Source organism: Haliotis asinina, chromosome 3 (assembly GCF_037392515.1).
Source record: "Haliotis asinina isolate JCU_RB_2024 chromosome 3, JCU_Hal_asi_v2, whole genome shotgun sequence".
In the NCBI taxonomy this organism is placed as follows: domain Eukaryota; kingdom Metazoa; phylum Mollusca; class Gastropoda; order Lepetellida; family Haliotidae; genus Haliotis; species Haliotis asinina.
The window spans coordinates 41935531-42079709 of record NC_090282.1 but is presented as its reverse complement, the minus strand read 5'-3'; the positions used below and the strand labels follow the sequence as shown (position 1 = coordinate 42079709).

The 144179-nt window shown below is 39.3% G+C and overlaps 7 protein-coding genes across 14 annotated transcripts in view; 2 read left to right on the top strand and 5 right to left on the bottom strand.

The window, feature by feature from the left end:
* LOC137276846 (uncharacterized) overlaps positions 1-18254 on the bottom strand; it is a 21486-nt gene extending 3232 nt beyond the window's left edge. Inside the window, exon 1 of one of the 2 annotated variants that reach the window (XM_067808494.1) lies at positions 18004-18254. In XM_067808494.1, the coding sequence (XP_067664595.1) occupies positions 18004-18223 (220 nt within the window). In that variant the 5' untranslated portion in view covers positions 18224-18254. Of the gene's footprint in view, positions 1-11902; positions 12262-18003 lie in introns of those variants that run through there. The other variant, XM_067808495.1, reaches the window with a different exon arrangement.
* A 2286-nt stretch (positions 18255-20540) lies between these two features.
* LOC137276845 (chitinase-3-like protein 2) lies at positions 20541-35420 on the bottom strand. The gene is made up of 9 exons (XM_067808493.1): positions 35341-35420; positions 31584-31769; positions 30835-31091; positions 26559-26683; positions 25444-25567; positions 24439-24624; positions 23726-23848; positions 22042-22303; positions 20541-21561 (listed from the first exon to the last, which is right to left on the bottom strand). Exons 1-9 carry the CDS (start codon positions 35396-35398, stop codon positions 21365-21367), a joined length of 1518 nt encoding a protein of 505 aa, XP_067664594.1. The 5' UTR covers positions 35399-35420; the 3' UTR covers positions 20541-21364.
* A 9697-nt stretch (positions 35421-45117) lies between these two features.
* Positions 45118-47253, top strand: LOC137276844 (uncharacterized). Its single transcript, XM_067808491.1, has 4 exons — positions 45118-45216; positions 45847-45911; positions 46137-46424; positions 46617-47253. The coding sequence occupies exons 1-4, from the start codon at positions 45118-45120 to the stop codon at positions 47251-47253; spliced, it is 1089 nt and encodes a 362-aa protein (XP_067664592.1).
* Positions 47254-49524: 2271 nt separating this feature from the next.
* Positions 49525-56385, bottom strand: LOC137278036 (stromal cell-derived factor 2-like). Its single transcript, XM_067810076.1, has 6 exons — positions 56238-56385; positions 55427-55539; positions 55092-55174; positions 54427-54566; positions 53723-53804; positions 49525-52477 (listed from the first exon to the last, which is right to left on the bottom strand). Exons 1-6 carry the CDS (start codon positions 56371-56373, stop codon positions 52303-52305), a joined length of 729 nt encoding a protein of 242 aa, XP_067666177.1. The 5' UTR covers positions 56374-56385; the 3' UTR covers positions 49525-52302.
* A 4382-nt stretch (positions 56386-60767) lies between these two features.
* On the bottom strand, positions 60768-62835 carry LOC137276843 (cartilage acidic protein 1-like). The gene has a single exon (XM_067808490.1). The coding sequence runs from the start codon at positions 62782-62784 to the stop codon at positions 61189-61191; it is 1596 nt and encodes a 531-aa protein (XP_067664591.1). The 5' UTR covers positions 62785-62835; the 3' UTR covers positions 60768-61188.
* Positions 62836-64759: 1924 nt separating this feature from the next.
* LOC137278038 (calmodulin-regulated spectrin-associated protein 1-like) lies at positions 64760-125518 on the top strand. 6 transcript variants are annotated; one of them, XM_067810079.1, is made up of 21 exons: positions 97201-97565; positions 97647-100413; positions 103069-103164; positions 104799-104904; positions 105316-105425; positions 107050-107135; positions 108225-108369; positions 108523-108661; positions 109103-109306; positions 110002-110134; positions 110733-110824; positions 111363-111471; positions 111800-114641; positions 114929-115062; positions 115460-115734; positions 118075-118143; positions 120013-120081; positions 121266-121346; positions 122076-122194; positions 122593-122756; positions 122880-125518. In XM_067810079.1, exons 1-21 carry the CDS (start codon positions 97201-97203, stop codon positions 123004-123006), a joined length of 8232 nt encoding a protein of 2743 aa, XP_067666180.1. In that variant the 3' UTR covers positions 123007-125518. The 6 variants fall into 6 exon arrangements, with proteins under 6 accessions (XP_067666183.1, XP_067666181.1, XP_067666184.1 ...); XM_067810082.1 differs by lacking the exons at positions 97201-97565; positions 97647-100413 and adding an exon at positions 64760-65138 and having other exon boundaries at positions 115460-115665; XM_067810080.1 differs by lacking the exons at positions 97201-97565; positions 97647-100413 and adding an exon at positions 64760-65138.
* A 673-nt stretch (positions 125519-126191) lies between these two features.
* Positions 126192-138146, bottom strand: LOC137278041 (zinc finger protein 346-like). Of its 2 annotated transcripts, none has more exons than XM_067810091.1 (7): positions 138044-138146; positions 137167-137295; positions 135784-135830; positions 133863-134043; positions 132031-132123; positions 131290-131513; positions 126192-130157 (listed from the first exon to the last, which is right to left on the bottom strand). In XM_067810091.1, the coding sequence occupies exons 2-6, from the start codon at positions 137279-137281 to the stop codon at positions 131305-131307; spliced, it is 645 nt and encodes a 214-aa protein (XP_067666192.1). In that variant the 5' UTR covers positions 137282-137295; positions 138044-138146; the 3' UTR covers positions 126192-130157; positions 131290-131304. The 2 variants fall into 2 exon arrangements, with proteins under 2 accessions (XP_067666192.1, XP_067666193.1); XM_067810092.1 differs by having other exon boundaries at positions 137812-138126.
* Positions 138147-144179: the final 6033 nt, after the last annotated feature.

Genomic DNA, 144179 nt, shown 5'->3' with positions numbered 1-144179 from the left:
TTATTTAAAAAGAGAATATGTCGTAGCACCAGATTAAGCAAGTAATTCGTTATTCATATTACATAGTTGCAAGATATGAGACAGGTCAACGTCCAACAGGTAGGTAAAAATGAGATGCCTGCTCACGCGGGAAAATAGACCTTTCAGGTTTCTCGCATAATAGAAACTATTGTGCCGCATGTTCTTTCACTGTCCATCGAGGAAATGGAGGTGCAATACGCCATCATCGTAAAACCACCTCAGCGTCTTGACTGGCAGTCCAAGTAGGTATAACCACGTGTTAGGTTCAGTTCCTGAAGTTTATTTCTTCCTACTTGGGTATCCCACCTTTTGAAGAAATCACAAGGACGATAGGATGATGCCACAATGGGGTATATAAATACTGATATACCACAGTTGCGGCGCAGAACGTCAGTGCAGACTATTAACCAATCTAGATTACTTGACTGATTACGGAAATGGGCGACTAGTGGCGAACTGCTTAATTCCTTGACAGCTGAAGGAAAGCGGCGAGTGGTGGCGAACTGCTTGGTTCTTTGGGGACTCGATTCGTCAGCACTTGCCCCTTTCCGTAACCTCCGAGAAGTCTCGTCCCCCCGTCGATGCTTCTTATGTGCGAAAATACGCGAGACGGTTAAACAGATTTAACCAATCAGACAACGGCTATTATTTAGGGATCGGAGGGACTTTCAAAATATTCACGTCACTAACACAGCTCTCCCCACAAAGAAAAATCCGCATATAACACAGTTATTTGACCTGCAGTATATACGCTTTGGGGTTTCTGTTGACATGGTTACCATTAGCTAATATTTCCGCAGGATAACATCCCTGAATATTGCCAAAAACACCATTTTCAGAGACTGTTTAATCGTCGTTGTCATGGTTGTGCGTACGCCGTGTGCATCACCCGGAAGCGAGCGTACGCTAAATAGCATTCGGAATCGTTCGGGTACGAGTCTTTTCGAGATAAAAAGTTCAAAAGGAATGTGCGAATGCGCACTTTCGCGATTTGGTAAACTGTGTTCTGACTGGTCAGTCTCAAAGGTTACCTGATGCGACCTCACTTAAGGTTTAAAATTTGTTAGACTCAGTAGTGGAGATTGTACATGCGAGTCCAACATTTTAGGAGATATCATTAAAATAAATCGCAGGGAGTTTCAAAACAACACTATTAAATCTGTATAACTAATCAACTGTTTAAGATAAATTTGTTTTGCATATTCGATAACACAAATCTCATTTGTAATTATTAAACCCATTTCGGAATTATAAGTGGAAATATAAGGTGAACATGTGGTATTAAATGTGTCAGAATATGTACTTAACAAATATGTTTTTCTCCTTCTCTTAAATGTATCAAGTGTATCAAGGAGGTATAATTCGTTGAAATAAATAAGCAAACACGAAAACAGCCAATGCAATGTATGATATTAAGTAAAATAGGAATCAAATCGGAATAGAGTTATCGTTTCTGTTTGAAGTAGTTCTAATGTTCCTATGCCAACATGAAATTCTTCGAGAGGGCCACGAGTCTCTATACAGGAATAACACGACCCTAGACACAGACGACGTTCATACGGCTATATGAAAACACCCAAAGAAACATTTTTCCGCTTTCCGCCCGCCTTCGTATTCAACTCTTATTGTGGGACTTGCATATTTCGACGGATAAACAGGGCATGGCACGCGCTCTCTTGACTCTTAGTAGGGTGAAATAAAACAAAAATGTCTATCGACCAAATAATATCATGTGGGTCTTTTAGTCTGTAGTCGTCTTAAGAATCTGTAGCCGCTTCTTCTCTCCCTGACACGATATCGATGCAAGTTCGTGTGACGGATATTTGTAAAGTGAATGTCATTTTGGTTTGAACAGGATGATACAGTTTTCGAAATTATTTCAGACATTCTGTTTCAGAATGTAGGTTAATACTTCTTCAGTATAACGTATGTATGTGAGTAGGGTTAAAATGAAACATGATTCTTTCGCTGAGCTAGCACAATGAAAACACCTAATTTTATCCAAGCTCCTTGAGCAGCTAGAATACCTGTGAAGATCAGTGTTAGAATTGTTATTTGGTCTGTATTTGCATGTGTTTGTGATGTGTGTCATGGGTGGGGCAAGGTACGTTCACAATTGTGCACACCTGTGAAGATCCAGATTAGAACTGAACTTCAGTAACTAGTGCTTGTCGTAAGAAGCAACAAACGGGATCGGGTGGTCAGACTCGCTAATTTGGTTGACAAATATCATCGTATCTCAATTTAGATCGATGCTCATGTTATTGAACACTGGGTTGCCTGGTCCAGACTCAATACTACAGACCGCCGCCATTTTACTTGAATACTGCTGAGTGCTATGTTAAACAACACCCAAAGGCCTTCCGTGTCACTTTGGTATAAAAAATGTGTTGCCCTTTGTGTTTTCATTGGATGGGCATTTTTGATATGTTGCAGGCATTCCTCATCATAACCATACAACCTTTACATTGTGTTAACCTGTTGTGTTTGGGAACCTGCACACCTGGAGGTATGTGGTCCTGGATAAGGGACGTCATGAGTTCATTTAACCAGTTGAACAGGTGCAACAAGAAAGACCTGCTCCTAGCTGTTTGTGTAGCGAGGGATGCTTGACAGATGGTGAACAAGTTCTGTGGATGTTTAGGACCTCGTCTCTTCCGATATCTAGTGGCTTGAAATTAGTTGCATATTTAAAAGTTTCACTTATGAGTTTTATAGACCGAATGTATCTACAGAAACATGACACTGAAAAAAACATATTGAGTATGGAGAAAAAACATACGGTGCACACACATGGAAAAAACATACTGTGTACACCCATGGAAAAACATATTGAGTATGGGAAAAAACATACTAGGTGAAATCGTTATCACAAAGACTGTTGAGTTTAACGGATAGATATGTGCATAAACTGCATATGATTTCATGAATGTTGACCGGTTAACCAATTACGAAATGTCCATTAACTAAAATATTTAGCCCACATTTTTCACCGAAATGCTGTCTTTCGAATGACTGAAACAGTGCCTCAAATAGATATAGCAACTCGTCACAATTGAATTTTTGAAACCCAAATGTCCAGAAACTCGTCGCACTGTGGTCAGTTTTTGTCAAAGGATTTGACGAAATTCAATACGCAGATATCATATATGCTAAGGATGAAAAAAAATGAAATGAAAAAAATTGAAACTACCTCGCCCGTGGGCGAGAATATTTACTCTTTGTTAAAATTAGTGTTTTGGGGGTTGTTAACGCTAAACCTCAACTCAAGTTAACTTAAGCTTAGAACGTTATGAAAATATCTCGCCCATTTCCTTTTTTGCTTCATGTGGTCCGTTGTTCACAATATTTGGGTGGAAGCATTGAATGTGCCTCATGTACCATCTGCAAGAACAGGGCATGTGCATTACTTGTATACACTGAGTCATCTTCACTTACCAGTATAATTTTCACCACTATTTATTATAGTTTGCATGTGCGTTGGTTAACGTTATATTCGTTAATATCACATTGACGAGATAGTTCGTGTATTATTGAATTTGAACCACATAATCGAATGATTGACACAGTGATCATCGATTTACGCACATTGGCACCCTGATATCCCCGATCCCAGTTTTCGCCTTTTTACAAAGCTTAAGGCAATTAACCTTCACGTGTCTTAATTAAACTGGCTAACGCCCTCGAAAGGGATATACATATCTGTATAACAACAATGTACTTTCATACATGTTCAATACAACGTCTCTTCGTAATAGCAATGTTCTTCATAATTATGGGCATAAGTCATAAAATTCATCTTACGTGTGTGCTGAAATTAACACGACCTAAAGTCACAGGCCTTCTATATATATACTCCGCCTCGCACGGAATGTCGCAGTACTTGAGAAGTCACAACAAGATACCATGTCACTCCTGAGGGCAGTTGCCGGAGTCCCACGGAATTCATTCGGCCTTTCTCGTCATTCCGATGTGAGATATTTCCGATATGTTTGGCCGTGGCCAAGCCTGACGTCAACTGTTGGTTTAAGAAAGTGAGTAAGTGTGTGAATGTGTGAGTATGGCGTAATGCCACTGTTAGCTATATTCCAGCAACAACGCGACAAAGGACTCCTGGAATGGTCTTCACGAAGTGTGTCTATGTAGGGAATCGAACCCAGATCTTCGGCGTGACGAACCAACGCTTTAACCACTAGGCTACCCCATCGGCCACCCCCCTACTGGTTTTAGAGAATGATCGATTTAACTGATTTAACGCACAATTTTGTGTAAGTTCAATACCATATGTGTATGTACGTGTTTAATGTGTGTAAAGTGTGAATGCGCGTGCGTGCGCGCGTGAGTGTGTGTGTGTGAGAGAGACAGGGAGATATATTTCACACGCATATATTCATGTAACTTGGACCTGATTAATTATGATGAATAATCATAATTATACATTCTCACTAAATGACTCATTGTACTTCCATACTTTTACAGACCGTCTATTTTGTGTCGGGGTTATTTGGTGAGAATACATGGTTCATCTTAATGTGGCTTGTAATCGCAAATTTACAGTTAGGATATACGTTGTATTTTGACATATATAAGTTTGGTTTATTCAACACCCTGGAAAAAGACTAACAACTGTTTGCTGGGGAAAAATGTATTGTCGCTAATATATTTCTATTGTGAATCGCGCTCCATTTTGACGAGTGACTTGTTGTTCAAGATATTGGTCGCCTGAAACCGGTTGCCTAAACCTAAGCTAGGTTTTCACAACCGTTTTCTACAAGATGACACCGGCATTGTGAAGGGCTTGTTGGTATCAACGGTGGATATTTGTCCCAGAGTTTCCCATGGCATGTTATCTACATGTAGCCGTGTAGCAGATGTGTATATCTCCGTTCTACCAGTTGTGTAAGTATACAGAGTTAGTGAGTGAGTGAGCGAATGTAGTTTTACGCATCTTTAGCTATACTTCAGCAACATGACGGCGAAGTACACAAGGGCTGGTTTTCATACAATAGAACCCGGGTCTTCGGCTGGACCAGCGAACGCTTTAACCTCTACGCTTTCTCCACCGCCCCTACACTGTTTGACGTGAGATGTAATGGATTCAGCGTCCTCAAAAAGACTACCTTCACAGTAACATGCGTGTACATGTGTGAGTGGCTGTTTGTTCCAGTCGACTTATGATGACCTACAACGAATCCATGGAATAGTTTACATTGGACCTTCTCTCAGACGTTTGGCTTAGAGCAGGCCAAATCCCCTCTACATCGAGCGCCAGGCAAGCTGCGACAAGTACCATGTTTTAACGTGACTCGAGCTGATCACCGAACCACCGACTTTCCGTTCTACGGGCGGACACACTGTCCACTAGACCATACACGGAATGACGTCATCGCGATGACGCGTATTAATCTTGAGTTTACGATGAAAAATTATAATCAATGAGATATGCTGTTTTCTCGCTTTCCGACTCAAAACGGGATCAAGAACAACCACAGTTGGTAGGTTGTCTAAATATGAAACGAATCGGGTGTCGTTTAAACAGTTTTACTTGTATATACAGGAAATCCCGTGTGTTCATTCATGAATGCGCCTGACGTTGATCATTAATGTCGTTCAAAAGGTCAAATGGTCAAGCCTGCAGTTACCACAATTACTGGACACAAGCATGCTGATACGCAGCGGCTCATATTTGCCCAACAGGCTTCTGAAGTGACAAGATCTAATGCTTCATTAAGACAGGTGTCCAGTTTCTACACGAGGAATTCGCCACGCGAAGCCCGTGATTGAGCACCTGTCTGGGAACATATATATCGTAGATCTACACAGTTGGCACTCGCTCGGTTCACGGCAATCCAATAGTTCATCTCGGCATTCTCTACGTGGAATCCATTTTGAAAATATAGTTGAGTTTCACAATTTTACGGGACGATTCTATTACACAACATAATCTCACGGCAACAGTAAACCTTCAATATCTGTCATGCTTTGTAAAGCTATGTAAATATTTTCTTTTGGAGTCATATGTGGATTGTTTTCTCAAAAACGATGTTTTAATTATTTATACATGGAATTATCGCCCGGCGTCCGATGAACTACATCGCCCATGGTTGAATGAGGTAGTTTATCCACAAAAGCCCGACATTTCATTTGAAGCCGACGAATTGCTGACTAACACAAAATCTAATAATTGCAACCAAACCAAATTTCTCACAGTCACAAGAAATCGACGGACCAGCTCTGATGATTTGAATAGTAATTTTGGAAACCTGAATAAAAATTTACTTAACAAACGATCATTATTTCGTTGTCATTTTTCGCTATTGTTGACGAGGGTGGACCACTTGCTGTCAGAACAGAAGAGAACGTTTTGCGAGTCGGACAAATCTGAAGTCTGGTGTGCAGTAGAAAACCCCTGTAATTCAAACAGTTAAAATCAACTAACCATGACTACACAATACTTTAACCACTGATAAACCTCCACGTCACAGGGGCGATGGATTAGCCTAGTGGGTAAAGCCATCGCTCTTCACGATGAAAACACGGGTTCACTTCACCACATGGGTACACTGTGTGAAGCTTATTTCTGGTGTCTCCAGTCATGATATAGCTGGATATTGCTAAAAGTGGCATAAAACTAAACTCACTCACTCCACAAAGCTATACAGCGGGAGACTGGTTTCTTTCCATGGCGTTTCTTTTTGAAAAGACAATACTATATGTAACTCAAATATATTATAACAGTTTACTGCATGTTCTTAAAATCAAGTGTTGTTTGTCGAAAGAGTGGTTCATTTTTCCTTTCAGAGATTGTAATACATCGAACGAGTATTCTACCATGTGCGAAAACTCGGTCCCAACAGTAATCTGATCGGTCCTTTCATTCAGTTTCTAAACACATCGGGTGTATGTAGGTAACTTGACATTTAAGCGAGGAATGGAGGAACATAATTAAACACGCCCTACATTACTCAACTCTTGCAGCCGATACAGCAATATGCATATTATACATCTCAGCGGGACATCTCATACAACAATGTCAAAGAGATTTTTATCTACAATATAATGACTAGCGCAGCTACTAGTAGTCTGTTTAGAATACTCCTTGGATGTTTACATCATAATTAACTGTAGGTTAGCACACCATATGCACGCATGCGCGCGTGTGTGTGTATGTGTGTGTGTGTGTGTGCATGGCGCGCGCGCGTGTGTGCCTGAAATGGATGGGTAGATTTTATCCTTTCATGCATGTGCAATAATAATTTTTCCCCCTTTTCAACACAAGCACGTACTTCCTGTTGCGGCGACTGCAAGCGATTAACATCTGGTGCACATGGAGAATGTTAAATTGTGATTCCGACCTCAGTTTGAGCTGGCCTTTGCTTGAGTGGTTATGATGTGAAGTGAAACTAAATGTACTAAGTTCTTAAGGCTTGTCGTACATACACATTTAGCGTCGGATACTAGATACCACACACATCACAGATATGGCCAGAGGACCACACCCGGATTTCAGATTATCGCTTGCTCTGAAGATGTAAACATCTGCAGCATCACGTCACGTTATCATTCCGCTGTACGTCAGGACAGGCACGTGTGTGGACAACTTCCGGATAACATGCTTTCAATGCCACCGTATAGGAAAACCATGTGTCCAATTAGTTAGAATCCACATGTCGTCATACAAACACTTAAGTTTAAAGTGGAAATCGTTTTAGCCAGCAAGGTCATGAAAGCACAATGGTCGAATCTGAGTTTGACCCAACCAGTGGCTGACAGAATGAGCACATATATATGTTCGAACTGACAGTAATCAAGGAGAATCAGCGAGAAAAAATATTTCTAAGATTGGCACCGCATTCGGAAGGCAATGTCAAAATCAACATTTTTCTCAAGTTTTTTTAGGTATACGACCCCCAAACGTCATCAGTCGTGTCAGTGACAGGTGGACACGTGTTTGTGCGATTCGGCGGCGTTCTGATGACGTCAGCGGTCATTTGAAGAGCATTTGGGACGTTCTGACTGTATTCCAGGTGTAATCGAGGTACATTCGAGCTGTATTCCAACTTTAATCGAAATGTTCCGATACATTTTAAGCATATTCCACAGCAGTAATCGAGATACATTCCGCCTCATTCGAGGCATTCTGGCAGGATTTTGAAGTGGCTCGTCTTTTCCATTCTCCCTTGAATATGCTCAGAATGCTTAGAATGCAAGTTCGAATGCAGTAAGAATACTTTGAATGCGGTATGAATGCTTAGGATGCAGTTCGAATGCACCTCATATGCCGTTCGATATTTTTCCACTTCGAATATACCTTCTGAACATGTTCAAAACATTCGGGCATGTCACAAGAATTGACCCGAATAGTTGGGATGCATTCGGAGTGCAGTAAGAAGTTTTAAAATTCAATTCGATTTTCCAGGAATGTCCAGAAATGTTCATTCAGATAATGATAAAAGCGCGTCACTAAGTCACTAAGATAAGTAAGCTATTTATACCGGTTTCATGCAATAATACTAAGACGAACATCGTGAATTGTACACCGCTTCCCTCCATCACACGCATACCTACATTTACGACCGATATACACTGTGTGAAGACGATCGACTTACGGAAGTCATGTAAACCCCACTCCGTGCATGAACTTTGTGGAACCCCTCCCGCCGCCTGACACTGAACAACAGATTTGCCATAAAGGGCTCGTTCGTGACCGCCATGTGTATTTCCGGGACAAGCCCTTACGGAAAGGGGTGAGAGATGACGAATGTGTAAAGCTGTGGCACGTGTTTTTCGTGGCACACGTCACACGACGTATGTCCTGTAGGGCGATGAGGGAGTGACTCAATGAGTGAGTCAGTGAGTGAGTTTAGTTTTACGCCGCTTTTAGAATTATTCCACCAATTTTGCACGATGAAACTTGGACGCACATTGGTCACCCTCACAAAACTATGGCTCTGGTTTGATTCGTTGTTTATACATAGCAAAAAGGTACAGTCGAACCCCATTGTCTCGAACTCGGTTGAGACGAATTCTCGGATGTGTCGAACTGACATCTCGGTCCCTGCCGATTTCCTTATATTTATCATTATTTTTACCCTGATGTGTCGAACTAGATGTGTCGAATTCCCGGTTGTGTCGAACTCATTTTAGGGTCCCCAAAGGCTCTAACAAGTACAAATTTACCCTTTTGTCTCGAACTGTCAAAGCTGGTTGTTGCAACTGAAAACTTCAGTCGCGCAATCGGAAGTCATCCTCATAAACGTGCTACCTAAAGATCAAAAGTAACGATTAACGGACTCAACAATCAAGTGACATGTTTAACTACGCATCTATACACACATTGTCAGCACACTTACCAACTGAACTTTACTCAAACAAGTAACCATAATTAAGTTGTTACCAGTGACACGTTGATCACGGACCGACAAGATATCTCCAAACAAACAATGGCGCATGTTGTTGTCATGTGACAGTCTATGTTAGCGGTCATGTGATTTCCTTGAAAATACAAAATGAGAAGTGAGGAAAACGGAGTTGGATTATCTAAATTGATGTTTTGTTTTTGGTTTAGTATTTAAGGTGTAGGATCAATTTTTTTAACCAGTACGGTTAGTAACATGGTAGAGCAATTCAGCGAAGGACCCGATCAGCCGATCAGACACTGAATCTGATGAAATTGAACCACCCACCCCTACCCTAGCTGCAGCATGGACCGCCCTCGACACCCTTATCAGATTTGTGGAAGCACGTGACACTGACACTTTTTCCAACCAGCTAGGTACATTAAGAAACTTTTGTATTACAGTTAGTGGATGACAGCAGTAGTGTGTACGTACAGGAACAAGCAATCGGTCGATCGATGAAAACTTCAAAATAATATTATTTGCTATCCTTGCAAGCCCAGCGCTACCATTTCCCGTATTGGGAGCACTGTCTCCCAGATTAAGAACATGATATGTTGTACAAGGACCTACAGATGGTTTCCATTTACCTGCGAGAACAGATGCCCTTTGTTACAAGAGAAAATACACAAAACTGTTTTCACTCGGTAACCGACTGAATCTTATTGTCCTTGAGCAAAATGGGGGTCAGAGATCAGGGCCACGAAGGTCGTCAAAGGCTATAGGCCACCATCTTAGAATCAACTGTAATGCTTGCAGTTCAGTCTCGACTATATATACTTGTCCAGTCGGTAAACAGGCATGTTTGATGTGCAAGACTTTCGACGCAGATACACGGCCATCACTCATTGGCTTTCCACGGAGAAACTGCTGATTTATTATGAGGTACGTTTTTAAAATGGTATGACGAATCAGTCCACTTAACTCGAAGGGTTGCATTAGTAATACATTCGAGGTCGTTAGAACCGTGGTAATTCACCTGTGCTATAATTATGAGATTCTGAGTTCAAGACACATAAACTTCAGCAAGCGTGAATACATGTCATAACTAAAAAAGAATACAATTTTAGTTTAGAAAACAGTTCGAAAATATTGATAAATAATCTTCCATTATCGTGAACATTTCTCACACACATACGTGAAGAACAACATAATCTGGGAGCCAAGAAGCTGTTCTGCAACACCCTGTAGTTAAAGTCATGTTATTGTAGGTATGACAAACTGATCCCAGTTTCTGTCTTCATCGGAACGAGACTTAAAACTAATTCGAGTTTCTGGAATTGAAGTTATTCTTAAAGTGCCGTGATCACCACGATCTCAAGGGTTTCATTCTCTGAAAACGGAAACATAGGCGACTGCGTTACAAACTGTCTTATCGTTATTCTCCGCCAAGCCATATCGCCTGTAATTCCATTCTGAAAATAGAAACCGCTCGACCGAACACAACTTCTCAAGAGAGCATCGGAGTAAGTCCACACATCAAACAGTTTAATGGTGCCTGACTCATAGATCTCCCTGACTAGCAACTAGACGAGCAACATAGATCTCCCTGACTAGCAACTAGACGAGCAACATAGATCTCCCTGACTAGCAACTTGTCGGAGTGGGCAGACAGGCCAGGAATGCGTGGCCAGATGAATTCACAGCCGATTCATGCTTGTTACTGCCACCATCAAACACAATTGAGGCCCTTTGGTCGACAGATGCTAGCTAGTCTGTCTCACAGTCCCTGAACCAAACTATTTCCCACTCTGCAATGCTAATGCCGTAAATGAAGCCAGTCTAGATTTCTTTAAATTTATATTGACTAATTTCTTACGATCTAAAATATATGAGACCAAGCATTAGTCAAGACTTATGACTTTAATGTCACGATACTATGCCCATCTTTAAGTAGTAATTCTCTGACGAAATGTCATCTGTCAGTGCAGCATATATAATGTCGATCGCCATTTTTTAGTTATTACCGATATGTGGGACAACATAATTATACGAGATATGTCAGCTTCGAGATCGTTACAGCTCAGGCTAGAATGTGCATTCGCATCATGTTAATTAGATCAAAGACTCACGCTTACCATATTCATAGTCACAGGCAAACCCATTTAAACTGAAGAAGAAGTCCCTAGTGGACCTGATAGAAGTTGAAACTGAGGGAGTCTAGACTTGCTTAATGTCGAGGCTTTAGGACTGGAGAGAGGGCTATGCTTTAGGGGAAATAATGAGGTACAGAGACTGTGAGACAGACTAATTAGATGCTAAAAGAATGTCATGTTTAGTGAAAAGTTCCAAAGCCTTGTCAAACTTCGTGTCAAAAGTTTTGAAGACTCATATTTCAGAAAAGATGGGTGCTTGCTGACTAAATGGTCAGCAAGTGTCCTCAAACGAATTATGTCTGTATCTGTAAAGTAAATTTAAATGAAAAATTGTAAAAGGCATTTCAAATTTGTTGTATTTTTGTTTAGACGAATAGTAACACTCACCTGGAACAAAGCTCGAATCAAGCCAGTCAATACATATTGAATTGACGCAAGATTTCCAGATTCCCATATTGGTCCGGTAGGTACTAATCCAGTAAGGCGATGCAAATCCTATGAGATGACATAATCCGCCCAGAGGGATTAATATCATGCACACTTTAATCCAGATAGACACGGAAGAGAAATCAGCCATGGTTTTTGTTTAACTGTGCGGTGGATCAGTTGACGCGAAGTAATGACGCCTCACAGCCTGCGGGACAGGGTTTAGAGAGTACGGTGTAGGAAGCGAGGGAGAGGCAGGCAGCGCAGTGTTGCGGTTTTCAAGTTTTCCGCCTACGCCATAGAATGTTCTAGTTTACACCGAACGCCGCGAATAATTGAAATGACCACACCCTCAGTTAACAATGCCACGAGGACTTCCAAACGCCAGCAGCAACAATGTTGTATCTGAAAGAGTCTTTGAGACACATTGTCTTGATTCATGAAACGAGAAAGCATCTCTTTGTTCTTTTAATAGTAAAGAGAATTGTACAAATTAAAGTGTCCGTGGGAGCAAGACGTAAACTAGTTAAGATTACAAAATGTAAATGATGCAGTACAAAAGCGCATGTGGTTCAGTTGCATTTGGTAACACCGCACCTGTCGCCACTGGCCCAGTATCAGACCGCCGTGGTGTAGTGGTTAGAGTGTCCGCATGGAGAGCGATAGATCGTGGGTTCAATACCCGGCCGCGTGATACCAAAAGACGTTAAAATATGGGCGTCACATAAGCGAAATATCCTTAAGCACGACCTTAAAACCCCATTCACTGAACCTCCCCTCACATCAGACTCGATTATCCAGACTTCTATATACCATAATACACTGGATAATGAAAAGGCTGAGTGAGTAACAGTTATACTTATGTATACTTAAAGGCCCACTGATGCGGAGCAATATCCGTGGACTGGTGTAAACTTTTGTTATTGTTTTTCTCCCGTGAATACCCGGATGACATCCCAGGATTCGTGACTGGTTTGTGACCTCTGCTGCGCAGTCCGTATGCGCAATTGAGAGTTTAATTATAGACAGATCAGCTGAGGTGAAGTCATTTTTACTTCATTACAAATGTATTATGAAAACAAATGAAACACTTTGAAGGTTAATCATCTGCCAGTGGTAGAAATGGTTAAAAAACTATTAGGACGGGAAAATAACGAAGCCAACGTTCGTCTGTATTTTGTCTCATAACCCTAATTAGTTTATTGTCATATTTGTATGATTTTGAAAATTAATAAAAGAACACACGGTCTGCTTATACTAATAGTATATTTCTAACATGACAGCAACATTTATACATTGTATAGATTGCCAATGTGGATCCTATTTCACACACATACGCGATCTAGTGTGTGTTTTCTGTCGTATAGATTCTGCTGAATGCTACAACAAATAAATTAAAACAAAATGCAAATAATGAATGTAAAACAGACTAATTTTATAGCAACGATGTCAGGCTACTACCTTGTTCAGGAATGTATCCATCAATATCCACGTAAAAGAACGATATTACATTCATCTGCAGCTGGTAAATAATCCTGCTCTGTGTCGCGTGTCTTACAACTGTCTAGTTTGCGAAAAAGTAACACATCGTTTCACGTCTTTCGTTGGTGAAAACCAGATAAACCTCTCATTGGTCTCCCAAGATAGCACACCTAGCAACTAATTGTATGATGTCAGCCATTCTAAGTAATTTAGTTAACCAATAATGAGCATTCAATCAATCAACGCAATGGTGGCTAATTCTTTGAAGGGAGGATGTTGTTTTTACACTCGCACTTTACGATAGGATGTAGTCAGTACAGATTCGTACATCTACACACACCGCTGTAGAAGATAAAAGTAATTAATCAGTCAGTGTGTTATCGGTTAATCCTTTGATCGATGTTTGTTTTTGTAGCTCAGCTGATAAACCCTCATGCATCACTTACATGCACATATTACATAACATACAATACATTTGCCATTACAGGGCTTAATTTATAATGTTGAGTATTTACTCCAGACAGGAGAAATGCCAAATGGGAACCTTTGTTGAGTAACCTGGATGGTGTTACTACTAATTATACCTGTTATAAATTCATTAACTGACCATCCAGAGAATGTGACAAATAACACGTGTAGGTTTACACCATCAAACGCGAGTTACAGCAAGGAAGATGTAATTTCTGTGTCGTATGCAGCCTGAAAACACTTATGGGCCAAACCCCTTTTTAGGATACCATCGGAACTTCGTGATATAAGAAATACATACAGGCATTTGCTGTGTACTTTGGTAAATAGGTGTAATAAGTTGGGGGTTTTCACGTAAGAAGATTTTCAGATTTCTCTACCAAAGGCAAACTCATCGTTTTTAGTTTACGAATTCAAATAAATCAACTGTGTGTTTTTATTATCATAAATAATAAACCAGGGTAGCTGCCACAGCTACCCAAATTTACGTGTGATATTTGCCATCACAGCTGGACCAACACTCAAATCTGTCTAAATATCTTTCGGACTGAAACAAATGGCTTGCTACGTGCCTATAGGCATCATATGTTCACATAACATGATTAAATAGGATTAAATTGGATCAGTCACTGTATATACCATCCAAGCATCCGAAAAAAATACACTGCTGGGATATTTTTTACGATCAGACAAGGAATACCATGGATATTTTTAAATAATGGCATATGATGGGCATCCGGCCTCCTGACTGTTTGGCGAAGATAATTCTGCTAATATGGACAGGAGCCCAGTCCCTTTGTCCGTCACGGTCGAGGGAGCGGGCGCTGACCAATTTGCAGTTTGGTTTCGTAATTAGACCGTTTGCAAGAAACATCAGTGCCCCTTTAACAGTACATGCTTATGGTGAGGGGATTGCTGTATAAAGGCTGTACCATATATGGCTATATCACTGATATGTTCGAAATTCATTCTTTAAATTTACATCTGACAAGTAAACAGTATGAGACAGTTGTGTATTTCATGTATAATGTAGTTGTTTGAACGAAACAGTCAAGTAAGATATTTTGTAGCATTGTGCACTTGGCGAATTTTCACAGCAGCTGGATACGAATTGGACCTAAGAGGTTAATAATGGCTCAGCGGATGCTTTCAAGCATTTGGGCGAACGGCAACACACGGAAGTAGGTGCCTTAACGTAAAACCAGTACACATTGCCAGTTGCTGAGAGACAGTCACCCAGCCAAGGCCATCCGTAATTTTTTAAGTTGCCCATCTCTGACCTGCCACCATGAGACTGAGTGGGAGAAAAAGCATAAATATATATAAATAACTATGTTTTCAGCTGTCTTACTCGTTTATTTAGTTATAAAGCCAAAAAGCTATAGCGCACGATCCAATCGCGGGAAGCACAGTTCCAATTTACATTTTATTAACGTGTTTCTTTGTTTAACGCTGCATTCCAAAGCTTATAGCAACCTTTATGAGATTGATTTAAAATAATGCCTGGTTTATCCTTACAACGCCAACCAGTGAAGATCCGAGTTGAAATGGGCTTCAGGCAATTCGTGCTTATAATGTGATTAAAAGACAGGTGGGCATGCTCTTCTTTGTTGCATAGCATCGTATCCCAGTTGCCTAAATGAAACTTCATTATATCCATCAGGCTACTATTCCTTACCTGGGACCCTTAACAACAAATAAAGAACAACGCTATTGTTTATGTCCTGAAGTTTTGCGAGCGATTCATTTATCATGTATTCACTTATTCTGAGTTTTTTTATTCCATGGCCGCAGTACCTAGTACGCTGACGACGTAGCCAAGAATAAAAAAAGTACACATCCACAGTCCAGCTAGAGTACTCTCCGGGAATATTGAACGATCATGACCGATGTATACCGTTTCCCTACAACTTACTTTTGCAAGTGAGGAACGATATTATTTTAACGTCTTACATAGAAAGGACTATCTATGTTACACATGTGAATATTAGCACCGGATGTTTCGTTAAAATTTTCAGGGCGGAAATATAAATACCAATATATTTATGAAGCATTTGAACACTTTAACATGTAACTGAGAAAATGTTTATGCTCCCGTAATGTGTATAGTGCATCACTGATTGAACTTTCATTTGCAAACATTTACATTAACACATTAACGAGTTTCTGTGAAAACCCGCAATATTTTCCTTACCGTTCTTAAACTTTCGTTTGATAAGCCAAAACGCATGGCATAAATATGGTTTAGGACGCGTGAAGATAACGAGGGATAAGGCACAGCGATTATATTACGATATGGATTGGCCAATGTCTTATCTTAACCGCAATGTTGGTAACCTCATCATGGCTGTCTTCGTATCCCATTTGCATAGATCGATGCTCATGCTGTTGATCACTGGATTGTCTGGTCCAGCTCAGTCTTGCTCAGTCAATCAGTCAATCAAACTAGAGGAAATAGTTCCACACAGCTCTCCGAGATGAACAAATGCTAACTCAACGATCACCAGCTACTAGTGTGTAATATTGTTCCATGTACAGTAAATTTTAGCTCTGGACTTTACACAAATTGAAAGAAATGTCTTTGAAAAGCAATGACTTAAACACTCTAACATCCTGAAGATCGGAACAAAATATGTTCTATTTCATAAGGAGAAGCATACATGTTACATTCAACTTCCTCTGTTTATATGAGAGCATGTTTACAGAGCCAAGCTTAAGGTTTAAGCGAATAAGAATATAATATACCATGAAAACTTTGACACCGATTGTCAATCTATTTACAATAAAGTTATGCTGTTAATAACCTCACGCATGCTCAAAGCAATATGAACAATACCGTGTAGTTATTCGTTGCTTGTAATTACGAACTTATCTTTTACACTAAATGCGATTAAATCCCTGGATTTTTATAAGCAATGCATTTCTCCAGTACATGTGTTCAATCCGTCAGTCTTCATGCACCGATCGGAACTAGGTCAAACCGCCTGTACGTTGTGAGAAACCGGTACGTTTCCATTCTATTATTGCAGCAAACTTTATACCAATGTAATGTATTCCTGGATTCTGTCTTGTAAAGCAACCGGGACATATACATTTTTTATGCTGGTGTTCAACCGCAAGCACATACACGTACAAGAGGTAGGAAGGTGTACCTGACCTAAACACCGAAGATCACGGATCGAGGAAGCACCCCATGCTTGTATTAAGTGGAAGCAGAAATAATACTTCGTCTAAATTCTATTCACTTGGTCATCTTTTCACTCCTGGCTTACTGATTTACAAATGTTTTAGCTATAATAACTGAATTGTAGACAACACAATGCATGTAATGAGAAGACTGTTTAGCTATAATAACTGAATTGTAGACACCAGAATACATGTAATGAGAATACTGTTTAAGCTATAATAACTGAATTGTGGACACCAGAATACATGTAATGAGAATACTGTTTAAGCTATAATAACTGAATTGTGGACACCAGAATACATGTAATGAGAATACTGTTTAAGCTATAATAACTGAATTGTGGACACCAGAATACATGTAATGAGAATACTGTTTAAGCTATAATAACTGAATTGTGGACACCAGAATACATGTAATGAGAATACTGTTTAAGCTATAATAACTGAATTGTGGACACCAGAATACATGTAATGAGAATACTGTTTAAGCTATAATAACTGAATTGTGGACACCAGAATACATGTAATGAGAATACTGTTTAAGCTATAATAACTGAATTGTGGACACCAGAATACATGTAATGGGAATACTGTTTAAGCTATAATAACTGAATTGTGGACACCAGAATACATGTAATGAGAATACCTGGCTATCTATTCTACGATCTATCAACTGACTAAAATATGTATATATGTATATATTTTATATGAACATGTATGACATAATGTGTATGAACATCTGTGAAATATATAAATAAAAAAATAACAAAATGCATGTCAACGAATCCCAGTTGACCGATGTCCATGTTAATCACTGAATTGCCTGGTCCAGGCCTAAGTTATTTAAATACCACATCATGCTATTGGAACGTGTGGGGCGTTCAACAATAACCCAACAAAGAACCTTGACCCAAACTACCACTAACCTTCCACGTCATCCCTGTCGAGGACATCGTTACAGAAGGTGGTGAATAACACAAACTGGCATTCTCTCCATAGTCCGCTGTTTCTGCGTCCGTTGTGAGACCAGTTGGGACAGAAGAACCCAACTATGTGAAACACGAAGGCAATGAGATGCAGGAGTAAGCACACCTTTTGGTATATCGTGGACGTCTGTAAAGCATCCACTACAGGTAAGAAGTTCATGGTTGCCAGTTCTAGGTGGAATGCTCAGGCACACAGTGATAAGGCCAGACTTTAACTGTCTCCGGTTAAAAGATATTTTGTTTACAGATAGACTTTCTGTATTATCTTTAAAATCATATGATTTTGAACGTTTGTTTTATCTGAAAAGCACACGATTTAGTGACAATCCGCACACTTGGACCAGTATTTTCATAAAGGCAGTGTCAAACATCATTATTGTGTAATGGCGTTGAACGCCATTAATTACATTCGTAAACTGAACGAAAACTTTATAGATTGTTATATGAACTAGAATTACTTGGTCTACTGTTCTGAAAGGAGACCCGAAAACCAAAGAAATTCTCGAACAGGCCTATTTACCAGTAGTGGCACGAAGTACGTGACCGACATGTATCAAAGAAATTAGGAGTTTACTGGGGCAGATGTCACCTGTTACTTATCAGAGGAACTATCTCGCAACACCTTCCCGAATACACAACCCATTTTCTTAAAATAATAGGGTCACATGCGGTTACAGTTCTATTCCCAGACTTATAGACTTATATCTAGTCACCGCCACACACACACGCACACGCACACGCACACGCACACGCACACGCACACACACTCCCTTTGGATCCGTCAGGGTCTTACGCCCACAATGGCAAAGTACCATGGTATAGAAAGTGCAGTAACTACTTGTTGTAGAGACGGAGGTATGGCAAGACGGAGATTGCCAAACAGGCACTTATCATGTCGTGAATATAACCGATCTGATTGTCAGTCACGTGCTGACAAGACTGCATCCAGGTATCACATATTGTCCATACCACATATTGACTCCTTCCCTCCCATACATATGCTGGGCCACAGGAGACAACATGCAGACTGAAGTTGGAAGGATAACACTTGGATGTCCCAGGCCTTTGACAGTCCTTTGTTGCTGAACGAGGTCATTCGGGCACACCTTATTCCATTCGCTTTCACGTGAAGGCGTGTGCGAAGACGCAACCTTGACCCTTAGATATAGCGGGATTTGTCTTTGACAAGCAAAATGACATACGTAGAAAGTATGCACTCGGCAGTATTTTAGCTATATGGCGGCAGTGCATTACACAGTCTTACTAGACAATTCAGTGATCAACAGTATGAACATCGATCTCCGCAATGTGAATGCGATAGAATGTGTCAACAAATCAGTGAGACTGACCACCCGATCCTCGAGCTCTTTGTTGCCCCCTGCTAGAGGAGGCTGATAACATAATGAATTTCACATTAGTTATGAACCTGTATGAAATGATCGATCGGTCGTGCTTGAGCCAGTTAAATCGGAGTAGTATGTTACTATGGCTTTACTGCAAACTGTGTTGGGATTAGCATCACTGTTAACACGCAGATCAGTAACGTTATTTATGTTACATGCCGCCGTTTGAACCCACGTCTGACCACGTCTGTGGCAGCGGACTGAGGCGCATGTAAAATATAGAGTTTTTGATGTGGCTTCGTGATCTGTGTCGCCCATTGAGATGCTCCTGAATTAGAGTGACTTCCCTTAGTTGTTAAAAGTCGTTGATATTTCGTGACTGGCAACATCATTTGAGAAGTGACTGTTTTAGAATGTTATGTTCTACGACCTGGTGTACTCCTCATTCAGTGCAGTGCCTATCCAAATCCTGATTTCAAGAAATGATCGAGTGCCACTGGGGTGTTTGTGCGTGTACTGATATTTGTTACAGGTTGTATGCGTTCTGGTGCTGCCACACGTGTCTCGTTGTATTTCATTTTTATTGTACACCAAACTATGTGTTCCAGGTGTATTTGTTAATATCCATTTATTCTGTATGATTGTTTAACCAACGCGTAATCATCTCGTCACGAGGGCGTGTCATGACGTCATATGATGGCGTACCGTGAAGCTGATGTAGAGCCAAGCGATAAACCGAAATATACCACGTTGTCGTTGCAAGGGCGGTGGCATAGCCCTCTGGTTAAAACCTTCCTTCGGGTTCGAATCTGTGAAGCCTATTTCTGTTGTTTGCAGCCATGATATTGCTGGAATATTGCTAAAGAAAGCGGCGTAGAACTAATCTCACTGTGGCACTGCACGATTACAAAATTCAAATTAGAAAATGAAAAACCTTGTTATTACGTTTCTTTTGCTATTCAATGTACAAGGCAGATCTTAGAGTACTAGTACGTATTCCGTCCAAACATATCCAAGGGTGAAATACTAGTATACAGGTAATAATCGGCAAACCGCAGTTACCTAGTACTCGGCTCTGAGCGTCGACACAGTAGTTAGTTCGGTGTCAGGGACATAGACAGCATAAAACAAATATCTGCTAAAATATTTAATGTGAAAATGTATATGACAAATAAATTAATTGACACACATATATAGTAAAAGTGAAATGAAACTGATGATAAGGAATTATGCGGAGGACGAAAACAGCTGCTAGATAAATATTGCCTTCAGTTGCTCGTATCTATGACAGTTACGTCTTTGTAAGGGACTATAGTTACCATAAATTCCATTAGACCCGTCTGTCCAGCAGCATATTTCCACCGTCTCTCATATTTGATTATCAACTGGATTCGGTTTCAAGGTTTAAACAACTTTGAAATAGTATGCTGTGTTTTCTTAACTGACGTCCAGTTCCAGAGCTTCATCCTCTAACTGTACATATCTCAGGGACGACATGCACACGGACACTCCGTCAATGCACACCTAACGACCGCCTACCGACCATGGAAATCAATCTCGATGATACCTATTCTCGTGGCTTGGTCCACATTTTCGAGTTTTAACTGCAAAAAATTCCCCCCAGTATTTCCTAAATATAACATATAAAGGGGTATGTGCTGCATGCAGAGAGCTACCGGTTCCCCTGACGTACCCTGTCATAGTTCATTTAAAATCTTTCCAAAACAATCGGTGCATATAGTTAACAGCAAACGAAACGCAACTCTTTTATCATTTTTTTAAATAGAAGACATAGACGTGAACGCCTACTTTTATGAGATTACATATTTTTTTCGAAAATTGTTTCTTTTGCTGTTTATTGTATAAATGCAGTCCCAGGTTCTCTGATGAACCTAACCATCCCACAGATATGGGCATGATTCGCGTCCTACTTCAAACTGTCAATGCAATGCATTTGATCATTTCCGGGTCAGTGGCGGGCAAGCATCTGATGTGTACCCGCAGGTTTGTGCCTTGGGGATAAAGGCCATGTAGGGCCCACAGGACATGCGTCTGCCCATGTAGGGTGTGCACGAGTAGAAACTATGGCAGTCTTGGTCGTCAGGCCACAACCCCACGCCATTCTCTAGACACGTCAGCGGCATGTTTGGATCCTCTGAAACAGTGACGAGTAGCAAGTATTACTTAGCGTTCCTTATCATCATCAATATTTAGAAACAGTATATAAAGATCAGCCACACACAAAAGCTATATGCTCGATGCATATTCGGGACCTCAAATACATTAGGCTCCGACTTATTTAGGTCTTCATGGAATCGGGAGGACACCAGTACAATTTGACTCTTGACTTCATCTTTCAGAGCCTAAATGTGTTCTCGATCAAGTAATGTTCGTCTATACAGAGACTGACATGAACAGGCTCATCAAGTGTTGAGGACAGAAGTCGGATACATGCCTCTCTGCCTCTAAATCCATTAACCATGTTATGTAACCTTGAGTCCGTTTTAGTATTGCTATGGCCCAAAATGAAGCAAATATGTGCTCAGGTTGAATCGCAGCGAACCTCCCTTTCAACAGAAACATCAGCATAATATATTTTACTCTGAGTTTTACTCTGGAAGTGAGGGTGACATACCAATAGGTTTGATTGAAGGGAACACATCCTCTGGGCGGGGCTTTCTTGTCGGTGGCCGCCAAACGGGAGGAGCTGTAGCTAGTGGTGGCTTCCTGGGTGGCGCTGCGGTTGAACTCTGCGGCTCATATGATGGACGGATTATCTCGGATATTTTCGTAAGCAATGGATATCGTCCGAGTCCGCAGCCCTGTCCTGAGAAGTCGTCCATCTCAACAGACCAGATGAAGGCGCCCCCTAGGTTCTGGCTTTTGAGCCAGTTGGCCTGGAAGCGGATATCCATAGTCAAGGTGAATGTCATCAAACACCAAATTTTGATAGAACAGACCTGCTTGTTGAGATAACAGGTAAAGTAGGTATACTCTATAGGTAGATTGTATGGAGGGATGTAAGTTGATACATTCGGCCTCGGAGATGAAGCAATAGCTCGGGCGAAATTTTTCCAACGAGGGCGTCAAATATCAAAGACCTGACATATGCACTTAGGCATGACTGGGAGAGTTCGTTTGGGAACATTGTGTGGAGGGGCGAGTACTCATGCGCGCAGTTACCAAGTTTAAGGCCATCGAAGGAAAAAAGAAAGATGGTAAGGACTGACCCATCTATTCAGTGATCTGACCCATCTATTCAGTGATCTTGAGAGTGCGTTTTGGACAAACGGAGTCGACGGACGAGTGTGTGAATGTGTAATGGGTGCGAGGCATACGGATCCATGTTGTGAGCTCTACGTGAATGCTTGAGTATGCGTCTACAGTCAGACCTCGTTTATCCGAACACTTTGGTTTCTTATTGAATGGTTCATATATACGAATCATTTGGATGTCTACATCAGGAACTAGGCGATCGGCTACATGTGCATAGCATAACATAAAATAAATTACACTGGCTTGAAAAAGTCTTTGATTGACTGTTGGTGGGCAGCAGGGTTATTATTTGCTGCTTGAAATTTGTACACATTTTGATGTTTCGTTTGCAAAATTGACCGTTCGGATACAGAAACCGATAAACGAGGTAAATTGTCACTAGAAAAATTCGTTTTTTGTGAAGAATGTTCGGAAACCGAGGTATTCGGATATCTCAAGTTCGGATATACGAGGTCTGACTGTATGTATAAAAGCATAAGCCGTCATGCTTTACTGCTATGTATGCATGTGTGTTGAGTAAGTCACAGTAGTGAGCATGCATTCATGTAAATGTGAGCGAGTGGTTATAACGCTGTTTATTAACAGATTGATTTTATTTTGTCATGAATTTAATATCTTGGAGTAAATTGTTTACAAGTGTCTCATAGTTTAGATATGGGCTAACGGTCTACCTTGTGTTACTGATATGTAACACCCTGTGCTGCTAGTGACAGTGAAATAAAAATATTTTCTCTCATTATTTCTCAGGTTTTTTTCTCCAGATCATGAAATAACAAATTTCAATTCGATTTTTTTATCAGAAATTTGCGAGTCACAATAACAAAAACATTAAGGAACACAAAGTCATTACAAAACCGCCCATGCGGGCGCCTTTCATGTTCTATACACTCACGTGTAATGGCACCGACACACATACTGGAGGTCATTAGAGACCATTAAATTCAAAATCTAAACCGCAGGTTATCACTATATTGAACCCTCTCATTAAGATGTGTTGGAGCTGCCTTTGTGAATTTCAGGGTATTAGCTAGGGTGGCTCCCACCTTGATTCCTATGCTGGTGACGTCGTCATATCCCACCCATTGATCCCCTCCATACGCATACGGGGAGTTCTGCTCGTCGATCCATTCCTTCGTCCAAGAGTTGAGCCTGATGTTTTCACAGATCTGCAATGTATTGTGAATGACAATATGGTGCGATTGTTCCTTATTACACGAAACCTCTCTACTCTGAATACAGGAGGCAATAATGAAAAACTACGACCATATAAGCCTTATAAAAACATAGGTTCAGGCCCATACTTAAAGAAGTTCGAAGAAAGCAGTTCTAGCAGACAAGAAGATACTGATTATCGGGTTACTTCCTCTTCGTATTTTATAAGGTTTCATTCAATAATTATCTCGGTGAACACTCAAACCATGGATCTAGTGGCATAACAATTGCTTTAGTGCCTTTTATTTATTCCAGCTATATGGGGGTGTTCTCTAAACAATCGAGTCAGGACCAGACCATCCAGTGATCAGCAGCATGAGCATAGGTCTTAATTGGCAAACGATGACACGTGTCAACGTAGTCAGCGAACCTGACCACCAGATACCACTAGTCGCCTCTTACGACAAGCATAGTCGCCTCTTACGACAAGCATAGTCGCCTCTTACGACAAGCATGGATTGCTGAAGACTAATTCTAACCCCGGTCTTCACGTGTCTTTAGTCTCAATGCTTGATCGTATGGATGGTTTGTGTCATTTTCCCACCTCATAGAAAGCGAGGATCCCCTTCTCCCTGGTCATTCTGCCCGCTTTGCCTCCCCCAGTGGCGTTCGCCCCCAGCCACGTCTGCCATGGGTGTTGTAGCGTGTAGCTCATCCCATAGGTGGCTAGACCAAGGATAAGCTTCCTCTTAGGCACGCCCTGATCTAACCAGTATTGCACAGTCCAGCTCTGAAATAATAAAACACAGTATTTAGACTGTAGCCTGATACAGTGGAGCAGGGCATCACAAATGTACAGCTATGCGGCTACTTTGGATCACCACTGCACACGCTACTTCAAAAACGTTGCCATGAAGTATGGACGTCGCTAGCAGTGAAAGCGACGTTACCATGTTGGTTTTAACACCATTATCAAGCAAGTGTCGAACAGAATGAGTGAGTTTAGTTTTACGCCGCACTCAGCAATATTCCAGCTACATGGCGGCGTTCTGTAAATAATCGAGTCTGAACCAGGCAATCCAGTGATCAACAGCATGAGCATCGATCTTCGCAGTTGGGAACCGATGACGTGTCAACCAAGTCAACAAGCCTGTCCACCCAATCCCGTTAGTCGCCTCTTACGACAAGTTGAGCCCCTTGAACAGAATGAGGATAGAGAAGCATATACGCACTACCACTTAAGACTAGTCTATGCAGACCCTATACATCTACGAATACATGTCTGTCTACGATAGTACGACACTATTCAGTCCTCAAGTATCATGTTGAGTTTGATTTTACGCCGCTTTTAGCGATATTCCATCAATATCACGGCTGGGTACTCCAGAAATGGACTTCAAACATTGTATCCGTGTAGCGAATCGAACCCGGGCCTTCAGAGTGACGAGCGAACGCTTTAACCACCCGGCTACCCCACCACCATCGGTACATGTGAAAGTCCAATAAACACACTTAGTTAATGTTGCACAGTTTTTGCTCGGACATATATGTGTTTCCTTGTAAGAGTTCACGCGCATGAACTGCAGCTTACAACTTGACTTTGACGTACCTGACACAGGCTTTTCCTCTCCCCCTCGTCCACGTGACTGGGCGTGATGCTGCTGTGGTGTCCGATATTTTCTTCCCACATTCCATGATAGTTGTACGTCATCAGCAGCATATAATCTACATGCCTGAAATAACACAGCGTCTCAAGCACGTTACAATCTAGATATCTGAAAAGCATGGCGCGAACAACAGCATATAACTGAGATATGTGCCATTATCATTAGAGTATTATGAAGATCACCAACAGTACACAGTCTATATCCGTGACCTAGCAACTCCTACAACTCTTTTCCAACACAGAATAGCTTACATACCATGTGGTTCAAGGATACAAAATACTGCTAAGAACACTTTTTATGCTTTGAAAATATGGATTAACATACGGCAGCGACACTTACGTATATTTTCAAAAAACGCAATAAAAAGCCTCAGATAAAAATTGAATTCTATATTAACTATAGTCGATGACAAGTACGTATTCATGTGTAATTTGTGATACAAATACACGGGTTAAAGGCACAATTTCACACGTTTTCTACAATATTTTGGCCTGTATTATACATTTAGGTGTATACATTATGCACTCTCTTTAGTTTCCTATCGGTGCAATAAAAGACTTGCCTGAAATTGTTAATTGAAACTTCGAGGCGAACAGCTTCCAAACAGAGAAAACTTGCCATGTATGGAATGTAAAGAATTGCTCCGTTCGTCGAAAACAGTCGCACGCGTTGCGATGTTTGCTAACCTGTTTGTGTATCACAAGTTTTTCTTTGAACATTGGTAAAGTGCGCCCCAAGGGACATAACTCAGTGGAGTTCGCTTGAAATAACGTTCAATCGGTTGGCGGCACGAGAGTCGATTTTGTTTATCGAAATCTTTTTGCAATCAAATTACGCAATTTCTTTCTTTTTTCCTTTTTAGCAAATTATATGTCAGTTTCCACGAGGACTGATAGTTAATATTATTGAGAGAAATGCATTGCTTATTATTAAAGAATTGTGGTGTGAAATAGTGCCTTTAATGGAGAGTACAATCAATGCCAGTTTAACCACACCCTCGATGATCTCCCGGGTATACTAGGGGGGATTTGTCGAGGACGGTTTAACCATCGCTCACTTGTGTATTTTAGTTGGTTCGTAGGCGTTCTCAATAAAGAAGGTCCCTGCAGCAGTGGCCAAAGTGAGAATCATTTTCTCATTCCCTGTGTCTTGAGCCTCCACCCTGAACTTCTCTTGAATGGTCTGAAAGAAATACATGTACATACATTGCTGTCCCATATAACACATGCACATATGAGCGATGTGGTTGTTTCAGAAACGTCACACACAGATTCAGTTATTAGGACTTTGCATTATTAATTATTTTTTTTACAGAAAATAAAATCGACAGATTTCTCGGGTATGTTACGTCATATGCTTAACGTCATTCAAAAATTCTTTCCTAATTGGAGATAATGTTGATAATGTTGATACCCTTTGGTGTGAAATTATTACATAAAGATTCATTTTATGAAAAATCATGTTATCATACGAATCTCTTTAATCATTGATGAATCTATATATATCTTAAATTCTTGGGTTTTTAGACGTTAATGAATGTGTCAGATCCTACATACTGCCTGAAAAATGATTTACCTGTTTTACTTCATATCAATACTGAAACATCTCCATAAAAACGCATTTTGAATAAGAAAAGTAAACAATTTACTTTTAAGAGAACTTTTTGTGACACATTGCCTTCACAAACGGTGTCACAAAGGGGTGCCACTTGTCAAACAAATGCCGTGGGGACTTGCTATTTTTATTTGAAAATGAGATTTGGGACACATTTTTCTACAAAATGATACTAACCTCCTTAATGTACATATACATTGTATTGTATATTATATTTTAGTCCCTCTATCCAATAATATATTTATCTTGTTGGTTGGAGGGTGGGTTATGGCTATGACATTGGTTTGGAAGAACACTCCTGGTGGGTGGGGGAGTTAGTGAGGATTGTGCCGATGCGTGGTGCTTAAGTAATCAAACCGAAACATGAGTCTAATGAACCAAATCAGACAATGACCGATCATCCGATCCGAATTTTATCGTGTGAATGTGAAAACAGACACCTCATACCATTATGGTAACTCCAATTCCCTATTTCATAAGAAAATGGTGGCCGAACCTCGTCTTGAGATTTCCACGATTTCCGTTTGTCAGAGTTCGCAGCACGACGTGTTTGCAAGGACCAGAACGAGCGTAGTTTTGCACTATACAGATCATTGGATGTATCAAACAATGCTGATGAATATTCATATATCCTGTTGAATAAGTTGGTCTCAAAATTCTGGACTGGTTATTGCGCTACGATGAGCAATACAGACTATGTAAACTATGTTTCGACTTGTGATGTTTGTGCGTGAAGCCCTGTCATTGCAGTGTAGATTGGGTATGATCGTGCCCGGTCGGTTTTGGTTTCGACTGGTCTTTGAAAGAGGACAACTTTCGGAGGGCATAGAAATTCGACGCGACAAACCCTTCATCAACAAAGATGTACATATCAGTTTCTTGAATGACAATGAAGCAATCATGCTTCTGATTTTTCTCAGGTGCCTGATACGTTTATAGGCTATTTACGAGTTCAGTATTTTCGTTATTGAATCAAATTTGACGGATCGCGTTACGAGATTAGCATAAGAGAAGTACAGGCCGTTTGAGTCAGAAACGGATCGATGAATTGCAAATGTTTTCATTGTACAACATTGCCACATAAATATAAATAGTACGCATGTTTATCATTTACTAATACTCAACAGCTTTCTTATATTTGAACCAAAAGGTTGTTTAAGAAACTATCATCATTGAAAAGGCAAAAGTTGTTATATAGTCGTGGCGGGAAACAGAACAGCCAGTCATGTCTGGGGACATCTCAAAATCTATTTCGGTTCTTCGTCTGTCGTAGTGTCGTAGTCACGACTTAAAGGAATGGCAAGTGGTGCCACAGGTGCCTGTTGTAAGCCACCCCGAGAGCAGTAACCTTGTTCAGTGACGTTGGTTACCTTGCTGAGTGTGCCAAGTTTCAGTCGTGATTTTGTCACGGGAATACTTAACCAAAACCTCTAAACGTTGTGTTTGATCTAACAACATCTCTTTTGACAATACCCCATATCATTTCAATGGGGTTAAGGTCACAGTGATAGGGTGGAAGTCGCAGAATATCGTGACCCTTACTTTTTATGTAAGTGTCAACTTTGTAGAAACGTTCACTTTTGTGGGTTTTTGTGATCTCATATAGCTGGGGCTTCGTTGGCCTTTGAAGGCCGAGCGATCTGAAATTTGTCGAGCCATGATATCATATCACATTTTCGACTGTTCGCTGTCGAAGCTTTACTGTCGGGATCTTGAACGCTGTGGTATGAGGCATTGACCGTTACAATAAAAGACTTCTCTAGTACAGCTGGTACAACTTGTTTTTAACCCAATCAAGCAAAACCGCACCATTCATCTCAGATTGACAGTCTCTATTATCTGTGGACTGAATACCAAGTTGCAACCTGGCAAAACGCCTTTGCTGGAGCAACCAGCATGGAGTCACTCTCATTTCCACCTACAGGCAGCTTTCTACGTGACCCCTGTTCACCCCCATCGGGTACCCACTGACCCAGGTCTCGTCCAAGTACACTGGTTCCTCGCGTTTCTTCTTTATTACCCTGAGAATTTTATTTATCAAGCGAACGATATCAGGGCATTCACAAAGTACTGACCTGTATAACTATATCCGAAAGAGTGCAAGGGTTGCCAAATTTTCAGCGACATGTATTTGTTTTCAGAATAGAGCTTGTTGATAGACTGCCCTACAAGGTTCTTCTGAAAGTTGTCCAAATATTTTGATTTGTGTGACCCCTACCCGCTTCGCATCATCCTCACAATGTTGGTGTTCCCGATCATTTGCCAGTACCCTTGCTGATAATGAATTTATTACGGAATTTATTAATGGCATAAAATGGTTTACCCCTTTCGGCTTAAGCACTTTAATCATGAACTGTTTCACGACAGCATCTAACTTCATTTTTCATCAGGCATGTGTATTCCGACGAGACGTGATAGTGGCTGTTCCTTTTCTGCTGTTTCACCCCGCCGCGACAGATAACAACTTTTGCGTTTTCAATGATGATAGTTTTTTAAACAACGTTTTTTTGGTGTAGTCCGGAAAATGGTCAAATATAAGAAAGCTGCTTATCCGTATTAGTAAATGATAAACATGTGTACTATTTATATTTATGTGGCAGTTTTGTACAATTTGCAGTTCATCGGTCCGTCTCTGACTGTAGCGGACTATACATATTATGATTCAGTGTAACACGTGCCTGTCGCCTTTACATCCCCCTTTCACGACATGGACTGGTCGCTTCGTTGTACGTGAAACGAATTCGCCATGTTTACCAAGCCTGGGTCTCATCTTGACCCGCAGATCACTACCACGCCCCGAAACGTGACTTTTATAACTGGGCGCCTCCGCCCTCTGTTTGTTGACGGATTTTCCTTGGCAGTGTGGTTAATTGGATCCAGCTTGACATCAAACATTGAGAATAAACTATTTAGCAAGATTTTGGACTGTTTGTTTTGAAGGATACATGCAGTTTATATTGATATAACCCGAAGGTGATGAAACAAGGTGTTGACCACATTTTTTCTGAAACACGTCTTTTTTCTGACGGTGGGTAGCCTCGTGGTTCAGGCGTTCGTTAGTCATGAGAAAACCCGGGTTCCATTCCATACATGGACACTGTTTTGTGAAGCCCATTTCTGGTGTCCCCCCTTGGAAGAGCTGGTCGACTACTGCTAAAAGCCGCGTAAAACTAAACTCACTCACTCACTCGCTGTTTATGTAATCAAGGTCAATGGTCAACATCACTTATGGATGAAAGTGAATATGCTAAGAAAGGTATTCAACGCATTTTCCAGTGTATAAAAATCGAAAACGTATGAAGGTCTGCGAGTAAGCTTATAGTTATTGAATTAACGATAAATGAAAGGGAATAAAAGCTGGTGATTAAAAACAGTGACAACTGCTCTAGTAGACCTGCAAGCGTCTATATGAGGGTCGTCATTGGAAGAATCTGGATTTCAGAGCACTTGAAGAAGGGACACAACTCTGCGTCCATGCCTAAGAACATTCGAGGTTTGAACGATGAGACTACGTCAATCAAAGCCAGCTTTTTAGTAAAGTTGAGTGAATGAGCATACTTTTAACACTGTCCTTACAATATCACAGCTGAGGACACCAGACACGGACGTCACACACTAAACGCAATGGTCTCGGTCTTCGAACGAACACTTTATCAGTTAGGCAACCCCATCTCCCTCAAGGTTATAAATGTGTAGTGGTTGTTGCTATGGACGCTTACCTTCATTAGAGTGGTAAACTTATATTTGTCGGAGGGCTCGCTTCCTCTGACCCCCGGAAACTCCCAGTCCATATCCATCCCGTCCATGTTGTGCTCGCGGAGGTAGGAAACTGCGTTGTCGGCCCATTTCGACATAGTGTACTCATTTTCGATGATTGGAAGAAACGGCTTCGATCCCTCCTTCCATCCCCCCACCGCAAGCAGAACGCGTAGTTGCGGGTTCCGGAGTTTAAGAGCAGTGGTCTTGGCGTATAATGCTGAAGACATTAACGCTGGTGTCATTTCATTGCGACATAAACACTAAGACACCATACACTTAAACTAGATGTTGCAATTACACTAAAAGTTGCTGTTACCCTAGAAGTTGCTGATACACTAGATGTTGCTGTTACTATAGATGTTTCAGTTTCACTAGGTTTTGCAGTTTCACAAGAGTTGTTGTTATTACACTAGATGTTGCTGTTACACTAGAGGTTGCTGTTACACTAAATGTTGCTGTTACACTAGAGGTTGCTGTTACACTAAATGTTGCTGTTACACTAGAGGTTACTGTCACGCAAGAAGTTGCTGTTACACTAGAAGTTGCTGTTACACTAGAGGTTGCTGTTACACTAGACGTTGCTGCAGCAGAAGAAGAATAGTGACAGACAAGGTCAGACAACACATATCTCGTTGGCTTTGCCTCGTTAGCTTCGTTTTGACAACGAGGTGAGTTGTAAGTTAAATGGTGGGTAAGTAAATAAGCTAACCATTCCAGCCATCGGCTTTGTCGTCACCCAGATTGTTGGGTCCCAGGCCCCACGGCAACACCTTAGCGAATGCCACTATGATGTGTGTGCAGAGAAATGGATCGATGTCTTCGGGTGTGAACCGGCCGTAGTCTGTACGCCCCCTGGCGTCGCTGCTATAGTAGCAAAACATCTTCTTATCTTGTCCTGCAACAACCAATTTTTCTGTGTTATGTATTTGTCGGCCCAAGTTCGTATTTTGTATGGACAGCCAGCCTTACGTAATATAATTAAAAATGTTTTTGATATTTTGTTTGCATCGCATTCAGTATTGTTCCAGCGGTAGGACGAATTGGACTAGACTATCAGGGATAGGGGTTAATATCATGAGCATCGATCTACACTAACTGACACGTGCAGACATTAGGCTAAATAATAAAGTGAAATGTTTCTCGGGCATCGGCGCGTAACAATAATTTATTGCCATTTAAAAAAATATAATTATGACGTTGAAGCGTCCCGATGATCCATTTGTCCTCTATAAGAATAAGTGTCCGTAAGAACGAGTTTGACTGAATCTACAACTCATTAACAAGTGCTAAACTTCCCATGGTGTATTTCTCAGAGAAAAAATAAAAATGTGTTCCTCCCACGTCACTTTCTTTCTGTCAAAAAAGTCCTACTGCCCTCGTCACTTTTGAAAAATAATGTGCCCGAGAAACATTTATTTTTTTATACAGCCTTAGCTAATTGACGCCCAGTTGAAACATCACTTATGTTTACGTTGAGAGGAGCAACACTGAGAAGAGAGGTTCTGAAGCTGTGTAAAATCTAGACTTGCTTTGTTCAGGACTGTAGCACACAAACTAGGATGAGTGAATTGGAAAACACTGCGTTTCGGGGACTGTGAGATAAACAAAAATATATCCTTACCTACTAAGACCATCAGAAAAGAATACTTTGTAAATATTGTTTACAGTTTTAATGGTTTCCTCCATATCAATACTACATATACAGTACATCCCGTTAACACGATCTCGTTAAAAACGTCGTCACGTTATAGTGTGTGCATTATGTCAATCGATCTTTTCCCAGTGCCAGTCGGTCTATGACAAGGTCTTTGCCTAAAGTCAAGAGATCCATGTCTATGTGTCAGTCGGTCTGTTCCCAATGTCAGTTGGTCTGTTCCCAATGTCAGTCGGTCTGTTCCCAATGTCAGTTGGTCTGTTGCCAATGTCAATCGGTCTGTGCCTTATGCCAAGGTGTGTTCCCTGTGTCAAGGTGTGTTCCCAATGTCAATCAATCTGTGCGGTATGTCAAGGTCTTTTCCCAATGTCGGTTAGTCTGTTCCCAATGTCAAGGTCTGTTCCCAATGCCAGTCGATCTGTCCCCTGTGTCAATCGGTCTGTGCCTAATGCCAAGTTCTGTTCCCAATCGCAGTCAGTCTGTGCCTTATGTCAAGGTATGTGCCTAATGCCAAGGTCTGTTCCCAATCGCAGTCAGTCTGTGCCTTATGTCAAGGTCTGTGCCTAATGCCAAGGTCTGTTCCTAATCGCAGTCAGTCTGTGCCTTATGTCAAGGTATGTGCCTAATGCCAAGTTCTGTTCCCAATCGCAGTCAGTCTGTGCCTTATGTCAAGGTCTGTGCCTAATGCCAAGGTCTGTCCCCAATCGCAATCAGTCTGTGCCTTATGTCAAGGTCTGTGCCTGATGCCATGGTCTGTTCTTAATGTCTATCGGTTTTTTGCCTTATATCAAGATCTGGTCCCAATATCAAAGTTTGTGCCTATGTCATTGTCAGTCGGTACTATTAGTTACATTTGGACCTCAATCTCCCTAGCTCTTCGGGGTACATTTTCTGCAGGATTTAAATTTAACGGGTTTTGAATTGACGGAGTTTCACCATATCAGAAGATTCCCTGCTCCTCGAATTCACGGTCTCCAACTTGGGCAAGGACATGGGAGAGGATAATCTGTGACGTTTTAGTTGATGGCAACCGTTGACACACAGACTGAATAGCCTAAACGATAATTTAATTCAATATTTAGCTTGACCGCGTATTAATTCGACCGTATCACACGGGAGTGGTGAATTTAGGGTGGTACCCACACCGCGAGCATGGGTGTCAGATTTCCTGCAGACCGGAATCATTGGCTCTTTAATGTAAATGCCTGGAATTACACTCATCATTTGAAGCAAGCTTTGTTTTGCCCCCTCTATCAATATGGCGGCCATTCCTTGGCAGGTATAGTGACATCTATCTGACCAGGCACGTGCACAACGTGTTGAATGTGGACAGTCGGACCACGTCACAGGGTCTTGCGGTAGAGTCATTGGAATGAAACTTTAAATACATGAAGTTCTAATTAGATTTTTAGAGTAATGTGATAGAAATCATTACAAATGAAAACATGCTTCCACCAAATCATATTTATCTGAGGACAACATTAAATTAAGAAAGTAGCCAAACTTACTTGGTGTAACATCCTAACAGTCCCTATCATTTCGGTTGTTTCACTGGTACATAACAATAATGGGCATTCAGTTCTTGAAGTGAAAAGGTTTGTTCGTCAAACAGCGAACATAAACCAAAAAAAAAGAACCATTTCATTATAACATACGATGAAGTAATACTTTTAAGAGACATAAACCTGATTCTTGTGACATTCGCATCAAAGAACATGCTTGTTCCTTTTCAAGGCCATCGTCCGAATGTGGGCGAACACCTACAAATGAAACTTGTGTTTGTGAAAGTTTACTTCAAATACAAGTTGCAGCGTTGAGCACCTTTAACCAACATTTTCGCTTGTCCTCAATGTCTGACATAGTGTGAGTTAGTTTACATTAAACTTAGAATAGCCGTGCCAACCCCAAATGTTACGTTCATGCGGCTCCTCCTAACCTAAAAGTACCCTCTGTACGCTAATGATGGCGTCAGCACATTGAAACGGTCACATCACGATCTTACCACGATCTTACCACGATCTTACCAACCCACAACGATACTGACAACGTCAAATGTTATTACCGACTTGTCGTTGCACAGAGTTGTGCACAGTGCGTGTTTCAGGCGAAGGTCTGGTCTGGTTCAATCCAACCTACCCTCACTATCAATGGGATGTATTGCTCGAGGGCTTGTCTTCTCCGAATAGCTCCTTCAGTGGCTGTTCATATACCTTGTTGACCATTCTGTCATTCTGTCGTTAATGAAATCTATCTGACCATATAGTTTCCACTGACAGCTTGTGTGTATATATTGTTAAGAATAAGACTAAGTATGGTTTCAAGCCGCTTTAGCAACACTGCACCGCTATCGCGGATCACCAGAAATGGATTTCGGTCATTCGTAAGTACTCGCCTGCTTCCGCGACCTTGTCGGAATGACACGAGTAGTTCCGAATGCTTCGCACTAACTAGCGGTGAAGAGACTAAAACCCGGGTCTTCAGCGTGACTTCCAATCAGTTACCCCGCCGAATCATTTCGCTACTAAGGTCTCCAAGATCAAGATCCATTATCTCAAAAAATGTAAGGAACCGTTTTATGTTTTGACGAATATGCTCTTGTTTGCTTTATCAAAGACGCCTTTGTATATGTTGTTGTGATCTTGGAACTGTTATGTAGGTTCGGGTCACAAATAAGAGCCTTTGACACTACAACATGCATTGACCTACATATCGGTCAAACTTACATGTTTGGGCCTTGGTTTATACAGATGTGTTCCCCGTACGTGTCAAAGGGACAGTCGAATGTGAAAAATGTTTCGGTTGTCATGGTTACCTGTCACGAGCAGCGCGAGACACGCCAAGACCAGAAACATCATTATGGATGTCCGCATGGTGGAAACCTGAAACAAAACGTGAAAGAGACAAGGCTGTAAAATGAGAGTGTGAGTCAGTGTATGACTTGCGTTTTCAGCTTCTGTTTGTAACACGCTAGCAATATCAAGCAATATAGGGGTTTCATACACTCACAGGCAAAGCGTAGCGCAAATTGCTCGCTTCGCATATACGGAGACTGGTCAGATTCGTTCTGCTGCGCAACCCATTTTGCGCTACACTTTGCCTGTGATGCACTCTACCCATGCGAAGAACCGACCCCGGGTCTTCGGAGCGGCGAGCGAACACTTTCTCTACAATCACGATAATGATCAATGTATGTTTCTCCTTAAACATACCGTTTGCGTGGACATATACGTAAGTGTAGAGCCCTAGATTAATAAGTACTGGAAGACATACGGTTAATATCTTCAGAACACTTAAGGGGGCAGGGGTGCCCAGAGGTTAAAACATTCGCGTATTCGCCGGGTTCAATTCCAGACATGGCTACAGCGTGTGAAGCTTATTTCTAGTATGATATTGCTGGAATATTACTAAAAAAGCGTTAAACCATTTTCACTCACAATGCCAGAGGAAATGTTCCAAACCCCACCCCTGGGAATACAACATATCACTCAACTTTGTCTCTGTCTAGAATCAGCTAAGAGGATACGTGCAGTTGGCACAAGTATGTTGGACTTTCATATAACAGCATTAGGACCGGAGCACAGTGGTGTAGTGGTTAGCATGCGGGCCTCTCGTACCAAAGGCCGTTTTCGAATCCCGGTGGAGACACCAAAATTTGTGACCTGAGTCTCATGCTGTGTTGTGTCCCTGGGCAAGGCACTTCGTCTACATTGCACTTAGTCCACCCAGCTGTTTGAAGTGTATACCTGAAAAGCGGATTCGGACCTATACGATCGCCCTTAGCGCTTAGTAGGAGCTTTGAAAGTACAATTCCGACTGGGTTATAATGCAACACAAGAGAGCAGCATCGCGCTGGATTCTAGGCGCGAAAATTAGCAGTATTATTAATCAGCATTATGTCATTGTGGTATCAATCTTTGAAAGTTCAAACGACGATAACTACACCATAGCAACCAGAGTAATGCCTGTGACATACAAGTCTTAATGGCAAGGAGAAACAGATGCACGGTACTGTGACATAAGCTTTCTTTCATAAGCTACTTGGCTGGTTCGTAACTGATAAATATGCAAGTACATTAACAAAATTCGTTCATGTCATAATATATTGTTACTTAGGGGACATCGCTGACAGAGTGAGTGAGTTTAGTTTTATGCCGCACTCAGCAATATTCCAGCTATATGGCGGCAGTCTGTAAATAATCGAGTCTGGACTAGACAATCCAGTGATCAACAACATGAGCATCGATCTGCGCAATTGGGAACCGATGACATGTGTCAAACAAGTCATCGAGCCTGACCACCCGATCCTGTCAGTCGCTTCTTACGACAAGCAATGTCGCCTTTTATGGCCAGCATGGGTTGCTGAAGGCCTATTCTACCCACATCGCTAACAGAACTTGTAATACACGCATCACTCATCATGCGATATAGCCGTATCGTTACTATGAATAGAATGGGATTTTTAAGAATGGAATTTCCATATTGCATTTATGTCTGTTTTAATGGTATGAGTCTTTCATCCTGGTGATGGGATGCAAACAAGAGGCCTCTTGAGCATCTAAGGGACATAACTCTCCCAAGCAAGCGGCAGGAAAATGATGAGAGTTGTAGCCAATATGGTATATGGAGTTCCTGTTGTACCATGGTCAATAGACAGAAGATGAACCGGCACAGTGCAAACAAGAATCATGGTTACCAGTATTCTAAGAAAGGTTTGAAGACTATTCATTAGCCATGTATATTCCCTATCCATGTAAATTCACTACCCATGTAAACTCACTACCTATGTAAACGACTTCCTTGTCAGTTTCTAATTTTTATTTTTATTTTTAATGTAATAGTTTTCGGGGCCTGACTTTGCGTTGATGTAAGAAAACGTGCAACACACTTAAGGACGTAAATAAGGTAAGTGATTACGTACATACGCATGAGGGTTAACCCAATGATTCACTCTTAGAATGTTACACATTTAAGCTAACATTTGCTCAAAACATTTTCCTTCCGAAACTTTTAGGTACAGTTTTCGGGGGCATGGGAGCATCTGGTTCGTGTAACCTTTGTAACGTTGACTGAATCATTTAGAGACAAATTGACATTTTCACGCGGTGGCTCTGAGTTTTGTGAGCTAGAAATGATATTTTAGTGGCTCGTCTTCCACCAGATTAAAAGTTTAATGAGGGTATGTTTGCACTTTGATACTTGCCTGTGCGCATTGTGTATAACTAAACCATAACCTTGTTATGTTTTATTTTCACAAGATGTTGTTTAGTACCACTGAATGAAAGTAATACAATAGTTACCGATTTTGTAAGTACAAAACCTAAACATTTGAAAGTATGCATTCCTACCTGACCGACCAAGAAATCCACTCCTGTAAACTGTTGCTAAAGGTATCCGTTAGCTGCTCTTCTCCTCATTCTCTTTGTCGGGCAATTTAAGCCTATTAATTACTCTAGAACTCACGCCCTCTCGACCTTCTTTCAGCCAATCACACTCAAGATGACAGAGGACGTGTTGGGGGATTGAAAGGACAAGCCTTACTGTATACCACGGGTATACGAAGTAGTACTTGGCGAAATAACGCCTGTGAACTGTTTAACTTTGGTGGTCAGAGAACAGATTTTAGAGTTGAATGACCAGTTGTTTTGCAGCAAGCAGCGGTTACGTCCCTTTCTGTAAAAGCGTGGGCATCCAGTATTTATCATTATTGCTCCTCGGTAAACGTATTATAAGCATTCGTCATTTCAGTTCAGTCGTCATGCGATGCTTTATATTAATAAAACTCATTACAATACTTTAAATGGTTGGCAAATAGCTATTAGAGAGACGTATGTATGTATGTATGTGTGTGTATGCATGTGTGTGTATGTATGTGTATATGAGTGTATGTATGTGTGTGTGAGTGTGTGTGTATATGTATGTATGTGTGTATGTATGTGTATGTGTGTATGTGTGTGAGAGTGTATGTATGTGTGTGTATGTGTCTGTGTATGTATCCATCCATACAATGAACGTGAGACAGTGTGTGTATGTATGTATATGTGTGTGTATGTGTATGTGTGTGTATGTATGTATGTGTACGTGTGTGTGTATGTATGTGTATGTGTGTGTATGTGTGTGTATGTATATGTGTGTGTATGTATGTATCCATCCATACAATGAACGTGAGACAATAGAACAGAAATCAAACTTGATTTAGTGCTAATTTGTATATGGTATCTGAATTCCCTGCCCACTGCACTTTGTGTGTTGAACTATTCAACAAGCAATATTTCAGTCATTTGACAGTTCGAGTCTGAACCAGACAATCCAGTGATTAACATCATGAACATCGATCTCCGTGTTTGGGATGCGATGACTTGCATCAACAAAGTCATCTGGCCTGTCCATCAATTCCCTTTAGGCACCTTCCACGACATGCACGCACTGCTAAAATCACCCGGATATTCAAGTTAGATGTCGCCGCAGCTGTCCAGAAACTACAGAGGTGTTCGCAACACCCATCACTAAACGATATTTTGTTGACACCGTCTGCCAAGTCAACACAAATAATGTTATCCAACCCCAGCGGCCATGTTTATCGTGCTTGGCACCCTATGTACCCAGAGTAAGTAGCCACAAGTAGTAGTTGACACTGTGAGACATGAAACCAATTAGTCAACCACCATTGGACCCTCCCACCCGCTTCTCGACTCCATGTAAAGTTGAATCAGAGAACAGGATGAACTAACCAGTTTCAGTCTAGTTTGGTGGTATTTCGGGCGGGATTCACAGACTTCCGAGAACGTTCTCCACATTATTGTTAATTACCGGGTATGTTTACTGTGCAACTTGCATCGTTTGACGTAAGCCCGGTCAGCTTTAGGTGGGAGCGTCTCAGCGTTCGAAATTAACGCTGTTCGTTGGGCCTTAGGCCCAAAGCCCACTGAAAACGACTCGGGTCCACAGCTTTTGATTTCTGCCAATCCTTAAGGGAGACAGTTTTTTTATCCCCAACAACTAGGAGTATTATTTCCATAGAGATTCTGATCAGGGCCTACGACTTTTTCATCGTTCTTGATCCTTAGTACCCACAGCTTTGCTGGGCTAGGAACAAACAATGGAGCGTCTTACAGGCAAGATTTAATAGATGTCAACCTATTTATTTCGAGAAACGCGACGTGTCTGAGTACATTCCTACTCCTATTTCAGGTGAATGAAAATCTAGGAAACAGATAGCTACACAAGTACACATCACAACATGGGAAGCCAGCTGTTAATTGGTGCTCACTGGTAATAGTAATGGACAATCAATACACAGACAGTGTCACGCGTAAAAGTCGGGTCGTGAGAGAGACTGTCTTGATGTCTGTCTTGAATCGGTCGGCCTGTGACATGGCCGACTGTTGGTGGTCGGTGGCCTCGATGGCCGGATGAATCTATAGGGCACAGGTGTAGAACTGACGAACCACTTTCAGGACCAGTCATATGGCAGCTGGAGTCTGGAGCAGACTATCCACGGACTGATAATCAGTTTACTATCAAACCTTTACAATCATAGTTCCATAGGAGATCTCCTCAGTCTCGCAATCATCCAAGCCATTGATCGTGACCATCAGACCTATCGGTCGCTTCTTGGTCGCAGGTAGCTACGGACATCTGCACAGAGGACTGACAGTTGGGAAACACATTGCTATACCGGATGTTTTTTTGGAGCCACTGCTCCGTATGTACCCCTAGGTTCCATTAATGCTATTATGTAGCAAACCATGAGTGGTTCTTGAACGATGCGTCTATTTCGAAAACAGAGCCCGAACCCAGTCCGTGTCAAGACATCGTATGAACCACTGGCCTACTCTTTGACCGTGAGGCGCAGTTTTTATAACGTCGGTGCATGTGAGGTTTGGCGTTGTCCTGGAAATATACCAGTTGTTTTGTTAACCGTGTTTCGACCTCAGAGGCAAGGAAATGTCATGAACCTCAAAGTACAACAGAATATTGATGCATGCACAGAACTGTCACATCGATCCCAGTAACATTCAATATATGCACTCTGCTACTCAAGGTCCCAGTGCTGTTTCGCACATGTTGAACCCGCGTTAGAAAACAGTCCAACTGTTTGCAACATGGCGTTACTCAGTCACTGTAGGTTTGCGAACACAAGAGAATGTTCGTCACACATTAAAGGCCACAGGCGATACAGTGACAATGGGGTTGCAGATGTTGACAATCCCTCCTCATACACCAGCTGGGTTTTCCCCCGTTGTTGCTGTTTAACGCTAGATCTATAAATGTGTCAGAGCGGCGAAATAGAAGAGAGCAGCCCGTAACGGGATTATGTGTTCTAATTTAACTATCAAATTGGTTCCCTTCACTAAATGATTTACCTGATGGTTTTTCCACACCTTAAGCGTGCAAATTAAAAGATAAACATAGACGTCTTTAAACAGATTTTTGGTGTTTTGTGCAAAAGAAAATTACGTAATGTAGTCTTAACAATATCTATTCTTCGCCGTCGACCATGACGTCGAACGTAAACATTTAATGACGCTTATAATGCGAAGCGCCGTCGGTCCAACTGATCATGGCCTATTCAAATTTGAAATTTGAAATGTTACCCAAATAGACTGGTGATATATGAATACATACACGGTAGATATTATTATGTATGCTGTATGTTTGCGGACTTGCCGTCAAGGCTACAGATTTTCTCAATTTTGTCGATTCAACCTTTTTGACCTGAAAGACTGTAAGAATATCCCCCTTCTAGCGAAGACCACCTCCTCCACTTGTTGATCCACACAGGAACATGGTGTTTTAAACCAGGAGAATGTCACGATGCCCCGTCATGTTTGCCGGTGCATTGACGACGTTTGCTAATGGTGATCTCACGTGGCTGGGCGAGTCAGTCGTTCCTCTCCCTCATCTGTAGAGTTAGTGCCATCTGTTTTCTCCCTACAGAAACACTTAACGGGACACCGGGAGTGCGACTTGATGGGCAGTCAGTGAAATACTGATTCGATGCGCTAAACACTTGATTAGTTTGTGTGTATAACTCACTCAAACATTCCATCCGGGAGATTCTACTCACCTCACTCAATCTGCTGTTGCCCTCCTTGGACAGCTGCAAATCACATGGTAATGCTATGTAAATACATTTTCACTTACTCTAGACAGTAGACTTTAGTCATACTAGACCATCTGCTGGTTTTGGTTGCCCAGATCGAATGGAAATTGACCAGTATGTACTGTTATAACCGTGGTCGTTCTGATATATTTTACACACTCACTAACTCTGCTGCCATCCTTTGATTGAATTTTCACTCACTCACTCTTCTGATATTCTAGTTTATTGCCTGTTTAATGATCATTTGTCCAGTTTTAATATTGCCTCAGGTAAGGCAACCCTCAGTCAACAGTCGCGTTCCGTATATGGCCTATGTTGTCCTCGAATGCAAACACCTCTTTATAAATGCCGTTGGTTCTATTCTCGACTGTAACCAGATTGCAGGATTATATATACAACGTGTATCAGTTGACCAATCATTAAAACATACCACACTTGTCACAGGAGTGCCACTGTGTTGTAGAGTATGGCTTCTGAGTCCGCTACTACTTCTACATTTGGTGTTGTTGGTCATCAAAACAGATACTTCTGTCTGAAACGTCAATAAGGCAACGGGATCCTGAAAGAACCACTTTCATATTAATATAGGGCTTTGCTGTGTTACAGTGATCTTTTTATCACAACTGGTTACGAGGACTGTTTCGCTGGCACCTTCAAATGACCAGGTAAAACGAGGTTTCATCACTGGATTACTTCTACTATAGAACCTAATTTGGGGTATAAAGAATGCAAGGTTAACCACCCCACGGTTTTGTACAAATTTGTACAATTTTGTGAACTGGCCCTTTCGTCATAGCAGCGAAATGTTGGTCCTGTTTTGAACAGTGTGGGCAAATCCTCGATATGTGTTACCTACCCTCAACAGTCACCCTGTACTAACCAGGCCAAGCTGCAATCACGAACTTTCATCGGTACTTTAAAACGAACAAACATTACGAGACGCTCGCTGTGTCTATGTAAAGATCTCGAGGTGTTGCAAACAGGATGTAATGTAATCAAAAGTTCACTAGGAATGTTAAATGGAAGGAATGCAGATCAATGCGTAATGGAACCTAAAGACAGCGTTGTTAGCACGCCATTCAAACTATCACAAATAATTTTGACTCTTGCACTTGATGACACTTTGAAATTATCTCCCTTGAATGTGTGACGTAACACCGATAACGTAAGGCAATGTTAAAATGTTTTTACGAACGTTGCAAAAGATACTTTCGAGTTTGTCCCTAATGAGAATGTTTTTGAAGCTTGAAGAGTCGTGACAACTTCGTTTGTCAAAGAATCGAGCAGGTCTGTGCTAAACTGGATGATTCACTTCATGGTGCCGTTTGTCATTTCCCGTGTCGGACTTTTGAAATAAAATCCAGTGTCGTAAAATATAGTCACATATTATTGTCTTGTTTTAATTCAATTTTTATCTTCAATAAACTTTTTTATATTTTCAAGGCGGGCAATCACGCGAAGCCGGTGAAATGAGTCTCAGAGCATACAAGGAAACAATAAAGATCCGATTAAGACACAATTTCCGTGACGAATACCTTAATCCTTGAAAGTAAAAGCGCCACGCACAGCTAACGCCAGATGAGTCTTCATTTGCAGAGCTGCATCGTTGTCTTTCTAATATGCATATGAAAATATATCTCTGTTGTAAGTGACACGATGTGCATTTGATTTCAAAGCATGAAGTTTTACTGTAAAAATGAGTCAAGTAACTTTATTGACATGCACTGATGAGGACGACTGAGTGGATGTTGTTTTACGCCAGTCAGCGAAATTACATTTACATCACGTTGAATTCGACCTCACATCAAGGTCTCGTTATTTCTTCGGATCGGATCGGATCGGATGTTACATGCATTAGTCCATTTCATAGCTTAAATGTCACACACGTACACTCCCTGGCTGTATGTAGGTAAGGTTATAAAGTTAACTTTAAAAATATGCCTGACATTTCCTAAAAACAATCAAAAATAAATAGTGCAACAAAAAAAATACAACTGGAAAAATCTGAACAAAGGTTTGTAACACTTCGTACACGAACACACTACCATTGTTGACAAATATTACATCTATTGAAACTTACCTGTTGTTGACTTTATGATAATTAATTAAGTAGTTATTTCAAGAGGAATGGGTGAATATCTTTGTCTTAATATTGTCCATGTTCCGTTGCAGTTTCATTCACATTTGATGATGTAAGTCTTTCACGCGCATTTTTTTCTGAAAGTACATGCGTTCGATTTAATAAAATCGTGACAAAATTGATGTGATATATTTATCGTCCAAAGGTTGCTCTATCCGTTTTGAGAGCTGAGGGGCCTATAAAGAATAATCTGATGATTTGGTGATCAGTGATTTTTTCGGACATCATACTACGTTTAAACATTATTTTGCATGCCGACCTACTTTCGCGTCGGTTTTACTTCTCTAAACTGAACGTTCAGAAATAATGTGCAAATTCTGGAATGACAATAAACTTCATCTTAAGATTTAGAAAGAAAAGGAAAATAACATTATGCAATGTTTTGGGTTTTTTTTTATTTTGAATGTTCCTTCCAATCGGTGTGCAAAATATCTACTGGCCCGATAGCTCGAGACTAGTAAAAATCCAGTCTGGCCAGGAAATCTCAGTCCTGAAATCTCAGTCACTGACTAGACTGGCTAGCCAATTTTCATGGAGTCATTTTCTAAAAATAACACTTTTTCGGCCTGTTGAGCTACAATACATTATTAATTTCATCAATATATTCAAAATAATCTTCATGTTAGCAGCTGAACAGAATATTAAAGGCATTCAGACATGTGGGGGTCATTTTATTTTACTTTAAATCTTTGAATATTTATTTTACCATTTTTTAAGAATTTGCAGAGTTTCTGCATTCAAATTTCGGCCCAGTAAATTATTTAGTAGACTAGTAGCTTTCAAGCATAGCAAGCCTCACAGGCTAGCAAACTTTGCAACCTATTTCGCACACTGCTTCCAATAAAATACGAGCATTTTACTGTGGCGTATGGAGAATAGCACACAATAATATATCATTAGGCCGATAAATAGGTTAATTCTTCGCGTATTTGTAGGTATATTTGTGAGCAGGACTTTAATTTAGGACTGATCGGAAATCAGAAGTATTCACGTGTTAAATGGGGCTAAATGAGCACTGTAAATAAATATGAAAGTGAAATAAACAAAACATCTTTCTCAAAAATAAGAAGGGTTGACAAACATTTATAACATCGTTAGTTACTGCATTGTCGCTGTATGGAGTATGAACAACATTTGGAGCATTCGTCAACACTCGCCCCTTTCCGTAACCTGCAAGAAGACTCGGCTTGTCGGAAAAAAACACGCGTTGGGCACGAATGACCTTGGAGATGCACAGTGATTGGTTGTTTCTAGTGACGTCACGGGATTGTTTCCATGAGTTGCCGAGCGGGACGTTCGATTACACAGCACCTCTGACTGACACGGGCAAATTTTCTCTGGCACAAATGGCGCGTAAGATCCATATTCCCCAGTCTTACTTCCGGAGACTCAGAAAGTGGTGTTCCCGACAGGCAAGGAAATTCTGCTGCTCATCTCGTGTAGAAGTAAGTAACTTTGCTTAATGTTGCCACAGCCCAAATTTGTGCAACACTGAATGTGTCTCCTGCTTCTAAGATCGTGGTGACTGTGAGAACTAAAACGGAGCGTCTTCCTTTTATGATGTGACGACTTGTCAATAATAACGAATCACCAGCAACGTGTGACAGTCTCTCTTACAGGCCACAAGAGCTGGAATTATCAGCCCCATTTCTATCCATCCTTCGTTCCCACCATAACTATCAGCCTAAGGCTGAAATTATTATTAAGAATGTTGTTTGTGACATCCGTTATACTTGTCCCTGGCTCGAAGTAGCAGTTGCAATAGTAGGAATAGTAGCTGCTGGGACGTGGTAGCTGTAGTAGTAGTGTTGGTGTCGTTAGCAGTTGGTAGCTATGAAACAGCCGTAAAAGAAAAGCGGTATTATCATTTGTAGTGGTTGTAGCTGTAGGTGTAGTGATTATAGTAATGCCGGTGTAGTAGCAGCAGCGATAGTGGTAGTAGTAATAATATCTGTTGTAATAGTAGTTGTAGTTCCATCACAGTTAGTAATAGATAGTAAGAACTAGTAGTAGTAGCAATACCTGCATTAATCATCACAGTCTTTCAAACTAATACTGAAATGCTTGAATTGAAGGATGATGAAGACGGCCATTACAGGAAAACACTGAGGAAAGAACTTCCTGCAAATTCGTTGAATGGGTAAGCGTTTATTGTATGTGAGACTATACAAAGCTAACTAAACATTTGTGCCATTATCCATTTGAGAGATTCAAGGTGTAAAAAATCTTTCAGTTTTTCTTTTGGTTAGCAGTCATGCTCCATGTTTCTCATATTTAGTTGTAACTATGTGTCATAGTTTGCAGCTGGGGTTTTTTTAAAGTTCTTGCTGTGAGCCCGGTAACTGGCTTTGTCTTCCTGTTAAAGGTCACAAAAACCTACCCTGGACTTAAAGGGTTTCCTTACACCCACCCAAGGGGACTACAGCTTAAGCCTTCAGCCTACTCAGTGTGGGTGTGGCGCCCCAGCTGGAGAACACCCCCTTCTCCCGTCAAGGTCTGAGCATGCAGCCCCAACTGACAGAGAACTACCGCCAATGTCAAGCCAATCTTGTACAGAAGTCCAGGATACAACAGCAGTGTCCAGTCATCCCGAATGCAGACACTCAATCCTAGGGCACTTTCATCAAAGCCATATTCCAAAAGTGTGGAACCCGTAAGTTGACTGTTAGAAATTCGTATTAGGGTTAAATCATTAAAAATTTATGAATTGTTTCACTTCTAACAATGACCTAACTGTCATCAGTGATTAATCATCAATGCTCCATTCATAAGATGTTCATCCCAGTTTTTCCCTTTATTTTCAATCGAATACCTATAAGGTTTGTAATTATGTCTTTTCTTTCAGGTCAAGGCATGCTGGCACACAATGCACCTCGGTGGCATTCACCGCCATTGTTTCCAGTTCAGTTGTCCCTGTGGGTCTCTGGACTCCGGCCACTCTGGATGGGGTCCTCATAATGGGGGACCGTCTTCATGATGCCATACTCAGCAGGATGGGAAGTAAGGCTCCCACCAGCAAACATCTGGCAGCAGATGAGATGTGGGAGGAGCCTGAAGACTGTCAGTTGAGATGGCCTGTCCAGTGCAGCCAAGTCAGTGAAATGCAGGGACTCCTGTACCCTGGCAGCATGGACTCGAACTCCCTAAAGAGCCAGCTGACCTGGGAATGGATGCCAGGTCAGCCCCTCAGGGAGTTTGGGGATGCAGTGAGGAGGGTTTTCAAAGCCCAGGACTGTCAGGGAGCCATTGTTACCCTTGCAGGCCGAAGCTCGGCTTTGCTGCACAATCCTGCTGGAGGCTGGATGGTTGTTGACAGCCATGCCAAGGATGTTTTGGGCACCACCCATGTGGATGGGAAGTCAAGTCTCCTCCGGTTCCATTCCCTGAAACATGTGGCAGCCTATTACAGAGGTATGACTGTTCGACCCACCCCATACTCACTCACAGGATTCAAGGTCGAGTCGACGTCGCAAGGGGGATAGCCTCCCTAACAGTACCCTCCCTCAGCATTCAGGTTTCTGCCACTTGGAGGTGCATTTGCCCATTCTGTGGGGCTGAGGAAAGAATCAGCGATGCTGCTGCGTGGTAGTGCACTATGAACATGCTGTGATAGTAGTGACACAATGCTTGAAGTTGAGTGCATGCTGCCTAGAGGTCATCTGAAGGTTGATTTGTCCACTTTACTGTACACAAGAATAGAGATGCCTCCTGATGGTACACTATAAACATGTTGTGATAGTGAATCATGAATTCTTGAGGTGATGTGTTTGCTGCCTGGTGGTACACTCGGCATACTGTATAGAGACAAAGCATGGATGTTACTGAATAGTGCATTTGTCCCATTAGTGGACTAGACACATCTGATGCTACTGCACATGGAGTGAACACTTTACTGCTGTGACATGTGCATCAATGAAGCTTGAATACTGTCCTGGTTGTTCAACAGATGCTTGAAATGGAACTGATGCTACTGCACATGGAGTGAACACTTTACTGCTGTGACATGTGCATCAAGGAAGCTTGAATACTGTCCTGGTTGTTCAACAGATGCTTGAAATGGAACTGATGCTACTGCACATGGAGTGAACACTTTACTGCTGTGACATGTGCATCAATGAAGCTTGAATACTGTCCTGGTTGTTCAACAGATGCTTGAAATGGAACTGATGCTACTGCACATGGAGTGAACACTTTACTGCTGTGACATGTGCATCAATGAAGCTTGAATACTGTCCTGGTTGTTCAACAGATGCTTGAAATGGAACTGATGCTACTGCACATGGAGTGAACACTTTACTGCTGTGACATGTGCATCAATGAAGCTTGAATACTGTCCTGGTTGTGCAACAGATGCTTGAAATGGAACTGATGCTACTGCACATGGAGTGAACACTTTACTGCTGTGACATGTGCATCAATGAAGCTTGAATACTGTCCTGGTTGTTCAACAGATGCTTGAAATGGAACTGATGCTACTGCACATGGAGTGAACACTTTACTGCTGTGACATGTGCATCAATGAAGCTTGAATACTGTCCTGGTTGTGCAACAGATGCTTGAAATGGAACTGATGCTACTGCACATGGAGTGAACACTTTACTGCTGTGACATGTGAATCAATGAAGCTTGAATACTGTCCTGGTTGTGCAACAGATGCTTGAAATGGAACTGATGCTACTGCACATGGAGTGAACACTTTACTGCTGTGACATGTGCATCAGTGAAGCTTGAATACTGTCCTGGTTGTGCAACAGATGCTTGAAATGGAACTGATGCTACTGCACATGGAGTGAACACTTTACTGCTGTGACATGTGCATCAATGAAGCTTGAATACTGTCCTGGTTGTTCAACAGATGCTTGAAATGGAACTGATGCTACAGACTGTGTTCTCTTGAAGATCGAAAACACAGAAACTTATAAAAGCTTATATTTGCCATATTATATTAAGTTTCAACAGTTAACGTTACAAAGAAAAGAGATTGATCACTCTAAAAAATATTTCTTCTTTGTGTTGTATCTGGAAGTTTTCACTAAAAAGAAAATACTCATAAACTTTATTTTGCATGTTACTGCCTTCTGTTATATCATAGGTATTATATATGTCATACAATCACTAATATTCTAAAAAGATTATCACAGGTTAAGGTGTTGATACGGTATTATCTTACAGAAAATATATACATGTATTATTGTTGCAGTTATATAAAATTCAGATCAAATGATACATATCTCGTATGGGGTTTGTTTTGTTTTGCCTCATATTTTTATGTTTGTGTAGATTCATGAATGCAAGTACATCCCATAACCATAGAAACTGACAAATTAAAATTTTCTTAGACTTAGAGAGTTAATATATGAGGGTCACCATCAAGTTCATAATTACTTGTAGCAATGTGTGAACATGTGGATGTTTGCGCATGTGTGCTTTTATAAGTTGGACCTGTTTTATTGTGCTATCACAATGAGATAAATTTAACATGTATACCACACTCAAACAAAACCTACAAGCTCTGATTATTCCAGTCTTAATGCCCTGAATGCTGAGTGCTAGGCATGGTAAGAACAAATAACATCAATTAACAATGTTAAACTACCAACCTCCTTCCAGATAACGGTTCTATCCACAAGACCACCCAGATCTTCATTTATTATTCAATATCTGAACCTCCTCAACAACATCGGTGGATGACACTCTTTTGGAAAGGGACATAAAAATATGTTCCCACTTGAATGAATGACATTACTAGAAACCATACATTACATTTTATTTCATTCACTCTCCAACACTTGCATCTAATGTCACACCAACAGCAACATTTCCCAAACAAAGGTTATCATCGTCATATACTCACATATTTACAATAGCAAACATTCTCAACAACAGAATTATGTAAATGACATGAAAACAGACTGAAACCCTTTATCAATATATGACATGTCAGACCTGGTAATCTTAGGGGTGCTGAAAGTAATGAAGCTAGACTGACTTTAATTCACTTCTTGTGGTACACATATTGAGTTGATGGGTTTGAACAACAATTGTTATACATGGAATGTCGGCCAACTACGTCAAGGAAGACCAAAGTGACACTGGGTTCAAACCTCTGCCAATTTCTGAATTTAAGGTAATCAGGCCAAAGGAACAAAGACAACTGATCATGAGGCAATGAGTTGAAAAAGATTTTATAACAGGGGCTATGTTTCTACAATGGTTTTACTTTGGAGACATTTCCAAACACAGGATCTGAACTTTCACTTTTTGTGAACAGGAATATCTTGCTTGAGACAAAGCTTCAGCGCACATGCTCAGTCTGGAGGATTTAGTTTTCAGAGCGGAGTCATGTGATGTACCAGCCCAGAAAACTTTGATTCATGTACCATGCCTACCCTATGCCACATTCTTATATTCACAAAGTCAACCAGCACAGTATTAGTAAAACAAAAACAAGCATCACTACACAGATATATTTACAGTTGTAACCTTGGAATAAATAAACCAGAAAATATGATAAAAGAAGCACCAACATCAAGTGATGATAAGGTATGTATTACATACAATGTTAACCCCAAACAATCCTGGCATTCACATCCAACACATGCACCCAAAATCTATGGAAACCATGGAAATGAAATGGATCATTCACCCAAGTATGTGACGCATGTTCACAAAGTCAGCTGAAAATCAGCCAAAGTTTCTGACCTTTGTAAATTATTTAGATCCAAATACCAAAATTGCCAGAAAAACTGAAGGTACTGTTCAGATTCAAATATATCGCCATCACATACAAAGCAATTATCAGTCATAAATGGATGAAAAAAGACTAAGGTTGATAGCCATGGTTTCGTACGTTTCAGCTGATGCGCTCACACATGGATGAGAGGACACAATTTTATCCTGATTTCATTTTCTTAGGTACACCTATTATTAGTAAACAGTATGATGAAATATTGAAAAGATAAGTAGACTGATCAGTGCTCCCTGTTACTTGTTTAAGACAAAATCTGTTCCCTTCTCATTCTGGCCAAACTGACTGAGTTCTGAAGAGAAAGGGCTTAATAACTTGAAAATGTAGTGAGAAAAACAAAAAGGTCGCTTGTCATACTTACCTGGAAATAGCAGCCCCTTTTCTAGTTAAGTTCTCTAGAAACTATCCATCAATTTTCCGAAAACAAAGCATTTACATAATCATGAACATAAAGCAAAAAGGTTTGATTATCATACAGCACAGCTCCATGAAATTGTGTTAGTAGGTTAGTTATCAATGAATTAGACTCAACTGTTTCTTACTAAAACATGCACTTACAGGTATGTACCGTATGGCAATGATTCAACAGACGTATCTCAATTCTCTTGCAACAGAGAGGTATATGTACAGCGACACTGAAATGGAGATCTATTTGTACTGCTTCCTTACAAGTGAGATAAATACCAAGATGAGCTAAACTGTGTGAGTCGATGTTCCAGTATCATGCACTTGTATGGGTCTAGCCCACCGATACCATCGCATTTAACATACCACCACCCCACTCTCTTCTATACAGCATACCAAATCAACAAATCTGTCTTATCCCCTTAAAGGATACCAAAAACGAAGGTAATAATGAGTACAAACTTTTTTTCAGTTTTTGTCAGGCACAACAAATGACCATAAACTGTCATATTCACAGGTTGAAATACACCTTGAGGTACACATAAGCCTTGTATAGAGAGATACTGTTGATACAGTAGTGCTGGAACAAGGCAGCGGACTCAGATTGAGCAAGACAGTGTATGGTATGACAATCCAACCCTATCCTTTGTGAACACAGAAACTCAACAACAAATATCATCAATCATAGAAATACTGACAAAATATATCTCTATAGAAACGCATGCTATCAAATAATCAAAGACAACTCTCATCTTGCACCTCTGACAAAACTTTGATTACTACGTTTAACAGTATGCCCTGTTGATCTAGCATTGATACACTTGTCGATCTCACCTATACACATTCAGAGGTCAAAAACAGCCTGACTGATGTATTAAGATATGCATACAAATGATACTGATCTCAGACACTGAAATGTTCCAACTTCACATCAATGTCTACCCCTCTGAGAATTAAGAAACTCTTCAAGATGGACAGATCACAGTTCCTTGAGGACTAAAACTTGGATTTAGGAAAACAAAATATGAATTTCTAACCCTGCATCTCAGAACATTGCCAAAAAGCCCAGAACTTTTGTTTTTCCAGCTTAACCTGATCATTGTAGATCATATTATTGTAGTTATATTTGTTTAAAACATGAACACAGATAATGAAACAAAACAGAAACAGGCCAATCTTGTTCATCAAGGGAGGTAACCACAAGTATGAGCAACAAAGCATTCTCAACTTACAATAGTATTTCAAAGTAAGCCTCTCTGCAGGGAGTAACAAAATATACAAACTACAAACATGCGAGTCTAATTCATCAACACATTTGTAAATAGACAAATAGAGTTATATTGTAATGTACAAAGTTTTGTCCTAATATGGTGTAGTATTAAAGCTCATCATGTTCATGCATCAGTCGCCCAGTATTGGGATCGTTGGCTGGTTTGATAAAGATGCCTTCGTTGACCATCCAGTAGTTCATCTCTGATGGCGTAGGGTAGCCGCTGACCTCACGCTGTCCATGGATTGGTCGGCCATAACTGTCGCCACTGATGTGTAAGTAACTGAAATTACAAACCATAACACCTCAGTGAGGGGACTAACAACATTTGGTTGAAAGAATTTGGTTTGCAGTCACTCACTTCAGACTCAGACACCATTTCCTATATTACAATTCTAGACAGTTTCAATTTCATAATTTCATTTTTACAGATCCCTTTTGTACATAAACTAGGTCTGTGTGACAAGGTACAAGCATGAACTCTTTTAGTTATTCATGTCAAGGCTTGTTATCTATAAATAATCATTATTGATATCAGTCGTAGGTGTAGCAATAGTGTAGTTCAGAGTAACTGTCATAATGACGAGAATTGTGAAGATCCAGGTTAGAACTATCCTTCAGTAGCCCATGCTTGTCCTATGAGGTTACTAATGTGATTGAGTGGTCAGGTTTGCTGAATTAATTGATATGTGTCATTGTATCCCAATTGTGCTGATCGATGTACATTCTATTAATCACTGGATTGTCTGTTCCTATACAGAGGCAGCCCTCTAATCCCACCAGCTCTCAATATTGTCACTAGAATTCGGTCCCAAAAGAAGATAGTTAATTTATGGTCATTTACAAGCCCTCCAATCTGGCATCAGTCTATTTTGTATTCCGGCACAACAAGGACAAGAAGACTGTTTGTAATGTAAGTAACACTCTCTAAACTGGTATCCAGTATCTCAAATCTACTGTTGACTGGCAGATTAACTGATAATTCAGTAACAACACAGTGGATTACTATTAGTATTTAGTTAATGGGGCTTGTCATTAACTACTCTTGAGGAGAATGGTGGCAGGAGCTCCATTAATTAACTACTTCATTATGCTCACTGATGTTGCCTCCTAAACGGAGAGTGGATAAGGAGTAGGCGAACTGGTGAGTGGCACGTGTCACTTGTATCATAATTGTCATGTCACAATTTGTCAGTCGCTCACTGTGTTCTACAGCACATGGCAGATCTTTCTTAAGCTAAAAAGGGAATAGTTCACTGAACCTGCATGCCTTGTATACTAGCATTTTTTGCCGGTCCCAGTGAATGCCAGTTTAGAAGGCCTTCTCTGCAGCTTGAATATTGCTAAGTGTGGTGTTAAACAACCAACCAACCAATCATAATAATGACATGCTATTCCTGTTTAACTTGATGCTGAGCCAGAAGATGAACAGTCCTAAAGAGCATTCGAAACAAGTGAAACTAATGCTGCCACAAGCCTTCTGGCAAAATCAAACATAAGGCTATTATAACAAACATGAGTAACTTACTGTTCTGTGACAACATTCTTGATCCTGACTTTGTCTCTCCGACTCCAGTACTTGCTACTGCACACAATAACCCAGTTGTCACCTGCAGCACAATGCCCGACAACATGTCAATGGCCACACAAAGAATTCTCAATTATAAAACAACTGCTCCACCATACATGGGCATGCTGAGATGAAAAGGAGTTCAACCTTGCATCCAAGGTTACAATGTTACAATGTGTGTGCATGTTTCTCTGTGTATATGTCCACATTTACTAAAGCTGGTTTGATAGCACAAGCCAAATGAGATACCATGATGAAGTGCAAAGTTATCCTTTTCAGACTCTGAGAAAAAAAAAATTGCTTTTATTCCCTCAATACTGAACAACAGGGAGCGAGACAACAAGTACCATTTTTCACATATTTACCTAGATACAGCGATGAATCCCATCAATTATCTGATTTCTTGATAAGCTCTTTATCTACCAGGCTAAGATTATTTATCATGTACCACAAAACCACAAAGAGTGTGGAGCACCCAAACCTGTAAGCCTGGTCACACATGGTGCAGGTGCTGAATAATAACGACATTGCACCCTGGTAATGGATGACCATGGTGTGCAAATTACAGATGAGTTAATGAAAAGTATGTCAGTGAAAGATTTGCATCCAATACTGAAATGAATTACACCTAACTATATAACTAATGCCAGACCAATACTGACCTTCATCGCCCTCTCCATCCTCCCCAAAGGCACTGACCTCCAGGTTGTGGGACAGAGGTGATTGGAAGTGATGGCTGTGCAAATTACGTTTTGTTGATAAGTGCATCAGACGGATTGTCTGACCACATTTTACAGGAGTCCTGTGAACACAGCGGCAGAAAATAAGCAGACATGCCTATCATACACAGAGCATGACAGTTTTTAGGGTAAAATTTCCTTTTAATTGATCAGAAAGTAGTCCAGTGAAATCTAAAAATCTACCAAGCAAACCAATGTGGTGATGTGGTTTATTGCACTTATTTGCAGTTGGGATCAGTTTGAAAATACTATTTACAGTCTACAGCCACTCATCAGAAGTCTGAGTCAAACGAAATTCTTTTCAGACCAGTGGATTAATACACATAATAATACTATCATCTCACAAAAATGATGCCAAGAGCCATGTTTGAGCAAACTCACTAACTTATAGACAAGGAGTCCATTTATAAACATATGAAAAAAGCATTTTCATACAGTGATCAGAAAAACAACACGTTAGAGAGTACATTTCTTTTACCGCATACAATTCCATTCAAATCATGGCATCTTGTAAATAATGATGTCTGACCCAGTCAAACCTGAAAGAGCATCAAACAAACTCGTCTGAGTTGATTATCTCGCCTTACCCTCGCATACACGTTGCTCCTGTCTTGCCCCGGATCTGCCAGTAGCTGTTGTGATCATCAGATGAGTCAACACCTGTCACTGACTAGAAACACAACAAGCACCATTAAACAGTAACCATCTAAACAAAGGCTGCTACTAGTGATATGAACTTCAAAAATTCAACTGGTTTAGTAGAATTCTAAGACATATTCAAATTTTTATTAAGAAAATCAAAACCATCTTACATTTTGTGTAATGTATATATACCCCTGCATAAGGAAATATTCCAAAACTGACATAAAGCTACACGCACATCTTAAAAACAAACAAAAAACAACCATTTAGTCATCTTTACCTGCTGTCCACTTCCCGAACCATATTTCACGTCATGTGAGTGTAGGCGGACACTGGAGTAGGTATTGAGCAGCTTTAGGGTTGAACCACATGTCACATACTCATAGTTCATCTCTAAAACAAGACGGTAAATACAATAATCCATTTTACATTGAGACAAGAACAGTAAAAGTTCTGCCCCTACCCCAAACAAAACCCAAAATTACTACCAGACATCAATACCTCATGGTAAATATACATTCAGTAAACTAGAACAGGTATAACAAAAACAATCACATCTGTAACAATCTTTGTATCTATTTCAGTTAGAAACCCAAAGTGTTACTTACGTTTCGCCACATTCTTTCCTCAATTTACAGAGGTAACACTAAGTGGTTCAATCCTATATATTGTATTAATTTGAGGTCTTTTCGTCATTTTTGTCATCTAGTAATTGTTGTGTTAGGTATTGTTAATATTTCTAATACATATCAATTTATAAATATTATTTGGGGATGGATGGATGGGTGGATAGATGAGAGGAACTCGTACCTCATTTATCCGAAAGGTCGTTACATCAATAGTACTAATGCATTTAACTGAGAATAACCAAAGAAATCATTTGTTTTATTGAACTATTGTCACGTTGACACATCTACAATACATTTACCCTGCATGCGTTGGCATATATCTGCCCCGAACAAGGATTCAATATCCACGTCGGTCTAAGTATTTCTCACGCAATCTTATCCGAAATCCTGACAGATAGAGCGAAATTAAGAAACTCTTCACCGACAATTTATTGGCAACTATGAAAGATTAAAAATGTGTACCTTTTGATAAAGCATGTTTGATAAATCCGCAGAAAAACACAACTAAAGCAGCCCAAGTCGGCAACTGCTTTACGAACGCCGCCATGCTGGAAAACAAGACACGTAATGCTTCACTCCACACGTGGTTGGCTGTCATTGGAGAATACAACAAATCGAGTTACATCCCTTAGACCGGTTTTCTCGATGTATGCAGGAAGTGTTGGTTTTGGGGCCGTTACCGGTACAAGTAATCAGATTGTCCTTTAAGAACAAGATGAGTTTGGGCTGTAGGGGCGACCTGAAAGAGAGGAATTTGTTTATGACGGGGAATCACGTACAATTGTTATCCCCAATTATTTCAAAAGTGAATTTGTAAGAGTACACTGCACGGATAATCGAGAACATACACTGGTATACGCTGATAAAAATATAGAAGGAACGCGTCACAAGGAAGCATTTTCCTTGAAATGTCGCTTTTAGCTGAAGATGATCAAATACTGTTTTACAATGGTGTGTCATATCAGATAAAGCATATAGTTACTTACATGTTACATAATATACATGTAGTCTATATGTTTCATATATGCACGACATAAAAACATGTAAGTACGACAAATGTATAAGTTGTTCATTGGTCACGAGGGGAGCATTGATTACAGAACAGTCTCGTCTCCTGTTTACTGGGTTCCGTCCTGTTGCGCAAAAACGACATAACTGGTGTAACTAGTGAGCCAGATGCATTGTGAATCATTTTACGACCTCATGAAACAGGGGCAGTCTGCGGTTTCTTAGCTGAGGTTTGTTGCCTAAACCGTGACATAAAATATTGAAATACGGAGTAATTAAAATTTAAAAATGAATTTCATTTGTAAATAACATTTTGTTATGAAACAAGGAATTGGAATTCAGTGTAACCAGAGTTGTTTGTGCTGTATGTTTTCACTTTCACTCGAGGAAATTCGGATCGGCTGAAAAGTTAAGTTACTGTCTCAATAGGTCAGTGAGACTCACGTTTTGGAATGACAAACAAACATTGGGGGTACGTCAACCAATGGGACCCGAGGGACCAGTGGAAAACGTATTTATCTATTACTGAACACCCCAATCTTAATTCTGAACTGTTTGAATCATGGGTATCGGATCGTACACTTCTGCCAACCTGTGTGAATGAAACGATTCGAATATTGCATCTTGCTGTTTTTTTTCCCACAGGGATTGTCCTAGTAAAATCGCTGCGGTGAAATTCCCCTTCTTAATATTCACAGGGACTACATTTAAACTTTTTTTGTCAATTCTTATTTATTGGAAAGACAGTCAAATATTTTCGTAGACATCTCTTGATTTTGCGGACGACACAAGAAAAACAGATTGAGTGTTATCTCCCTCCCATCTAAATCCCTTTCATCGATAACACCCCTTCACACACACTCCTCCACCCCCAACCCCCTCAATATCCTGAAAGTATATTTGACCACATTCTCTTCCCACAGAGGTTACTCCTGTCATATATCTTCCTACGTAACGTAACGTAACGTAGGAAGATATGACAGGAGTAACTTCTGTGGGAAGAGAATGATTTGACCAATGAAAACGGGTGAAAACGAAGTGTGTGTGCACTCCAACTTATTCAAGAGCGTGCGCACACCTGCAGTCCCAACCCCACCCTTTGCACCCTCCATTGTCACATATCTTTGCAATATATCCCGTTAACAAAAATACGACCTTGCAGAATTCTGTGCCGGAACAGTAGGATATCACAGTGGTCAGAGAGTAAGTATGTGGCCTAACGTGACGCGACGTTAATTCAAAACCAGTGGAAATGCTATGCTCATAATGCTACAAACACTTGCAGCCAAGTACGACATCTACTGAGCGAAAAACAGAACGTGTATCCGCGTGCGTTGCCCATCACCGTGACGTCGATCACAAGCAGTAGGACAGGGGATCAGCACACGCAGTTACTAGGCGATGCCAGTCAGCAGGTATCAGAGCTAGCTTCATAATCTACCGTTCAGGGGGACACACGTTCACGTCGCTGTACGGCACTGGCCCAGCATAGCGGGGTCTTTACGAATGAGTGCATGCGCAGATACTGTTTGTGGCATTCGATTGTCACCACTCGTCCCCCCAAGAAGACCCCAACTCGATGCTTGTTATGTGCGAAAACACGACAAACCAATAAAAATACGGGTAATAGTTGCAGTGCTCTGATAAAAGTAATTGCGACTACTTAAACCGTTTATGGCATTATGTTATTGTTTAAATAATCATAAAAATATATATCGATGTATTGGAAGTTCAAAGAACATAGCTAACAGAATTGTTCCGTCTAATGTGATGGGGTCTTTTTAAAAAAATCATGCAACCGACGGTGTGAGATTCAAATACACGCACGTGTGTCTGTTGACATAGCGGCTCTCACTTGTCCAACTGAGTGTTTTGCTGACAATCTTGGGGGCTTGTTATGGTGATTGTACGTGCGCTTCCAACAGTTTTCGGAAATGTAAGTATAGATCGCTAGGAGTTATAGAGCAATAACATTATATCTGTTTAACTAATCAACGTTCATCTTTAACACTGGACACACATTTCACATCTCTGACTAGTCATTGATATATGTTTTAGCGAATTCAGTTAAAATTCATCTTAGGGTATGAAAGTAAGGTTACACGAATGTTTAGTTTGATATAGATTTTGAAGTCATTATTGAGTTTCTGCTTTGGGATTTAATGTAGCTTCTTTGTTTTGTGAATGTGTTTTATGTGCATGTTCCATAAAACAAAGCTTAGTTGTAATTATTAAACCCCTTTCAGAAATATATATGGAAATAAAGGGTAAACATGCGTCTGAATATGTCTTTAAGGGTCACATACAACGTATAACACAACTTTGCTGATTCCAGTACCTTTCGGTAAGCACATACCGAAACAAATCATCAAAAACTCCAATTCAACCTGTAAAGTTAAAAAAAAGCACGCGAAATCGGAGTTCAAACAATTCACTAAAAAGCATCTTCGAGGTATCTTGGGCAGGCGTATCTTGGGAACTCCTGACAACATCCTTCCGCCAACGTACAAGAGTTTAAAAAACTCTGCAGTACAGGACGAACGGAACAGCTTGCCACGTGACCTCATGAGACGTTGACATCTTCGGTTCGACGAAGGTATTAAAGTAGAATTTTTTTTTTTCTCGGTTTTAATGAATTGTGATGAAAATACTGACAGCCAAATTTACACTCCAGAGATGTGTTAAAGTTCTATGCTCGACTACGATGGAAATGAAATTCAAACTGGAAATGGTAGCCATGTGTCCGAGGGATATTTGTGTATGGTTGTCACCATTAAGATACTACTGGACCATGGAAAATAGAAGACGCTGTAGAATATCCCCTAGAAACCTTCAACCCGTTGTTAAGCCTGAATATTTGATAGTGCTTTGCAAGCCAAAAGTTGGGTTCTGGGAAGGGGGATGGTTCAATCTAGATTTGTTGGTTTGCTGGGGATATGGAAACTTTGATAATGGATGTACTTCTAAATATGTCTGTGGTGATTTTGACTCTCTGAGGTAGTTGGTTGGAGGGGTGTGGTATCTTTATATGTACAACCTGATCACTTAAACCATCAAGCCACATTCATGAAAGTACATGTATCTCACCAATATCAAAGCGTACTTGATTATGTCCATCCCATTTACCATTTCAACACACAAATGTTCTTCAGGAGACGTGGTCAGACAAGTACACTGAAAGGTTAGTGGCATATGAAGCAGACACGTGTATGTACAATTTTCAGATCAGGTCATAGGTGAAGGTCAGGTAATAGGAGGAAGGTCAAAAAGTTCAAAATCCTAAGTTCCCCCAAATACTAAAGCTTGTGGGTACGTTAGATGGCAACGATAAATTTGTCCTTCTCACATTATTTAAGAAAAAGATGTAATTTGTTTGGAACAGCAGTTGTCAAGCTATGCTTTTGTAACATTTGAGCCATTTTCAAGTCTTTCTTTCTCTAAAATTTGTAAAAAAACAAAACAACAACAAAAATCTCTGCTGTGTAAAGCAGACACTATATCCATTAGGCTCCCTCTGCCTAGAGAACCAGAATTTGTGTAAAGATCATACCTGGATATCCACCCTAAGCCTATTACTACTGTCATGATGTTTAATACTACAAATATAATTCTACTGCCTCTGTATTTGGTACTGCCAGTCCATTATGTATGTCCACTCTGCACTTATTTGCATTGATTTGTAAAGACATTAATACAAATGTGAGAATTTTAGAATTTGTTTACAGTAAACCATGATTACTGTAACAAGCAACTTACAGGATCTGGTTGTCTTGCTGCTGACTTTGTTCCTGTATGTCATGACATCCCAAATGTGCAAATGTCATCAATTGTTGGACTGTTTAATCTTATTCACACATCAATAACATACAACTGGAGTACTGTTGAATGTGGAGTTAAACAGTGAAGAAATCCTTTGCCTATTACAGAGTATATACACAAACATCGTTTCTGACAGATATAATGTAGAAGTATTTGCCTCTTTTATTTGATCAGGTGATTGAGGTAGATGGTCACTGGATTAAAAGTGCTCTCCCTTCTCTCACATCAGAGAAAGCTGTTGGGCATGTATCATGTATACTACATAGTTCTTGCAAATTTCTACAAGCTTATTAACAGTTTCATCTTTTACACAATGTTCCATATTTGGATGTAAAGCTGATCATAATCACTCTTGTTCATGAAATGATGTATGTACTTGGTCAGATTTGGAATGAAAAGATAATACATGTGTTTACAAAAATTAATGTGTATGACATATCAAAGACTTTATCATGATGCAGTGCTTAACATAGTTTAAATTTGATGGACATGCTGTTCGACATTACTAAATATTGAATGATGCTAATGAAATTGTCCTCGCCTCTGACATGGATTCATTGTTTCACTGAACCTAATAATTTAGTGTTTATAGTTCTTCGCGCATCTTATGTTTTGATAATGTCACATTCACTGTCCCAGGTGTACCTGTATCTGTAGAGGGTATAAAATCTGGATGATTAATTATATGCACAGTATTTGAATCATTCTCTGTTAGCTCGCGGGAAATTTGCCTGCCATCAGGCCATGTCACATGCATTTTTTCTGGTCTGTCTTTTCCAAGTCCAAAATGAGCAACTGGTTCCATTTGACACAGGTATCCTGATCCACTGTCTATGACTGACAGCTGTTTATCGCCACTTGATGTTTCCAGGGATACTGATGCACCACGTGCAGGTGCGCCAAATTTGGTTCGAGGAACAACCCTGATCCAACCATTCTCACTGCCAATATTAGTACTGTATACACGCAGTGGCTGGGCACTGCTTTCTCCATGTGACAATAGAAGATCTAACTGTCCATCACCGTCAATATCAGCCACGCCCCCTCCAGTGCCACACCCATCCTCCTCTAATGCATCCCCAGGATTTAAAGAAGTGATTAAGGGGTATACATCTTTCCTGGGCTTTACAGTAAATAGACGATTTGGCTGCACTGATGACATTCCATATATGTTGTTGAAAAATATCTCGGATGTTCCATCATTATCAAAATCAGCCACAATGACTGTTCTTATTAAAGATGGTTCCTCTAGGGCCTCTACAGCAATATTTCTGAATTTAGTTTGGCCAGATGACTTTTCATGTATAAATACACGATGCTTTCCTTCCCAGTTTCCATAGACTATGTCAACAAGCCCATCATGGTTCAGATCAGCAATGGCCACACCTCTAACGTTCTCATTCTCATCTGCAATGCCAACAACTCCAGCCACATCAACAAAAGAACCATTTCCGAGGTTTTTAAACAGAAAATTTTCTCCTTTGTTATTTAGTTGTCTATTTCCTTCATTACCAAAAAACATGTCCATTCTCCCTTCATTATTTAGGATAGGTCCAACAACGATGCCTCTACCACCAGTTGATCGATCTATTCTTGCCTCTTTTGCAACATTCCTAACAACAATGTAACCAGTTTCTACATTATTATTCGGGTGAGATTCATCCATTTCCAGAAGTGCAAATCGACCAGTTCCAGAATCAGAATATGTTGCAATGGCAAATGCATATTTACCAGAGCCGAATCGATCTACACACGCGACTGACCGCCCTGCATAATTTTTAGCGTCCAAGCTTCTGTTAGGTTCATCTTCAAACAAATTTATATATCGACCATTTCTGTATTTAAAAAGTTTGTCGCCGTAGCTGGACTTTCCTGCATAGGCATCATTGGTGTTGAGGAAATATATTTCTTCCCGTCCATCCCCATCGATGTCGCAAGCGCAAACACCTATAGCTCTGCCTTTGGGGTCGAGAAGGCCTTTCAAAGAGCTATTGTTCTTGGCAATGTTTTGTAAAACATTCAGTTCAGCATTGTACTTCAAGACATAATTTGGTCCTGTGAAACCAGCAACAATCCATTCAATCTGACCGTCTAAATCTACATCTGCCGCTGCTACACCATAATTTCTTTGCAAAGGTTCACTCGTACTGATGTCATCCAACCACGGAAGACGACGAAACATCCCCTGTGTCTCCGCGGCACCAACAACTTGGACATGCAATATAAACACCGAACATACTTGCAACGAAGTAGACCTAAATAATGTAAACAGAACTCGGCCCAAAACTCTCGTCCACATAATGACCATTCCAAGTACACAAGTGATTTGTTATGAAACATCTACCGGCATGTGCGTGGCTTTGTTTATTTATAACAGCCATCGTCTTCCGGTAAATCTCATTGGTTGTGAAAGGATTGTTGTAAATTTGCAATCTCATAGTGGAATGGGATTCAGGCATACACTGTCAACAAGACTTTGTGTTGAATGTTCCCATCGTAGTTTTATGTCCAGTTTACTTTGTTCTGTAATATCTATGTTGTGAATGTCTTCGGTAGCAAAATATGCAAAACAGTGCAGATGTATATACTAGAATTAAATGCATTTGTCAAACTCAGACGCTTAAAATGCTTCACCTTAGGGACCGTTCATAATTTATTTGGGGAGGCGGGAGGGTGGTGGTGATTTTTATGGAGTTGAACGTACAATGTGAATGACCCATGGGCGGATCCAACGGGGTAGCAGGGGACAAATACACACACACACACACACACACACACACACTATTGTTATATGACCATTGAAGCGCCGGTGAAAATGACAAAAAGAAGTGTACAGCCCCACTATTCTCAGTAATGTGAACGCGCACACCATGTCTCAAAAAGCTGTGTCCGCCTGTGATGACCCACCCCTCAGGGTTTGATCTTCACCCTCTTACAGTAATTGGCTTTATCATACTCTGTAAAATACTACAATGAGCTGTCATTGAAAACTTGCATTATCACGTGTGATTGCTTAATCTGATTTTCACACCGTTACCCTTATTGGTATTCGAGAAAGTCTTCTATAGAAAATAAACACTTCTAATTTTATGTGTCAGAATATTTCTAAAGCCCATTTATTTAAATTAGTAGAGAACAAATATACTCAGATAAGTAAAGCTAGGTGTACACTTCGTTGTGATCAGTATAGCAATAACACGTGTGTATTGCGTGTTCAGCTAAAGATTTGTTGTGTATTCTTAATACTAAGTTTACTTGGTTTAAACATATTTTTATTCAGAAAACTGAATTTGGATTGGTAAACAAGCAACAGCTTATTTAAATACCGCTCCAATACATTATAACAGTTATATATACACAACAGCTGGAACAATGCTGAATTGCATGCAACTGTAATAATAAACACCATCAAGACCATAATGACTGACAGCTGTTAAGCTTCGTTTTAGCTTAGATTTCAATTTACGATGCCTTATTCAAATTTATCAAATCTTTTACTCAGAGTAATAAAGTTATGTAATGATTCTAGAATTTTCTGATTTGTGTGGCCACTTTCTGATTGGCTTCCATTCAAAACTGCGTGTAGGGAAAAACCGTTGTTATAGAAATACATTTGACGTCTGATTAATTCGTATTTTTTACAGCAAAATAAGTAATGAAGGACATCTTCGTTATGGTAGCCGCAACTGCATTGGGCGTTATCAGAGATGTGTCTATTTACTCTATCTGCGTTTAGGTCACTGATCCCGAGCTTGAGGCGACAATGTATTATTTGACAGAATCGATTTCCGTAGTATGTATCATAGTTTACTTTGCAAAAATATACCATAAAACGTTATTAAAGCATGTTAAAGACTCAGTCTGTGTATATCAGTGCGGAGCTGTCGTTGGAAGCTGTAAATCAATCATGAAAGCACGGTCATACCCACGGAAATATAATAAATGAACATGTACTTATGAATGAATGTTGGGATGCACCAGGACAAAATAAGTTAGTGAATCAGATAACAACTGTCGTTTCGTGATTTCCATTTATCCGACCTAACAGTCAACTGGTTTTCCCAATCCTATCTCAAACCTATAATTGCGTGAACAACGTAGACTGAAACCCAGTTTATGTTTTGGCTTTGCTGCGCATGCGTGACATTCTATCATGCGCACTTTAACGGAAGTGAATATTTCTCAGTCCATAATATTGCAATGGGCCAAGATGACTCAATTTGACAGGAATTTTTCGATAAAGATACATAGAGTGTCATCTTTTCTTTCATAATTTCAACACATCTATTTCATGTTCGCGATGATTCGGTAGTTCACATACGGATACTGATGAAATGTTTGTGGGAATCCGATTTTATTTGCCTGCAGAATGGCGCTGCTTCCATAAACAATCTGCATAAATTTGGATATGTTGCAGAGGTTCCTAGAACTAAATGAGTGACAGTAGTTATGGAATCTTCAAGTGTTCAGAGTGCCGATTACACTGACAATGATGTCATTGAAATCATCCCAACAGCAGAGTATGATTCTCAAAGGGTAAGTGAAAATCGTGGGAATGACAGACGAAAGAATGACATGCATGTGAAACATGTCACCGAATGTTGAGTGTGTAACCAACCAGTTAGCAGGTTATTGTGACATTTCGTTTTCAGTGAATGTCTCGCAAATATCAGTCTGCAGCTGAAACTGGATAATTTTAAGCCTAAGATATTTTAATCAGTTAACTATTTTAAAACCTTTTTGGCTTCTTATTATAGAATATTGAATACCTAATCAGACCAGTCAATGCGACCATTTTGTATCATACTGATTTGAACTTGATTTTACTACATATGGTACATTATACTTTGATGTTCATATCGATACAATGTGATCAACAGCATAATGGGAGCAGCAGAGGGGTAGTATCACATATGATGTTTTTCTCACGTGTGATATATAGTATTACATATCATACACATGCTTGAATAATGACATCTGTCATTTGGTGTTGAGTAACTGTTGTAATGTTTTTGTCATCACCAGTTGATGAGGTACTGATTAACTGTTTTCCTTGTTTGTTAAAGAGTAACATCACACTATTTGAATCCACACTTTCTGAATGAATTCGAGTCTGTTTGTATTATGTTTTTCGTTAAGGTACCACACTTTTACATGAAAAACCAAGCGTGTGAGATGTATGGGCTTTATGGTAACCAAATATATTGTTCATTTCCTTTCTTATATCCACGAGATACTTTCTCTTATTTCAGAAACGGAGGATTGATATTAAATGATTAAGATAATACAATTAAATTCAGAATTTCTGTGTGTAATTAGTGACAAGAGCATCTGGGTGATGAACGTCTTTTATACCATTGTAGCATGGGTTTGATGTACCTTCTAACACAGTCTTAATACAAGTAATATTAATGCAGCACATTTTCACACACGCTGACTCGCTCACACATACAGATTGTACTAAGAGGTAGGCCGCATGTGAAGAATACAGTGTAACCACTACACTACAGTGTGCGTAGTGGTCATTGCATATGCAAGGGCCAGTGTTAATTTGATTGTTTTATGTGGTATATGCTATGAGTATGATCTACTGTTCCTCATTAGTTACTTGTAACAGTGTTATCATCCCCCACCTTCTTTATTTCAGACAAAATTAATATGATATTAATGCTAATATGTATTATTCTAATTCTTTCACACTACTGTACCTAAAGATGTACAGTAACAATGAGAAATCAGTCATATGGTATGTCACAATTACATGAAAATGTATGATGACTGACTATTTGATTCAACCACATGAAAAATGACTAAGAATCTTTGTCTGGTTGATAAAGACTGATAAGCCCTGTGCTGGAGAGTGAAAAGTGGGGCAGATAGGCGGTAGTTAACACACAGTGACACACTTGTCACTTGATAGCAGTTGACTAGTGAAGTAATGATACAGCAGTGCAGTACTGTATCACAATACAAGGTCCACCTTTGCTGTACATAGATTTACAACCCCTGTATCATGATGCATCCAATACGTTTCAGTTCCTGTCATATTTGTGCAAAATTATGAATGATGACAGAAGCTGTTAACATCAGACTACACAGTTTCTCTTCTGTTTCAAGGATATTAATATGTTTTGGCCCTAACAACACCCCATTTCTAATCTCTGAAATGTGATCTAAAGTAGTGTTGTGATTAACCGTTTAAAAGAAAGAATATCAATGTGGGAATGTTAAATACCATAAGTATACAAACAGTGTTGCACCCATAGTATCAGGACTGTATTTTATCATTACTCCTCCCCTTTTGACACCAACAGTTTTATGCTAAGCCTTGAAAGATTTAATGTCAGGCCAGAAAGTTCTTTTTTCTAATTTTTTTTTATGTTTTCCCACAAATGATAGGAAGGACAGATACAAATTATTTATTAATGCTCATAAATTTCTCTTTTTAGATGAATAAAAAACATGTACAGTGTTTTGAGATAAACAAATGACTCATTCACATGTATTAATTTACCAATGTTTTTTTGCCAGTTTGAGATTTAACTATTAAAACCAGCTTTCTTTAACACTGTGATACAAGAATTATGAATTGGATTAAATCTGGTGAAAAACTATTTCTGGTATATTATAAGTAGGTAGTAAGTCGTTGATTTGAGTGGAAATCTGTTCTGTAAAGTTATGGCACTATAACCAGGGGCATAATGATCTTGTACTGTGTATCTATAGTTCAACCACTTAACTATCACATCCTATTATGCATTGGTCCAGTGATTACCTGAGGTGTTGTGGTTAATTGCTATTGTTAAGCACTCATAGCAAGGCATTGTGATTTAGTGTGTATTATCAGGTATATACAGCCAATTTTATATATGCCAATTGCTTAGTAGCATGATGCCCTGTAAAGTTGTATTTTCTGTTGTACCCATGGTGGGCTAGCATTCTAGAATATATTTATCTAACTTTCTATTTCCATATTGATCAGTCTGTTGTACAGTAAACATGTTATTGTTTCCTCTCAATCACTGAAATGACAATAATCCAGTCATTGAGGATCTGTATATTTGTAAACCACCTATCCATAAAAAATGTCAATCAAGTAGCATTAGGAGTGATTGTGAGATCATGTGAGTGCTTTACCATGTTGTGTAAGTGTAGCCCCATGGCTTCATGACTACAAAATGTGCAAAATGACTGAACACAAGCCTCTAGTCTTCTCGTTTCCTTACGTTACGAAAAAGATGGATCATCCTTTTTGTTTCAAAACAAGTTGCATGCAGGTTAGTGTTCTCAGTACAGTAATATGTGTATGAATGTTGAACAGGTTATAAGTAAGGGAACTGTAAAAGTAATTCCCAGATGTAATCTATTATTTTTTTTAATCCCATACAATACCTTCCATATGGTTGTAAGGGTGAGCTTATACACCTGGGCTTGGTATTTTTAAACCCAAGGGACTTTTAGTGCTTTATCTGTTTCACAGACCATAGAGAGCTTGAAATTAAGAACTGTTCTTAGTCACATTTGGATTTTATCTAAAAGCTGCACATTTTTAAATATGATAACTTTATTTCTGGAACCAACAGTATGTTCAGTACTAATGTACTGATTCAGTAAGTGTGAGCCATGAAAAAATGGTTACCAGACAAGCAAGACTTGCAATTGCTACACTTGATTTTCACAAATTTAATGAGAAATCATTGTATGTAGCAGCCATGTTGGCTCAAGAGAGGGTTTTGGAGTGTTTTGACTCCTCAAATTCAGTGAGGACCCCCTCTATTTTACATCTGCCCATCTATTTAACATTGGATGGGGTCCAGAAACATTATTTTCATCAGTTTGGACCCACTCAAAATTTCACCCATATCTAACATTGGTAGCAGTAGATTTATCACACTTGTCCTTATAATTATGACATAACCAAATGGAAGGAAATTTCTTTTTGTCTCTAACCTGGCAAAAAGCATAGTTATATTGCCAGTTTCTTTCACTTATCTGTTCAAATGTATCAGTTATATATATTTCTTAATAGCTATTTCATATCAGTGAATAAAGGTTTACATTGGTACATTTTAATCTTTGAAATCATCATACTGGATGCAGAGTAAATTATCACCATCCATTTTCAATATGTATGTGTATATGCTGCAATATCATGTGTTGGATAGAACTCAGTTCATGCTGTCATGCTAGTACTAGTAATAGACTGAATTTAGTATGGACTGTTGACCACATCAACACTAGCTCTGTTTGTGTGGTTTAGGTAGATAGGAGAGCCAGGTAGCTGGTCCCCAGTGTTGACCTTAATCAATCACACAGGTAAAGTAAGCCATCAACTGATCAACAGGCATTATTCATAGCCAGGTAACAATTCAGGTAGGTGTGAGGTACAGTAATACACACTCGGCAGTTTCTATGCTCAACATAGTGAGGCACACTTACATGGGTTGGCTTGATACAACTATTCCATTCATTCAAAGGGGGATAATATAAGATTTGATAGTTGTTACAAATGGCTGTCAAATTGTATTTATTATGCTCAGATACTCAACTATTCAATAATGACTTAAGTAATAAACTTTAAATGTATTTGCATGTAGCAGTTTTCCTGTGACAAAAAATAGACATGCGTATTCATTGACTTTTCTTTGCATGTTGTTCGCGATTGAGTAGGTGCACATTTCTTTACATGATCCTATGTCTGGGGTACAGGCATATGATATTCAGTACTATGTAAGAGAATTTGTTTCTTGTGTGGATTCAGATGTGTGGATTCAGAAAAAGTGTGTAGCTGCCTTGTAAGTCGTGGTTACAGGCAGGCTAATGAGGATTGGGTATTCACCATGTCTGCCTGTCCTCATAACCAGACTACAATCGATTATAGATTCATCACAATGGCTTCGTGCCAGTTTGTTTTCGTGGAAAAATGGTCACTTTGAATACTTTTGTCTGCACCATGATTAGTTGACCACGCTGATTAAGAAACAGTTTTGTAAAAATTGTGTTTTCATGATGAAATATAGTTGAAACTCAACATCACACTTTTCTACATGATAGTGTACATGATATTATGCATCATATCAGATATGAAAAAGGGCAGTGTTTTAAAGGAATTTATCAAATGCATGAACATTAAGAACTCCTCAAATTCTTCAGTTCTCAAATCCTCCCAGTTCCAGTAAGGATATGTATAAACTTCCTGTGAACAAAAACTGTAGCTATGAATAATTTACATGAGGCATGCCACAGCCCAGAATGTAGCACTTGCCCAGACCACTAAGTAGCAACTATCACGTTGTATATGGCTGTATGGCAGCACAAGGCTTTTCATAAAATGTATCGATTTGTAAAAGCCATATTCTTTCTGTCAAAGGCTGTTCTTGTAATGTCAAAGTAACTCTTTAAAGGTATTCTTTTGGTTTTCCTATCTTATGTATCCATCGTAGATATAACAAGTTGGATATTCAAGTGTAACATTCAGTCTGAAGCTTTACCGATTTTAGTTTCTGATGCGACATGTCCAAAGGCTATGCAGTAGTAAATGTTAAAGGCGTCACTAGGGCTAGGACGGGTCCAAACGTTCTACACTCACCCTCCATTACCCTTCCCTACCTGGATGCCTGATATATTGATTCCTGACATTATATTTGTGAGAAATGGCAATGTATTCTTCAGCTCTGAGGCCAAAATTTTGAGATTTTCAATATCTTATTCATCATGTTTATGTATTATATTTAAAGCAGCTGACTGTAAATAATGTCTAAGTCTTCAAAGACAATACAACCTTTTCATCTTAAACGAATGCTATGTTATGTTGTTTAATGTATTAGTAACATGATCATAATGGGTTGGGGTACTGAAGGGTTATTCACGTCCAACTGATAACCCACCCATACAAGGTATCCAGGTTACCAATTCCAGTCATGGTGCCCACAGAACTAAGACATGCCCAAGATTTAGAAACTGTTTAACATTCACATTTGACCTTATTTGGATGCAAGTAGTATGGCATCTAAGGACAACTGACAAAACCCTTTTGTTGCAGCTTGCATCATGTTGTAATGCCTATTTAAACACTGACACATTGTAACATGATATGCATATATGTTACCTATGGATGCCACAATACAGATGATACAATTATCGATACATTAAAAACTGTATCGGTATTTAGTTTTGAAAGTGTCAGTTTAGATATGTTTATGTAAAATTTCAGTCTTGCAATTGTTTCATGTTTCCTGATGTTCTGATAGTGTTATATGATTATTTTTCATGCACAAAGATAGGAAATTAGAATTTTATAATCTGTGAATAAAAAGTGTTTATCTTTTCATCCACAGTTATTCAATATAGAGTACTGATGTTCAAAATGTAGTTGAATTTACGCAATAATGCAGCAAAAGTAGGTATCATGATACGTATTGAGTCATGACATTGGTATCATGATACATATCGATTCATGAAACATTGTGACGTCCCTAATGTTTCTGTTTGAATCCTTTTTAATCAAAGTTTTCCTGTTTACCAGAAATTGGTCCTGACAGTATTAGTTTTACCATGATTAGATTCTTGTTTCCATTTAAATAGGTTTTTTTTATGAGCCAGTGAACAAGAAAAGGAGTGTCCTTGGTGTTTATGTCGTGCATCATTCAGTCACAGACAGTTGTTTTGGTGTAGAATTTGCATACTTCCTACATGTGCACTAGTCCAAAGAAGTCAGAGTCTAATTTCCTGACAACTGATGCTGTAAAGTCCAGCAGTTTAATTTACCAGGTGGGCATGCTTTAACCCACCCATATACATGTCAGCTCCTAGGCAACTGTAAAACTGGAATTCACATTCAAACAGCAAGGCTGACCTAATACAGTATGGGATGTTTGAACTTGTATATCTCACAGCTATATGAACAAATATGGTAGCATGGGATGAGTTGAGTTTAGTGTTGATGGTTCCTGTGACAGCAGGGACAACTGTATTAGTCACAGCATGGATGGGGATGATACCACTCGATGTACTGTATCAACAGTTCAAATAAAGGAGTTTACTGGGTTGGTGGTGACGCAAGTTAAATTACCTGGGCAACACAGGTGCAGGAATTCCTGATGTTATTGTGGAAAAAGGTGGGAATTCAGTTAGGGCATGCTTATCCTCATCTGGTGATGACAGTTGGCTTTTTGGATATTAGTGTTGGACCATCATGAACAAAGAGATGTACAGTGAGGTAGATATTTGTTTTCTGTTGTGTATGGAATGTGAGTTGGACTCTGACTGTGTGAACTGTAATGTCCTTGTCTAGTAAGGATTGTGTGGTAGCCTAGTGGTTGAAGCATGTACTAGTCAAGTTAAAGACCCAGGTTCAATTCCCCACATAGATACAATGTGTGAAAACCATTCCTGGTGTCATCTGCAGTGATTTTGCTGGAATATTGCTAAAACGTCTGAAAACCATAATCACTCACTAACTTCTGCAATGGGTCATCATTAGTTCATACAGTTGACTTAACATAAATGCCTTTTATAGCTTTTTACATATTCGATCTTGTTGAATGCAGTTTAATCAAGAAACAAAATGCCATTTATTTAAAGTAAGATATATGGTTTTGGTGAAATCTCGTGTTTCTTGTCTGTTTTAAGCAAGCTGCATGTCTTAAAGTGCTGAAAAAGCTACATGTTTTTAATAAATGTACACAATACACGAGTGTTTCAAATATAGGAATACAATACAACTGATGATGTCATGCAATATTGAAGAGGAAGACTTAGTCAAGTATACAGAGGAGGGAGCTATGACATGACTCTCATCAGCTGCTGATCAGTCAAATAGAATTTGCAAGTAATAATGCTACATTTGCTTGATTGGACATGTTGAAAGTGCAAGATATTTGCAGATGAATCATTTCAGTTTTTCAGTAGACCTCAATAATTCTTCAGTAGCCAGTAGTGCCAGCCTTCACTTCTGAATTTGACTGTCTCTGAATTAGCCTGTAACATCTTCAGCATCAATTGCTGTATTTGAACATTTCTGAAAGGCTCTTCTGTTTAAGCATTTATTCTGGATATGAATTTTCTTCTGCTCAATTACAAACTCAATTATATTCATTTGTAATTTTGAATAGCCATCAAGTCAGTTTACGTGTTAGAAAATGATATGTCAATAATATGATCTTCTTGTATTGGACAAGACATGCTGCTGTTCAGCAGCATTACTATCACTGGGTAATCTCAACTTGAAGCCTTGATGGCATTGGCTGAAAAAGGAATCCATTTAAGCGACAGACACAGGAATATTTGTGTGTTTTTTTGTGTGAAGATGAGCGTGAGAGACTAGACTGAGGCTGTGCATCACATGGTCCGTCCTCTGAATCATCCTGCCCAGCCAGATGGTTAAAAACTTTTTTGTCTGCTTCCTACACCCTTAGACCTCTGGGAAAGTTTGTAACCCGATCTCCCCTGTTATACAGCGATGTGAAGGAAAGTGCACACATGTGCTTCATGTGTGAGAATGCATTTCACATGAAGGGACCATCTCATGCTTAGCACTTACCCAAACATCAAAGAACATTAATTATTACTATGGAGTAGATAAACCTGTTTGACATTGTACTAGTATGTTTCTTTGTGTTCCAGGTATTAATGTCAGTATTTAAATTATTGTAAAGGTTTGCAGATTGGGATAAAAAATATATTAAATGTTTTTGCAATGATCCCTTGGTGCCATGCGTTACTTTCCACTTCATCTGCACTTTGCGTTCCTAGTTTAGCATTCAGGCTTAATATGTAATGTGAATGAAAGTAAAAAGGTAACTAGCACTGAACTCATTTAAGTTGAAATAAAAACCCTCAGTTTTCCTAATCCTCAAATTAGTATCATATTTCATTTTTGAAGAAAGGGAGGCAACTCATCCAGGTATCTGTCCTTATACTGGGGCACTGTTAGTCATGTAATGCTATCGTCTGAGATACACTTTATGAGCATTATGCATTACATGAAAAGTTACGGAGGCTCGTATGCCTTTTGATGCAGAGGTGGTAGAAAGACCATAGCACTATCTAAAACCTCAAATGAAAATGTTTGTTTGATAGCAACACCATGATGGCTGTGGATTGTTGATAAATGTCGCCTACAAATAGTCATATTGATGAGGAAAGCTTGGATCTTCCGTGTCAAGTAAGTAATGCTTTGCGTATTTGTGTGAAAGATGTAAGAAGGGGATGTTAAATAGATTTTATCAGTTATCTTATTGATGTACATTGTGATCTTCTCAGAGAGGAGATCCTCCCGAGATAGTTGTGTCTCTACGTGGTATGTATGGTAGTCCAGCAGTTAGGATGATGGGTTCAGGTTATTGAGAGTGCTATTTTGAGATGTTTCTCTTGTGGCTTGTCTTAGGGTAATTCTGTCTTCATCAGTTGTTTTTGAAAACCTAGAATGTTGTAATTGTTGTCTTGCAGTACTTATGGTACAGTCCATAATGAAATTGTAAAGATTAATAAGTCTTTCTTTGTTGTGTTGATATAGGCATTCCTCTCATGAGGGCACTTTCAGCTGTACCTATACAGTTTCCAGTGGGTTTTTAACAAACAAATTATAGATGAATATTGAAGTATGCCCTTATAAATGACGCATTTTGTTTACAGTAGGTCTGTAGATAAACATCCTGATGGAAGGACTCATGTATTATTTTATAACAGTGTCCACTCTTTTCTTCAATATATCAATAATTAGAAATTAGCAAAGTTAGCCATCCGCTGTGTGTCCATTAGATGTAGCTAAATACAGCTTTGAAATCCATTATGGCAGCTGGCAAAACTGAGGCAGTACAGGCCTGTCTGTATTGGGCCCTTGGAGATTGGGTCTGACTGTGTCCATGCTGGTATATGGACAATAAGTGTCATTCCCTGAAGGGTGGAGGTGTGTGCATAGCCTGGCCAGGTTATTAGCTGTGCAGTCCTGTAGTCACTGTTGTGGGGATATAGCATGAACTGTGGATGAAGCCATGACAGTTTGTTGTTGAGGAGAAGTAAAGTAAACAGTTTAAGTTATGACTCACTCAAAAACATATTCCATAATAAGGTCTGACACCTTTCAACACGTTTCAGAAGTAATAGTGTAATCCTAGTGTATATAGTGTGCCAGTAATTCAGAACAGACATGTTCCTTCATGGTACTACAGCAATGCTCCATGGTGATGCTGCGGTTAAATTTTAAGATTTCAAAACTGTCAATATGTTTCAAATAAATGGCTGGTGCATTCATTATAGAATCTGTGTTCTTGATCAAGTTCATGTTGAACATTTTTGTATATTGTAGTTCAGAAGGTAGCATGGAAGTCTAGATTTTGTGTCCAGAATCAGATGTTAAATGATTTCAGAGGCTGCTAGATATTGTTTCTGAAGCAAACCTGAGGATTCTTGGCACCTCCAAGTTCTAACACTGTTTCATGTCCTTTTCAACAGTTGTTCAACATCTATATCTGTGTATATCAATGACCCATGAGTCACCCTATACACAAGATGACTCAATAACGCATTATACTCCAACATGATGGGTTCTTTTAGATGCAGTAGACATAGGTACATTCCAAACATTGAATCAGTGATTGACCGGAATTCCAATGTTGTGTAAACCTTGGTTTATACCCACACTGTAAAGTGTGTCATTACAACAGTGTAGACTAGCTCTGATCAGACACTGAGTGCTTTGATTACACAGGTGAATCTACACCCTTTCCACCTGAGACAGGTTGATAGATTAACAACGGGATAAAAGATGATCGTTTCCTTGTTTGCTAGAAACATGAAGAAGGCTCCCCACTTGCCCAAGGTAGATGTATAAACTCACAGCACAAAACCCTTTTTTATCACATACCTCTGCCAACAGAGTTGGTATCACCAGGATTTGGCTATGTAAACTGAACCAGCGTTTATAAATAGGCTACAGGTCTTTCACTTATTTAAGGACTATGTGCAAACTTGTTTTTTCTGAGACTTGTCAACACCAAGCGTCTGCAAGTATGTCCAATGTGTAGCCAGTGCATGTGTAGCCTGGTCACACACTTTTGTCAGCGTGAGGAGATAGGTGACAGCAATTGATGATTGGAATGTGCTAGCTCAAGTGCTTTTTCTTCTATGAGGCTTTGTGTTCTGTTAAATGAAGAAAATAACACTTTGTGTTTGTTTCCCCTGCCTGCTGCTTGGAAAAATAAAACCGAACCAAAATACATTTACATGACATGATTTGTCTGATACAGGTTTGAGCTCTTTTTTCGCACATCTTTGTTGTTTTGTGGTAAATGGGTGCACTGTAGGTGGCTTGTACTAAAAGCACCTGATCTTATGATTGGGTTTTCTTGATGCTTGTTCAGGGTGACAAGCTCCTGGAAGTGTCACAGGATTTAATATTAACATATTTCTGCTAGTTCATAACTGTTAAAATTTAGGTCTACTAGTTCAAGACTAGTGAAATTCAGTTAGTACCAGTAAAAATAAGCAAAATTACTCTAGGTTCTAACCACTGGATTCTGTGATTCACTGTTACTTGTATTACTCAAAGGTCAGCTTGACATTTTGCCATAATGCAGACTATAACATCAAACACAGTAACCCAGGATACTTTAATTAACTAACCTGTTGAAGTTCTCTACATCAGGTACATGATTGACAGCTATACATTTATTGGGCCAATTAAAGGCTAAATTCACATTCTTAACATTGGAGCTGCTGTAGGCTCATGCTAAGTTTCATGAGCAGTCAAATGAAATGACAATTAGGTGCCTGACTCTAAGGGTGTGGGTTTGAATCCTAGATGTGATAGAATGGTGTTTGTCATAATCGTGAGTTAGTGAGTGATTTAAGTTTTAAGCAGATTAATGTATTATTCCAGCACTGTCATGGCAGGGAAACAATAAAAATGAGTTTCACACATGTACCCGTGTGCAAAATTAAACCCTGGTCTTTGAAGTGACTTGGAAAAAGCTTCAACCACTAGCTACGCTAACCCCCATGATGAGTTATACCAATACAATTCGGTAGTCTTGTTGTAAAGGATTCTGCTTATCATGTAGAACCCCTGATTTGATACTGAATTAAATATGATGTTTCAAGTCCTTTTCTAGTGTTCCCAGCCACCATATTGGATGAATATTAAAAGGGCCCTAAGACCATAGTCATTCACTCACTTTGAACTTTAAAGAGAAACCTCTGTGTGCTGGATGACACAGCACCATATCAGCAGTACTTGGTTCCCCTAAGATATCACAGAGCAGCTTCATCTTCATCTATTGTGATGGGATTGCCTTGTCATGCATGCATACTTGTCATCAACTAAGTCAGACTTAATTACTTCTCTGTTCTGTGTTGAAAAACATGTGTTCCTTGCTTTTTAGCTCATGTCAGGAAAGACAAAAATAAGCTCAACATTTCAGTACATTTCCTTACTATTTGCTGATAAGATTCGAGACCAGATGTGGTTCATTTTGAAACAAAGTCGTGAACAATGTGCAACAAACCAGATCTGGAAGAGACAGTCAGACATGTAAGTGGTTAGTTGTTGGGAAGGCTGTCCAATATACACTAGCTTTATTATGCTGCAAGAAATTTTGTCATTTGTAAACAAAGTACTTCTGAATGACTGCTACGATTCATAGTAGGTTTTCTTAGTGGTGTCAGTTGCTTTCCGCAGCCTAATGCATCACTGATCACAGAGAAAGGATTCACCTCAAAATAGGCTGAACATGATCTTCAAGTTCATGGGCCCATGTCTGGAAATGATGTTGAGAAAGTTCAGTATATTTTGAGACATCGTGAAGTGACTCATTTTTTGTACATGTGTTATGTTTAGGATTGTACTTTCTTAGTAAATTGCAGATTCTAGTACTTACGTTGGGTTCCGTCCCATCCGAGAATTCGAACCTACAACCTTCCAGCACCTTATCACCAGTACACAAAAATCAGACCCCTTCCCTGCTCAGCCATTGTGGCTCCCACAATGTGATAGATAACTAATATTCACCAAACTATATCAATATATCGTTCTGTCTGATATGAAAAGAAAGAAAATGCTGTGCTTTTCTTTGGTTATTAATGTGATTCCAATTAATTCCCAGATAATTACTTCATCCTTTAAGTGTCAGTAGGCATATTTACCCATGAGTCCAAACCCCAAGCAAATTACAGTTCTATTTAGTTGAGTTAGCTTAGCAGATATCAGTCACGTCTGGACTATTAACCTCGAGAGCAAAAACTGTAAACAATGGTGTTATTGTTATCTTCAATGTACATAAAAGTGGTAAATAAGTATATCTTCAAGGGAATTCTGCAGATGGGTAGCCTTGTGCAAGTCTCCAAGACAGTAATGCTTAGTTTAAATCATGGTTTCTTGATTATTTAAATAGTAAAAACAATTTGATCCTGGAACTGTACTGGTTGCATACGTTGGCATATTATAAGGATAGAATTACTGTACATCCAAGGACCTATCATTATTCAGACTTGGAGCAAGGCTGGTTGCAAGTGGTGCTAGAGTCTCAGAACCCCCATAAATCTGACAAGCACCACTTGACTTTCATGTTTAATTTCAATAGTCAGAAGCTGTTTCACACATTGATTAACTCCCTTTGCAATATGGACTCAGTCCACAACATTTATGAAGATCAAATAATATATGCTTGGAGCTGCTCTTGTTCAAAACATGTATTTACCATTAGAAATAGCTATTTGGAAGGATGTCCACAATGCTGTCTCCAGTCTAGATACCTGATATTTATGTCTGACATGAACACCAGTTTGTCTATCATTGATCCCTCATGAGGAACCTGTCAGCCATGCCTACAGTGAACTGTTTTTATTTATCTCAACCATCAAGAACCTGCAAAAGAAAGGAGACAAGTGTGTTTTTGTCCATCTCTGTTTGTGGCTTGCTAAGACGAAGACTTGGGAATAAACAGTTCAGTAAAATCTATTCATATCGTCATTCCTGACTTGAGTTACATTTTGGATTAGGAAAGCTTGTTGCTTCCGCTTGACATGTGTCATTCATGCAAGGAAACTCTGATGACTTGCTTTTTGAGAGCACACAAAGGTGTCCATTCAAATGTTGGGCATCCTGTGAAGCTTGGTGTATTTGAGTAAGGCCTGTTTTGAATATTTATTGTTTGTGTTGATGTATAAGGGGAATACAGTGAGGAGGTCTCACCTGTAGAGCTGTTTGGGGATGCCATGGACCTCCTGATCTCTAGACTTTGCTTCAACATGCTGTTTATAGAAGCTTGTTCGGGATGATAGACAAATACAAACTTAGAGCACTCTTAAATGAGTGAACAATTGGTTGATTCGCACATTTATCCTGCAAGAATATGAATAACGATGAAAATTTATGAAAGCCATTGTCGCATTTGCAAATTGCATTCCTCATTGGATTCTGGTGACTTCAATTCAAGATGTGCTTGTTCACTAGTGACAGTATTTTTAGTAGAACTGGTGACTAAAACAGTGTTTTTATCTGACATTGAAGATCTGTGAATATATTGAGATTGACGTCATTCTCAACATGAAAACAGTAATAAGGATGTTTAGGGTGCATATTCTAGCTGTAGTACTTTTATTAGAGATGGCATAACACTTGTTATGGGATCGATGAGATTGAACTTTAGAAAGTCAGGAAAAACTCATTGTGCTTTTGGAATGGAAATGCCTGAGGGTTGGCATTCGTATTTACTGTCAAGAAAGACACATTCCTCCGTAGGACATATTTGACAGCCTGCATGATTGGTTTTTCTCGTTATACATAAACAGTTGATGACAAAGTTTTGCTGAGACTGCCTTGCATGAAGGTCATCTTGTCTTGTTGAGGATGATATTTCAGACAGCTATCTGAACTTGTTCATTAGGGATCTTGTGTTTAGTTCAAAGTTGGAAAAAGGCCATTTTTGCTAGGACACTACACTTCCTCTCACGATAATATGACTGAACAGGTCATGTGGAAGATGGTGCTGATAATGTAGATAAATATTAGATTTTAATCCGATATGGTTTTTAACATTTATGTTTCCAAACTGGATCTACAACGAAGCAAGTACCACCTGCCAGACTGTGACTAACCTTCCAGTTGGTTAGATGCCAGAGGACTTCCTCCAAGTATTTATTATTGACAACAGTCTGACCCTACAACAAGATATTTGGATGATGACCAAAGCTCATCCATTGATCTAAATTCACACTCTTGGAAACTGTGATCGTGTGAGGTCATAATGAAACATTCCAACCTAGAGGTAGATCAATTGATCCTGTGCTGGAAAATTAATATTGTATTAATGAAACAATATTCTGCTTTGGCACGATTACATCATTGTCAGACGACTGAGTACAGACCCATCCACTCCATCGACCTACGTTCATGTTCAGTGAGGCACATGATGTGGATTATGTAGAAAGATGTTGTGATATAATGTGGAGACATTTGAAGCACATACCTGTTGGACAGTGAGTGGTTGTTTCTCAACTTTCCACCTTATTGATCCGTGTGGGGCAAGAGATAATGTTATTTCTTGCTGAGTCAGCGAGTACAGACTGTCTGAGACCAGGTTGACGAATCAGCATTACCAAGAACCAGGATCCTGGAGAGGTTCACTCTGACTCTGGTGTCTACTAATGAGTATTTCCTACTGAGGTCAATGTGAACCAGAGTAATATGAGAATGACTGGATCAACATTAGATGTACTCTCAGCTCACTGAAACTCTTGTTTGTCATGAAATTGGTGGCAGGTACCAGTGTGTGAGACTGGATATTTTGTAACCAGTGCTTTCTTGTCAAAGACTGCCTCAACTGCTGCACCTGTGTGTTACCTGGCTTGGAGTGTCATGGGATTACTGGACATATTTTGCATGCACACATGCTGTATGTGGATGAGTATAATCACTGAGATTGGTAATGTGCAAGTGGATTGGTGCGGTGCACAATGCTTGTAATCTAGGTGTTGGAACCACCCTGTTGTTAAATGTACAACAGGATTGTACAGTGTCAGCGAGGACAGAGGATCAGCATTGAGTAACTTAATGATGTTGTTGTAAGTGGAGTGTATATCCAAGCCTGATGTAACTGCTGTTGCACCAAGTGATAGGCAGAGCACAGGTAGGAGGGACAGTGTTTATAGGAGACCAGGTATTTGATTTTGTGTTGACATCCTAGCTGTGAAGTACCAGTATGTTGTGAGACATGGATCAGTATGAGAACCACATAGCTTTTTAAGAAATCTGTGTTCTTAAATCATTATTGCTCAAAGACAGCTAAACAAAACAAAATCAGAAGTAATTTTGCTAGTGCAGTGATATTGCTAGAGATTGATGTGACATCAGTGTATCATTGCCAAGTGTAAATACATTCTTTTGACATTGTTGAGAACAATCAGTGTCCTAGGAATTTAACCAGTTTGAAACTGAAATCGCTAATTATAGCAATTGGAAGTGTCTTTGAAGCAATATATAGATCCAACTAGGATTATATTTATCACATTGATAAGATGCAGCGTACTTGGTGATTATTGATAATGGAGAGTATGTGCTGCTAGCCATGTTGACAGAGGGCTGTCTTATCACCTACCTGTGCAGGTTCAGGTAGACACTGTGTTGTGAATCTCCTGAATCACATCCTACAGATAACGGTGAGACACACAGGGTCAGAAAGAGTGCAGGGTTTTCACTTCATCATGGGCATGTGTTGAATGGGAGTTGATCCGTGACATGTTTCAGTCAGGGCATAGGGAGCAGGTTAGAGCCTCCTGGTGACAGTCGATGTCTCTTCAATCAAGATGAATCTCCACAGCCGCAGGCTAGATGGTGAATAGTACCTACTTTGACTGGCTGAGACACTTTCAATGCTTTAATAATCAGCGTGACACAGATTTCGTTTTTATTACTGTGGAAAGTGAAAGTGGAGAGTGACGCGTGCTGAGAACTACCTGGAGTCAGTGTTGATATTTTCTTTGAAAAGTTCAGTGTTTTGTGACTTTAGACATCCAAACTGCTGAACTTTCAATCTTGAATCACCCTCATCTTTGACTTCTTAAGCGTGATAATTTTGCCTTACAAAGTAACTGACAGTTTATGACAATCAGTCGTATGGAAGATGGATATCTTGAGGGTGATTATAAAAGAGGACTTTAAGTTTCGTTGTGTGAAAACCTTTGATAGTTCTCTTCACATTTATCATCATGGACCAAACGACACACTGCAATACAACATGCTACACTACAGTGGGTGATGTGCTGAAAACTTCCTTTTGTCATGTTTGTGTGTGGAGCTGAAGGCTTTTCAGGAGAGGATACTTTATGAATAATTTTTATTGTGCTTTGACAAGAGACTTTTATTTGACACCTTACATTCATGTGGTTTTCTTGCGAGACATCAAGATAGTTTTGTGTCTATTAGCATCGTGCACAAGTAGATGAACTTCCCAGTGCAGACATGGGCTGATGAATTACGACGTCAGGTTTCCTGTGTTGTCACCTGCACTCACCTGGGAAGGTGTTACAGATTTTGTATTCAAGTGCATGTTGACAAGGATTGGCTTATGTGGATTTGTGTTGAGTTAAGGATATTGTGGTCAATCCCAGGTATGTGTGAAGTTCATTCTGGAAAGTCCTGTACAGGTTTGACAAGAATATATTTACAGATTTGTGATCAAGATTTCATGTATTAGATGTGTGATGTATCAAAATGAATGAAATAACTGACATGAGACTGGCGTCATTCCACAGATGAATCCTGCTTGTGTGAAAAACTAGTAAACTGCTGTTGATTTCACATGTCTGCTTGGTCTAATTTTTATGAAAGGTGTTTCGATACCGAAAAATATACTCATAACATGCTGTCTCACAAAAAGTTTTGTGAATATCACAAAGCTGTGTGTGTTATATTTTATTGAACATTTCATGAAGTTGGTTCTTGATACTCTATCCTGTGTACATGAAACAGCTGTAGCCTGACAGAATGGAAGACATGGAACAGCATGGAGATGGGACATCATCGGACTATGATGCTGATTCTCTAGGTGGTGACTCAGGAGGTGAGGAAGATGCTACTGAAACCCATGCATGTCACTCACGAAGCAGGAGTTTGTTCCATGAGAACAATTGCTCCCATAATGATTGCAGATGCTTCAATTATGCTGCGTATGATGAGGTCAAGAATAGTGCCAGGCTTAGTAATGACTCAAACTTTGGTGAACCTGGGATGAGGCATGGATGCTACAATAATGGAGAGGCTTGTGTTGGATCTGGTTTGGGAAGTAATTTTATAGATGTGACTACAAAGACACCTAGGATTTCAGTTCAAGGTCAGCCATATCTGGATAGAACCCTAATCAATCAGTTTCATCACGACACATCCCACAACAATAATCAGGATGTGCATTATGATGTGAAGGATGTGTCTCAGATGGAATCATACCAAAGTCCTGTACAATACAATCTAGGGAATAATCTCCAATATGATTATGATAATCATCATAGAAATGCCAATTTGCTATCCAATCTAGGTCAGTTTTCTAATACTCAGAGACAGTTACATTCCAGGAATGCAAACAGGTTTAATTCATTAACGAGTATTGATGAAGAACAGCCCATGTCAGTGTCATCTGACCAAGGTGATGTGAACTGGAGAGATTGTGTGAACAAGCAGTTTCAATCTCAGCAAACCCAAAACAGAACTAGAAAGTATATGGTGCTGCCTACCCAGATGTTCCCCTTGCACCCTCAACCTCAACCTCAGCAGCAACCTCAACCTCAACAGAATCCTCATCTTCGCCAGCAACCATATCATCTTCAAGACCAGTCAATGTACATTCCAGCTTACTCAACAGTAGGTCATCACTTCCAGTCTCATGATGATGATGTTCAACCTTTTCTAATATGTCAACAGTCACAAGATGACTTATATACGAGTCAATCAAAAGTCAACCATACGTATCATACAGGTGCTAATGAACCAGCTCAACATGTTCGATCCTCTTTTCCTGTGATTCATTCTTCCAGTGAGCCTGAATGGGTTCTTGACAGTCAGACAAGTGTTACACCAGAAGACAGTTCAGAACCTTCAGAAACATACCTAGATGTGTATGATGAATTCCATCCATTCCCTCAGCCAGATTATGTACAGACTCAGCCAGTTTATACTGTTCAGGCAGGTAATCTGTCATATCACCATGTTAAGCAACAGGTTGAATCTGACATGATGACTTCACCGGAGGATGAGTTTTACGATGCATTGGATGATCCTGTACAGTACGATGCTGAGGACCGGGGCATGGAAGGTCATATTTCAGTAAGTTTCAGTAACTTTGACATACAATGTAACTATTTACTGTGTACCATATTTAATTACTGATCCATCTAGTATCAGCTTACATATATTACTATATGGTGGTGTGATTAAAAATACATTTGGCTTCTTGTCACTTGTAAGTGCCGAACAAGCAGTATATTTTCCTTTTTGGAACATAATGGTGTATCTGACTTTAGCCACTTGTCCAAAGCTGGATTCTAGTAAGATTCTGTTTACCCGAGTAAGTTCCTTTCACAAAGGTCCATGTGATAACGCTAAAATATACGGAACATGATAATACAAGCAAGGTTTAGGTGAGCGGACCTGAAACATTTCAGCATAGACGATTATGTTTAATATGTTCCACCCTTGAAGGTGGGTGTTAATCTTTGAAAAATATTGTCTGAGAGATTCTGTCTCCTCTGTTACAATGATTTACTGTTTCACAGGGGAAGTGATACTGTTGAAGCAGTGTGATGGAGCAACAGGAAACATACTGCACCGAGTACATAATGCTGTCAGTTAGCCCAACCTAACTAGGTATATAATCACTCAGTTGGTGTTCTGCCGACCTCTCACATAGCTTGTGATTGAAAGGTTCAGTGTGTAGAGTACAAGTAGGGTTCTACTATTGTGCCGGCTTTGAAATGGCAGAATTTATATTTGATGGCTGACTACAAATAACAATTTGCTTGTGTTTAAATTCAGAACAGATTGGATATGTTGTTACTCATTATTTGAGGGTGTAAAGAGTCAAGCAAGTGTAGCGCATAATGACACCCTCATTAATCAAACTGAATATGAGTCATGTTATTTTGGAGGTCATGTGAAAAAATGTGTTGCAGTGATATCAATTACCTCACCTGCCCATGTCAAAACAGAAGACTCGTCTGTTGATGTTGTCATATCATTATTTTCAGGAAACTGTGATTTCTAAAATGGACAACCTTGTCGTCTATCAACATGAACATTAAAGGTGGTGTTCAGGTTGAATGAGTCAAAGGTCAAGTGACTCCCAGTAAAGAATAATCTTGTAAAACAGCAATATGGTTATATTATCTATATTAACTATATATAGTGATATGAAAGACCAGAATGTCCTTAACTTCTCTTGAGTATTATGGAAGAGATGATTGGGTAACTTAGTGAAGTTTTCACATCCAAGCCAAAGGTTCAGGGCCTAGATTTTCAATACTCTCTCAGTGCTATGATAGTCATAAGTACCATGCATTAACATTAACTTAGGACTATCTCAGCGCTAAGAGAGCCTCGAAAATATAGGGCCAGGCTTTTTTAGCCACTTTGGTACACTTTGTTGTGTGTCCTACCATGTTGTTGCTGGAAGATTGCTCCAAGAGGTGTGAAATTACGTTCTCTCATGCTTTCCATACCAGCCATCAGAAGGTTAATGCGCCAAAAGGAGACCCCAGCTTCAGACTAGAGATTTCTTCACAGAATGACCAAGTCACTGATTCTTTTACGTGATAAGCTCGGCTCGGTATAAGTCTCAAACATATCAAAATTCTGATATTATATATAAAAGAAAAGTGTTGACATTAGTGAATGCTTTTGACTCTTTTGCTCTCTGAGGGATTGTGCTTTTCCTGAATCCAAGTGTGAAATCATTTGATGGAACCACCTGCTACATTGATACCTTGCTCTCCTTTCATGTAGCAGTGAATGAGATTACAAGAAAGTTCTTACCTTGTCCACTCATTAACTGACAGCATTGTGGTGTGTGGAAGTATGAGGAATGTTTTAGATAATTCATGCAGAATAGTCTTTTGACTAAGACTGATCATATTTATTGACAAAATGGGGTACCTTTGGTTCGATTGTTGAATAGTGCCTTTATTCATTGGTTCTTTGCAGTAGACTTATTAGCTCAATGTATTTGTCAGAGCTGTAAATGCGAATTAGAATTAACTTACATTGATCAGTGGGTTTCTCTTTAAAGGTATCATCAGCTAATGTGTCAAACACATTGGGTGAAATGTCTAAATATACAGTCTTTCATGGTTATGATACGTATTCTGCACTCCCAGCATGCAAGGGATCTTGGTTCATCTGTTTGATACTGCTGACCATGAAATTAACAGGCTCTGTTCCCATATAGAGGATTCTCCATTGGACCGGTTTCAAGATTAACAAGGTTCAGACAAACAGGGTTTCCGTATCTTATGTCCCACATACAGTAATATGGGAATGAACCAGAGACTCGTATATTGAATATAATTATCCTAATCATGGCTCATAACTTTAACAAGCTAGTGTATTCCTTTGATGTGAATTCATATATAGATATGAATGAGACATGTAAATCACCTGGGAGCAGGGCTCTTGTCACATGTCAGAATTTACTGAAGGACTGTGTTATGCTTGTAGGAAGGGGCAAAGGTGGCTGCTTTGTGGGACAAAGGTCCCTGGTCAGGGATGTGATGGTGGCTAGACCAGTTCTGGACTTGATACTTCAAAGGATGTTTGTGGTGACATAGGTCATTGCCTACAACAGTTCATACATGTGATAGTTAGTAGCAGCCTATTATTAAAGAAGTTAGCTCATCAACATGGTCAGAGCTCCATCCTTCTTGCGCTGTGTAAAGCTGGTGATTACTCTTTTCTGTATTCGTAGTAGTATGGAACATGAGAGGACATAATTATATATTTTTGTATTAGTTTGTCATACTGTGTGTATTATTTTGATTATTGAACTAACCATACTGAAACTTCCAGTGTACCAAATTCTGAAAAGCTAAATCTGAATTCAGAAAAGAATTATTGCTTAATCATAATAAATTACACACAGAAAAAGTGAATATTTCCATTATTGCTCGACAGGCTGATTGTTGTAGTGGTATGTGATAATCCAAGAGTTGGCTATAGAGGTGGAAATGTTTGAAGAACTGATTATATTCTTTCAACTAAATTAAGCTTTTTGTCCCTTTGTGTTGTCATCAAGTAGGTACATAAGACTGACGTGTCATGGTGATCGCCCTCACAAGGAAGGCCTGCACCAAGACAGACATACTGAACAGTTCACAATCTGCATCAGCAAGTGCTGCGCATTTTACAATCTTTATCACTGTTTTGTCTTTTTATTGATCTGTGATGCAGATTTTAGGCTGAGATGAACGACTTATGCACCTGATGAAGTCTGGCAATTAGTGATTGGAGTGGATGCATGGATAGACCTATGGCTGCAGTCTTGGCTTTGAGTATATGCTGCCATGTATGGTACAAATCAATAATTCCATGACTGTACCACCACATTTGTCTGCTGTAGATAGATGTGTATACTTGATGGGCAAACAGTCAGAATAGATGTACAGCAGGAGAGAGTGAATAATGACTAAATGAATGTCCTGCTACGCTGAGGTCAGCAATATTTCAAATTTGTCATGAGTGCCTGTAACAAACGAAGACCAGATCAAGTGCTACAGTGGTTAATAGCATAAGCAGCAGTACACATCATTTGTGTGAAGTTGATATTTGGGATGATCACTGGGACCTATTCAGAAAAGTAATGACCAATCAGTCTTTGGCTAAATGTATTGGTATTATCAATGTGAGAAACATGTCAAATAATGCAAGAATTTCTTTGATATCAAAGAGTCACAAACATCAGAATTGCTGTGACTCATATGGTAGTTAGAAGACAATTGTGTGATTCTTGTATGGATTTGTGTGACATATGTTTATGAAGTTGTGTCTGCAAGATATCAATGAGGCTGTCCAAGTACAGCTATTTGTACTGTTGTTGATAAGAATTAATGAGCAGTGTTGACGTTGCTCATATAGCAATTAAAGGCATTAGGTGCAGTATTCCAATGTATTTGGGTCACACCAATCTAGTGAGTGTTGATAGACACCTACAGTGATGTGTGGGATCAACAATGCAATGAATGTCAAAGTAACCTGGGCTGATATTCGTGACGCTTCATGCCCTAACCAACTTATTGCTAAATAAAAACATAGAAACATCTGTATCCATTCTTTTAGCTGGAAAATAGCTAATCTGTTGAATTATGTTTGTAATGAAGTGCTGATAAGCATTATATATTAGTTATTGTAGTTACTGTCAAGATTGCCAAAACATACATGGACTAGAATAAAATGCTTCAATATTTGAGGTGTTACACAGCCAAGGATGAAATGTGCAAGGTGCCTATTGTATTATTCTAGAGGCATCTATTAAATAGGACTCACATATTCTTGATCAATTACTGACCAAGCAGTATTTGCAGTCTCCAAAGACTGGCAACAAATCACTCTATGATAGTTCAGTGACTGAATCCAGCAGTAGGACCATAAGGTCAGACATATCATAGGTCAGACTACAGTTAGCAAGGGGACAACAACAGCCTGGGTGTTGGATAGCTTGCACGTATTGATTGCTGTGTCAGGACAGTGAGCCGTTCCTCAGAGAGTGAGAGAGATTCCATTTGTATTGATTATGCTCTCTTGAACACATTCCAGGGGCTATCAAAGGGAGGTCACTCTGGCCCGGGGTGATGGAGGTGTTGTACAAATTAAGATTGATGGTGCTTGACACATAATGGGTGCAGGTTTGTTTCAGGCCTATAATTATGCCACAGGAACCATTATCATGCCTGATATTAGCTACAGTCGGTCATTTTGAGACAATGGTTAAGGGGTTGTTCCATAATGAATTAACTGGTCATTTCAATATTTTTGTAACATTGTAACTAATCCTTACAAATTTTATAAATGCGTTTATAATTCTAAACACTCCTGTTTTGTCTGTAATTGATATATTATTGTTTATGAGCTTATTCATAACTAATAGACAATGCTTCAGCTTGACACTGTCCAGAATGAATGAGAAATGGTTCAGGTCATGGACTCAAGGTTATAGCTTGTCAGGAAACCAGAAAACAGTCTTTGTTTTTAAATGAAATGGCAAATTAAATAGCAATATGTAAACTAGTCCTATTTTATCACAGTGGTCCCAGATCAGCAGGGTGACAGTATTTTCCCAGTCAGTGATGAATAACATGTCTGTCAGCCGCACATAGGGCCATGCATGGGATGCACAGAGATATGTGTGATGTGTCAGGGTATTATCTAGACCTCCACTGTGGCTGACCTTCAGCACTAAGTCTGCAGCAAATGACATTTAAAAAATCTGAATTCGGAATTAATAATTTCCCGATGCATGTTAATAATATAATGTATTACTTATAACTAATTTTGTGGCTTTATGGAGATAACCTGTATTTAATTGGTAACAGAAACAATAAAGAAGGGAGTTTTGATGCTTATTGTGACATTATGACGTTACCTAAAAAACACACCTATGTCTAAGACAGGATGTAACCTTGGCTTAACATCATAGCAAGAACCATCACGCGTTGACAACACGACAATACTTTCCAGATTTTCCTTCAAGTGGCACTTCATGTGTACCAAATTGAATAAGTCCCTGTGCTGCATCTTACTGTTGTTTATATTGTTAATACAGTGGTCATTTTAGTTCTGTTTGACACAGGAACAAATTTCAAAGTCAAAGCTGCAAGTTAGTTATTTTATGGTGGTTATTCAAATCTTTTTTCATGATATCTGAATGACAAGCTGTTTGCATATTGCATATCTACAATATGTTTTCACACTGTTTGATATTAAGGGTTAACATCAAGTGATCCTCACCATAGTGTAAGTGTTAAGTGTTTTAGGTCTTCATAGAATATTCGGTCTGTCAAAAAATGAGCCCACATATCTGTCCATTTGTAACCTTGACTATAATTTGGATTTTAGTTCACTCGTAAAAATATATGTATATTGCATACATTGTGTAAACATGTTCAATTTTGAAGTTTTCATTGTCATGTGAAGGTATGTTCATGTGGCCTGTTCGTGTAACTCACGGATCATGTACCAGGTACCATCAGTAAGTAGCTGTGAACATGTGTACGTCTCAGGAGGCAATACATGGGGTGAGATCTGATAAGAATAGAAACTTATCTGACAGGTGCCGCTTATTAGGTCAGGGTGAAATATTGTGATTACTAGCTGTTGCATTGTTACTAGGGTATAAGTGTTAAGACTGCATTAGGACAAGGTTACATTGTACCTGGGTTTGCTGTTGGTATTTTACTGTCAGTTGCAGTTAACTGTGTTGTTTACTTCATCTGTGTATTGGCTAATAAATTGTTTTGCAATATATTGCAATTTAGGTTCTTGTATTGGGATACTTATTGTGATATATTGGGAATGGTGAGTGAGATTAGTAGTGCATGTGGATCATGTATATATTTAAAGTGCATGAACATACTTTTCTGATTCTGATAACAGCAATCTCAAAATTAGGTTGCTTAGTCAGGGATTCTATTTTTAATTTTATACAATTTATTGTATTACAGTATGCTATTTTGTCATTGAATAACAAAGGAAATATTTTTTGTGAATGAAAGTCTGTGTAGATTTATTTTCAGCCATAAAGATAATTATTGCAAGGACTGCAACAAATACACCATGTGGCAAATATGATACATTTCATGAATATTGGGTATCAAATACGATTAATTATTCTCAAATACAGTATTTGAGTGATGAATACACAATATGGAACCCCCATGTTGACAGTGTTAAATCGTCACAGCATTAACCAGTGATCTCATGCCTCAAAATTTGGTGTAAGAGTTACAGTCAACAGTTCTATGTGCTGCCCTGGCAAACTACCGGGTAATATGACCTGCAGTACTGCAAGCTAGTACATATTCCATTCTTGCATATCTCACTTTGAAAAAAGACATATGGGTTCAAGTGAAACATGTTCCCTTAAAACAAATCATAATTATTCATTAATATTCAATTCTATTGACCATGAGACTAACGGGATCGGGTGGTCAGACTCGCTGACTTGGTTGACACATGTCATCGGTTCCCAATTGCGCAGATCGATGCTCATGTTGCTGATCACTGGATTGTCTGGTCCAGACTCGATTATTTACAGACCGCCGCCATATAGCTGTAATATTGCTGAGTGCGGCGTAAAACTAAACTCACTCACTCACTCTATTGACCATGAATAATGAATTGAATTCATGAAGGGCTACAGTTCAATTCATCAAATATGCAAATGGATTGTAACAGCCTTATAATCACAAAAACTTCATATATGTTCTTTACTCAATATACTGGTTCTCAGAGAAACTATTGCAAGACATATTGATTTAAAAGTGTATTGCAATATACCAGTAATACTATGCAGTCCTATTGTTTACAATTAATGATGATTCAACATAAACATTGACTGTTGGACTTGCTGATAGCAGTGACTGAACTGATTATTAGATTCAATGGTCATGGGGTTATACGGTAAATTAAACAAGAAGGAAAAATTCTACTTTGTTAAATGTATGTTGCCTAAATACTAGCAAACACATGCAGCAGTTATATCAGTCGCAGTGCATATGTAGATTGTCAGTAGAATATTCATATAAAACCTGGTTGTCCAGAGCTGAACAAATACCATTGAAGTGGTATTAATCTCAGTATAGATCCAGGATCTATCGTCACTACTTCACATGGCTGAAGAGTTAGTGTGCATTTAATTGTACTGGTGTGTGAAATTGCTTCTCCAAGCCACAGAAATATTACACCTGTAATTATCAGGCAGGTGAACAGGTTGGATTAAGACTACGATTCTGAGATTGTTGACTCATTCGGTACAAAGAAACTCCTGATCCAAATGATTTTATTCAGTTGGGCTATTTAAGGGAACAGTATTTAGATAATATTTAGGTTAAGAAGTTAATACCTATAACCGTGTACTAGGCTTTCACTGCCTAGCTGATAACAGGCTATTAGCAGTCACTTCCAAACTACTTTTATGTCTTATACCAGTATGCTACAAAGATCATTTTTGTGTTTGAAAAGACTTGTTGAAGGTGTATTTTTAGGAAAGGAAAACAGAAGCCCAACAGCTAGCACGGCAAGTGGAGTATTACTGATACAGTCCAGATTGTACACATAGAAAATTATACCTGATGTTGATGCAGACATTTTTGTCTTGTGTAATTATTCATGATTACTGTAATTATCTCAAGTTAAGTGTCATCTTTGTGGGTGCTGTTGTACAAAGCAGTCTTAGGGCTGAGGTCACTGTAATTCCTTAACACAGACTTAAGTCCTTAACATAGACTTAAGGTAATCTTAGCGCTAAGATTGCCATGTACAACAGCAAACTGGTTTCACAGAGCATGTCAATTAAAAATATCTGTAGAAAAATTACAGAATCCATATTTGTTGTATTTCTGTGAATGATTTTAACAAAGAATGACAGTTCTTTGAGCTCCTGTTGAAGTGAATACGTCAGGCTGTATTCATGAAGATAAGGTATCATTTATGGGCTAGATTTATGGCAGATCAATATATTGTGATAGTCTGACCTTTTTCATGTGTTGTGGGCTTGGCAATATGTAAGCCCTGTCTGGGTTCTCTACCGCAAGAACACTACAACGGCTGATGTCCAAAGAATTGTATTTAATAATATATATGATATAAAAATGACTCAATTCATAATAGAATTGTAATAGATTAGGATATCTCTTGTAGGGATGGAGTCATACAGAAATACAGTTTTTTAATATATTACTTCTGTTGATATATATAACTAACTGCCAAGCATATCAGCTAGCATCACATACAGTTTAAGGTTGTAATATAATGATGAGCTGGAGTTAGTTGGTATAGAGTGACCCAAGAACATATCATTTTCACAGGATGTTAGCTTGACAGGACTATTGAGTTGTTTCATACCGTTTCAGACACAATTATATCAATCATTTTACAGTTATGTCATTCATCAAGGAACGATGGGAATGTCCAATGAAAGGTTTGGCATAAGGAAATTATTAATTTGATTTTGATTCCTGGGTATACCTTCACAAAGCATGAAAGTGATTGTAAGTCACTAAGGTAACCTTAGTGCAGTGTTGAGAATGGGATATAAGGTTAACCTTAGTAAAGGTTACTTCATCAAAGGAGTCCTAGATCAGTACCTAAAACTTTGTATCATTGTTTCGTTGAAACAGACTTGGCACCTCTGTCTTGGTTAAAATGTTTCATTTATTGCAAGCCATAGTGTTCAGATGTTACTTCTATGCGTTCAGAATATTTTGAAGAGGTTCCTGTCTCATAGATGTTTAATGTTCATGTGGATGATTAACTCTTATCAAAGGATGAATAACAGAACCCATCTTTGGTCATGTTTCATCTAATGCCTGTTTCCATCATGTCAGTCTTGGCAAGACTATATGCGTGCTGATGCAGGGGAAAATACCTGCCACACAGATAACTCCTGATGCAGTATAATTACCTGTCAGGTCAGATGTTGAACACAGGTGAAGGCTCTGGTTCTCATTCTAATATGTGGGAAATTATATTGTACAGAGTATGAGATCACATGTTGTCTATCAGTGGAATAACTGCAGTGCTAGTTTAGAAAATGGGTTTTGAAGCACTTGACTGTTGCCGACTTTCCCAAGTATCAGTATTCCTAGAGCCAGAGCTTCTTTGCTTCTGGCTACTAGTACTTTATGGTATTGTCACCAACATATCAAATGTGGCTTGGCAGGGATATGCTACAATGGTAGTATTATTAATGTGAATGTCCTTGCTTAAACAAATTTGTATGTAACAGGTTTGTAACCTCCTCCCATTTCTTTGTCAGCACCAAGCGCTTTAGTTTCCTACTTCTTCCTATGCATTGGTCATAATTTCCAAAGGGTGGCCCAGCGTTTAAAGAAGCAGCAGTTATCTCCCTTTGTCCCCTTTCATGCCACCTTCTGTTGTATTTACCAGAGTATGCGTCAGTGCTAAAAGTGTCCTCCCACTGTCTGTTGCAAGACTACGGAGATATACCATTTCCACAATGTCCTACAGCTGCAGCCCCCATCTGTTTGGAATTTCCAGAATGTGTCCCAGTGCTGGAAGCCATCATTTTTGCTTACTTACATGCTTTGATGCATCGAACTGGGAACTGTAATGATTTAATCAACATGTAATCAATCACCACGTCTGTAGAAATTCCATTCTCATTTGACTGGCAGAAAGACACAATTCTGTTTATCTTCTTTAACTTAGTGATTTGCAATCGTAATTTAAATGTAGACAGAACTGTAATGCTTTAAAGAATCAGTGTTGTCGTGAAATAGAAACCTTGTACTGGAATGTTGAGGTAAATGGTGCTTAATCTGTTATGATGCCACTGTGTCTGCCCTACATGTGTTGGGTAATGTATTGATGCTGCCTGCACTGTGCAGGTGCCCCCTCAGAAGAAGTAGCTCTGAGAACAAGATCATATCAAAATAAACACAGATAAGACTCTGAATAGATAGCCCAGAACAGTCATCATTTACAATCTAAATGGTTGATTCTCATGCCATGTACTACATGTGTGCATGTGGGTGGAGTCAGTAACTTTGATATGACAGTCGACAGATGATTGTATGATTCACTGAGGCAATTTGCCACTAATCTGATGAAATAAGTGGATCTTGTAGATGATGATGAAGGCCAAGGTTAAAGAAGCCCCTAGTGTTTGTTTACATGTTGTGCAAATTATTTGCAAAGAAGCAAATATACTTCTTCATGTGGAACCTGTGATGTACAAATATTAGGGGTGCTTTAACTGAAGATGTGTTTTTTAGTTTTAAAAGGAGCCCACAGGTCCCCTGTCCTTGATTCACTATCATTCTCAAAATGTTATATTTAGAATTGTTAATATGGTTAAATGTTTCTGAAACTTGACCTACCTGAACATGATGTCTTCTGTATGGTAACACAGCCATAATTAGTTCACAATATTCCTCTGTCAGTATTGGAAGTAAAAGACTCAAGTGAAATGTCATTGAAAATCTTTTTTCTTTTAACCTAGGCTAACGACAAAGTCACCTTGACAGTCATGATTCATTTGAACATTGTATATATATCTTGTATTTGTCAAGTTTTCATCTTCTTTCCACCCTTCTCTGTTCAGTTTACTAGGTATCATCTCAGCGGACATGTGTTTTCCCCTTAACAGCTGGTAGTCCCTACTATGTTGCCCAATAGTGATGGTGTGCTATACAATCCTTTAGACTCTTAAATATCTATAGATTGAATAGTTGTCAATGAGAAAAAAACAAGCTGTATTAAAGCAATATGAAAGACTTTCTAAAATAGCCTTTACCCAAATTGATTATCTGGCTGAGATAGGTGTTTCAGATCAATTTTACATTTCAGATCATCATCAATATCAGGGCAATGAGTGATTGTCAGTGAATTAATCAAAAATTATTGTATGATGTGATGTTCCAAATGACACCCTTTTTTCATCAATCCTGGATTTGTTTCGTTTATTGTTTTCTGATGACCACAGATATGTTTAGAGCACCTACAGCACTGAATACTTTCAATTATATAGAAGACATAACTCAGTGCGCCTTATCTGACATTCACTACAGTGGCATCATGAGAAACATACGAGTCCTTCATTATTACTAGTCCAGGGCTCCAGATAATTTTTCAACACGAGGAGTATGTACGCTATATTTTTTCAGTATAAGAGTATGGGGAATAGTTAGAGAATGAAATTTAATGGCGTGTAAGAGATCTTGTGTTTCCTTTCATATATGCACCACAACATGGCTACTCTTGTGTAAACAGGTCAGTAAATAATAAAGCAATACTTTTTCAGATAAGTAGTTTGTAAATGATTCTCTGACCATAAACCATTGCTGTGGTGCGTAGCTGCTACGTTTTCTCCTTTTTTTCCTACTGTATCTTGCTTTTTTTTTTCCATACATACGCTGATACGGCCCTTATCTGGATCCTGCTAGTCTCATACTGCCCTTTCACCTGAGATGTAAATTCAAGGCTTGTCTGTAACAGTGTCGTATTGTAGATACTTTCATTTTAGAAAGAGAACACAAAGAGTATGACTTGTGATTAACGTTTAAAGTCTAGATATGATTTGCTAATGTACTGTCACAAGACAAAGGTTCATCTTTCTCATCATGTTTGGAAGACTCATTTATTATTCTCACAGTAGAATTTTGCAACAGAAGTCAGCATGCTTACATAATATTTACACACACTAGTGAAGTGTAACACTCCAAAGTACGGAAATCCTTTAGCCTGGTTCAGTGGTTGTTGGCAAGTTACTCTACTCACCCCATCACACAGTCCTGATGTTATAACTGTGTTCTTAGTGTTGGCTGCACCCTTTTGATTAATTTCTAAACATGCATAAAGATATTGGTTATTTGTATTAAAACAAGAAAAAAAGGAACACTCTTAAGAAAAGTAAACTTAATCACAGTACCTGCATACTTCTTTGTCTCGTAGTAAGACGAAAACAGTAATAAAGTTTGAGTTGTTTCATATTGCCTTGCCTGTGTCACATGAGCTATGTGTCACTGGTTCTCCCTTTATGCTATTTATTATTGTTTTTTAGATACCATTGTACCAACACCTCATTTTGTGTAGCGTCTGGTGTAACACATTCGCAAAATGTTATATTTAGAACTGTTAATATGGTTAAACATTTCTGAAACTTGACCTACCTGAACATGATGTCCTCTATATGGTATCACAGCCATAATTTGATACTGCCAGTTTTACAAAGCCTTTTACCCCTTTCCAGTATGCATGACTAAATCATTGATTATTGGTATTTTGAAGTAGTTCACAATATTCCTCTGTCAGTGTTGGACGTAAAGGCTGGAGTGAAATGTTATTGAAAATCAACAAGGCTCTGGACACCTGTTGCATGAGTGTAGCACCTAAATACATTGATCAGGTGAGAAAGCTTGCCTCCAGTATAATGTGTCAGTCAGTTGGACACAGTCATAATAATTTATGTTCACGGATGCCATAGTCACGAGTCCTTGATAATTATCATGTTCACAGGAGATAACACATCAACAGAAAAATGTCTGTGATGGATTTCTTTCGTTGATCATCAACAAGGTGTGATGGTGGAATTCCAAACAGTTTGAAACATTCACTCCTTGTGAGGGAATATTGGATTCTCAGTATAGTGATGTTATAGTGATCCTGAAGTGGATTTCCTGGACAGGTATATTTTGAAATCTGGAGTGATACTTTGCTGCTTGTGGCCATGTTCAACATCTTGTATTTTAGAAGTGTGATCATAAGAACTGTGATGCTGCAAAACACTATTTCAAATTGTCATCATTTGATGTAATACTATTGAAATATTGTGTCTTAACATATTTGGAACTCACCTGTAATTTCAAGCAAACTATATTTCAAATAATGGGAAATTCTCAAGACCGAGAAAAAGATGAGGTCAATACTGCAGAAGTACAAGACAGAAAGAAGTTGTTTGAAGGAAGGATAGAGTTTAGCGATGAACCATCAACTGACAACACTGAATTATGTGCAGAAAGGAATGATGGTAACAATAAGGAGTCTGATTGCAACAATGACTTGGGTGACAATGAATCTGTTGGCAAGGCTATCTTGAAGTTCCTACAGTCTATTGGCAAATCTGAATCAAATGACAGACAGGCTGTAAGCAAGCCTGAGACAGACAGCAGACATATTGTAGGCGAATCAGATTCATACAAGAATGATTCGGTTGGAAAGTCTGAATCTGACAACAATCATTCAGATGACAAGTCTGATTTATGCAAGGATCAGACAGGAAGCAATTCTGAATTAGACAACAATCAAGTCAGCAACTTGTCTGAGTCTTACAGGGATCAGTCAGAAGGCAAAATTGAATCAGACAAGCATTCCAAAGGAAACAATGATTCAGAAAACTTTAAGCATGTAGAAAAGTCCAAGCTGGAAGATGAGAAACATTCTGGTTTTGAGATGCCAGCTGACAAGAAACAACCAACTGACACCAAGAAACATTCAGCAGCAAAGACTCCATCTGACAAGAAGCAAATAATTACCAACGCTTCACCTCACACGAGGCAACATATTGCCAAGGCAATGTCCGACAAGAAACATCATGCTAACCAGTCTGCACCTGACAAGAAAAAAAGAGTTGTTAAGACTTCATCAGACGATAAACATTGTGTTGACAAAACTGCATCAAACAAGAAATATCCAGTTGATAATTCTGCCTCAGAGAAGAAACATCCTGTTAACACTGCTGACTCAGACAAGAAACACCCAGACATTAAAAGTGACTCAGACAAGACTCAGCATGTTACCAAGACTGCCTTGGATAAGAAACATCCAGTTGACAAGTCTGAATATGACATTGATCCTTCAGTAGACAAGAGGAAAAGGCAGCATGACATTAAGCAACCTAAAGGTATGACTAGTGGTGATAAGAAGCAGCAAGTAGCTGAAACACAGTCAAGACGTGATCAGATTCAGCAGTTAAACATGGAACAATCCACTGACAATAACCATTCACAGGGCAAGCAACCATTTTGCACAATCTGGTTGAATAATAAACAGAGTGGGAGAAAAGGTCAGACCCAAAGAACTAAATCAATTGATAATTGTTCTGAAAGGTACTTAAGTGGGAGCAGTAGACCCAAAACTAAAAGACAAATTGTTGGGTACATGCAAAGAAAAGATGTTACACTTGGTTCAGATTATCCACAAAACTATGAATTCAACAGAAGACAGAGACTTGGATTTAAGAACACAAGGAAAACAATTCTGAAACATTTCGGAGATGATTATTCAGAAGTTGGAGCTAGGAATTGTGATAGAACTGGAAATATGTTCAAGGGAAAGAACACTGTTCACAAGCGGGTTAGGTTTCATGATTTGCATCAGGTGAAAGAAGATGATGAAGACAATGAAGATGAGAATATTGATATAAATCCAAAGGTAGTGGATGTGATACCTAAGTCTCATATGAATGACATCAAGACTTCAACTAGTCAGTGGACATGTTGTGACAGAGATGGTCAACCTGCTACCATGGGTGTAGAAGGTGGTCTTCCTCTCCTGACAAGAATGAGATTTGTCACCAATAGGAATAGACTCTCGCGACAGAAACAGGTAAATACTGATGAAGACACTAGGATTAGTGGATGGCAAGATGGTGAAACAGTTCTTTCTGGTGACACACTTGGAAGAGACCTGTCTTTTGATGCCATGGCCCTGGGAGGGGTGCAGTTTGTCACTCCCTTAACAAAGAGGACACATCAAAGACAAAATGTGCTGAAAAGGGACATTCGATTCGGGAGGAGGAAAGATAGTAAAGATACTTACAACAGTGCTGCCACAGGTGAAAGTGACTGTCCAGTAATGGGTGGGTTGCACTTCGTCTCTTCTGTTGACAAAATGACAAAACAGAGATGGTTGAATGAGGACAAGGATGCCATCTTCCATGTGGACACACAAGTAGATGCTGTTCCCACTGCACCTAACGTTAAAGAAAGTGGGTATGTATTTGCTAGAGGAAACTTTGTCACTTCCATGAATAAATTGACAGGTCAGAAACAGATGAGGGATAAACACTTGTACCTTCAAGGGGACAGGGATGAAGGACCTTTCAACAATGAGGCTACCATGGTAGATAAAGGTGGTCATTCAGCGTTTGGTGGCCTGCACTTTGTCCCTAGTGTTAATAAGATGTCACAAGAAAAATGTAAGTCACAGCACAAGGACACCAGTTTTAATGGGAAAAGACGGGTACAATCTACTCACAAAGAATATGTCATTGCTGATGAAGGTGGTTCTTCTCTGTTGGAAGATTTGCATCATGTCACTTCTATGTTTGAAATGGCATGGCAGAAACACACAGATGAAACTGAAGCCAATGACTTCAGTGCAACTAACCAGAAAGATGTTATAACAACTGAAGATGACAATCATAATGTTTCTTCAGGACTGTGCTTACCCCAACATTTTGATAACATAGCTGGACATGACACAAAGTCCAGTTCTGAGGGGACTGAGGATGGAGTTCTTAACACAGGTGTTGGACCTGAAAATGCTGACCTCCTTACTGAAGGACTGGATTTTTTCACCTCTGATAATACAGCAACCCATCACACACAAAAATGTGACCTGTATCAAAGAGATGATAAGACAGAACACAAATTCTTGACTTCAGGTAATGAAGATGGACATCTTGATCTAGAAGGATTTCGCTTTGACTCTGACAGTGACAGTGTATCTAGTCAAGCCACAGAAACAAGTTTCCTGAACATCTCAGAAACAGGTGATAATGGTGATGAGCTGATGGATGGGGGGGACATGTTGCTGAGGTTTGTGGTGGATGACAGTGTGATCACTCCACAAAGGTACCAGCGAGAAGGGATCAGCTGCTCCTTTGACTCTGTGGACATTAACATGTTTTCAGCCAATGAAGCTTATGATGATAACGAGTCTGTCTACGTAGACTCCTTGTGTGACCAGACAGATCCATGTACCAGACAGTGCTATACAGAGGAGTTCAAAGACTCACTAGATATGAGTGACTACAGTTACAGTGACACTGGTGGCAGGCATGAGCAGGAAGGTGTTAAAGATGTTACTGTTTCAGAGGTAGGGTTACATTGGGCTTTGTTTTCATAAAGTATGGCATAGATTTATCATATTCAAACAGTAACTGCTTTTTAACCAAAGCAAAACAAAGTTAAACTCTTTTGGAAAGTTATTTGCTGACAAAGACTTCATTGAAACTTTCATTTCTGCAGTGTCGACCATTCTAATTCAAATGGGTTTGTTAAGAGGTACAAATTTGAAATGGATGGCTCTAGACAAATTAAATATGACAAATACAAACCTCGAACTTGACCATATTAATGGGTCTGTTACTCAAAATGTCCACAAGCATGATGGGTTTTTTTCCTGGCTTTAAAACAACTTTATCTCCATTTCATGATTTTTATATATTTCAGCAGCTAACAATAATTTCATATTTATAATTTAATAATATAGAAACTTCTTGAAATATAATATTTCTTTTCAATTTTTCATTTCTTAAGAATAGCCTAAACTTGTATTTCATGCTTGGGTCAATCCTCAAAAGGAATGAAAGCATTAGTCAGTTGGATGCTTCATGATGCATCATTTTTCATAGGCTCCTGGTTAGCAATACATGCCACACATAGATACATAACAATCTATTGAACTCGGTCTCACCCGACCACACCCTAAATATGACTGATGAGATGAGTGCTGTGTTAGAGACAATTGTGTCAAGACACATGGGAGGACTAAGGTTTTCCCTGTTTACACACCCACATAGTGATGTGGAAATGCCAGTCTATTTGTGGAACAGTGATAAACCTACCGTTACATAGCAAGGAATTAATATGAACAAGTCACTTCCAAATATTGTGAGAAGGAAATTTGGTGCCAATTGCCACAATGGGTTTGTTGATATTTAGATATGGTTTCAATTCTGGATTAATTAGAAACAGTACAAAACTGGTGTATGACCTATGTTTGGAACTAATGAATGAGAAAGCCTTTCATACCCAGTGTGCAAATTGCAAACTCAAGGAAATTCAATTCCTATGGCCCTTAAATACAAAATTATTGAAAATTAGGTACCAAAATCATTGAGGACTACAGTACCCTTTTCTTTGTAAAAGTACTAGACCAGACCACAAAATGTCAAGAATGATGTCTGTTCTCCAGGGTTTTTTTCAAGTGTCCTAACATTCCAAACTTAATATGATTGTGTGTGAATATGTAGAAAACATCTGTTGTGAATGGTTCCAAGTATTTGCCATCAACCTGTGCACTGATGTCTCAAAACAGTGATCAATATGTGTTGCATGTTAACAGTTGATGTGATGTCATCTTGTCTGACCTGCACCTACTGCACGTTTATTGACTTCATTGGGCTGTCACTGTGACATACTCCGCGATCACTTCAAGGGATCCTAATGTGTTGCCTTTATTCATATCTTGCATCTAGCACTGAGCTCCTTTCATTTAGTGATGAACCAACTGTTATGATATGGGTCTAGGGTCCAAGTGATCGTACCAGTGAAATCCCTTATCTAACTGACGTGCTGATCTGCTTGGGGGAATTAACTCAGCAAAGAGTACTAAGTCACAAGAAGCTAATTGCAACTTTATTAACAAAAAATAGAATTACAAGGGTGGCGACGGAGAGTCGGTACAACCCTCTGGACTATGAGGTCTAGAGCTGACCTGTGTTGGGAGTCTAAACCCTACTGATGGACAAATGGAGGTGGAGACTATTTATCTAAAATTGAAACAATACAAAGATTATGATTTGCTGACTGATACAAAAATGGGCGTAACCTACAATAGCCAATGAAATACAGAATAAACAAAATGGGGTTTGTCCTACCTAAACAACTTCAATGACCAAACAGGGGGAGTACTTTTATCAATAGAATATCTGTGAGATAAGTGTTACTACTTTTGACAGGAGTCTGTGTCTAAGCTATTACTGATACATGATGAAACTAATATTCTGTATTTATATTTTCCTAATATTTGAATGTTAATGTATTGCTTGTACTGGTTACAGTTAGTAATGAATTTTGGTATGAATTATCATTTCATGATAGTTGTAATGATAAACGCTTTATTGGTGATCTGACATACTGATCTTGGTGAATTTGTATTTCCTTGGAAAATCAATTTTACATGGTGAATAGAAGCATGACTGTTAGTATGTCAGGGTGTAGCAATATGATGAATGAATCATACCGCATGGTGATGTTTTTGTGACTGCCATTCCAACATGTTGAGATGCACAGGATAGCTAATTTGCATCTTCAGTATCTATACATCTAATATTTTTTGAGACTCATGGGCAAAGACTATACACCATTGATTCTAACACCGAAATACACAGCAATAATTAGTGATGTCATGATTCCTGAATGACCTACTGCATACCTAAATGTATTGATTCATATTATATTCCTGTATTGTTTCAAATATGAAACTGCGATATGATCACATGCATCCACCCTGTAAGTAAGTATGACCACCCAATTATCTTTATCTCCCGTTACGACAAGGATAGGTTGTTGAAGATCACTTCTAAAACAGATCTACGCAGATTTCACATGCGTTTGTCAATCTTATGTGTATATATGAATAGGATGAAAGAACTATGTACCCCTGTATTAAGTACAGCTTTACATGAAATTATGTTTAAAGCGGAAACTGTTTCTTGTGTATTTATTCATTTATATTTGTTTGCAGGCCAAGCTGAGAGCTTCGCTGTCATGGATTTTACATAAGGCATATCGGGATTCCATACCAGCTGAATTCAAGGATCCATTTTACGAAACAGATCAGGTATGACTTTTTAAACTTGTTATAGTTTTAAATGTACAAATCAGTGTACAAGTAAAACACAGACAATGAAAAAAACTTTCACAGGTTCGATATTGTTGTACATGCTTTGATCAGTTGTTTTCATTTTCCACCTTCATCAGCAGCATTCATGAGCCAAGCAATCTGAGGACCTGCAATTTGTGGTGTTCAGTTGCATGGCATTGCCAGGATCTGTTAATTCACATTGAACCTGACAATGATTGATCACCTGAACTCTACTCAGGCTTAATGATTTGACCAAAGTGGAGATTATTCTCAACCCTCATGACTTAGGTCTTTCTCTCACCTTATGCCAAGACACCATAAAAACAGTTTTGAAGTTGTCCAAAACAGTCTTGAACCTAATTTTATCATGTATTCTGGTTTTATGATTGCAATCCAGTGAGTGGATAAGTGGTGTAAAATCGTAAATAATATTGCTTTCAAGGTCTCTTTATAAAAGGCTTGATGTCTTAACCATTAATAAAACTTGAGACAGTTTGTGGTGACAACCCTTTCGGAATATGCTAAACATATCGTTGTTGATGTTATTGAATTATGGTATCTGCAGCCTGACTGACTAGCTTATATTTTGAGTCATCATGTTTCACCTATCCATAGACACTTTATGTCAGCTGAGTTTTTTGTGATTCAATTGATTTCTTGCATCATACAGCTGCAGAGAAGTTTGTTGATGTGATTACATTAAACCCAATTTCTTCAAGTCAGCTTGAGACCCTTATTCATTACACATACACACATTTTAATGAAAGGCAGATGTTATTATGTGATCAGTTGATTAAGTTTCTCCAGACAATTTGAATACATTTATTATTTGCTTTATTTTTGTATGGATGTATCAGTAAATGTTGTATCTATGACTTCAAAGTTTAAAAAAAATATTGTTGAGTCCATCCAAAGTATACATTCAAAGATAAAAAAGTTTCTTCAGTTAATGAAAAACAGTGAATGACCTTTTTATGATTTGGCTGCACCTCAGTCGCATGCTCTCATCTGATCATCTCAGGTTTGTGTGGCACTGTTTGTATGGTGTTTATTGCCACACTCAGCAGTGTTCCAGCTATGAGAGAGCAGCTTGTGAATATTAGCTTGAGTTATTGATTGGTAACAAAACATGCAGTCAAGGTACAATACCACACAATTAACTTGATCTCCATGTTGGACCACTTAAACCATTTAGTCTCCTTGTCCGTCCAGCAGCAGATGCATCAAACCAATACTCACCTATATTGCCCATGGACCTACTGTGTAAAATAATGATAGAATGCTGAGAACAGCAAGCAAGAATATGCTGTCATCTAATGACTGTTACTTTCTTGTTACAACACAGGATTAGTTGGTGAAAATACACATCTGGCTGACTCCTTCCCATATGCAGGATTAGACAGCGCTAATTATTGTAAAGATACATATTCAGGCGACTGATTTCATACAGAGATTTGTATTGGACAGTTGCTGGATTGCAAAGCTTTTAAATAATGATAGATATACAACCCATGGACGGGACCGACGTTTTAGGCAAATGTTGACAACTTGCCGGATTGGACAGCTGCGGGTTTTGAAAGCTTCCACTCTATTTATGTTATGATTTTCAGGGAACATGGCAGATCAAACCTCACCTTGTTCGCCTCCTGACATCCAGCGAGATTTACTGTCAAGCTTGCACCAATATGTTTCCAAACACATCATCACAGTGGCAAGGTTAGAGAAACTCATTAATTTCTCTCCAAGATTCAGTGTTGTCAGTTAACTCTTATGATCTGATTATCCTTCTTCAGGGTTTGAAAATGAGATTATCCTTGAGATTGCGCCTTTTGTATTTGAATCTAGTGGTCCTCCCTGTCTTCAACTTTTGGCAATAGGAATATAACAAGGACCGCTTGATATTCATGCTTAGTGTCATTGTTCTAGTTGTTTGTCGGCAGCATGTCAACCTATGATAGAATGTTTTGCCATCATATTAAGTGTGTCCTCCATCCTTATATCAGTAATGAAAATGTCCACTCATGCTAAATCTATCCCTATTGGCATGTAATGTCTTAATGAAGTATGACCAACATTAAAGTACAGATTATAGCCAGATTGTGTAATCTAACTGTGAATGTTGTGTAGGTCACTGGAGTATCATCCAGGTGTTGTCTCGGAAAGGCATCTACGTGACCGGCTCAGATGACACCACTGTCACGGAAACTGTCCTCATTCAGACAGCCCCATTCAATATGGTAAGTAGTTTTATAGACACACTCTGTGTCAGGTTGCGCATTTGGATGAATTTTACGTAAGCCTTGTTTGTTACAAGAGTCATCTAGAATTAATTTGATGATCAAGTGTGTCTTAATGGAATATTGATCATGACATCAACCACTTGTTTCTCTGGCCTTCACACATTTACTAATGACCCATATGTAGCCAGATTATTGTTGTGTGTGATGTATTACAACAAACATCAGTCATCCTCTTTCTAATTTTGTATTGTAAATACTATTGTTACGGTTAAGAATGTAAGAAATCCCCTGTGAAAGAGCAAAACAGAACAAAGTCGTAAACGTTCAAAGTCTGTATTATTATGCAACGAGAGCAAGGTATACAAAGTCACAAGTCAATAGTCACAATGCTGATTACAAATTCAATACAAATGAGACAAAATGTAGGGCAATGGGTCACAAGATATAATATAGCAAACTCACCAAAGTGTCAGTACGAGAGATAATCAACTATGCAGAATGTAAACACAGCAATCGGTCTGACAGCAGATAATGTAGATTCAGGCGTTGACAGGTTTTGATGATCAAGCATTGGCAGTGATGTATATCCTCCAGTTATGTGAATGTGTGTCCCCTGCAACACTTCAACCTAGCTTTTTAAATATATACTCAGTCATTTCCTGAAAGTTCGGGCACATACGACATTCGTCAACACTGTAGAATGCCCTCGAATAAGTCTCCCAGAAGTAAACACATAGAAAGTTAAGAGCAGATAAATTCTGCCAGAATCCTAAAAGTGTTGACCATTTATTAAACGAAATGTGACCCATCATAAATATTATTCAGAACATTAGATGTTGTGACCCAATAATAATTGTTAATTAATAACAAAAATATACAGAAAATACACACTCGTAACACTATATATGAATTACAGAAGGAGGTTCTCACCCAGTTATAGCAATGTCAATTCAAGAAGGTTAAATTATTACTCCCCTCCTTAAGATATGTTTCACTTAAGAGATAAACATCATGTGTTGGCCAATTTCCGGGTGTTATTGAGTATTTGAAGCACGGGAATGCATTTGGAACAAACGGCGTCAGGCGGAGATTTCAAATGAAGTATTTCTCTGCTTCAGATACCCAATAACACATGATGTTTATCGACATTGTAAACAAAAAAGGAAACCAAAGGGTTTTACTGACTGCACTCCTTTACTTCGAGTACGGGTACAGCAGTGAAGTGTCATCAGCTGGCCGTTTCAGCTGGTTCTTATTGTAGCATCTGGAGTTGCTCATTTGTGGCGTCATTCTAACTTTACGTCACAATATGATTTGAATGACGTCACCACAGTTGATGACACAACAAAACAATTGTTTGTGATGTTTCTACGTGTCAATAGTGAATATACAGTGAATAGTCTTTCAGTTTCCAGGAATCTAATACCATTTGATCATGTTTTTCAACCAATCAGATTACAGAACACAGGAACTTTTTGTTTACAGTGATGTTTACTCTTAGTTAATGTCATTACAAAATATCTTTCTAAAGTATTTCAAAATCGCTGTGGCATTCCTGTTGAAGGGTATTATTGATTGAAGTTGTGTATTCCATGAAACTAACATTAAGTTGTTTCTTCAGGATGCCCATGTGTCACTGATGACATCACTGATGGTGGCATACGCATGTGAACAGGTCACAGTGGAAAGGGTTGTGCAGGCAGTAAGGTATATAACTCAGCTACAAAATGAACTTTTCTACTTACACTATCTAAATAAAGGCTGTCTGAACCATGTCCTGCTTATATGCTTGTCCAAATATGATTTCAGAACGTTTAGTGGGCAAGGGTGTAGGTTGGTACTGTAATGGGTCAAAGATGTGTAATAATACCTGTACTTTCTCCAATTTTGATCCCCCCAGCATGTAATGCTTGGGGATATAGTCGATGGTTAGTCTGTGCATCCATCCGTCCGTAATCATTTTGTTTCCGGAGCATAACTCAGAAACCGTTCAATATTTTTAGACCAAACTTGATAGATATAGTAATCTCAGCCTATAGGTGTGCCTTTTGCTATTTACAGATTTTTGGCATTTATATTTTTTTTGTTTTTCCATGGAACATTTTGGTGTTAGTCTTATAGTGGGGTGAGCTTCGTTTCCGGTGCAGAACTCAAAAACCATTCAATATTTTTCTGCAAAACTTGGTAGATATATCAATCAGAAGCTAAAGTGGTGCCTTTTGCTATGTACAGGTTTTTGTGATTTATTATTTTCTCTGTTTCCGTGGAAACGTTTTGGACATAGTCTTAAATGTGAGAGGTGTGTTTCGTTCTCCGGAGCAGAACTCAAAAAACGTTCAATATTTTTCTGCAAAAGTTGGTAGATATATCAGTCAGAACCTATAGTAGTGCCTTTTGGTTTTTAAAGGTTTTTGTGATGTATTATTTTCTTGATTTCCATGGAAACGTTTCAGACTTAGTCTCAAAATGGAGGTATGGGCTTTGTTCCCAAAACACAACTCGAAAACCATTTCATATCTTTCAACAGATCTTGGCAGATATATGAGACAGATCTTGAAATTGTGACTTTGCTGATTACAGATATATGGCATTTATAAATTTCATGAATTCCATGGAAACAATTTAAACTTAGTCAAAAAAAACAATGAGTAACTGTCAATGATATGTCCTTTCAAACATGTGGGGCCCGGGGGATATGTCATCTTCTGATGACTCTTGTTCTTTAAGTCAAGGACATTCAGTCTAACTCTGTGTGTGGAGATCATGTAGATAATTCAGTGACCGTTCTCTTTCAAGACGCCTTACAACATTCAATGCTTCAAGTGAGCTACCATCAGGGCCTGAGGATACCGTGATGTTCTGGATCAACAAAGTGTGCTCTGTGGCCCAGAGCAGAGACCCCAAGTCTCAGCATGTGCTGCAAGGGGAGACCAATCAGAGAGTAAGTCTCCCCATCTCCCCATCTGTTGGTCCCTTTAACATGGTCACGATTAATGGTAAATAGTGGCAGGCTTGTGATCTGTAGTAGCAGTTCTGTTGACCCCTTTGTCTAAAGTTTCAGAACTCTGAAATTACAATCTGTACATACTTGCAGGTGCGTATTGTAAGTCGAACACCAGTGGGAGAGCCAACACAAGCTCCTGTGATACATAATCTAATGGCCGACCTCAGCGATGGCTGTTCTCTTGCTGTACTGCTCAGCTTCTACTGCCCAAACCAACTCAGCTACAGTGGTAGGTTCACATCCTTCTAAAAAATCCTTGAACCTTGTGCCAGTATTCAATGCTGGTACAAGTACCATGCATGTATGTGAAAAGTAAACTTGTCATGTTTCCATCTCACTCAAATATATCACTGTGGTTAGAAGTACCCTCTATGGTCTTGTGTTCCATGCCTGAGACACCACAGTATACAGTGTTCCTAGGATATTCGTGTTTGTCAGCATCATAATCAAGACCGTAATCACTATGGGTTTTCCTCCCTAATCTGGCTTACGTGTTATGATATTACTGGAATAGTGTTGACAGGCATTAAACTCGTCTGTCCCTTACTCTCTCACTCAGTCACTACAATACATGACTTGACTCATTCACATCAACCACTGGTTCGTGCACGAGGGACTCTGGACTGGTTAGAAGATGCTGTTTTCACTAATTCAGATTTTGTCTGTTCAGATATTTGCCTGAAGGAGAACCTGGGTATTGCGGACTCGCTGTACAACCTACGACTGGTGAAGACATTCTGTGAGCACAACATGCCAGCTGGCTGCTTCCCTTTCACCTATGAAGACCTCTTGTATACACCCCACACACTCCGTGAAAACATCCTAGCGTTTCTGGGAGAACTCTTCTACTGGTTTGAGATACAAAAGTTTGATGGTATGATGAAATTCGTAATCTTTCACGCTTACGTTACCCAAGGAAATGCCTAATTTAGTCCTTACGCAAATACCTTAGCTATCCAAGTAAAAAATTTAAGTAATGTAACACAATATCTACCAGTGTATGAAATCAGCCCCAAACTCCACCAAACATCAGGACTGGTAACTTCAAACTGTTACAAGCCCAAAATGGAGTTAACCAGTCCATACACCAAGATATGGTGAATTATTTCTGAAACCAGTCAGGGAGACTGGCCAGCTGTAATTTAGACTCTCAGAAATCTCGGGCAGACAGACAGGCCTTATTTCATACACTGTATCTACCCTTGCACTGATTTAGTGTCCAATGTATTTCTCAGAATTATTCTTTTAAGAATTCTTCCTTGAGCAATTCCATGGCACAAAAGGTCCACAGTGTCCCTGCATACTGTCAATAGCCCATTAAAATGTGATCATGTGTGGTGTTAAAATTCAGGAGTTAACATCACCTTAGTGCTTTGTATGGGAGGAATCATTGATCTTGATGCCAAGAACTTCTTTTCAGGCCAAAACATGATTGAATACATTGTGCCATGCAGATGGAACATTGTTGGCATTCAGTCACTTTGAGGACCTGTGGTAGGTTGTTCAGACTAAACGTATAAAAACAGGTGTGTGACAGTTGACTGAAGTGGTTGTCTCCTCTTTGTCCAGGATCCCGGCCTAGCACTGGTCAGGCTCTGTCAGGTGTACCACAAGTCAGCAATGCCACCAAGCGCAGCTTCCATCAGGCAGAGGATACAAGATTTACCAGTAACCCCGAGCTCAACAAAGCCACAAGTCCCTCGTGAGTCACCACGCTGTTAAGTTTGGAGACAAATTGCCTTAGACAGTTTGAACTGGGACAAAGGAATCCTTGATGTTCTAGAAGTTAGGGGTTTGTTGGAGAATTTGGAAAAGTATAATTTATTGTGGTTTTGAGAGGGCTGGATTGAGATCAAAACAGCAAGCTGTGAGTTATTATGGATTTGCCCTTCCTGCTGAATTAATAGTATAAAGCCCAGGCCTTCAATCTCGATTGCTTTAATTGCTTCATTGGGAAGGGGAAATTTAAGATGCAATTTATTGATTGTAATACATTAAATGAATATTGCAGTCTGGTAAAAAGAGCAATTCAATAAAGGTCAAATTTTTGGTGTCAAGTTCCTGCGGATGCACTTAGCACAAAGCTGTCTCAGCACAGAGGTCAAATGTCAGAATAAATCATTATATACTCCACAGGGACATCACATTAGCTCATAAACTTTGTGGGAGAATTAGTTAACCAGTGAGGGGTAAAATATTGTTTCTGCTCCCATTATGCAGTGGCACCTGAACAAAAGTGAATAACCAGGTGATAAATGTTTGATTGAAGACACAACTCTTGTCTTTTCCACTGTTTCCAGATCGGGTTTTCCACCAAGACAGGGACCATTGTTACACAAGCGCCATCAAGGCAAGACTGGTGTCAATGAAGAAGAACCTGTTCGATACTTGGGTTTGTTTAGTTGTTCAATTGAGAAGCCCATTTCTGGTTTTCCCCTTTTGTGATATTGCTTGAATATTGCTGAAAACAGCATAAAACTAAACTCTGTCAGTCACTCCATTGAGAATATAAATAGGTAGGGATTGAGAATGGTAACTAGCTAAGACCAAATTATTTTCTTGCTGTACTGAGGTAGCCTACTCCTTGAAGAGTTCACTCATCATGCCGAAGACCTGAGTTCAATTCCCCACATGGGTACAGTGTGTGAAGTCCATGTCTGGTGTCCCCCACTGTGATAGTGCTGGAATATTACCAAAAGCGGTGTAAAACCATACTTACTAACTCTTGTTTTACTGAACTTTCATAATGCAATAGAACACCAACTTTGTAAATGTCTGCTAATTAATGGTGATGTGATTTGTTCATAGTAAAAGACAAATTTAGCAAACTAAACATTGTTCAAAGTCAGAGCATTTCCATTTTCATCTTATGTTTTCCGATTCTCAGGTATGTCTAGCTTTGTACATATTTTATTGTTACTGTCATTCAGAACCACCAAAACACCCCCGGAGAGCCCACTCTTTGAGCTCCCCTCAGGAAAGGGATACCATCCGTCAGTCCGTGATAGCCTGGGAAGAACAAGAGTCCACGCCACACAGGTGGGCTTGTCATGTGACACATTGAACTTAAGAAACTACCATTATTCGTGTCAACTTCATGATAAATTTAACTTATGTCAAGATTTTTTCATTGACTTCAGTTTTTTCAGTGTTTGTTTTGGGTGTCCAAAGCCTTAATGTATTGAGATTGTAATTTTAAACAACTTTCAGTTCATTTTGTTTTCAGTTATCTTGCAAAGATGTATCCTATACCCTTTGCAGTTTCACATTATTTTGTTATTTTCTTGTTAATTCCATTTTGTAGCTTACCAGCATTGTCACAGTGTTGTTGGTTTAGTGTTGTAAAATCCTGATGTTTGGTTGGCAGGCCACAAAGTGGGAAGATATCAGTAAACCAGAGTCAAGACAGCGGTGCACTCCTGGCAAATGTGAGCATTGACTCAGAACTCAATGAAAGCTTTACTGGTGACCAGCTTGGTAGCTTGAACTTTGACGAGGACAAAAGTCAGTCGCCCCAGCCAACGTTTAGTGAGCGACAGTCTGTGCCATCAAACCTGCATGATCCAAGTCACCCTGATTACATGGAGATAGAGAGTGTAAACTCACGTCAGTCAAATATGAACAGTTCTCGGAGTGAAAAACTGGAACCATTAATGCCAGCTATTATTCGTCCAGCAAAGGAAAAACATTCAAACCACACCAAAGCCCAGGAAAGAGGTGATCCTTGTCAAAGAAAGAAAACATCACCAACAAAGCCAAGAAAGTCACGTAGTTCACCTGTCAGCAGTTCAGTTACACCCAGTCAAGGGGACATAACTGTTGAAGCTATTGTCACTCTGCCAGGAGACAGCAGTCAAGTGACGAGTAGTGATGAAACTGTTGTGACTCCTCTCCCAGATGCACTGCTGACAGGTCGGGTTGGTGATGCTGACTGTGTCAGCCCTGACTCTGAACAGAAGGGTTACGAAGCATTCTATATAAATCCAGATATCTCTGTGGAGGTTTCGTTGCCTCCTGTGTCAAGTCAGTCTCCCAGGACTCTTAGTGGAGGTTCACACACAGACGAAAGTGAGGTGACTGCTAGTTACACAATCGACCAAGATCATACTTTAGAAACTGCTAGAGCAGCTGGGATTCCTGTAGTTCAGAGTGGAGATGGTGTTCACATTCGGAGGACAACATCTCGGGATGGTTCTGTGTCAAGCAGTAGGAGCTCAGGGGACTTCTCAGATCATGAATCACATAAGATACACCTTGATCATAAAGCTAGAGAGACAGCTGACTTGAAAAACTCTCTTTCATTTCCGTCACGGAATCGTCAGTCCCCAGACATAGATGTCCAAAAACCCAAACTTGTGATTACAGACCAACTGCCTAAGACATTGTCTCAAACATTGGTTAACAAAGAGAAAAGGCCTCTCACTACAAATTTTGCTGAAATAAAACGAATTAAAGAAGCTTATGGAAATATTGATAATTCTGGTTTGGTATACATGCAGAATGGCCAAGAACCAAAACCCAACGGAAATACAAATACGCTCAAATCAGCATTTTATAGAAAACAAAATGAACCCGGGGGAAAGAAAACAACTTTTGCAACACTGCCAAATGAAACCACATGGATTGCTCAGAGAGCATCTCAGGCCTCAGCAGCTCAAGCTCAGAACAATGGAGCTGAATCCCAGCCTGTGTCATCCGAACTGTCCCAGTTGAGGATGAAGTTGGATGAAAAGAGGAAGGAGATTGAGAGGAAGAAACAGAGGATGGAGATGCAACAAACCAAAATGAGACGGAGGTTGGGGAAGGATGCCTTCTACAGGGTAGTGTCTCGGCATATGGATGATGTGCCTGATGGCACAACAGCTCAAGGAGTTCCTGGTGATAGAACTGCATCTGAGATCGGGGAGAGGCTGGGACATCAAGTCCATGGGGCTCCTGATGCTCAAAGGCCAACATCTTTTGTAGATCCTTCCTCACATGCTGCTCAGAGATCAAGGCCATTTTCCCGAGAAGGAATCCAACAAACAATAGACAATGTTCGAAAGAAGTGGTTCAAGGAGGATGATTTAGTTGGTGGGGCAAGACCTCCAGATGATGAGAGTATGACTTTAAGTCAAGAGGAGAAACTAGGCCCACTTTCACATGTACAGTCTCAGCCAGTTCCTTCTCCACCATCACAGGTAATGACAGATAGTCAGCATAGCACTAGTAGTCAACACAGCACAGGCAGCCAACCTGAGTCATTTGAAGCTTACGATTCGTCTCTGGATAAGCTCAACAAGAGTTTATCAGATCTCCAGGGGGAAATAGCACGGCTGTCATTACAACAGGAACAAATAAAATTCCTTCAGTCTCCTCAGGGCTATGCCCAAGCGGACATGCAGATGCACCTACAAGGTGGACCCATGACAAATGTTTCCAACATCCCACCCCAGTCTTTTCCCAAACAGACTGGTTTCACCTTGCCTCCTCAGCAAGTCACACAGATGGGGCAGGGAGTTTCTCATCAGCCATATACAATGAACCAGTTTATGTCAGGAACTGGGAGTCAAGGGTTGCCTGCTCCTGCAACTACTCAGATGTATGGAGCCCAGTCAGTTTCACAGAAAAATGTGCCATACCAGCCTTCTCAGACACTTCCACATGCCAGTCCCATCATGGCTGCTACAAGCTACCAACCGGTTTCACAGCCCACCTCCACCCATCATACTCCTCAGCACTCAACAATGGGATCTCAACTTCCCACCTCTGCCCACCCTCCTTTTCCTACTTCTACTCCAATCCCACCATCAGCACTCTCAACAGAGCGAAGGATCCCCACCCCACCCGGTTATACTCTACCCCCTCACTCTCCTGATGCTCAGCCCATTGCTGACACTGCCTCAGAAGATAGCTCTTCCACCCAGGACACCACAGCCAATGGAAATGGATTCTTTGTTTCATTTGGGGATGAAACACCTAAGAGAGCAAAACCCAAACTTGGCAAAGACAGGATGAAGAAGGAGCAAAGATCTGAAACACCTGTTGGCAATCAAGCATCAGCATCTCCTGCAGCAGCAGCAGCACCTGCAGTATCGGCATCTCCTGCCTTGCCAGCTTCCACCTCCACGACCAGTGCACCATTACAGCCACTATCTAGTGCACATATGAACCATCACAGTGGAAATGCTGGCTTTGTGATTGAAGATCGGGAACTGACGCCAGATAAGGTAAGGTTAATTCTCTATTCAGAAGCTTAAATCAAGTCAAGTTTGCAATAAGATGATAAATTTTAAAGGAGGTTGTCATGTATGAAGTTTGAAAGAGGTGTAAGTCATGTAAATACATGAAACCATTATATAACAACTAATTATTTGCATGTTATTCAGACTAATATTTTAACACTACAAATGAAAGAAATGCAATTTGCTTTGAGTAATAGCTCTGAAAAAAGAAATGAAGGTTTCAGTATAATGGTAGTATGCTGGTAAGGTACATGTGTAATTGACTACCTCAGGTTCAGTACTCAGAAGAAGAAATGGCAAGGAAAAGAGAGCGAATACTGCAGATGCAAGTGAAGAGGAAGGAGGAGCAGGAGAGGAAGAGGCTGGAGAAGGAGGATGAAGCTGCCAAACAGCGGGAAGCACTGAGGTGAGTTATGTCAGCATAGTCAGTCAGCTTTGTGTGGACCAAATACAATCAAACGGCAGAAGGGTATGAAATACATATACCGTTTAGGCAGTGGTCAAAAGTAACACATTTTGTATTAAGGATTACAATCTCTCAGTAAAGTAGAGACTCCAGTCCCATCTGACTCAACACTCTGCATCGGGCACCTATCCCACTCAGCTACTGGGGCTTCCACAAAAATGGAAGTGACAACCAGTAGTCCAGACTACTGACTTTGTAGACCTGTGATAATTATAAATTGACACAGCAGGTTGGAAGTAGGGGTATGAGGTATATCTGAAGAACATGTACCACATAGGACTGTTGACAGATTTCACCTTGTGAGCTCATTCAGATACTTATTATAATATGTATGTAGATTAAAGCAAGAGGAGGCCGAGAGGAAGAAGGCAGAAGAAAAGGCAAGGAGGGAGCAAATCTACCAGCAGTATCTACATCGGAAACAACATCAGGAAGATGAGGAGAATGGTGTAGAAAGATCCCAAGAGAGACCCGCCAAGTCCAAACCACGACCCAAGTCCATGTTTGTGAAAGCCACCAACTCGCCCCCTCCAGAAGACGAAGGTTTGGTTTGCTCGCTGGACGATCTCTCTGCTCGAGCGTTTGTTATCCCTTCTTCAGGTGGTGCTGCCTGTAAGTGTGTGCACGCTGTTGCTTCTTTTGGGTTCTCTGTTCTTGTCTTGTACCTCTAGCAAACACATTGGATATTCCTGACTTATGAGAAACTTTGGTCTGATAAATACATTGATTCAGAATGGTGGAAAAACTTTCTTGTGTTTTGAAATGTTAAACCAGATTTTTACTATTCTTTATGACAAATTATTCTCTTCACAGTCACAGTATACTTCCTTCATTGTTAAATGTGTTTGCTATAATACATGGATTATTTTTTTCTATTTTTTCATTTTCGTAAATGAATCAAGTAATAGATCATTTTGTGAATTTTTCAATTAATTTAGAAACTTGGATTTTGTCAAAAATATACAAAAGATCACCACATTATTGCATTTGCAAGAAGACACAGTATCTTCCAAGATGTAACTGGCTCATTTTGAATAATGATACTTTTGTTTTTTATTTGAAATTCAGTGAATACTTACCCTGAAAATATATTGTTCAACTGACAATGATTATAATCAGGAAATATTTCAAATGCATGGACTAAACTATACCATTTGTGAAAAGCATGCAATATATATTCATAACTAAATATCTCCATAACGTGACAAAGGTAAGTGAAACATGTTTTCCTGTTTAAAATTTCAATTTGACTGTTTTTTGCAGCTAATTCCTTTACAGTTTTTGTTAGTTTTGCTTAGAATATCCATCTTGGCTGGTTTGATACTTAAATGTTGCTTTCAGTATTTGAAGAATGCTGTAGAAGTAGTATGTATGATATGCTGCTAGTTGTATGCTGGTGCAATGTATGCCACAGATACCATATATATCTACATACATACATACATACCCTGCATCAAGTGTGTCTGTGTATGGAACATATATTTCCCAGGTACCTGTGTTTTCAAATTGTATCGCCCCAAGAGGAGCATATGTGAGATGCCCACATGTTTTAGTAATAGATAAAACATGATACTGATGGCCCTTGAAATGACTTTGAACTTGTACTGTGTTAACATAGTGAAGTTTGAATCGTCTATACTGTCAGGGAATTGAAACTCTGATCATAAAGCTTGACTATGGACCAGCATTTGTAGATGTCATCATTTCAAACAGGTAAAATAGATACCAGGGATGTTGGAAGAAATTTTGTACTGCTATAATTTCCAGGAATACACACATTGACAATAAAATAACGGCTGCCTGTATGTACCTCTAGCAATATACGCTGTAACTCTAGTCAGTGTTGAAGCAAAGTGTCTTGTTCATATCTGTTGCGAACATCAGCTTGGAGACTGCAGAGAATTGTGATTTGGTGGAGGAATGTGCACAGCATCCTCCACAATTACCCTAGCTTACAGATTTTGTTCCCACAGTGCCCAGTTAGTATCCTGTCCTTGGGATGGTAGACTATTGTTCAACAATCAAACAAATTGTGCTAGATCAGATCCTGAACAAGTAACAGGGTTATATTTACCAGTCCTCACCAACACTATATTTACAATGGGTGTTAACTTAGAGTTACTGTCAAATGCCCAACCTGTCAGGACAACATGCAAATGGACAGCCTGTGGGGACAACATGCTACAATCTTTCCTCATTACTTCTTTTATTTTATTTCTACCCCTTGGTTTTGTGTATATTTATCCGTTTCATTTACTGTGCAGTAAATTTGATCAGAATGCCAGCAAGATTGCTTGAAATATTAGTATCACTGTATAATGCCTATCTGCTATTGATGATGGAGCATGGTGTTTCCTTGCTTAAAGTGGCACTGTATTATCCCCCAAGGCCAATTCAACAATCCAATGGTTTGGATTAAGTATTAAGATGAGCATGATGAACACAAGCTTGGAACTGCACAAATTCAACAGCATGAAAGCCTTGTTTTTATCGTTTCATTTTTAGTTTAGACTGCATATGAGAAATGTTGCTGTATTTGTATTTGGTTTAAATGTTTTGACAAGTATTCAGTTTATGCTGTCTTTTGTATCCTGGCAGTCTATGTTCCTTGAGTATTTGGCTGCAGTGTTTTGCTCTTTTCGGATTTATATGTTGACAATGACATGTATAACAAGTTGTCATTTCAAATAGCTTGTCTTAATGTGATTGAATCAACGACAGACTTTAAAAGTTATCTTTGATACCACCATCACTGAAATCAGTATTTTCTCAAAATTAACATTTGAAACTAGGGAGTGATTTCAACAGCAACATTTTCCCCCATGCACTAACAAGTAGAATAGATTCTACTGGAAGCTTGTTTACTCCTATTTGATTGGTTGGAAGCCGGCCGGAGCCGCCCTCAAGTTATGTTTTGTTGCATCATTCCCACATCCAGTTTGCTTTTTTCAGCCTCAGCCTCTTCTTCTCCTCGCCCCACACTTCAAATATCCCAAACACGAGGAAAGTTGAGAAAAGCAGGTCTGTACTACTAACCCCTGATTCCAGACATTCAAAACTTTGTGCCCTAATACACCCCATGCCAGCACAGTTGCCAGTACAGAAATCAGGTTGTAACCAGTATTTGATATCAGTAACCGCATAATACCAGTTCAGTGAATACATACTGACAGAAACAAGTAAAGGAACACAGGAAAATTCAAGTGATCCTGTGATATTTGGCAGTTTTCATCACTAGCTTTAAATATCGGTGTGGGAGGAAATCAGAAAACAAGTAAAGGAACACAGGAAAGTTCTAGTGATCCTGTGATATTTGGCAGTTTTCATCACTAGCTTTAAATATCGGTGTGGGAGGAAATCCAAAAATAAGTAAAGGGACTCTGCAGTAAAGAGGTTTTCTCTTATGTGTTTGCCTCAGTATATCTCATGGTTCTGTTAGCAGTCTTAGTTCCTGCAGTTACTGTTCGTGCTGTTCGACGGACTGTTTCCCATATGTAATTGTGTTACTTTGTGGGGAAAACTTGAAATCTGTTGTCTCTCTGTCAGTTTTTGTCTTTATGTTGAAAATAACAGCAAAGTCCAGTGAAAACATATTGGTCAGGGAAATGTTGTGTTATAAACCTGTTTGAAAGCTGCGGGGAATATCATTCCTTACCAGGGCACTGTACACAGCACGTCACCAGAGTGTCTGTCCTTGGGTCCACCTTCACATGTATATACAAAATGTTTATATGCACAAAGTTTTGAATTGGATCACAAATTAACATTGTAGCTTTATGTTGTACAATCCAGGATTTATGTCATTTGTAAATATCCAGAAGATTATCTAAATAGGCACTCATGAAGAACTAAGGTAGTTTTGCAAGAATGAATAAAATTTCTTCAATAGGTGGCAGTGGTAATAGTTGCAAAAGCAAAATTTGATTTGGTGATGGGAACACTTCTCTGCAATACTGCACTGCCAGCTTATTGATCAAGCCTTCGCCCAGGGTAACTAAATGGACATTACACAACAAGGCAGCACTTTTGGTGTGGAGACTTTTTGCAGCCTGTTAATACTCTTCTTACATCTTGATTGTCTTACTTTCAAGTTGGCTTCTTGTATTGTGTACTCAAATGAAGTAGTCTTGAATTCAGTATATACTTTTCAACTCCAGAAAGAAATATTTAGTGTATAAAAATGGCAATGTTAGGAAAGAACTGCATACCACTTTTTCCATAACCTGACATCTTGATGCGATGTAGATAATTTTTAGGGAATTTATCACTTTCATTATGAATAATATATGTTATGTTAAAAGAGACAGTTTCTCATCTTTTACGTTACTCAATATTTGTTTTGAGCCGTTATTAGACAAATGCAAATTGGTTGGAGTGTCACATTTAAAGGTTAGGAGTTAATCAGTATTGTTTTAGTATCAGTAATGGTATTCAAAACTCATACTCAAGGAACCAGTAGTGTGATCTGTTAAGGAAATCATTAAAACTATGTGGGCAATGCTGGCTATTACTTTCCATCAGAAAGAGCTGTTTGAATGCTGCTTAGCTGGTAGGTGGAAAAAGGATATTTCTCACTTTTGTCCCTCCTTCAAAGGAAGTATTGTTAGAGGATACATAAGAGTTAGAGGATAGTATGTCTGAACTAACTGCATCCATGTGCATTGTGATCTTAGAGATAACTGTAGACTGTCATGGCTGCCTTGTGTTCATGACAAGCTTGTGAATGTCCTAGAAGTCAGTCGATGAGCTTGTGAATGTTCTCAGTAAGAATCTCTTCTACTCTGAATGCCCTCTAGATAAGGAATTGTGTTTACCTTGTTAATCACTACCTAAGTTACTGACACACAGTGTGTGGACGTTTGCCATAATGCATCGTTTCTCCCTACACAGTCTCTTGCAACACTCTAACACAAAATGGCCGCCCGGGAGGAATGACATATCGGAGACCCCCCTCACCAGGTGGGTACTGGAACAGTGTTCTCCTTACAGTAAAATCTCAAATGTAGTGTTCATGTCTTATATCCTGTGTGGCATTACGAAAAATATGTATGTTGTAATGTTACTGCAAGGTGTACACTCTATATATGTGACAGGATTTTATGTCTTGACCTCTGTTGTAACAGAATTGAAGGTGACTCATCACTGTCTTTGTCAAAAACTGTGGCAATATTGATTCAACGATGAAATAAACATTAACAGTTATTAAGAATCACTCACCTTTACCATGAGAAATAGTACTTAAGTTGAACTCATATAATCATTCGGATTTAAACATCTGAAAATAGTTCTATTTGTTGAAATATTAAAATCTTTTTTGTCATCAAAGTGATTCAAGGAATCACAGTGAAAAACATGAAGTTTATGTTTGTAAATTTTCTTTCATTTTTGTATTAAATTTTTCATGAAAAAAAAAACTGAAATAGTTTCACTGACACCCATTTTGAATGTTGGTTTGATGGGCTGTGGCCATTTTCTTAAAATCCTTGCTAGGTATCCCAAGTACTCACTGAGAAATAGAATGTGCTCATTGTTGCCCCAAACCCAAACTGATGTGTGCCCTGCAATAATACAACCTGAGTGATTTAATACACTAACGTTCCAGGTATGGTGGATGTAGTTGTTGTATGGATAAGTTGCAGGTGTAAGCGTGACCCCTCCAACACTAGCTTGCTCATGTGCAGTGTGAAACTTTGTGTAGTGATTCTTGTTTGCTAGTAGCACAGCTCTCATCTGTCCTGACAACTAGTCTGGTTTTCAGTCAAAAACGCAGCATTCCATGCAACTTGTTTTGATCAGTGTTTTTTTTTTTATGAATATTTGTTGTGCTAATTGATTACAGTAATGTTTTTTTTCTTTTCAGCATTGAATAGTCATAATGTTCTACAGCTAGTGAGACATCTGATTAAGCAGAATTAAATAAAACAATTTACTAAGATTTACCACTCCTTGACATCTTCATCTATTAAAAGCAAGATACACAAGTGTGTTTTAACACTCAAGACAGTTCCAGGTCTATTAACAGTAAAAACTGTGAGTTAGCAGTCAATAATGTCATCCTCAGATACATGTCTCAGATATTTCATTATTTCAGTTGTTGCCGGTCATTGATTCATTTGTAACTTATCATGCACATATTCCACTAGATTTGTACCGGCTGCAGCAGCGGCGTAACCGTAGCAACGATAGCAGCGAGACAGGATCTAATGCAGGATCTGACTATACTGGTGAGAGTTATTGAGACCAGACTTTTGAGATCAGTAAGAATTACTTTTACTGCTTTGGGGTTTTTTTCTTCTTTTCTTTAATTGCTTTTATAGACCAATGGATATGAAACTTGCAAAGCTCATTCCCTGCCCAGCATATGGATATCATGTGTTTAGGCCTAAAGGACAATTTCAGTCCACACAAATCCTTAAGAAATGACTACAATAAAGATTTTAAATACTGACTTAAAACATTGATATGAAATGGTTTTCCATTTTCATCCCTCATTCATTTGGGATGCTGGTAGAGTTTTAGTAAAATTTGTCTTCGAAAGTGTCAACATTAATACTTGGAAAGTCATTCAGATAGTGCATGAGAATAGGTCTTTTAGATAGGTAAATTGAATATTTTTGTGTGTATGTAAGGCAATTCAGTATATTGCAGATCCATGATTTAGGTCTTATACTGATGTTGATGTCTGATGTGGCAGAGGTACAGATTACCTCCAGTTAAACTGAAGATGTCCAGCTGTTTTGTCTCTGATAGATGTCAGGATGGCATGGCAATACGTGATGGCAGTCTGGATAATCTGATCTTTGCTAGATACTCAAAGAACCTTATCTTATCTGACCACCCAAAGTGTAGTTACCAATTTAATATGCATAGGTTTCTGGAGATCATTGTTTTGTCCTGAATTCCCACATGCTTACATACTGATAATAATTTCCTGGATCAAATTTCTGTCACAGGCCCAAAGTTGTTCGTAAAGCCCAGTTCTAAATCCAACCGCAATATCATCATGAATGCCATCAGTCACTGCTGTCTAGCTGGCTGCGTGAACACGGATACAAAGAACAAGGTCTTAGAGGTATGAATGAATGGCACTTTACCTTGCTGATGTTTATGTCACCAACATCTGAATGTTTCCGTAGGGAGGGTTATGTTGTAGTTCCCATACTATGAAGATTGCTTGAAAGTGTTTTCAATGAATAACTGATTAATAAGTCAGTTGCAACAGTTGGAAAGGTAATAGGTAGCAGTTTCTATTGAAGTTTTGGGGTTTTTTTTTAGGAAGCGAAGGAGGAGACGGTGTTGGTTGGACGTAAGGGGTCAAAACAATGACTGATCTGTACAAAAACAGTATCAAGGTGCTAAATAGTTCATGCAGCTATACGCAACACATGTTGTTAAATATGTGATCTTTAACCTAATAGCTGATAAGTAGTGGATGCTAGTGTTTGATGTTTTTACTTTGTCCTCCTCTAGATCATCTCACAGAGTGATGCCAAGCACTTCCTCATCCTGTTCCGAGACGGAGGCTGTCAGTTTAAGGGCCTTTACACCTATGCACCAGAGATGGAAGAAATATTCAAAATACATGGAGTTGGACCAAAGCAAATCACCAACAAAATGGTGGAAAAGTTTTATAAGTAAGTCAGAACGATCATTTCAAGAAGTGAAAGTCAAGTATTGATCTTTGTCAAAAGTCATTGGTTGTCCAGACACATGGATGATGATATTGGCGATAAACAATTTATCCTCTTCTATTACAGATACAACTCAGGTGCCAAAAGCTTCACTGAGGTAAAATCTACCAAGCATATATCTGTGTCTATTGATGCTGTTGTGGTGCACAATGCTTTGTGGAAGACAAGTAAACCGGGCGCTGCTAAGAAATAGTTCCTGCTGTAGTCACTGATCTCAGTCACAACACAGTCAAGACACAGTCCAGTGACCTTCTGACAGAGAAGATGAGATAGCTACTTATAGCCTTCCTTTTAACAAGTCACAGACAGATGGCATCTGGATATCAAGTAGCCATCCCTGGCACTGGACAGTGCTTGAAATGTTATGACAGTTGTATGAATTCGGTCTGGGAAGTATCTCAGTTTTGTGGTAATGGCAAGTTTCATGTGTTCTGTTCTATTTGGACCATACTATGCTGCTTTTAAAGGTGTATTTCAATAATGTGAAAAAGGATACTTCATGCCCAGTGGCACTATTGTGAATATCAATTTTAGCCCAATAACACACCAGAGAAAATCATTTTGTGGTCATGTTACATTTATATAAATGTGTGAATGAATACTAAGGGCATTCAGTACTTTCAGTAGCATGACCAAAGATTCTGTGATGGATATACTTAGATTTAAGTTATGTTAGTATTTTGTCAACAAATCCAACAATACTGTGTATATGGAAAAAATTATTAAGAAGGTTAGTTATATGGTATCAAAGATGACAGTGTATTTAGAAATACTGTTTGCAAGTAATGTCTAACACTTCCCAGATCCAATCCCAGTCTGATGCAGATTTTGTATAAAATGTCAAGTAATAGGATTTTGTCAGATTAGCTTGCGTCTGTCGTCACTGTAAGTCAAGACATTCATATGTCAAGCAATATTCCAGTCACGGTAAGCAGAAACAACATCGGCTATTACTCTGATCATGAAGTGAATGACCTGCTTTGTTGAAATGTGATTATGCAAGTCTTTTCAATATACTGCTTGGTAGTCTGTACACAGTGGCTCATGGCAAACTAGTTACATTTGTTAAATTATTTTAATATATTCCACTGCACATGACCATGATTACTGCTGCTGTTCTATGTGTGTATGAACCACAGTAGTGGCATGCGGTACATTATTGTTTTATCCCATTCAAATTGAAATGTTAGTGGATGGTTTGTATTCGAGATGGTTCAGAATTTTTTAATCGATTTTAGTTATTATTCACTGTTGATGGAGACCTCGACTTGTTTCTTCAATTTTAATCAACATATACATGAGTATATATCACTGTATATATAGTATCATGATTTGGCTCGGAAACAACATTTGTCTCACATAAACATGTAAATGGAGACCCTGCATTATCATCATTACAAATAACCATAATCAATAAACAGCAGAAATGCTCTGGTGTTGCCAGTTTCACAAACCATGTAATCAGAGCGCAAGACATGTCAAGCTTCATTTTGCATGTTATACTCTGAGACTAAGCCATACTGGAACTTACCGGTATTGTGTATCAGTTATTGTAGGCATTGGGTAGTAGGAATGGCAAAGAGGACTAAGGAATTTTGTGATTACAGGATTTATGGTTGTATGTGAAGAGTTGTGAATATGTAGATTTTGACCTAATTTATGTGTATAAACCCTAGTTGTAGAGTTGAAGACATGCCAGTGAGGCCGAGGCTATTGCTCCCAGTGCAGTTGTGGGTCTTTCCGAGTTCAGCTGTTAGCTTCCTGTCTGTCACGGCTGTTTCCATTTAACACTCCTGCGATGACCAATGCTTTTGTAACAAATATTTATTGTAAAAATGTACATTGTTTTCTACACTTCATTGTTGTGATCTAGCTAGTGCTTCAGTTGCACTGGATCCTGTTGTCATATTGGATCCTGTGGTGGGACACAGTGTTTTCATTATTCAGATCAAATAGTGCTTATCTCAGAGTTCCATCTCAAAGAGTGCTTGTAAAATAAATGTTAACTATTTGCATAAATATGCATTTATTTGTGTAAATGTTTCATTCACCTCAGCATCATTTCAAAGAAAAAGATATTAAAGTATAGTCATGTCATTTTCATAAATCACTCTTTCCGACATCATTATTCACCCATTTGTTGCATTTATTTCTTCTGACAGTTATCAAAACATTTGTCGTCAATCAGTGTGCAGATTCCAGGTTCGCCAATAGACTGTGACAATAACCTTCCTTCTATCTCAAGTAGCAATGGACCTATTTATGCATAATTCTGCTCTGCTTTGCTGTTTGTTCAAATTGGAGTGGCAAGACACATGCAGCGTTAACCTGATGCTGGTAAGTGTCAGTTATGTCCCTTTAGCTCTTTTACCACCACAACCCCCCACACACGCCAGAGGGTAATCATGAATGATCTTTTCCATGCCCCTTGTTTAGGTTTTAGATACAGTTGATTTCATTATATATTTTTGTTTCCAGTTAGCAGTAGATTGGATACCTTTCCTGACAAAGATTCAACTTTTAATTGTTATTTATGGAGACAGAATATATACAGTTAGTCATCTTGCTACTCCAACTTGTATGTGCAGCCAGCAAGTACTACATTATTTATGTGAGAAAGCCTGTGATACTATTGGCCTTACAACTTTCAATATGTTGCTGTGACAGTGTGCATCTAAATGACAAATAAATGTTTGTTGCCAGCTGACTCTAGTTTTGTTACCAGTGATAATGGCTAAGTATTTCAGTCATACATGTGTTTGTTTTATGGATGAACAATATTCACTCACTCTTCTTTTAAATATATAAATCCAACCAAATAATTGCATGCACAAGATAATGAGATAAGTGTTAGCAATACTTTAATTTGACAGCTGGCCATGAGGGCCTGCTTGCTGCAGACTTTAAAATCTGCAGGCCCATTTTGTTAAAGTCAAACCAATAAAAAATAAATACACAACACTGTACACAGTGTCAAACTATTTCTACAATATCAAAACTGAAGTACACAGACTGGTGTTACCATTCCTCTGTGCATAGTGCTGAAATACCAAACATGGAGCTGTAGGTTACTGTAACATGATGAATCAAGGATGGTTCTCAAACGTTATTAATGAAAATATGGGAGATACTGGTTGAAAAATCAAATGGACAGATAATTCACTTAAGGCAACAAGGGCCTGCAAATATTTGAAACTGTCGACCCGATGCAATAACAACCAGCTGTCTGCACACACCACCTCTAGACCCACCTTTGGGAATGGAAAATTGAGTCAAGGTGAGAATATACTCACAATAATTAGACAGGTTTGATAGACAGTTTGTGTTGTGTAGTAGCTAGAAACTTCAACCAAGATCCATGCAATCTTTAAAAACACATTGATAAACTGGATTTATTTCTCTTCATGTTCATATTATTTTTCAGATACACATTTCCCTTCCTAACTACACCATAAATTCTATGAAGTGTAACAAAGCTTTATGTGCATGGAAAGCTTGAGGAATAGAATCATCGTAACAAGAACAGAAGATTAGGGCAAATGTCAAGGCAGTATAGCACTTCACGGAATACTAGAGTAACAATCTACCACCAGTCCTGTCGTATCAATTACAATATAAAAAAAACCATGGTAACAACTATCTATCATACATAATATTCAACATTGTAACAATATACCCATGCATACATTGTAGTCTTACAATAAGATATCATGTAAGATTAACAGGTACAAAATGTCACTAACATGAATATTATAGCTTACAGCTTAAACAAGAACTGGGTAATGTCAGGGGAGGCAAACCCTGAACATACAGGATAAACATTAACAACAAATACGCCATACGATCTTAGGCATGATTCTAAATTGTCTAAAAATCACTTGGGTGCAAGGAGAACATACTTTGTCATGACATGAACACTTGAAGTGAGAATTGTATTCAAGCTATATCAGACAGTATCAGTAACCACAGAAGATAAGACATTAACAGCTCAGGTAAGAGAAACACAAACCAAGCTTAGGAACATTCCAGATTCAAAGCCATGATGATGTGTTTCTCATGTCCTCTCTGCAGCTAACTACAGCAACTAGGTAACTGGTGACCTCCTCTCCTCCTCCACTCCAACCCCCAGAGAATGAGTGAGCTTAGTTTTATGCTTCAGTCAGCATTATTCCAGCTATATACTGGCAGTCTGTAGATAATCAAGTTTAGAACAGACAATCCTGTGATTAACAGCATTAACATCAATCTACACAAATGGGATATGACGAGTTGGCAAGTCTGGCCACACGATCTCGAGAGCTGTCTCTTATGACAAAAAGGTGACTATGCTTGTCGTAAGAGGCGACTAACGGGATCGGGTGGTCAGACTAGCTGACTTGGTTGACACATGTCATCGATTCCCCATTGCGCAGATTGATGCTCATGTTGTTGATCACTGGATTGTCTGGTCCAGACTCGAATATTTACAGACCGTCGCCATATAGCTGGAATATTGCTAAGTGCGACGTAAAACTAAACTCACTCACTCACTCACTCACTCACTCACTCTTATGACAAGCATGTTTTACTGACTATCAATTCTAACCTGGATCTTCACAGGTTCCAGGAAATAAGAACTGGCTAATAATGATGCTAATAGGGTTTTCTGTACTACCATAGGACCTTTTGTATGATAATCCTAAAAATCACATAAGTGCATGGGGTATGATAGAAACAATTGGATATAATTGGGAGGGAACAATGCTCAATGCAAAGTATATATAATCAGTTTGACTAGAGATAGAATGACCCACAATCAGCTAACTGACTGGTGGGCAGGATGATCAGTGTTAGTCAACAGATACAAGCAGAAGTTCCTCGCATTAAATTCTCACCCCAAATCAGATGCAATGTGGTGCCACAATCAACCAGTCTGCAAAAGCAGAGTCAACTAAATATTTATAAAAAAAACATAATATGTTCCTTTAGTTGAACTAAACCATATTTACAAAGCTAAAGGAAAGGCAGTTACTGACAAAAGATAAAATGTGTAATAATTAATCTTCCTCCATATACAGCATACAAGAGTACAGTCCCTTCAAACAAGAAACATCATCACAAATAAGGTCCCATTTTCCTCATGATTCTGGTGATTTAAAACATAAATCGTAAATGCATCTATCTGGTTTACATTTCTGAGGAAGTTACATTCTGAAAGACAAAATATGGACACATATTATATGGTTTGTGAATGTAAATAATCAGCTCTCATAACACATGCAGTAACCGCAGCTGATTGTTTACATGTTTTGTTACTGGGTGTTATAAAGGTCTTGGAAGTTTAAGGAATCAGTGTCAGTATGTTTAATGCTGTTTTGAATCGGACCAGATTTTAGTTCCAGAGTTGCAGGAATGTCCAAGTGATACCAGCGGAGAGGATCTTCCCCTCCAGTCAGGCTATAATTTTTCAAATCCAAAGCAAAACAAAATAAACTTGTCTTATAACCTAGTCATGATAAATTTGTTTCTTTAAACAGAACTTTGTCTTTTGTCACGCTTTTATTGAACAATATGATCTCACTCTTCGTTTAACTCTTGCATCTATCACACTGTACAAATCAGTACAAGACGAAAGAAAACTTGCAGAAATGAAAAGTGAAACAAATAATTCCTTGCTTTACAAATTTTCTTGGATGGGACAGCTAGTTAAATTTTGAAAACAGTGTTAGCAATGTATTGAAGTTATTATCTAGAAACAAAAACTCATATCTTTCACACAAATACAGAACACTTTGTTCTTTAATCTGTTTCCAGAACATAAAAATAAATAACAAAAATATCTCCATTAAAGTACAAATCATCATAAAACATGTATCTTAACCACATGTCAGTATCAAAATCAACTAGTCTGGTTAGATCTCTTGTCATCACAACATACATTAATACTGATATCTTTTATTGTAAGTTACACTCCTTTGAGTGGCATTTTAGACCTTGGGATGTACAATATAAAACAAAACTTGATGGATAACAAGGTCTTTAATTTGTGAGTGCAACGTTTTGATACTGCTTCTTGCACTGTTCCATTCAGGCTTAACAGTACAAGAATCAGTATCGAAACGTCACACTCATGAATAAAAGTTGTTATCCATAAAGTTTGTTCTATACAATACTTACTCAATACAACAACATAGAAATACAATCAAAGCATGAAAACCTGTACCAGGTTCATCTCCATACAAAAATCTATTCAAAGTGCCCCAAAATATCACTTGATCATTGGGCCAGCCATTCTCTTACCACAGTGGTTACTTGTCACATCTTCCTACGTAACCTTTGTTCTAATACGACCCTTTTGTGGTGCGAATATTCAAGACTCGTGATTGGAGGCAATCAGATTTAGTAGTGCAATCAGCGACCTTGTTTCAAAAGTGATCGTTCGCAAGAACTCGGTAATTTCCGGATGCATCGTAAAAATTAGAACCTCCTCCAAAGCGCGATACTCAAATGTCTCTTCTAGACAGAACTCAGTCATGTCATATTTGTTTCTCCACATTGCTTGCATTTGTCAAGTTGAATCTAAGTCAATGTAACACGTGTTCTGATTGTACAGAAAAAAGAGAGATAAATCTGCTGCCATGTTTTGCCGCTAGGGGATTTTATGAGAACCGCGAAATATGGGCGTATTAGAACAGAGGTTCGTAGGAAGATGTGACAAGTAACCTTTGTGGGAAGAGAATGTGGGCCAGCATTTACACAATCCTCTTGGCTGAATTGAACCCACAATGGTTTCTTGCCTGTGGGATGTACCAGTAACTCTAGCAGTTTCTGCACGTACACTGACTGGCTCAATATACAAGTGGGACAGGTCATGTATTATCAGTGGTGGGTCCATGGTATTGGTTTCAGGAATGTAACTGTGTCTCAAACACAGCACATGAACAAAGCCTTTTCTGAATATCTATATTTCAGGGTAAGGTGCTTGAATGGCATTTAGAAGATGGGAGTAACATAACAACGTGTGGTATGGATTTGCAACTTCTTTATTGATTACAACACAATGTTTCTGGGCATTGTAACCCCTTCATTCATCAGATGAAGGGACAAGAAGTAGCCGAGAAACGTCATGTTGTCAGCAATAGAGAACAGCTGCTATAGACGGTTGAGTCTGTGTGGCCCGTGCAGAGCTGGGTACAATGTACTGTAGTCACACAGGCAGAAGGGTATCTGTGGTTTCTATACTGGGTGCTGGGTACTGATGCTGTGTCTTCAACTGCCATAAGGAACTTGTCACTGGCACTAGAATGTTGCAGGAATGGCACGATCAAAGTCTTGCTGAGTTAAATATATCACAATCTTGCAAAGCTGTAAAAGGAAAAAAAGCTAATTTTTATGGAACAATCAATGAAGATATGAGGTTGAGATTGAAACCTATTTCGTAAGAATCTTAAGAAAAATCTGCTAACACATATCTCTTCCTTCATCTTTATCAATGATGTCATATAATACTCTGTAGAATACAAAAAACAATAATAAAATCAGTATCATAAGTCATCCAATGTTATTAACCAGAATAAAGACAACGTTGAATCTGGTGGCTGTGGAGGTATGAAGACCTATAAAGCATACACATGGTGTAGTGTGGTGTGGTAACAACCATGACTGATGCCAATTTCTTTCAGTGCTAGCCCCCCGAGATACCATGCCTGAGTTTCACATGTAAGCCCAACTCCTATGCACAGTATGTTACCTGCAGACCATCCAGTCCTTGCTAAATCCAAGTAATGCCCTGCTTGAGGCAGGGAAACAAATTGGAAACAATTAGTAACCCTACAAACTTCTTAACCCCATTCTTAACCCCATTCTTAACACATTGTCTTTGATCACAGTTAAGAATGCTGAGGGCGACGGCCATTTCGAGATGAAGGGCTCAGGAGAACAGGATATTGTACATACTGATGTGATCAGTCAAGGCTGTGCTATCACTGGTTCAGGTCTTCGCAGTGGTAAAATGTAGGCGAAAAACAAATTTCTGTAAAAGACAAGAAAGTCTCAAACACTATCGCATGCACAGCCAAAATACAGCTGCAGCAATGGAGCTGATGTGACAGTGTTTCAGTTATGTGATAGCACTATCAGCCTTCCTGTTGAGTGGAATGCCATGACTGTCATCATAGTGTCGGGCTCATGACCATCACTGTTTTGAAACAGTGATCTCCTCTTTGTAGAGTCAGCCTACACACCTCAGTTGTTGGTGGCACCTTCATCTACAAACCTGATTTAGTTATACCTTTGTTTTGAAAACTAGCTCTTGTTCGCTCAGTCCTTGTCTATAACCCTTTCAATATTTCAACCCTTGTCTCTACAAACCTGGCAGTTTTCAAACCAGAGCCCATCTGGAAAAAGCCAACTTTGTCCAACAGATCTCATTCAGTTCAGAAATACAAGAGTCACACAGTACAGACAGTAAAATGAAAATAGCTATATACGTACGAACCTGAAAGTCACTGGTTCAACCTTTAAGGTGTGAGTCCAGAGCTGGCATGTTTGACTGGGGTGTCTCCTTGGCCTTCACGAATGTCGAGGAGAGATATGTTTCAAATGATGGTAATGTCAACGGCACGTCAATTGCTTTGACTGCTGTTGGGTCTGGCATTGCTGTCACTTTCTTAACTGGAGCCATGGTCTTTAACCTTTCAAGGTTCTTCTTGTGTTTGGCACCTGCAGGATATAAGTAATGTCAAATCCTGGTGAATCGAATGCCTGCATCTCAAATATTATGCATAACTCAAAATACCTGACGGTCCCAACCATTTCCTCTTACAGTTGTCATCGTTTAATTTCAGGTTACAGGAATTTGTCTCATAAATACACATGATATCTTGAGGAGGAAATTTGGTCCCACGAGATTCAAATAACAGCGATCTTGTATACAAAAGCTGAAGTCAGTCAATGAGAAGCTAAATGGTGTACCTAACTGATCAACTCAGTCTCTCGAGTCAGTCCCATTTACAAACAATAAACATTTTCCCATTTTTCACAAATTTGTTGATAAATGTAAGAGTAATTCACAAAAACACAATGGAATGCCTAACACAATGGAATGCCTAACACAATGGAATGCCTAACACAATGGAATGCTAACACTTTACAGCTGTAGCAGCCTTATCCAACATGACAACAGACAAGATGGACTGTGTTTGTCATCAGCAATACATGTGGAGTCTGCTACTCCCACCTTCTCTGTGTTTATCTAGCTGCTCCTGGGAGTTGACCTGTATCTTGCAGAAGCCACAGTATAACATCCCGGCCACCTTTGCAGGACCAGCTTCTACAATAACCAGATATTGGCACGTAACTTGACTATCAAGGGTAAAACGACTTTTATGACAGTAGTCACTAGTGCTGGACATGCTCAGCTATTTGTGGAAAAAGGGCATCATGAGCGAGCTGAGATTCAAGCCGTCTGTAGCAATATTCTAGCAATATCATGACAGGGGATAAAACAAATGTTCTTCACACTTTGTACTCATGGGGAGTTTTGAACCCAGGTCTTGGGAATGATGAGTGAATGATTTAACCATTAGGCTACGCCATCACACATGTGCATCATGAACTCTTGGGATGCCAGTACTGGTCATAGGTTTTTGGTACACAATGTTCTTACTCAAAATACACAGCTATCAGCCATTTGCACAACACCATTACAGGTGACAACACCTTACTTCGACTGTCCTGCTCATTCATCAGTTTAAATGCAGCAGAAATTACTCAATATTTGAATATTTTCATACATATATAATTACACAAAATTCATGAATGCACAATGCATCGTCAAATGTGCTAAAATGAAACATGTTCAGTGTTTGCCCTAGAGATGAAAATTTAGGAGTCATCATGTCTCCCTGGTGTCATGAGAGGGAGTCTTGAGAGTCAGTATGGAACTTTCATCAAGACATCAACTGTGATTGTTTAATAACAATAAAAAGAACAAGATAAAGCCTGTCAGGTATTTAATCAACACTGAGCAGCTAACTAGTAAAGAATAAACTAGGTAGTTTTGAACAAAAGCAAATTACAAACCTAGATTATCTGGATTAAGGGCCCAGCAGAAATGTGTCAACAATGATGCAAGCTCTTATATTCACTGTGCAGTTGAGATAATAGGTGTGTCAAATACACAGGTATTTTATGTCAGGGTTCAAACACTGCATGTTTTACATTGGATTAGTAAAGTACATATTCCAGTACTTATTTGTTGGGTTGAGTCCAATCCAAGAGTCAAACTCATCCACTCAGAGGACACAAAGTCAGCCCTCCAAGCCCTCAGCCACTGTGGCTCCACAAGATGGGACTTAACCAAACAAAACAAGAGTCATCAGAAGATGACATATTCCCCCGGCCCCCACATATTTGAAAGGACAAACCATCCGACAGTTACTTATTGTGTTTTTAGACTAAGTCAGAATTGTTTCCATGGAATTCATGAAAAATATAAATGTCATATATCTGTAATCTCAATTTTGAGATTATGTCCGAAACGTTTCCATGGAAACCGAGAAAATAATAAATCACAAAAACCTGTACATAGCTAAAGGCACCACTTTAGCTTCTGATTGATAGATCTACCAAGTTTTGCAGAAAAATATTGAACGATTTTTGAGATCTGCTCCGGAAACGAAGCCCACCCCACTATAAGACTAACACCAAAATGTTCCATGGAAAAACAAAAAAAAATATAAATGCCAAAAATCTGTAAATAGGAAAAGGCACAAGCATAGGCTGAGATTACTATATCTTTCAAGTTTGGTCTAAAAATATTGAACGGTTTCTGAGTTATGCTCCGGTAACAAAATGAATGCGGTCATTCGGACGGACGGACAGACGAGGCGCCGGGGGGATAAAAATCAAGGAGGAATTGTATTCCTTTTAACTGACTGTAAAGACAGTCATATTTGTCCAACCATGCCTACCCTAGATACTACTCTACGCATTGTGCCAATGGTGTCAGAATCACCTACATCTTGTCCACTGAAGGTTAAACAAATTCGGTATAGTCATCTCCCTTACCACCCTTTTTGTCTTCTTGTGTTTTCTCTAAGTTGCCATGGACAATCTTCATCCTCTTGAAGTGTTTGCTGCCACTGTAGTGTTGCTGGGCTTGCACGGTTGAATTGAAGACAATGTTGCACAGAGAACACATCCCTGCTTCTGACCCATCACTAGACTTACGCTTCTTCACGCTGCCAGGCTATCAGGGAAGTAACAAGTCACACCATATCAACTTAAGAATGTGATCCAGTTAACATAATGTTTTCGTACCTCGTGTAAAAATGTCCATCTCTGGTTGGTTCACATGACCTTGAACAAATTACCATGTATGTCCATTGTATGACTGTTTACCACCCATGTGGGGTATAAAACTTTCGAAGGGAGGATAACTCATGTATACCAACCCATGTGGGGTATAAAACTTTGCAAGGGAGGATAACTCATGTATACCAACCCATGTGGGGTATAAAACTTTGCAAGGGAAGATAACTCATGTATACCCACCCATGGAAAAAGCATCCAAGGCAGTCAGTGAACTGTGAACCACTGGTTCGAATCAACTACAGTCCATTTGGCTCAAAAGTGAACAGATGAATTGCTAAAAGTAATAAACATAACATACTCAGTGAAATGCTGATCACAATTAAAACATGAGACCAAATCTACCAGTTTCACAAATCATCATTAAAATATTGACACAGTTTACTATTTGTTACGAGGGATGAGCACAAGAAAGGGACAGCCAGGTTTGTGAGAGAGGATGGAAACAGCAATTGACTTTGTCAGCACTTGTGCACATACTTCTTTAACAATAACATACGGCTACCCCTTTTCACTGAGTATCATATGCGTGTTAGTTTTGGAGTTAGACCACTGCAATATATCAGTCCGCTTTGGAGGCAAATGGATTGCAGTCAGTACCATTTAGTAACATGTGAGATTGAATTTCAGTTTGTTTTAATGTTATATTTAAATAATGGAAGATATAAACAATCAGCAAGATAATTTCGTTGTGGCATTATGATTCAGGGTATACAGGGGTTTAGGCATGTCCATTAGGTTATATCTACCCCCACTTCACACAGCAACTATAAAAAAATTCTCACCAAACTGACCAGTAGTTAAAAACATTCAATAGCCCTGATGAACACATCCTCGACATTTCCAGGGTACATGTTCTGATATGTCTCCACTATACCAGGGATGCATGAAGTTTATTACGCTTGGAAGTTGAACGTACCAGTCATTACTCACTTTCGCTTTTTAAATTATCTAATCAATTAACATTTGGCAACACAAACTATGCAGTGGTTCTCTGTAAGAGGTAGAAGGAGTTCTTGCATATATTTTCAGGGATGTCAGTTTATATGCATGATTTTCCCCGAATCTGAGTCGCACTGTGAACAGACCTTCGCAGCCTCAACCGCTATCTTTGTTGACACTGGCAAGCTCGGTTGTAATGGCAGCTTAGCTGATTGGCTGCTGTGAGAATGCGGAGCCAGCAAAGAGAGGTAATAAAAATATCGTGCTGACCTGAAGATGCATCCAGGGTATAGTGGAGAGTCATCGGAACATATACCCTGGAGATACTGAGGTGTGATGAACAGGAACTAGCTTTTACTACTCTACTTACATCTTTAAACATTTACATCTATATATGATCAAGTGATGTTTAGAAGTTTAGTCTGTGTTAAATACAGTGGCTGTGATCTAAATAAGGTTTCTCTTTGGGAACAAGTCAGTATCAACAATTGTGCAGTCATTTTGTAGCAAGTATTAGTGCTTGAATGATTATGAATTTGTGTTGCATATCAAAGGGAAATGCATCTTGGCCCTATCCTATACCTGTACATTCTCTACTGTTACTACCAGTAGTAGGACAGCCACCCAGCAATACTTATGTGGGTGGAAACCAAGTGCTGCTGTTCTGTTGGCTCACCTCTTGTTCCTGTGAAACTGTGCCTACTTGTGGTGTGCTTGTCAGTCCTGGAAACAAAACCAAATGCTGCCTTTTGACAATAATAAACTAAGGTAATCCTTAGGTGATACTACATATGTTTTACGTACAACAAACAGCTGAAACACTGTAAGTGATGACTGTGTTGGAGTAACAGTGCAGTATTTTGATCCTATAGCAAATGTCAGCTTATCAACATGTAACACCACCTAATGCTGATGAGAGAATAAAATCTGCCAAAATGACGAAATCAGAGGTTTCAGTGGTGAGTGAGTTTAGTTTTATGCTGCTTTCAGCAATATTCCAGCAATGTCACAACGGGTGACACCAGAAATGGGCTTCAACACTGTACCAATGTGGGAAATCAAACCCATGTCTTCAGTGTGATGAGCAAACAATTTAATCACTTGGCTACCCTACTGCCTCTCAGACTCTCTTGAGCAAGTCTCAGACCATTGTGACCCCAGCTTATTTTTCAATTAATTTGAGACTTATGACAGTTCAAATATGACATATTTGCTTGTATAACGAAGTTTTCCTTGAAGCTAAAACAAACCCACCTGTTTTCACTCATTAAACCACTTTCCAGCACTCTCCAGCAGAAGCATTCAAACAAGTCCTAATTTTTTACTTAAGCAACTTGGGATAAAACTTTAATCATACTTGATCATCTGATAAGAAACTGTTACATATGTTTGTATGTGATTGGATAATTGACAGAACAATTATCAAGTGAAAGAAAACATACATGTTAAAAATAAGGTGAGCAGTTCATCTCAAAAACATTGTATAGTACGTTTTATTTTACCTCACACGTGAATGTCGCTTTCTGATTGGCTTAGCTCCCTTGCATTTTGTTTCAATGTACCATGCTTACAGACGATGTATGTTTTTCAATGTACACAGCTGGGAATGCTGAACTCATTTGGTTCTTCATGTTAGTACTTCTTTATCTAGAGTAACATTGAATCACACGTGATGCATGGAAATTACCGACATTTTGCCACTGAAAGTGAATGGAAGGAAGATAACTCTAAATTTGTTTTCCTTGTGTTGTCTGCACAATGGCGACGAAACATTTCGCCATACTACGAGGCTGCACCAGTGCTTCAAACAGTTCAAAATTAAAATTCAGGTGCTCAGTAAGATAAACACGTTGTTCACTGGTCCCCCGGGGTCCATGGGCTCATGTACCATTGACGTCTGTTTATATTCCCCGAGCCCTGCTTTAGGGGACATAATCTCGGGGAACATAAACAAACCTCGAGGGTATATGAGCCCATGGACCCCTCATGACCAGTAAACAACTTATAGTGTCAGATGGACTGTAGACTCTACTAAACAGCACTAGACAATGGATCTCACCCTCTACAGACAGTCCTGCAGCCATCATCTTCTTCTTGTGAGCTTTTCCCTTCATATGCTGCTGCAGCTGTTCTGGGGAATTGACACTGAGACTGCACACTGCACACATCGACATTATGCTCCTCAAATCTGTAAAATTGGAAAACATATTATCTTTGTTCAGTCCTACATATGCACAAAGCAATACTAACACCATAACACTCGTAACTCCCATTACTTAACACAGACCACTCATATTCAGTATCACGTGTAAAGGGTATTTTGATTGCAGTGTGCATTCCTCTGAATAAATTAATCAGCCTGTTTAAACAAATATGTTGATAGCAACTTAATCTGTGTGCTTATGAAATCTGTGACAGGAGAGACATAGTAAACAGTGGTAGACAGTCTTCACAGACATCTGTACACATGGCAATCTTGGTAGATCATGGAGACTGTTTCCATGTTAACAGTAATTTAGGTAAAATTATCTTTGCTACCGCGAATTCAGGACATAGACTAAATCTGAATATCCATGACTATGCTATTAAAATGTTCCAAAGTGATTAAATATCTCATAGCTTGATATTAATGTTATTTGTAGTCCTTGTCTATAGAGGCTAATGTTGAACAAAATCCACCTCTGAATCAGATGGAACCACGTACCAGTTGGGACATCCTGTACTGTCACTGCTGAACTGACTCGGACTGAACTACAAATGTTACACGAAACAAATTCTAAAAAACCAAAAATGGCACAATAAATTCATGATCTGTCACCATTGGCTGGTATGCCCACGCAATTCAGTCTAGAACACAGAAACAGATTCACACCAACGGACACAAGTACAAGATTGGAACCCTCAAACGAATTATAACATGTCAGAACAAACCGTACAAACGTCAATTTGGGCGACTTATGAAAAATATATCGGCGTTTTCGCATAGCATGTGTTGATTTCCGGAAGTCAATACCGGCCTCGTTGTAGCGCGGAGATAATGGATAGCTTCCCCGCTATTGGTTCATTTTGTTTCTTTTCCACTGACTTAAATTCTAAGCAGTTTTATTGATTAAAATGTCAAGTCAATAAAATAAGATGGGTGTAGTCTCTTTAAACATGTAGTGGAATGTTACGTTTCTAAAGAGTCGAGAAGAAGGTTGAAGGAAGTGATAAAACAGTAAGTTTGCAAGAACTGCACGAACTCAAACTTGTGTCGTACTGTTGTGGCACTGGACTTACTTCCGACTTAAACATTTCAAAGACATTTAGAATATGTAATTTCCTACAATATTTTTGTAAACTGAACTAAAAATATTTAAACTATTATAATAGAAACCGGTAGGTATTGTTATGAAAACATCAGTAAAATATCTTCGACAGTGTTTTATATACCTTTAAGGAAAAATGAGCGAACAATTAACATATACTGCCCAAAGAAGAAAACCAGACATACATATCTTATAGATCAACACTCCAGCACCTCATACTAGCAAGAGTGAATGAAGGAGTTCAGTTCTACTCGGCGACATTCCACCAAAATCAAACAACTGGAGAGTCCACCAACATCAAACAAGTGGAGAGTCCACTAATATCAAATAAACATGTGGAGAGTCCACCAACACAAAAAAAACAAGCTGAGAGTCCACCGACATCAAACAAACAAGTGGAGAGTCCACTAACATCAAACAAAGACGTGGAGAGTCCACCAACATCAAACATACCAACATCAAACAAACAAGTGGAGAGTCCACCAACATCAAACATACCAACATATCAAACAAACAAGTGGAGAGTCCACCAACATCAAACATACCAACATCGAACAAACAAGTGGAGAGTCCACCAACATCAAACAAACAAGTGGAGTGTCCAGCTACCTGCAGCAAAGACGTGGAGAGTCAAGCAAATTAGGGAGTCCACAAGCATAGATCTGATGAGTGGTTTCACAAATCCACAGCCTTGATGTGGATCCCTGTTCAGCTTTTTGCTCTTCTATCAAATTCTCAGACATATGACAACAGACATAGCTTTGTTTGGACATGTAATGCCGGAACCTGAAATCAAGGAAAAGGACAGATATGGGTCCCAGATTCCGAAATGAATAATGAGTAATTATTAAACAAAGACAGTAATGACTTCTCTAAGAGGCATTCAGACGTTGGAGCAGCAAAGAAGGATAATATGTGAGTGAGTGAGTGAGTTAAAATTCATGGTCACATGGGCAAAATTTCAGCCATATCGTGACGGGAACGACTAATTACAAAAATACATATTAATCAATGACACATTGTAAAAACCTGTAAAACGAAGGACAGTAAAACTAACTAGAATATCACAGAGAAGAATGTAAAACTAGAGATAACATCTAACACAGTTTAACTACAGAGGACAGCACAATATGAAAGGATAACATGTATTTACGCTTATCAGTCTTTATTCTGTTTCTCACTTGCTTGATAGCGGTGTTAGAATCTACACCGAAACAAGGAAGTTGTTCATCCATACATTGTTATCCTTCCTTAAGACAGTAATGGTTACGTTTAAACACCTTAAGAACTTCTGCTTGCATGTTGTTCCTATCAAGAATGACATAGATATTTAGCGGTGAAACAAGAAAACAGTTGCATACACTGACTTCAGTTCGGAATCTGTCTGCCATAATAGTTACTAACTGTCTTTATCTAAGGAAACCGGACTATCCTAGAACCGTTATTGGTCAATATATGTAACGGCCGCCTAAGGCACTGCTATTTGGGTTTGCAGAGACACGTCCAAGTACGCCCGAAACATATGATTGTGGGTTCGAGTCCCACTTCGCTGCGATGATGCTTCCTGGGACTCGTTCCACAAAGCTCTCGTAAGCCTAAGATCTCGCAACTTTTATCGTAGCATTCCTATGTCCTATGTTACAGTATAGGAGGTACGATTGCTACGAGGAAAGTTAAGAGCTCTTTGTGAAACGGGCCCTGGCTTGTTACTGCAACATTGGACGAATACACTGTCTAAGGCCTGCACGACTTCTGACTTTCTTCCCATATGGAACTGACAAGCTGTGATATGATTGGAATATGGTTCAAAGCGGTGTTATATCGAACACCCTCACCCAATTCACATAAGCCGTACTGTGGATATAGAAGCAGTCGTACAATCACTTGCACCACGTTTTTGGAGGGACACCAGTGCGAGAACCCAGGAAATCTGAGGCTTACAGCTACCCATGAAAGAAAGCCCCTATAACATATTAGTTTCTTTCATTCAGCTTTTTTCAGGTCCTAATTATGAGATTTGGTAAATTATGTACAACACCTTCGGAGAACTTCACGGGTCACTGCTATTCTTTCATTGGTTTCGACAGATTCCACCATCGGCAAATCGGCATTCGTTTCTTCATTTCCGGCGTTTAAGATTTTCAACAATCCCGTTTCCATATGATTAACACCGGGACTAAGAACATATTGCCATTCACTCGTCACTATTCAAGACAGCATGGTGGGGGTTAAACGAAATACAAAACACTGTCATGTATACAATACATGGGTAATTTTGTCTGTGTCCTTCGTCAAAAATAAATTATGAAGTAATTGAAACAGTAATATACCACACAACGTGTCCACTCTTCGGGACACTTGGCCGTTAAAACGTTCAGGATGAGGCTTTATTCCCTGACGCCCACCCGCAGTTGTGACGTCATTTGTGCGTATATACAGATTTTAACAAATACCTCAATATTTGCGAGTGCCTAACTAATGGGCTATAGAAGCAGGAAAGTTCTTTAGACACAAACTTCCGTAAATCGTTATCATATTATATAGTACCTATTTGTGGATAATCAGTTTTTATTCCAAAAACAAAAAAATACTTGCCATTCAAACCAGGTAAAGGACGTGCGTTTACACAACCAACAGAAATTCAAGCATGAAATATGAGAACAAAGAGGTATATTTTGTTATGTTTTTATCTTCGTGTGACTGATCCAAGTAATTGTATACAAGTATAGCATAGCGGTGTTAAATGATGAGGAAAGGCCAGAGTCCAGTTCCATACATTGATTGTAGTTGTGAGACATTGTCTTCTATACGACAGACGGACAGGGATTATTATTACTACAAATGTGATTAGTGTCGTACATAGTTGAAAATATAATAAACATGATTGTGAATCTCAATGAAGCAATTTATGAAGGTATAGGAAAACTGGTTGATACTAGTACATATGCAATGTAGAAGTTGACTGTCCATTGGCCTACCAATAGTGGTGACGTCAAACGTTTCAGCCGTTTACACTGTTTGGATGCAAATTATGAAGGTATAGGCACACTGGTTGATACTAGTACATATACAATGTAGAAGTGGACAGTCCAACGACGGCTTACGACAGTCAAGTCCATTGGCCTACCAATAGTGGTGACGTCAAACGTTTCAGCCGTTTACACTGTTTTTCGGATGATTGACCGATAGTCAGAAATCGTGACAAGAACCTTTTTTGATTAGCTTTTACTGTGATAAGAAGTCAGAAACTTTGGAACCAAAACAGATTAGAATTTCTAGATTGCAAACGTTTCTGTGATAATTGACAGTACTATTCATGGAAATGCCTAGTGAACTCGCAACCTGTCTGGTCTTCTCTGTGCCATGTGCCATGTGCCATGTGCCATGTGTCATGTGCTGTTGACCTATGCGTGCACAATGATTTGGAACCGTACAGTGCACATGCAGGTTTGGAAGCATCGACTATGGTCAAGAACGTATGGTGCATATGCAGGTTTGGAAGCATTACGATGGTCAAGAACGCACAGTGCATATGCAGGTTTGGAAGCATCGACTATGGTCAAGAACGTATAGTTTCAACATATACGTGGTGTACTAACGATCAATTGTTGTACAACATACTTTCACACATTTCCCTTATCCCCCGTTTTATTCCTAGTCCCCACCCACCCATTTGGGCCCCACGTTGCCCTCCAGCTCCATGCATCTGTTCTCACGCATATTTTAAAACGAAAAACACATAGGATTTTATGCGAATATATATGACAGTTGGTACATGTACGTTCGAATGAAAAGTTTCATTCAACCTTTCAGATAAAATGTATATTCATGCAACACTTTTCTCCCTCCCAAACACGTCTCTGTTGTGATGGAGCCTGTTATCGCCTTTAGAGCACAGCCCGGTATACACAGTTAATGTGCACACGGTTGCAGTGTTGGAGCCCCGCGCCCAGGCGTTAAACACCGGCAGCTGTTGAAAGCATGGGCATTTAAACAGGTGTATACGTACTGTGATTGACACGACCGTGGTGAATATCACACGTGCGTTATCCCTACGAAAACAAGGTTATTGATATGACTATACATAAATTTAATTAATCAGCGCGTTGACAAGTTCCAGATGGACAAAATCGATCAAACAAAGACATTATATTCGCCCATTCCATATATTCATTAATCCAGAAATGCTCTAAAAATATCTTCAGAATGCAATGGAATTTTTTATTTTACCGAAAGGCAGGATCTGTATACTGTCGACGTCAAATCTATTGTATCGTTATTGTACTGAACTAAATCAGTTTATATGCTAACATGTCCGGATTGTCTGAACCGGACTAGTTAGAATTGGTTTTCAGCAACCCATGCTTGTCGTAAGAGGAGAGACCCGTGAAGATCCGAGTGAGAATTGGTTTTCAGGAACCCATGCTTGTCGTAAGAGGAGAGACCCGTGAAGATCCGAGTAAGAATTGGTTGTCAGGAACCCATGCTTGTCGTAAAAGGAGAGACCCGTGAAGATCCGAGTGAGAATTGGTTTTCAGGAACCCATGCTTGTCGTAAGAGGAGAGACCCGTGAAGATTCGAGTGAGAATTGGTTTTCAGGAACCCATGCTTGTCGTAAAAGGAGAGACCCGTGAAGATCCGAGTGAGAATTGGTGTTCAGGAACCCATGCCTGTCGTAAGAGGAGAGACCCGTGAAGATCCGAGTTAGAATTGGTTTTCAGGAACCCATGCCTGTCGTAAGAGGAGAGACCCGTGAAGATTCGAGTGAGAATTGGTTTTCAGGAACCCATGCTTGTCGTAAGAGGAGAGACCCGTGAAGATCCGAGTGAGAATTGGTTTTCAGGAACCCATGCTTGTCGTAAAAGGAGAGACCCGTGAAGATCCGAGTGAGAATTGGTTTTCAGGAACCCATGCTTGTCGTAAGAGGAGAGACCCGTGAAGATTCGAGTTAGAATTGGTTTTCAGGAACCCATGCTTGTCGAAAGAGGAGAGACCCGTGAAGATCCGAGTGAGAATTGGTTTTCAGGAACCCATGCTTGTCGTAAGAGGAGAGACCCGTGAAGATTCGAGTGAGAATTGGTTTTCAGGAACCCATGCTTGTCGTAAGAGGAGAGACCCGTGAAGATCCGAGGTAGAATTGGTTTTCAGGAACCCATGCCTGTCGTAAGAGGAGAGACCCGTGAAGATTCGAGTTAGAATTGGTTTTCAGGAACCCATGCCTGTCGTAAAAGGAGAGACCCGTGAAGATTCGAGTGAGAATTGGTTTTCAGGAACCCATGCCTGTCGTAAGAGGAGAGACCCGTGAAGATCCGAGTTAGAATTGGTTTTCAAGAACCCATGCCTGTCGTAAGAGGAGAGACCCGTGAAGATCCGAGTGAGAATTGGTTTTCAGGAACCCATGCTTGTCGTAAAAGAAGAGACCCGTGAAGATCCGAGTGAGAATTGGTTTTCAGGAACCCATGCTTGTCGTAAGAGGAGAGACCCGTGAAGATCCGAGTGAGAATTGGTTTTCAGGAACCCATGCTTGTCGTAAGAGGAGAGACCCGTGAAGATCCGAGTGAGAATTGGTTTTCAGGAACCCATGCTTGTCGTAAGAGGAGAGACCCGTGAAGATCCGAGTGAGAATTGGTTTTCAGGAACCCATGCTTGTCGTAAGAGGAGAGACCCGTGAAGATCCGAGTGAGAATTGGTTTTCAGGAACCCATGCTTGTCGTAAGAGGAGAGACCCGTGAAGATCCGAGTGAGAATTGGTTGTCAGGAACCC

What these genes read in the sequence shown, in the direction of transcription:
- LOC137278036 (XM_067810076.1), bottom strand. Translation starts at nt 56,373, where the DNA reads ATGACAGCCAACCACGTGTGGAGTGAAGCATTACGTGTCTTGTTTTCC. An exon ending in GTTCGGGAAGTGGACAGCAG is followed by an intron (nt 55,175 to 55,426) that starts GTAAAGATGACT and finishes TTGTGTTTCTAG; the next exon opens with TCAGTGACAGGTGTTGACTC. An exon ending in AAGAATGTTGTCACAGAACA is followed by an intron (nt 52,478 to 53,722) that starts GTAAGTTACTCA and finishes TTGTAATTTCAG; the next exon opens with TTACTTACACATCAGTGGCG.
- LOC137278038 (XM_067810079.1), top strand. Translation starts at nt 97,201, where the DNA reads ATGGGAAATTCTCAAGACCGAGAAAAAGATGAGGTCAATACTGCAGAA. An exon ending in TGCAGGATCTGACTATACTG is followed by an intron (nt 121,347 to 122,075) that starts GTGAGAGTTATT and finishes TTTCTGTCACAG; the next exon opens with GCCCAAAGTTGTTCGTAAAG. An exon ending in ATGGTGGAAAAGTTTTATAA is followed by an intron (nt 122,757 to 122,879) that starts GTAAGTCAGAAC and finishes CTTCTATTACAG; the next exon opens with ATACAACTCAGGTGCCAAAA.
- LOC137276843 (XM_067808490.1), bottom strand. Translation starts at nt 62,784, where the DNA reads ATGTTTCGTCGTCTTCCGTGGTTGGATGACATCAGTACGAGTGAACCT.
- LOC137276845 (XM_067808493.1), bottom strand. Translation starts at nt 35,398, where the DNA reads ATGCGGACATCCATAATGATGTTTCTGGTCTTGGCGTGTCTCGCGCTG. An exon ending in TCTCGCGCTGCTCGTGACAG is followed by an intron (nt 31,770 to 35,340) that starts GTAACCATGACA and finishes TGGTTGTTGCAG; the next exon opens with GACAAGATAAGAAGATGTTT. An exon ending in CAAAGCCGATGGCTGGAATG is followed by an intron (nt 31,092 to 31,583) that starts GTTAGCTTATTT and finishes TAATGTCTTCAG; the next exon opens with CATTATACGCCAAGACCACT.
- LOC137278041 (XM_067810091.1), bottom strand. Translation starts at nt 137,281, where the DNA reads ATGTCGATGTGTGCAGTGTGCAGTCTCAGTGTCAATTCCCCAGAACAG. An exon ending in TGCAGGACTGTCTGTAGAGG is followed by an intron (nt 135,831 to 137,166) that starts GTGAGATCCATT and finishes TTTTGTTTCCAG; the next exon opens with GACTGACAAGCACACCACAA. An exon ending in CAGTTTCACAGGAACAAGAG is followed by an intron (nt 134,044 to 135,783) that starts GTGAGCCAACAG and finishes CTTCCCTGATAG; the next exon opens with CCTGGCAGCGTGAAGAAGCG.
- LOC137276844 (XM_067808491.1), top strand. Translation starts at nt 45,118, where the DNA reads ATGGCGCGTAAGATCCATATTCCCCAGTCTTACTTCCGGAGACTCAGA. An exon ending in GCTGCTCATCTCGTGTAGAA is followed by an intron (nt 45,217 to 45,846) that starts GTAAGTAACTTT and finishes CTTGAATTGAAG; the next exon opens with GATGATGAAGACGGCCATTA. An exon ending in CCTGCAAATTCGTTGAATGG is followed by an intron (nt 45,912 to 46,136) that starts GTAAGCGTTTAT and finishes TTCCTGTTAAAG; the next exon opens with GTCACAAAAACCTACCCTGG.